This window comes from Erpetoichthys calabaricus, chromosome 1, assembly GCF_900747795.2.
Source record: "Erpetoichthys calabaricus chromosome 1, fErpCal1.3, whole genome shotgun sequence".
In the NCBI taxonomy this organism is placed as follows: domain Eukaryota; kingdom Metazoa; phylum Chordata; class Cladistia; order Polypteriformes; family Polypteridae; genus Erpetoichthys; species Erpetoichthys calabaricus.
In genome coordinates, this window is record NC_041394.2 from 329,956,254 (window position 1) to 330,081,281 (window position 125,028).

The 125,028-nt window shown below is 40.5% G+C and overlaps 1 protein-coding gene, 1 long non-coding RNA gene and 1 pseudogene across 3 annotated transcripts; 2 read left to right on the plus strand and 1 right to left on the minus strand.

Annotated features, from left to right (window-relative positions):
* The first annotated feature begins 107 nt into the window (after positions 1–107).
* Positions 108–3,119, plus strand: LOC114666918 (uncharacterized). The gene is made up of 4 exons (XR_003718651.2): positions 108–186; positions 271–341; positions 2,105–2,219; positions 2,340–3,119. It is a non-coding gene; the product is annotated as an uncharacterized LOC114666918 (long non-coding RNA).
* A 7,005-nt stretch (positions 3,120–10,124) lies between these two features.
* On the minus strand, positions 10,125–31,191 carry LOC114666339 (zinc finger protein OZF-like). 2 transcript variants are annotated; one of them, XM_028821166.2, is made up of 3 exons: positions 31,053–31,191; positions 25,168–25,563; positions 10,125–12,832 (listed from the first exon to the last, which is right to left on the minus strand). In XM_028821166.2, the coding sequence occupies exons 2-3, from the start codon at positions 25,418–25,420 to the stop codon at positions 11,589–11,591; spliced, it is 1,497 nt and encodes a 498-aa protein (XP_028676999.2). In that variant the 5' UTR covers positions 25,421–25,563; positions 31,053–31,191; the 3' UTR covers positions 10,125–11,588. The 2 variants fall into 2 exon arrangements, with proteins under 2 accessions (XP_028676999.2, XP_028676991.2); XM_028821158.2 differs by having other exon boundaries at positions 25,063–25,563; positions 31,053–31,190.
* Positions 31,192–46,510: 15,319 nt separating this feature from the next.
* On the plus strand, positions 46,511–112,087 carry LOC114664440 (zinc finger protein 91-like; annotated as a pseudogene).
* Positions 112,088–125,028: the final 12,941 nt, after the last annotated feature.

Genomic DNA, 125,028 nt, shown 5'->3' on the forward strand with positions numbered 1-125,028 from the left:
CTGCGCTACCCGTGACGTCAGAATGCCGCCGCACTCAGTCCTCGCGCCTTCTTCTTAACGAGTTACCTGCGCTGCCGCCTCCCTAATTTAAGCTCACCACGCGGCTTGCTTGTCTGTCTTGTGTTCCTGTTTGTCGCGTTTTCTGGGTGGACGTGCACCTCAGCCAAGATAGCGTTTCTATCCGCAGTGAGTATGGCGTAATGTTGATCACAGGGACTTGTGCGCCCTGCCATCTCCGTGTAAACTTCGTTTGCTTTTTTTTGTCTGCAGGCATAACAGGCTGACCTGAAAGGATCACTAATTATCTTCTGTCCTCCTCGCCTGGTCAAATGTCTGTACAGGTGAGTAGTTAGTGGCACTTTAGTAGTAGTTTAGCTGCTGTAGGTCTGTGGTGGGTAACTGTTCTTTGACCGATTGTCTATTGTACTGTGGTTCTGAGCCAACGCATTAACCTTCAGGGTTCCAGGTATGTTGTGACTCTCTTGCCCCTGCCTTACAATTGAAAAACTTAACATGTCATGATGTCTCAGAATGTGACACTTCGTTCCCTGGGTCTCGGCTCTATCCTGTTGTGGGACAGTAGCTCCCCCAGGTGCAGCTCCAAAACCAGCCTGTCTACTTTTGTGATGTGCCTGTGGTACCACTGTCAAGGTTACTGAATCTCTCCAGGGAAATTTCAAGACTTCAGTGGTAATGTTTTGCCAATGACTTTAAGCAACTGCAAAGCTGTTCAGAGTTAGGTAATGAGTATACAATGTGCAAAACTGAGATGAACTGTATAATTGACTAGATTTTGGCCTGGATCCATTAATTCTGGTGGCTTCCCAGTTCATTGTTTGGGCCTGCTAGAATTAATGTCAATGATTTTTTTGAGTGTTGGTAGTAATGTAATTTAGAAATTGACTGCTGCTATCTTTGTGAGGACTGACCCTATCGCATGGAACACTACATATGTACAAGTAGGACCCCTAAGTGTCCACAAACTATCTGCCTGCTGCTCTCCAAATAGCTATTGGTTATGGTAGGGTTTGATCAACTTGTGGGCAGCTATTCAGGAAGCCAGGATGTGCAGGTGGAGGTGTATATTGTAGCCCCCACCTCTTCCTGTAGTGGAGCAGGGCCCATTGGACCTGGACTTGAGCATTGCTGAAGGTATGTGGCCAGCCTGAGAACTACTGCAGTGGTCTCTGGCTTGATCTACTGGGCACATACTAGGTGGTCTGGCATTGTAGACACATTTGAGTTTCTTGTGTTCTAGAAACACTAACTTGGTAACATTGTAAAAGGACTGTCTGTGTCCTAGGGATCCTGTGGCTGTGGAATTGTACATTCTGAACAGGGCTGACCCTAACATTGTTCTGAGTCTTGGTGACTATTGGGTCACACCTGGCTCTTCTGGTTAATGGGTAAGTGGTCTCTCGCTTAGGGTGCTATGAGGTAGGTTTTTGGAGCTAACTGGGTGTCTGCTTTGCCTAGATACCCATACATGGGGGGACATCTACCTGATTACTGTAGATGGCACATCTGGCCTGGCCTAGGCTATCCTATCTGTCACTACAAGATTTGTTTAGCATTTTTGTTTTTGTGAATCTCCTTGCTCGGCAGGCCTTTGTGGAAAAGGTAGTTCACTTGGAAGGAGCCCTGACTGATGCCATGGCATGGCCACATCAGCCTCAAACCAGCTCAAATCTTGCCCCTTCAGATGGAGGGAAGCTTGTAGGGACTGGTGGAGTAGCAGGTATGCATGACTTTGCAACTGATTGTTTTTTTGGTCTGGGTCTCTGAAGACTTATCTTCTGCAGTGCTTGCTATCCATCTGCAACAGACCCCTGTAGTCTGAGCTTCCCTCAGAGGAGTAGCCTCTAGTTAGTTTTGGAAACTGCTGTGACCAAGGCAGGTGGGGAAATTCTTTGCCATGTATATTCACTTTTGAACATGAACTTGAAGATTTCTTCACTGGTTTTTGTCCAAGATTCCCAGTACAGGACTGCAGGTCTTCTGAAACAAAAGGCTGAAAGCCTGTCTTCCTTGGTTAGTGCCCTTATTGTTAAATGGGATCTGAAGTGGTTACATTAACTAACTAAACGGGTCCCTTTTGGGTTAGGATCCAACAGAACTGCAGACAAGCTGGGGAAGATGGATGTACTCAAGAAGGACTTGCTCATCACGGTGGCCCTGTTATCTTGATTGATCCTGCTCACACAAGGTGGAGCTTGAAGGTAACAATTGAAGTCTTTGCCTAGACTCTGCCATGGTGTAAGTGCCATATCACTGTCAGTCAGTACTGCCAACTTCTCACTGCTGGGAGTTTTGAATTCTTTCTTTTGTTTTCTTTCCAGACTCCTGCCATCTGGGGCCTCATGGAAACAGTGGAAATGTGCATATGCCAACTTCCATGTTCTTCTGCTCCATAAATCCCAGTCAATGTGAAATGTAACACACGAGCCTGCTGCGCCTCCCAGAATCCTATATAAATAACCCCTTGCTATCAGACTTTCATTAAGCGAATGTTAAAAGGGGGGTCCTGCTAAGTAGAGGCAAGAAACTGTACTCGATGGTGGAATAAGCAATAAAAGGACATTGATGGAGTGGCATAGCGTGGCGGATGCACTCTATTTCAGGCACAGTGAGATTTTTCTGATCCTGAATTTCAGTGGTTAGACTGTCCCCATGAAAGGGAGAGTTGCAGCCCCCTATCTGAATGTCCTACACCACTGGAGGATGTAGGACTCCCGGGCTCATGCCGTTTGAGCAGCAAGTGCTGCAATTATTGGTGACACACTTGTTTACTGGCATCTTTACCAGTGGTGGAAGGAGATTGACATTACTGCAGGTGACAGTGAGTTGTGGTGTGTGTTGCTAATCTCTCATAAATTTGCAAGTGTAATTTAGACAAGCAGGCACCAGATGCAATATTAACTACTGAGCTTTTGCAATATTGTCTGGAATTGACAAGGATGTGGCTGCTGGGCTGACCACCTGCTCGGAAACTGCTGGGTGATCATCTGACCCTGTGCTGATGGCTGCTGTTCTGGAATCCCAAAATGTATTTTTGGGGGAGAGGAATGCAATAAGATGTAGACAAAGAACTATGGCCTATAAAGGCAGTACAGTGTGATATTGACCACAAATAAAATGAATTCATTAATGATGTGTGTGTGGGTTTATTTAAAAAAAATAATAATAATAATTCTATTGAATTTAATAGCAGAGTGTAACACTGATGTGGCTGCTCACTTTGTGGGTCAGGTTCATTATACCCCATCTCTTCAGGTATGGAAAAGACACGATTGTGTGTCACATTGCGTCTAATGCTACAGGCTTTCACGATGTGACCCTTTGTGTGGACTGCAGTGCAGCACTCCACCAGTCTCTCTGGGCAGTGCCAACAGCCCTTAAGCTGCCATATTTATAGCACATTCTATAACTGCCCGCGAGTTGATCATTTATAACATCGCTCTTGGTTGCTTCTCACCCTGCTTGTAACCCACTGACCAATGTCTTCAGCATGTACCCACTATAACCCAAGTAATCATGTTGTATGGTTGCCTTGTGAAGATAATGTACCCCTTTTTGACCAAAGGGATAACATTTAAATGGCTTATCTTACCAAGATAACCCAACACCATTTTCAAGTGTGAATGAATCGTGAGTTGAGCCAGGCCATCTCGTGACAACTGGTGAGGTGCATTTTTGCATCAGATTCTCCTATTAATAGTAAATGCTTTCTAGCTGCATAAACAAATGCCTACTTGTGAAGGCCATTATAGCCTTGTGAATGCAGTTGAGCACTCCTGATTACATTGGGAAAACTGGACACCACTGTGAATTGTGCTTTGTTTGCCTGTTCAACCACAGTGTAAGGAAATCTCTGCTTGAGAAGTGGACAGTACCATCCTATACAGCTGGCATAGCATGACTTGGTGATGACGGAGAAACCCCCTGCTCAGTCAGCCAGTTCACACTGGAAAAAGTTCCTCTTACTAAAAACCTGAGGGTGGACAGAACTTGCAAAGGAGCAGGAAGTGCACAATTCCTCAGTCTGCCTTTGTAAAGCCAGCGCCGGTTTGGCACACAGCGCCAAGAGGACAGCTCTGAGAAATCGTAATAGACTTTGAAGCCAGTCCTCGTGCCAATAAATCGGTATGATTTCGGAATACTTGGTCGGATTCATTTTGCAGTGTCCTCTAACACAGCTAATGGAGCTGTGGTAGCTGGACTAAGTTGGCCATTCTGTGCACCATTAGATTGTTAAACTGACTACAATCGCGTACCTTACATTTACAAACAATATGCTGTTAATGTCGGTGTATTTTAATGCTGCTTGCATCTTGGGACACTAATCTTAAGGGAGACCACCCAAACAGTAGCAGTGCTTTGACACTGGGTGCTGCCAGTTTACAGAAGCTTACATACACACAGGGTAAGGCTGCTGTGAAAATGTGTGGCTTAAGCCAAGTCTAGTTTTTATACATCTGAAAGTGAGCGTGGAAACAGGCGTATGTAACATTGTTGTGCATATGCACTGTTCATAGATGAGGTTGATGGTGCTGAGTTTTGGCAGTCCTTTGCTATGAGGAGATTGCATTCACAAAAACTGAATGGGTAAATGGATTTTTAAATATAGTGGTGGAGATCCAAATGTGGTTATTGCTTTCAGAGGATCGGATCCCATTTTAGAATAAAATTGTACCTCTAATGGAGAATGCCAGGGGTGGCCCTTCCTCAAAGGAAGGCTGTCTGGCTTTGGCACGCTTGGAGCTCTCACAAGCTGGTCGTGTGGAATTCCACTACTATGGCAGGCACTACCCTGCACAATGCAAGTGAGGAAAAATGCATAATGTGACATTACCCCATTCTGTGCAGTTAATCACTTTGTATAGTGCAGGCTGGCTGGCTGTCCTTCAGGAAGGAGTGTTACTTTGAGACGTAGATTTACAAGTTTCTCTAGTGCTGTTGACTACTAAGTGTTAAAGTTTAATAGCTGTTGTAGCCAATGTAATGAGATTTTTTTAACAAAACATGCATTTAATTTTTTTTTTGTGATTTAGCACCCTAAACACAATCCCTGTGTGTAAGGTCTTGTATTTGAGTGTTGGGTAATAATGGAGTCTCCCCCTTTAAGAATATAACTAGTGTCCTGTGCCTTACCCTGCTCAGTGTCCATGCAGTCTGGCAGAAGATGTCTTGTGCTTTGCTCACAGTCCACTGCTAGTTTGTTTTTAAAATCACACCTACAATCCCCCCCCCCCACCCCCTTCCCATTTGTTATCCTGGGAGGCCCTCCCCAGCAACACCCTTTCAAAAACTGAAACATTTTTGTAAAAAGTATAGACCTTTTAGGCTTTCTAATGTTATGCCATGTCAAACACTCTTGTTCATATAATTAAATTAGGTGCATATAAGAAATTAAAAAAAGACTCCCACACAGTATTAAATCCCCCTAATATTTGGATCAAATAAAAAAAAAAATCACCTTTTACCTAATGAGTGTAGTACTTAACCCCTGGTTTAGTACAATGTCACCAATACAAGACTCCGCAAATGGGCATCATTAGATAAAGGCCCTAAAAATAGATAGAAAAGGCTCTATATAATAGATAACACTTTATTACCATAGTGTCTTAGCCTTGCATCCTAAAAAATATCAAACTTAAGGTTTCATTTACATATTTGTGCTAAATCAGGATCATTAAAAGCTTGTTCATTCATTCACTTCAAGCAGAATTGACTAGTACAATGCTTTATGGTAAGACTGTTCAAATGGTTAACTTACAACTCCAAAATTCAAAATGTGGCAGCTGTAATCATAACCAGATGTAAGAAGCATGACTATTTACCTCCAATTCTTAGATTACTCCATTGAGCTAATTTTAAAATTCTCCTTTGACATATAAAGTCAGAAATGTCTCAGTCAGCTGCAAATCTATCAAAAAGAGAAGATGGCATTGGAATACCATTGGGTATCCGTTTAATGTCCAGGATGAATTATGACTTGATATATTTAAAAAAAAGCAATCTAAGATGTACACTGCATCAATGTCACACAACACTTGGAGATTGCACGTTCACCCTTCTGAGAACCTGATATAGTGAAGGCTAGGTGGGGAATGGTGAGGTCTTCGGATAGCTTTAAGTAGTGGAGCAGAACAGGCAGATGCGGCCAGAATTCATTTTATATCTTGATAAGTTTTATAGCCACTCCTAATACAGAAACCACACTGATTAAAGAAGTAAATGATTTGTGAGTTAATGCAAATGTATGTCTGGTTTTGGTCCACTAGACCTGAGTGCAGTGTTTGACACCATCAACCACAGCATTCTAATCAATCACCTTTGTCAATGGGTGGGCCTTTTGGAAAGTGTCTTAGATTGGTTTGTCTTATTTAATAGTAGAAAATTCTTTGTTAGTTGTAGTGATTATAGTTCACAAGTCCAGGATAATGTACATGATGTACCACAAGGATCGAGTCGGGACCCACTGTTCTTTTCAATCTCCATGCTCCCATCAGGGCAGATTATCTCAAAGCACAAGCTGTGCCACCACAGCTATGCAGCTTTACTTGTCCATAAGACCTGACCTCTCTGGCCCAATGTCTTTTATATTTCTGAAGGAATGAGTAGTTTCCTCCAGTTAAAGAAACTGAAATCCTAGTTGTTGGTAAAAGTGGAAATGAGGATGGTAGAAATACACGTAATCCCTTAACATTAAGAGTCGAGGCAGACGTAAAGAATTTGGGTGTAATCATGGACTCTGATCTAAAGTTTAAATCACATATTACCCAGATTGCTAAGACTGCATTTTTCCATTTAAGGAATATTGCAAAAGTTACACCTTTTATAATCGTCCAAGATACTGAGAAAATTAATCCACACTTTTGTTTTCAGTCCACTAGATTACTGTAATGCACTCCTTACAGGACTACCTAAGAAAGACCTCAATCGGTTGCAATTAGTGCCGAATGCACAAAACTAGGAAAAGAAAATCTGAGCACATCTCACCAGTTTTGGCGTTGTTACATTGGTTACCAGTGCCATTTAGAATTGACTTCAAAAATACCATTAATGTTATGCAAAGCCTTAAATAATCTTGCTCCTTGCTATATTTTGGAATGCCTGTCCCCTACCCTCAAGTTGTAGCCTTAGGTCTTCTAAGAGCGGCCTGCTTAGAATTCCAAGAGCCAAGCTAAAATGAAGTGGTGAGGCAACCTCTGCCTGTTATGCCTCCAAAATCTGGAATATGTTACCAATGGAGAGATGCCAGGCTAATAATGTGGGGCATAAAAAAACCTTCCAAAAGCACACATTTTTAATTTGCCATTCTCAAAAATGCATTTTAGTTTAACCTTTAAACTAGACATGCATAGAAATATCATTATCAATGAATCTGCAATCTTTATTAGTCTTTACTTTTCTCTGTTTTCCGTTCAGTCTGTGGTGTCACCTGATCAAAGTCCTGTGCAACTACCTGTGAGGATTGAATGTTTGAAAGCAGATAACGCAACCTGCTACAAGACCTACTGCATTAAATCCTCTAAGGCAGGGGTGTCAAACTCCAGGCCTGGAGGGCCGCATTGGCTGCAGTTTTTCATTCTAACCATCTTCTTCATTAGTGACCAATTTTCACTACTAATTAACTCCTTTTTCCCATTATTTTATTAGCCCTGTTTTTAAGGAATCAGTCCTCTGAATTGATTTGTTTCTTCATGAAATGACAGCCAAACAGAAATCAGATGTGAAACGAGCCAACAGATGAGCAACTAAACTGGGATTTCAAACTCCAACCAATTTCACTCCAACCAATCTATTAATGAGAAGCTGATTCTTGCTGTTAATTAAGTCCATTATTTAATGCCATGGCCTGTTGCTGCTCTCGTTCTGCCATAGCAGACATTTCCAAAAATGTTGACTTTCTGTTCGTCAAAATGTTTTGGCGACCTAAGAGATCAACCTTACCGAGACCTTCACTTTTCTTTATTTTCAGATATTATGTGACGGGCGGCACAGGTGAGCTGGTGATGTAGTGGCTCGCTATTGTTTGGCTGCTAAAAAAAAAAAAAGAGACAACTAAGGGACCTGAGTCAAGTTAATTAAAACTAAAGCAAAAGAAGTTAAACAGCAGCAAAAACTGGTCACTAATGAAGATGGTTAGAATGAAAACCTGCAGCTACTGCAGCCCTCCAGGCCTGGAGTTTGACACCCGTGCTCTAAGGCAGCGTTTCCCAAACTCGATCCTGGGGATCCACTGTGGCTGCAGGTGTTTGTTCCAACCAGATTCACAATCGGTGATAATAATCCATAACAACTGATCTCATTTAATTAGCTGATCTTTTTTACTCTTCTCTTACTATGCATACAGAAAAACACAACAGTATGGGGTTTACATTTATAAGACATTTAGAAATATTTCTATTACTTTTCTAAAGATAAATATACTTAACTCTCTTTTGTTGTTTTCCTATGTAGTTTGCTCCCTCCTTAACCCTAATAGTGACAATTAACAACCAGCATAGCAGACACCCAGGATGATGAACACTGCAATGACTTCAGTGTCAGACTCGCTAGTTAGTAAATAATCAATTAAATAATCAGAACGCCTGGAAAAGCTGAATGAAAATTAGGTTGAAAATACTGATAGAGAGATAGATAGATAGATACTTTATTAATCCCAAGGGGAAATTCACAAAACTGTTAACGACTTAAACAAAATCTACATATTCCCCATATAACTGCTTAGTACATTTTAATAAAAAAAATCTACAAAACTTAGTTTGTAATGTCTATATTGACTCCAGAACAAAGAAACGGAAATAATGACTCACTTAATTAGGCTAAGAGTCCAATGAAAAACGGGAGTTGGTTGGAACAAAAACCTGCAGCCCCAGGATCGAGTTTGGGAACCACTGTTCTAAGGCAAAGCTTTAAAAAACAAAGAAATAATTAAGAATATTTATGTCCAGCAGAAAGGCCAAGGGGTGGTCTCTTGGCCTGGAACCCTAGTTCTCCACCCAGCTTAACTGGAGTTTTTGTCCATCCTGGCTAACTGATATTATCAGGCCATCGTTTAGAGACTTAAAAAATAAAAAAACAAAACAAACAAAAAAAATTCTATATTTGATCCTCTTTTAATTATATTTTATAAGTGTGCATTATTTTCTCTTTGTATACTATTTATGACTTGTTATTATTAACTCATTTTAATTTGTTTTTCTTGTAACCTTTCTTGGTCAGCACTTTGGTTCAGTTCTGACTGTTGTAAAATGTCTCTTATCAATAAGGTTTGCCTTGCCATCTTTGCATGTAACTATTTCTGTTATATCTTGTGGGCTACATCCCACATCTGAAAATTTGCTACAAAAACAAATGTTAGTGTCAATGAAACTCGGCTTAGTGGTGTGACCTTTAAATTCCTTCCTGCATAAATCGACCAAACCGTCTTGGTCATACTGGACCAAATCTCACGTGTTTAGCACAGTATTTACTCTACAAAACATTTAAAATTGTATAGCCAGTGTTTAAGGTGTAAACCTTCCTAAAATCCTCAAGACAAATCAGAGGCAGAACCTATAGATAGAGGATATACACACTTGAGGATGACCTCCATCATTAGAGAAGCTCTCGTTTAACCTGCCCTGGTGGAATTAAAAACAAACAGACAGAAGTCTTTTTGTGGCCAGCCCAGGTTCTGTCTTCTGCTACTGGCACAGGACCTCGCTTTAGATTTGTCATTAGCCAAAGCGAATTCACATTATGGCGTATACCTTACCCGAGAATGGGGGCTGATACAAGGATGACCACAGCACACACCAATCTGAAGTTTTGGGTTTTTTTGTCTTAATTGTAAGCTGAGCTTTCTTTAACACATTCATTCTCTTCCCTTTATTTATAAAATTAATTCCCTTTTAATTACATGTATTACAAAAAAGCCCATTTAATAGGCATGCACACATATGCATATCCAGTACATTGATGTCTATTTCTTTGTCCAAGTAGATTCAGACATTTTTCAGACACCTTCACTGTCCGCACTCTTTACTGTGTTGTAGAATTTTAAAATGCTAAATTTACCATTTTTTGCCCATCACTATACACTGCAGAACTCATAATAATAAACTGAAAAGATGTTTTCTGAAGTGGCTGCAGATTTATTAAAAATCAAAGTAAAACTCATTTATATAAGCATTCAGACCCTCTGCTGTGATACTACAAACTGTGCTCAGGTGTATCCTGTTTTCTTGAATTCTTCTTCAGATGTGTCTAGAACTTGATGGGTGTTCAACTATGGCAAACTGAATTGACTGGGCATTGTTTAGAAAGGAGTTTGTATGAAGTCCCACCATTCACGCTGCATCTCAGGACAAAGACCAAGTCATGATCAAATTGTGGTGAGGCACAGATATGGGTAAGGGGATAAACTCCTTCCTAAAGATTTGAGTGTTCCCAGGAGCACCATGGCTTCAATAATCGTGAAATGGATGAAGTTTGGAGCCAAACTTAACTAGATTTACCACACTGAGTAAACAGACAAGAAGAGCCTTGGTCTGAGAGGTCATCAAAACCCAATGCTGAGATGGGAAGATCTGTCAGAAGGAAGGCCACCACAGCAGCACTTCATCAATTGGGGGTTATGACAGAGTGGCTGGATGGATGACACTTTTGAGTAAAATGCCTGGCTGGAGTTTGACAAATAGCATTAAATGAATCTGAGAACATAAGTACAAAGATTCTCTGGTCTGATGAGAAATAAATTAGTGCTCGGAATTCTGTCCGAAGAGTTTATGGCTGGAGAAGACCAGGAACAGTGTATCTCCCTGCCTAAGAGAATTCCATCCTCTTCTACTGAAGTTTGGTGGTGGCAGCATCATGCTATGGGATTGGTTATGAACAGCAGGGACAAGAAGGCTGGTCAGAATTGAGGGAAGGAGGAATGAAGTCACATCCAGAGAGGACCTTGAAGAAAACCTGCATGCCAGCTCAGACTACAGCAACAGTTCACCTTTCAGCACAATATTAACCTAAAACACACAGCCAAGACAATGCTAGAGTGACCTGGCCAAAGCCCAGACTTAAATCCAATAGAACATATATGGAGAGAACTAATTTGTTAAACAAAACATATGCGACATCCAGGGAGTTCTTCTGCAGGTATGGAGATTGTAATTGGTAATAACTCATTTGACACAGTCATAACAGCAATATGGCTTTTTTTCCTGGTACAGACTCTTGTGTGGGACTTAAGTCTCTTCAGATTAGTCCTGTGCATTACAGCACCACTAGCTCAGCTTAGGCTATTTGTTGTGTTCTACATGTGTCACATCTCTGGATTGCATTTCTTGGTACTTCAGTTTTAGTCTTCCCAATTTCAGCACTGAATACTCGGTTGGAACTGAAATTTCCAGTATCCAGTCCCTTCCAGATCAAACTTCTTTAATAGCTATGTCCAGTATCCTGTCATCACTTTTCAATCTGTTGAGATCAATGCGTCTCAAATGACTAACACCTCCTTATTTTATGTATCCCAGTGTCTCTGTGGTACACGTTGGTTGTATATAACTGCTGATTTTTCAATTAAATTACTGGCAACTTTATTACGTCTTTATGTGGACAATCCCTCGGTCATTAGGACCTTCCACCTGGCAACCAGAGGTCTCTCCAGTGTGAATTCTTGTGTGCCTCTGAAGATTGCCACTGCTAGTGAATTGTCTACCACATTCAGAACAGTAATATGGCTTTTCTCCAGTGTGAATTCTTGTGTGTCGCTGAAGAGTGGTACTGCTGGAGAATCGTCTACCACATTCAAAACAGCAATATGGCTTCTCTCCAGAGTGAGTTCTTGTGTGAATCTGAAGACTGGTACTGCTGGAGAATTGTTTGTCACATTCAGAACAGCAAAATGGCTTTTCTCCAGTGTGAATCCTTATGTGCTTCTCAAGATTACCTTTTTGCGAGAACTGTTTACCACAATCAAAACAGCAATATAGCTTCTCTCCGGTGTGAATTCTTTTGTGGATCCGAAGATTGCTTATTTGTGAGAACTGTTTGCCACATTCAGAACAGCAAAATGGCTTCTCTCCAGTATGAATTCTTCTGTGCATTTGAAGACTGCTATTTCGGGAGAATCGTTTACCACATTCAGAACAAGAATATGGCTTCTCTCCAGAATGAATTCTTATGTGGCCTTGAAGACTACTGCTGGAGAAGAACTGTTTGCCACATTTGGGACAGGAATAGGACTTGTCTTTAGTGTGAGTCTTTGTGTGCTTCTGAAGGTTGCTACTGTTGGAGAATCGCTTACCACATTCAGAACAGCAATATGGCTTTTCTCCAGAGTGGATTCTTTTGTGGGTCTGAAGGTGACTACTGCAAGAGAATCGTTTGCCACATTCAGAACACCAATATGGCTTCTCTCCCGTGTGGGTTCTTGTGTGCATCTGAAGACTGGTACTGCTGGAGAATCTTTTTCCACATTCAGTGCAGCAATACGGCTTCTCTCCAGAGTGAATTCTTGAGTGGATCTTAAAACTACTGCTGGAGAAGAGTTGTTTGTCACATTTAGAACAATAATATGGCTTTGGTCTTCTGAGGCTCAATTTATGTTTGGTTTTAGATTTTTGTTTAGATGATCTCTGCTTTCGACAGACATTCAAAGCCGTTAGCCTTGTATTAAGCGACATTTTTTGAGTGTTGATGGTGTCTACTATTGACAACTTTACAGCAGGCAGAGAACTACACAAAGTTGTCAGTTTTTTCACATTTTCATCTTGATGGGAGCTGTGGTTAAGAACAGTTTGAGGAAATGAAGACAGGCAGAATGGTCTGTTTATTTGTAAGTCTGCAGAAATACAAAAACGCACAATTTCATGTTAACATAAGAAGTTCAGAAAGAAAACAGAGGAGATAATCATTTAGCACATACTAGCTTGTTCTTGTTGAAATAAGCCCAACCCCAACATTTCCATTGTATTATTGGACTGGACTGTAAAAAAACTGGACTGTAAACAACATATAGAGAATATAAAAATTGTTTTGAGAGTCTCCAAAACCCATTTCCCTTATTTTGCTTCAAATGTAGGTCACTCTACGTAGAATTTGCACTTTCTTCCCTGGACTTTAAACTGTTTTGGTATTATAAGAGGGACATACAAAAAGTTTCCACACGTTCGTGTTTTCGTTGGAAATGGTTAAGGCGGGAGGAGTAGTAATTAAGCATTAAAAAGTTGGCACAATGCTGGGAAAACTGCATCGCAACGGAAAGTGGCTGCGTAGAAAAGTGATGTAATTTGTTTTTGAAATTCTTAATAAATAAAGTTAAAAAAAATGTGGAAACTTTTTGAACATCTCTCGTCGAATACAGTTGTTAGAATGATTGTTCCCTGGGATGAACTAACAGCCTGTTCAGGACTGTCTCCTGCTTTGTGTGTGACGCCAAAGTGATAGGCCTGTGACTGTGAAAAACATTAAACAGAGTTCAGAAATGGATGGACAAATACTGATTTTAAATTACATGAATTATATCAAAAAATGAGCATGCAGAAAAACAAAGATTTAAGAGAAACCACGCTCAATTTGTTTACTATCTTTGCTTCCTACATTACAATTTCATCATTCTCAGAATTCAATTCTGTTTATTCAAAATAAAAATATATAGACTAAATTACTAAGCACCCTTATTAGAAATATAAAAAAACTGACACTTATGAGGCAATGTCTATTGCTTCACAGTTCATCGTATATTAATAGCAATTACAATCACGGCTGCCAAAATATATTAATCATGAAAAGTGGAAATTCCATTTGGTACTCCTGTTTTTTCAGAGATTGAGCTTTCACAGTTGCAGACCACTCAAAACAGCAAATGATTCTGATACATTCAGTAAGCACGAGTGCATTGGCAAATCTGAGTGACTCACATCATATAGGTGACAGTCCTAAATCCATTTTTAGGAGTCTCAGTTCTAATATCTTTTATATAGTATGCATTACTTTCTCTTCTCTTGATTTGTGGCTGAGTAGAACTATGGAGGCCTGCCTGAACATCATGGTTTATTACACTGATGAGGGATTTACAGTATGCTGAAAAGCCGACACTTGGAAACAGCATATTTTGTCAAAAATGAAATGCAAATGCTCAAGTACTGAAAGTCGCACTGGTTGCCTGGGGCTTGAAGGAAAGTTTGCATGATTACAGTATAGTCACTTCAGAACAGGTCATCCTCTTGAAGCTAAGTATGTTCAGGCCCGGCCAGTACTTGGATTGCAGACCAACCAAGAAAAGCTTGGGTTGCTGCTGGAAGAGGTGTTGGCGAGGCCAGCAGGTGGCACTTTCTCTGTGGTCTGAATGTGGATCCTGATGCCCTAGTGCAGTGATGGGAACACTGTGCTGTAAGAATGGTGCCATCCTTTGGATGAGATGTAAAACCGAGGTCCTTACTCTCTGTAGTCATTAGAGATTCCTGGGCATCCTTTGTAAACAGCAGAGTGTATCCTGTCATCCAGGCTAAATTGCCCACCTCAGCCTAGTCATTCTGCCCCCATCATTCCCTGTCTCTAACTGGCTCTCTCTCTCTCTCCCTCAATCCCCTTCACCATCCTACAGCTCATGTGTGGTGAGCACATGAAAATGGCTGCCGCTGCATTATCCAGGTGGAAGCTACACATTAGTGGAGGTTAAGAGGCTCCCTAACTCACTATGAAAAACCACTTTGAGCAATGAGAAAATTGCTATATAAATGTACAAAATTATTATTATTGTTGCTATTAATAACTGGACCAGACTCCTGAGCTTTGGTCTGTGCTTAAGGATTGGTTGAGTATCCTGTGACATTAATGCTAAACCTAAACACTGTGCATAGCAGAGTATCTCTGTTATTGAAACACTGCCTGATAATCTGCAAACACTATGTCAGCAGTTAGTAGATAGTAATTATTATTTTTTTTAATTCTAGGGTGTTAATCCAAGAAGCCTGCCAAAGAATTTTTCACAACTATGTGTGAAATGTGTTATGTGTTAAGGTTCACCACCTTACTCACCAAATCCTTCCCTGGAAATACTCTGTGTGGCAAGCTTAGTTGAACTTTTATCCCCAGCCCCCACCCCCAAAGCGCTTTGTGCAGTGAGCATGACATCACAAACCTGTACCAGTCTATTCTGGATGGAACAGATACCTCCCTCTGAGTATATAATACTGGTCCTAGTGGTGGGCTAAATTAGTAGGAAAAAAAAAAAATCTGAATAATTTAAGCACAAAATGTGCACTCAGAAGGAAACTGGAAATGTGTTGGTGTGATTGTGTCGTTTTGTTCAGACTTGCATGTGATCTGTCTGTAATTCACGAGCCTACCTTTTTAATAGTATTACCAGATGTGCTGCTCAGTTGATGCAAACAGGAAGGTGTGAAGAATCCACAGATTTTCGTGTTGTGTTTATTTGTTATCAAATATAACCAATGTTGGTGAGCACTTTCTGCTTTAACCATAATTAGCACTAATGGCGTTGCTTGCAGCTTGCTGGTTTGTCTGGTTACAGGCACGTTGGTGGGCTGGTGGAAAACGGAGCAGTATGTTGTTTGCTCTTTCACTTTATGTAAAAGAAAATCATGTGAGTTTTTAAAACACTACATCTAAAACTGAAGTGTTTATGCTCTTACAGTTTTCTCTCTGTCTATTCCTACTGGGTGATAATATGGTCACGGCTTTCTGACTAAGTATTCATGAGCCCCAAGTACTCTTTGTGTTGTTTTAGTCTTTTACACTTCTTACATGGAATAACTTGAATCTACAATTAATGTAGTTACAGTGATCACCTCTACTATAATTTCCAGCATCTGACTGACTTCGGTGTTATTTTAAATGTGTTATAGTGGGTCAAAGAGACATCCCTCCATTTCAGAGCATGTGGAAAGCCTTAGCAAACGGGAGCATCGGGAGTTTTTGTTGAAGTCTTCACACCTCGGTCCTTATGCATGGAGTTGATGTAGGAGTCTGTGCTAGCACCCTCCCTGAATGTAGGGCCCTATAATTTCCACGATGACGAAAACACGGACGGAATCACGGAATTAAACGCATAAAAAACCTTTAAAAATGGAAATGTGCGGAATTTAGAGACTGAAGGGGTGACTTTTAACAAAACTTACCAATAAATAAAACAATTGAATAATCTGTAGTTCTATCATCCAGATACTATTTTCTAGTTTGTTGTTTTTCAAGTGAGTGCAGTTGTGCCTCTATCTGTTTGTACATGTGTTTCCTGCATGTCTTCTCATTAAAGGCATGTGAATTAGCTAACTGCATGAGACAGAAATGATGAAGCAAGCAGGATCAGATACCCTAACTACGTCGACTGCAAAACAGAGGGCAAAACAATATCCTGGTGATTTTTACGAGTCTGGACAACAAATTTTTTGCAAGTTTTGCCAGCGTACCAGAATTCCTTTTTAAAAATTAACAACAATGTTTCTGGATTTAAGACGAGGCACGTAAGATCCACATTTGACTCTTCCATTATAAACTCTGCACCTTCAAACCTGGGCAGAAGAGCAGGCTCCTTCTCAGTTGCAATGAGTCCTTAAAAGCAGTCAGTCTTTCTTTTTTTATTTCTGTTTAATTCCCGGATTTAGCGTCTTGTAGATTAGTTTGGTTTTGCTTTGTAATTCATTATTTTAAGATCTGCAGTAGATGAAGCTACAGATGTAATGATGGATGTTTTCAATCTGTAAATATTTAAGGTTTAAAAATCATTAGAAATAACTTAAATAATTACAATTACAGGTACTGAAGACCAGTACTTTTTGGCAGATTTTATCTTTATTGAGAGCCGCAACTTTTCCACTTTTTTCACAGGTAGCTGAATCTTAATGACATTTTAGCAGTGGTTACAGACAATGCATCATACTGTCTGAAAGCAGACCAGTAAGTTTTAAAAGGAGTTATGCCTAACAGTGTGCATTCAACCTGCTTGTGTCATGTCATCAGTTTGGTGGGAGAGACCTGGCAGCACTAGAAATACTTCAGTGAGGCTGCATCACTAGTAATGTGGGTAAAGTCTGCCTTCTTCAAAAAGATAACCAGGAAAAGGAGATGGGCAACATTCTTGTTGTCATTGACAGAGATTGTGCTGACTAAGGCATACCCCCGCCATCACCCTGTTTCCAAACCCCCGAGGCAGGAAACACCAGGTGGAATAGCTGGTTCGAATCAGTAAGGTACCTCGCTGAACATATTCACCTCTGCAAAAAGTTCTTTCTGGCCGAGAACACATCAGTCCCGGCTGTATCAAATATCCTAGACCCTAAAAGTGAAGTTAACCTTCATCTCAGTAGGATCCATCAAACTAGTAACAGCTCTTACAATTCTGGAGGGCACTCACTGTCCTACTGCAGTCTCAGCATACAGCATCATGGAGGATCTGGGCTCCTACCTGTTGAATGGAACTGCAAAATAAGGTTCAGTTGTGCTAGTGTGCTGTTTCATTAAAAGGAATATAAAGTGCCATTTCATTATTGTTTGTTTTGTTGCTTTTGTTTTGCTACTTAGAGGAAAAAAAAATCCGAATCAAGGAAAAATAAAACAGTGAAAACCAAAAATCAATAAAAAAATAAAACGGAATTTGAGAAAAAATGAAACGGATTCCATAGGGCCCTATGAATGGTACTTTACAACAATATTAATGAGAAAGAAAAAGCCTTTGCTGTAGGAGGGTATTTAACAATTTAGGAAGAGCATATTAAGAAGCCACTTGTTTCACGAGTTTGTTATAGCATCCCACCTTTTGACAAATTGTTCCCCTTCCGGTTATCCAGCGTTTGAGTATTTGGAGACTAAATTAGCATTGGAAAGATACACATTTGTAAGTGTAGCCTTTTCTTATGTAGGTCACTCCTTGGCATTTAGTGCAATGGGAGGAAAGTGCATGTGTGTTGTGTGAGCTAAGAAATTATATACTCTGCATTAGATAAATAGGCCTTGTCTGGTTTAATAAAGTTCACCATTCAAATTCCTTTTTACTTACACAAATTAAAGGGCTAAAAATACAAACAAGCAGGAAGATTCAGCTGCATGTCACAAGGCCATATACAGTCCTCTTGACATCTACTGTACTACTCATTCTGGCATGGAGCAAGTGACAGAGAGCAACAGTGCACAGCAAGAGGACAAGAATGGGGAAAAAGAAGAGCATTGTAATAATAAACAGGAGAACTTATGCTGCACAATAGAAACCCCGCTTCCCAACACTTAAATATCAACAAACATCATAAGCATAAATCATGGAATAACCAAGTGGAGGCATATGGTGGTCCACATAATCTTTCAGTGTGTAACAGAATACTCAAAAATATGCTGAAAATTAAATATGCCAATCCTGGGCTACTGTCATGCGGCACTGAACGCTGAATACCAATGTAACCATCCACACATTTCTCATTCCTTATACAAACAATTTACCAAATTTCACACCTTTTAACATCTCTACCATATACCACCTCAGGGATTGCATTGAATGTGATCCTGGCAGGCCACACTAGCTACAGGTTTTGGTCCTAACCCATTTTCTTTATTCAAAGTCAGTTATTGCTGCTGAAGCAATTATAGCTCATGCAACATTTTTGGGATATATCCAATAAAAGCTTTGTCATTAATATCTATTACATGATAAAATAATGAATATCTGTCCTTTGTCACTTTTGCCCGTGTTATGCTTAGTTTTATAACAGATGCTGTCAAAGGACAAACTGTTTCCCATAGCATCCAGTGGCCCTGAACTCCACTAAGGTATGATTTTTTTCTTCTGAACTCTTCTACCTGGTGCACCTTTGCAGATTTTTTTTTCTTTTTTTGAGTAAACGCATAAAAGATTCCAAATGTACCTGCATGCACTGCTTTTTTTCCTGCACAAAACCGAGAGAGTGATATTAGTGTATTGTTTCAGAGAGTTTTTGTTCAGACCCTTGTAGCTCTTGAACCTCTTTGAATAGCAATACAATTTTTGTTTTGTTTGAAAGTACGCCGTCTTCTTCTTTCGGTTGATCATCTGTCTCCAACTCTCCCTGTGTTTTACATCATTTTCTGCCACACTGACTGCCTTCATGTCCTCCCTCATCACATCCATACACCTCCTCTCTGGCCTTCCGGTTCCATCCTCATCATTCTTTTCATGATGTACTCCTCATCTCTCCTTTGCACATGCCCAAACCATCTCAATCTAGCCTCTGTCACTTGGTCACCAAACTGTCATACCTGTGTTGTCCCTCTAGTATACTCATTCCTAATCCTGTCTACCCTCATTACTCCGCATTTTTAACAGATTTGAACACTTTAGACGTGGTTATGCAATGAAGGCGACCCAAGGACAAGGTTTTTTTTTTTTTTTTTTTTTTTTTTTTTTTTTTAAATACAAGTAGTACCTATGCATATGTATTTTAGTATAAAAAAATGATGTTGCTCCAAGCCCTTCATTATTTTTAAAATAACCACAAGTAGTAAATTCAGTTTGTAAGATGAGCTTCAACCTTAAAAGTGAAACCCAGAATTATGTGAAAGTTAAATTAGACTATATTATTAAAAAAGTACCCTTTCTTTTTTTTGAGTTTTCTAATAAACTATAGCTGAGTCACGTACTGTGTTTCCCCGAAAATAAGACTGGGCCTTATATTAATTTTTGCTCCAAAAGATGCACTAGGGCTAATTTTCACGGAATATCTTATATTTATTAATGTACAACAATATTCTTCTGGAATATCGTCATAACTCTCCACATTCAAACCCTGAATTCTAGCTGCTTTTAGGATCTTACAGGATCAATGTGCCAGCTTCGATGTTTGATGAATGGTTCGATGTGGTGAAGCAAAATGCCGACATACAAATGCATTCATGGTGCTTTTATATTCAAGCGTCGCATACTCCCCAAAGTAATGACACAATATATTTTAAAAGTCACACATACCATCTTCTGTGCCATTTTTTTTTTTTTTTTTTTTTTTTTTTGCACCTTGTACCATCAGAATGTACGGCAGCGTATTTGAGCCAAAGAGAAAAATAAATAAGGACATAATGAAAATGTCTGTTTTGTGATTAAAGTTGAAATTTCAGCTTTAAACTCGAAATGTCCACTTTAAATAAGCCCTCGTCGAGATTGTCAGCTGAAAAGTAAGGCGACACGTCTGCCTGAAACATACATTAAATTCCGAGGACACCTTGCCACAATATCTCTGAAAAGGATGTTTAATAATTACATCCATCGTTTTATAATTAAAGCAGACCATCGTAAACGTCATCTTAAAACCGACCCAGTTGTTAATCGCTACTCGCTTCTGGTTTTTCCGCCTGACCTGACAGCAGCGGCAAGCAGCAATAGATTGTCACACAGAACACATTAAATTTATGATATTCCAGCTCTCTGCACATTTAGAATTGTTAGATTTATACTTGATATCACTTTCATGATGAAATGTATTAAACTATATGTTACATTTTACAGATCAATCGTTAACTTTGTTTAAATAATGAATACTGTTAATAGTTACACATATGGGGGTGGCAAAGTGTCAGCGCTGCTATCTTGCAGGGAGTCACATCCCTTGTGATCCCTGCCTGGAGTCTGCATGCTTTCCTGGTGGGTTTCCACAGTGGGCTCAGTTTTCCATCCAAAGACGTAAAGGTTTGGGGATTTGATGAAGCTACAATGTCGCCAGTGTATATGTGTGCTTGTGTTCACCTTGCGATGAGCTGATGCCCCGTCCAGGGATTTTGTTTCTGTCTTGCGTCGATGCTTCTGGAATAAGTGCATCCCCAAATTGATGGATGTAATCATTAAATATCCTTTTCACAGATATTGTGGCAAAGTGTCCTCGGAATTTAATGGATGTTTCAGGCACACCTCGCATCACGTGGCACCTTACTTTTCAGCTGACGATCTTGACGAGGGATTATTTTTGGGGTAGGGCTTATATTACAGAGCAGCCTGGAAATCATGCTAGGGCTTATTTTCAGAGTAGGTCTTATTTTCGGGGAAACACAGTAGCTCAGTTTGGAAAAAAGTTACTGCACACCCAAAAAAAAAAAAAAAACATGCTTATATCTCAACAGGATTATTTTTTAAAAGAACAAAAAATATTTCTGAGCTCTGAAAGGACAGCATAATTTATATGGTAAGTTTCACCAGAACTGGTGATATATAAGCTTTTTTGAAAATTTGTTGAATTAAAATGGAATGACCCAGGCATCAAGAAGAAGGCAGGAAAAACAACCCTAAATGGGACAATCACTCACCTACTATACCCACACTTTACCGTAGTGTGTTATGTGGATGTCTGATTGAACGATGTACACAGGCAGCTAAGACAAGGCATTTGTTGAAATAACATGTTTTGGGAAGGAGAAGGTGGAAATAGTACAGCCAAGAACCCCATTCTCATGTATTAACTAGTTAAATCTAGCCTTCAAGCTGCGTTTAATGTCTGAAGAGCACTTAATGTAACAACTAAAGGTCTTTAGTGCAGTTGACAGTGAGCAGACAGGGTGACTGGCTAACTCTGTAACTGTCAGCCCTGGCAATAGATCCAAATTACAGAATCGTTCATTAATTTTCCCTACCCAACAATGCACTCAAAGCCAGATATCAGTTTTGTCCTCACAGGGTAATTTACTGCTGTATTTTAAAAAAAAAAAAAAAGGCAAGTGTATTTGATTTTCAATTTCCTAATAATCTTGTTAGTTATTTGAGAGAGAAACCAAATGTTATTTCATCAATAAAGCCATTCAGTTAGTTACTCTCTTTCCTGTGTGATAAGGATACAAATTGAACCAAGAAATTTATAAATCGACACACACCTTCTGCTATGTCAGTAATGTGCGAGTTACTTCTTTGGCTGGGGTGCATCTTCTAACAGCCTAGTTTTTAAAAGCCGGACCATCACCGCACTTAAAAGATAAGTAAAGATATTTCTATGCCTTCTGCGTACTTGAAGGAATGACCTGTTTTGGGTGCTATTAAAATTCTGATCAGTACCCATATTTATGAAGTGCCTCAGAGGACTTATTAGGAGTTGCAAGAAGGTTGCGTTCAGGTAGAGATTAGAATGCACTTTCCTGGAAAGGTGGAATGTTTTAGGAACGCCAGACAACAATGAACTTGTAAAAATATATTAACTTTTCAGAGATTTAATAATATTCTGAACAATCTAATATTCTTGTATGCGTTATGTGATTGATCCATCTATGCAGAGAAGCCATGTGCTGTTCTCTTAATTGAAAGTGTTGGTAAAGTTATGTGTAAAATGCAACGTTGCAATAGAGAGGACTTGGGTATGTCACAACCAACCATTTACCAAATTTTGCATCAAGGTTTGAAAACCTTTACAGTGAATGAGATAATATGCAGAGTTATAAATTTGCCCACCACTCCACATGAAGTAATGGTAAACCAAGCTGCATTTATACAAATCTATACACAAAGTTCATTGTCCCAAGTGTGAATGAGCATACATATGTGAAATTGCAAGCAGTGTCACGGTATCAACACACAGGTGGTCATCAATGCAAGCTGTACTGTACTAACTAGTATATCACCCTGAAGATAAGCTGGGCTGGAAGGGTAAATGACAAGCAAAAGTCACACAGAGCTCTGCATTCCTTAAACCACTGCAACATTCACTTTACACCTTACAAGCTGGGAAGGTTCAAGAAGGCAGGCGGGGACTCCAGGGCACTGGATAAATACAGCATTGCAGACGATAAGGGGGATCATGGAGATAGATACACACCATCATGCAACTCTGGAAGACAATCAGGAACAGTGCAAGAGTGAACACAATGTCAGTAACCATGTAGAAATAGCTGAGGGTAGTTTCAGTAAATGTTACTTTAAGAGGCACTGCTCATGGCCATAAGAGTGGGAAGGGGATTCTTCTGGAAGTACAGCTGTGGATGATTTATTGTTAAATAAATGTGTTCGTTATTGGGCTTAAGTCTCATTCTGTGTGTGTCTTAGTGTTTCTATCTCTGTATTCATTACAGTACTGTTCATAATGTTGCAAAGTGGCAACAATTGCCTGCATATTAGCACAATATTCTAGTATGTTATGTTTCTATGACTATTAACTTGCGGCAAGGGATACTGTAAAATCGTGATGTCATTCATTCTCACACATGGCCTCAACTCTGCACTGGGAGTTAGTGCAGGATTCTTTGTATATTCTTCTCAAGTCCCACTTTGAGGAAGGACTAGGGTGTTGTGCCGTGTTAGCCATTCTGGATGTAGTGAGAAGTCAAGCTAAATGACACCTTTTATCGGCTAACTAAAAAGATTACAATATGCAAGCTTTCGAGGCAACTCAGGCCCCTTCTTCAGGCAAGATGTAATTGATTGTAAGAATGTAATTCATTGTAAGGATTTAATTGATTAAATCTTGCCTGAAGAAAGGGCCTGAGCTGCCTCGAAAGCTTGCATATTGTAATCTTTTTAGTTAGCCAATAAAGGGTGTCATTTGGCTTGACTTCTGAGGTCAGACCTTTCGTGCAATTCCTAGGAATAATTCTGAGACACTTGATAAATATAGATCCAGACCATCTACCCTCTCCATGTCTCTCTGGGATGTTTACTTTTTCAAAATGCTGGTGATTGGTATCACTACAGTCAATACAGTAATCCCTCCTCCATCACGGGGGTTGCGTTCCAGAGCCACCCGCGAAATAAGAAAATCCATGAAGTAGAAACCATATGTTTATATTGTTATTTTTATATATTTTAAGACCTTATAAACTCTCCCACACTATTATAAACATTTCACGCACAATTATACAGCATAAACCCTTTGTATTCTCTTAGATATTAGGTAAGATTCGTTGAAATTATGTATGTAAACACAGTTTACATACAGTAAAACCTAAATATTATTTTAAAGATATCGAGCGTCTCCGATATCACATATGTTACAGCCATTACGACAGACAGGCCACCAGCAATAAACACGTACAATGCAAGAAAAATTGTATACAGTAAAATGTGTGTACAGTGACACTAAACTATGTACATGTAATGAGTACTATACGTAAATAATTAATTATGGTTACTCACCAACAATGACACGACTATTTGTCCGATAACGATGAGTTTAATTTTACTGCACTACAAAGGATAGCGTTACAGCTCTTCTAAAGGAGCCTCTTCAGGCGACTGTTTAGCACCGCCGTTGTACTTCTTCCATCACTCTTCAATCTAAATCCCTAAAGCAGATTCCATCCAGACTACTGCCTTATCACGTCCACTTGCAACTCGTTTTGCACCCTGGTTAAAGGACACTGCGGCCGTAGATCTTATATGCTTTTCCTCCTTTTTAAATAAAAAGAATCGTGGACTCATTGATGCTGTAATGGTGTCCTGCAGCGGTGTAGCTGTTTCCTTCCTTCAACATATCCAAAACTTTTACCTTTTCTGCAATCATTTGCATCTTCTGTTGGCGCTTGGACACAGCTCCTGCAGCAGTAGCAGTAACGTGCGTTAATGATGAATGAGTGAGATTAGACTTCCTGGTTAATGCAGCACTCCGTCGCTGAGCCAATCAGCAGCACACAGGAACTTAACCGAAGGCTCTGATTGGGTAGCTTCTCAGCCATCCGTCAATAGCGTCCCTTGTTTGAATTCAAAGGCGTCCCTTGTTTGAATTCAAAGGTGTCCCTTGTTTGAATTCAAATGGGCAAATCAACTGAGGAAGCACACGTACTGTAGACCGCAGACATCCACGAAGCAGTGAAAAATCCGCGATATATATTCACATATGCTTACATTTAAAATCCGCGATGGAGTGAAGCCGCGAAAGACGAAGCGCGATATAGCGAGGGATCACTGTATTACTAGTTTTGGCGAAATAACAAGCAGTAAAGAATTGTAATTGGATCAATAACTTCTCGATTCAAAACTTGTAAATACCTTTAAAATTGATAAAATTTTTAAATTTTTTTTCACAAAGTCCCATATCAAAAAAAGCCCACATTCCCAAGCTCAGTGATTAGCAAGGGGGCCCTGCATTTCTTACATTGCTTTACTTACTTATTTATTTTAGGGCCTACCTTCAGTATGACACAAATCTGATTCCTTCTCATTTCTCTTCATGTCAGACTTCAAACTTTCCGAGTTCCCATGGACAGAATGATTCTGTAAGGATAAGTACTTACTTGATCCAGGCATATCTTCATGTGAACATACACACTGAGAGACAGACTCTGATTTGATATCTTCTTCCTTGACATGATGTACAAGTTCATTGTTCTGCATTTGGGTACTGTCAGATGCTGCTGCAGATTCTTCTTTAATGCTTATAGCTGCAGAGTCATAATCCTCTTCTTTAATGTCGGGATTCTTCAGCAGAAGGTGCATACGTTCCCATTCGCAGTCCTCTTCCTTAATGTTCAAACTTCTTTTCTCCATGGTATTCAGTAAAGTGAGGCCCCTTTGTAGTGAGGGTTTCTCTCCTTTCTCATCAGTTTAAAAACTACATCTTCATATTTAAATACAGCATCTCCGTAGTGGCTCTGGATATCTCCTCCACTTTGTTCATCTCTTTATTTTCCCTGTAACCAGAGTAGAATAGGACATTTTTAGAATTGCACAAAACAAAGACACCACTGAACACATTTGACTCAATTCTTTTTTTTTTTCTTTTCATTCCCCACAGCTCAAGTTAGCTAGTTAGTCTAGCCGTAAGTCACTGGACTTTCTCTAGTCTACTCATATGCATAACCTCTCTGACTTGTATGCTACACAGTGCTGGCACTATATCTGAACATTCTACAAGTAGTTTTCTTTTTATTGCCTTCTGCACACTCACATTTGTGAGCAGTGGTAAGTATACTTGTACAACTAATAGTTTCTCATAAGGTTAAATTTATAGCTTTGAACCCCTCACTGGGCTTCAAATGTGGAAGGTCATTTTGCTTCACCTGCCATATCAGCTCAATTTTAATTTTCTTCAGACCCATGTGCACAATACAATTTATTTTTGTATAGCCCAAAATCACACAAGATGTGTTGCAATGGGCTTTAACAGGCCCTGCCTTTTCACAGCCCCCCAGTCTTGACTCTCTAAGAAGACAAGGAAAAACTCCCAAAAAAAACCCTTGTAGGGAAAAAAAATGGAAACCTTGGGAAAGGTAGTTCAAAGAGATACCCCTTTCCAGGTAGGTTGGGCATGCAGTGGGTGTCAAAGTGAAGAAGGTAAATACAATACAATACACAGAACACAAGTAATCCTCAATATAATAATGCAATAGAAATATTATAAGAACACAGCATGAGTAGTGATGCACCGGTATGGAAATTCTGGGCAATACCGATAACCGATATGTTTTTGTCCATCTTTGCCAATACTGATAACCAATGGCTGATATTTTTTTTAATTTACTTCAGGTTTGAATATTTTATGTATTATGCATTATCAAAGAAACAACAGTAGCATGTGAACTTATTTTTATTAACTTGTTGACTTTTACCCTCTTCTTTGCTATAGATATAGGCAACAAGTACTTTCTGTGGGGGGTTGGGAGAAGAGAGAGCAAGATATGGCCCTTCTCTATAGAAAAAATACTCCAGGCCATGTACAAAAATCTGCTAAACATACACATCCTGGGTAACTTAAGCACATCAAAACACCATGCCATTACAGAACATGGCATTGGGTATATTAAAAAAAAGTGAATGCATATACTTTGTGCCATAATCAGACATACAGTATATTACTTGCGCTTAACAAATAAAAATGGTATGGTATGGTACTTTAAGTAAAACTAAAATTAAAGGTAAAATGAGGCCAGTAACACTGGTCTTAGGTTGGCTTCTTGAAAAGCACAAATGACAGGTTTTTCTTAACAAAAAGAAGCATTTATGCCTTTTCACCAGCATGTCTGTTTTTTTTTTTCATTTACTATATTTGACACAGCTGAAAAAAGGTATTCACTGTCTACACTGGTACAATGTGCTGATTGATACTTGATCGCTGCAAGGTTGTGAAACGGGCTACATTGTTTTTCCAATACTGGAGGGCGCAGTTATTTCTGGAAATCAGGGGATTGCTGAGATAGTTATTCAGCTGAAGAAAAAAAAAACAAGTTTACAAACGTATTATAATAAAATATATTAAATTATTATTAGGTTGACCAGATATGTGGTAAAGAACAACAGGACAACAGTGACATTGAAAGCTTGACATACATTGGAACCTCGGGTCACGAACGTCTCTGAACACGTACAAATCGGGTTACAACCAAAAAGTTTGCCAAACTTTTGCATCTGTTCATGACCACACACTCGGGTGACGAACAAGCCAGTTTCCCTTCCGGTTCATACACGCCAATGATTTCCGCACGTGTTCAGTCTCTCCCTGTACAGTACAGTACATTGTTCTCAGTCAGACGTGCATCGCGCAGAGGGACTTTGTGGTATAGCGGGTCCACAGCTCACATCAAGAGGCCAGTTTTAAATAAATAATCGGCGTGCTTGCAGCTTAGTGAGGGGGCATTGTGGTTGAGTGGCTGAAGCAGTTCCAGGGGAACTCGTGGTGTGGGCATTTCTCGCCTAAGTGCACAGGTGGGAAACTGTTCACATCCGTAATTGGTTCTGGGACTGCTGAATGCTACAGCTGCCACGTCCTCTTCATAAATAGAAGCGCGAAGTGGCTAAAAGGAGGAAAAAGGAAAGAAACACAGAGGTTGCGGAGTGAGGAAGTAAGCAGGAAGCAGTGTGGAAAGAACTGGAGCGAGCAAGCGAGCAGTTGGACAGTGAACCCAAGCAGGGGTGTTTGGCCGACACTCGGTGGGGCAGAAGGAAACGGTCGCTCCAGCTGAGCGATCAAGGAGCTGGAATGACCTGAAGAAGGACGGCTGGCCGCGTAAGGCCGAGGAGGCAGCGGGAGTTGTGAGGCTTGGGCGGTGAATTCCCTGACGTTTCCATGATTCCTGAAGCCAGGGATCGGGAGGCCTCCAGACCAGAAGGAAGGACAGCTGCAGGTAGAGTGGCTCCCCTGTTGCGAAGCATGGATAGGGAGAAGCAGGGTGGTCACAAGTTAAAAAATGTACCGGAATTGTTTTTAAAGAGACTGCTTCCAGCATTGTTTTAACCTCGTTGTATTTAATGAAGACTTCTGTTTTTATGGGATTATTTATTGAAGGATTCTGAAAGCACTGCACTTAATTTAATTTGGACTGTGTTTTTGATTGTTGTTTTGTTGATTTTCATAAAAGCACTTGGCACTTTTTTCACCATCCCCTTGCTCCATTGTAGTGCCTCACTGTCGTGCTCACCGGTAACATTACCAACGGTGATGGGTTTAAGGGCTCCCGGAAGCGAGATGGGAGCATGCAGCAAACCCGCATCGTCACAGACTTTACCTCAAAACTGTAATCTCCTCTCCACCCAGTTCCTCCTCACTTCCTTCATGCCAGAATTTGACTCATAGTTTTCTTGGTTGTTTATAGTTAGTTTTTGTATAAATTAAGGATTTTTCAAATGTTCATTTTTTTCCCTGTGCTTAAAACTCATTAAAAAAAAAAGTGTTTACAGCGAGCGGTTCGTAAGGCTGTAGCGTGAACTCTTGCAATGTTAGTTTTCTCTGTTCAAGGTTTTCTCAGTGTTATTCAATGTTTTTACATTTAGTTTACTAATACACTGTGCATTCTGTGGTATAATTAACTATTTTTGTGCTTACAAATCTTTAAAAAATATATATTTACATAGTTTGTACGGTCCGGAATGGATTAATTGTACTTGCATACAATCCTATGGGGGAAATTACTTCAGGTCATGACCAAACCAGGCTGCGACCAGAGTTTTGGAACGAATTATGGTTGTGACCCGAGGTTCCACTGTATAATGATTTGGGTCATGTAAAGGACATTCTGTATAAAGTGTGATGCAGATGGACTTTTAAGTGATGCAGCACAAGCTGTGTGCTCTAGCCACAAGCAGGGCATTTGATTCTTTAAGGAGAAGCTAGCATGCTTCTCAAGGATGACCCCGAATCACTTGGTGGTCAACTGGTCATACCCCTCTTGTAGTTTCCTTTAAAAGAACCTCCACTTGAACAGCCAGGTGAGACTGTAGTCAGGTGAAGAGAAGAGGCAAGAGCTGTAGGTAGGACCAGGAGAAATCTGGCTGTAGGTCTTAGTGACGCCAGAGTGAGCCTAGTTTTCAGTTATTTCATCTTTCATTAATTTTTTTTTTCTTTCTGTTTACCCTATGTTAGTGTGATCCTACATAGGGCTGCATGATTTGATCAGAAAATCATATTGCAATTATTTTGATACATACTGCGATTGCAATATGCAAGTATTAAAGTTGCCATTGTGGACTGCAACTTTATGGCTAAAAGAAAATGATGGCATAAATGGTCACACTTAGAAAATATTTCCCAGTATTATTCTCAGCTCAAAAGTTTTTCGAAAAACACCAACTTAAATTATTGAACGCCTGGGGAAAACAAGGACCAAATTAATTTCTAAGATACATTTTCTACATTAAACTTAAAATAAATACATGAATAGTATTAGCCAATTAAAGTACGTAAACCAAAAACAGAAGTGGACTGTTACTGTGGACACATCCCTACCACCCTCTCAATGTGTGCATAATCTTTTAAAGAGCTATCTAGTAAATGGGAGAGTAATTAAACCCTTCTAAATTAATAAGTACGATAATTTTAAAGTTAAATGTTGTTTATATAATAATAATAACGATAGTAATGGGTAGGCACTGCACAGTAAACATATAATCAACATCTGTGTTAGTCCTAAGGTGATAAATTGTATTTGGCTATAACATTGCAGACTAATTTAATACAAGGCATAGAAGAGCGTATTCATTCAGAAATGCTTTTAATGCCATTTAACAACAATGAAAAAAAATTGAACTTACCTACATTACACTCTAGGTAATAAGGCAGATACATTTTGACTAACCTTTCCAATTTACAGGTGAGGAAAGGCCAAAGCACTAGAATCTAGTTCATCAATTCAGCTCCACCACTTTGACTATATTAGATCCACTGACTGTGGGTACAACATATAGTTGCTACTCATGCAGCCAAGGCTTCTTTCAAGCCCAGACCAGTGATTTCACCTGTATGGTTCGCAGATCAATACAATGTTTGCAAGCAGCAACTTTTCAGCTCAGATCTGTCACTTATTTTAGTGCCTTGTTAAGTGGATGTAAGGCTTGGTCGTTCTGCTTGACCACAGGTCTGTAGCTGTTGAATAGTATTCTAGATTTGCTATGTCAGATCCAGCTTCACATCTGTATTTTCTGCACAGGTCAGGGATGCCAATTTGTGAAAAGTAATTGTACAACGGCAACTTGCACCTCTGGTCGAGTTTGTTGGTTAGTTTCTGAATCCTCTTTGCTTACATATTTTCCTCTGATGTACTCATACTAGCAGAATAAATGATACATTCGCTTATTCTAATGGCTCCAAACGCGCACACACTCCATTATGCTAATAGTCCAAAACAAATGCCAATGAGACTCATTGAAAAGGCTTCCGATTGGTCAGTCTTACTGTATGTTTCACACAAATGCGCGCGCACTCAGAAACTGCAGGCACGAAACTTCAAATTAAAATTCGCTGGAATATCTGGTTCATCACTACTAATCGGGGGTCCTGCGCGCTGTCGTGCAAAGGGACACCCCTTAACACAGCGCAAGCCAAGGCTCCTTACTGCTTTGTGCCTTTTCATAAGCCAGGAGACACCAACACCGCAATCACTAACACCGCACCGATGATTGGATTGAAGGGCTTTGTTTTTTTTTTTACATTCAGTTAGCGGAGCCACGTTTATTCGGAGCAGCTTTAGGGATTGCGGTGCTGGCATCTCCCGACCCGTGAAAAGACACAAAGCAGTAAGGATAAGTCTTGGGAACTTGAAAGTTAAAAAAATATATACATAAATAAACAAGGCATTTTTAAGTCGTAAAATCGACCGATGTGTACATGCCTACCTAGTAGCTCGAGTAAATCCCGAACGACGGAAGCTGCATTTCTCTTCTCTTTTTGGTATATTATGTAAGTACGTACCTTTTTCTTTAGGATATTTGGTTCTCAAACTTGACCTCACAATTTGTCATCACCACTCTATTTCCATGTTGAACGTTCGCGCCGTGGAGAAGTTTGCTATGTGAAAAAGCAGGAAGATGACGTTATCCAAAGCGACGGAAGTGGAAGGACACCACGGACTAGCCGAGGTGTGCCCATGGATGTGCCTGTCCCAGTATCTCCAGTAAATACCAGTTGCCTGTGAGGAAAAAAAAAAAAAACATTATTAACTAATGATTATAAGTATTTAACACACAAATACCAAGGACTGTATTTTGTATTAATCATGCTGCAGAGAGCTATATGATTTATTATTTCTATATAATTTGTTTTTCATATATGTAGAAAAAGAATTAAGCTTGTGTACAGTTTAAGGGACTAATTTGCATTCTTTATGAGAAAATGTTGATCTCTTAATACTAACACAACACCCTGTGATATTATAAATCAATGTGATCATTTTCTGAAGTCTTGCTTAAAACTATAAGAAACATGTCCCTTATGGATTAATAAATAAGGATTTATTAATCTAACTAGACAAAATCTAATGAAGATATTAAAGCTATAAGAATGTGATTTCTTTATAACTAATGAACTGAACTATATCAATTCAATGTCAATTTTTAGCCCACGAAGGGTAGAGAGGACAGATTTCTGTTTTATCAGGATTGAGTTGTAAAAAATTATCTGTCATCCAGTGATTGATTTCCCGAATGCAGTCAGTCAGCGCAACAGGTGAAGATGTTGCAGTTGCATCAACGCTTATATAAAGTTGTGTGTCATTGGCATAGCAGTGGAAGCTTAGACCATACCGACGAATAATCTCACCTAATGGGAGCATATAGATGTTATAGAGGACAGGACCAAGAACTGACCCTTGAGGGATACCTTGTGTGAATTAATTAGTGGCAGATTTGTATTCCCTAATGAAGACGTAATACTGGCGGTCACTGAGGTATAATGTGAACCAAGAAAGAGCGGCACCAGAGATACCAATAGCTGAAAGTTGGGACAGTAAAATGTTATGGTTAACTGCATGAAACGCTGTGTTCAAGTCAAAAAGAATTAGAATAGCGGCCATCCCAGAATCTGAGGTTATAAGTAAGTCATTGGCTACCTTAAGTAAAGCAGTTTCAGTGCTATGTAGGGCTCTGAATCCCGACTGAAAAGGCTCAAGCAGGTTATGCAAATTTAAATAATCATGGAGTTGAGCAGCAACAACCTTTTCTAAGATCTTAGTCATAAATGGAAGATTAGAAATTGGGTGATAAAATTTGAACTGTAAGGGATCTGAGCCAGGTTTTTCTTAAAACGGGTTACAGCAGCAGTTTTTAAATCACTTGGAACAACACAGGTGCAGAAACTACAGTTGATAAAGTGAGAAATGGGGGCAGAAAGTTTGTCAGTGCAAGCCTTGATCAGTAAAGTAGGGGCAGGATCTAGGTGGCAGGTAGATTGATTTAATTTAGATATTACTTCAGCAATATAAATTGGTGGGGGGGGGGGGGGTTAAATTTAGATAAGTAAACTGTAGATTTAGGGCGGCATGGTGGGTAGCGCTGCTGCCTCGCAGTTAGGAGACCTGGGTTCACTTCCTGGGTCCTCCCTGCATGGAATTTGCATGTTCTCCCCTGTGTCTGCGTGGGTTTCCTCCGGGTGCTCCGGTTCCTCCCACAGTCCAAAGGTGCATTGGTGATTCTAAATTGTCCCTAGTGTGTGCTTGGTGTGTGTGTGTGCCGTGTGGTGGGCTGGTGCCCTGTTCAGGGTTTGTTTCCTGCCTTGCACCCTGTGTTGGCTGGGATTGGCTCCAGCAGACCCCCGTGGCCCTGTAGTTAGGATATAGCGGGTTGGATGGATGGATGGATGAACTGTAGATTTAGAAGTATAATCAGTCGACAGAGATGAGGAATGGTTAGTAGAGAAACTTTGATATATGGTCATAATTTTTGACTGAAAATAGTCCAAAACTAGATTACAGTGCTAAACAGAGAAATAAGGATTTTTAACAGCAGGTTGACAAAATCTGTTAACTGTATTAAAGATATCTAGGGCGACAAGTACCAAAGTCAATAAGAGTGAAATAGTACTTTGAATGTGCAGCCAATAATGCACATTTATAACTTACTCAGGGTCACACAGTGTCAGTAGTAAGGTGTGAACCCACCACCTCAGGGTTTGAAGTCCAAAGCTTTAACCACTACACGCAAACCTATAGTATGTGTGTGAGATACCCCATGTTCTGGCCTGGATACTCTTTACTGATAATATCCTTAAGCTTTGGTTCAATGATCTGGGTTTGGACCACCTTTACTTTGCCAGGGTGTAATAAAGGCTTAAAATAATTGGGTGAGTCCAAAACATAAGCCGACAATAACTGATTCTGTCTTGCCAAAGTAACTGCAGTGTTTTAAAAATTGTGTGAATTGTGAACTACCCTCTTGAAAAGACTATGCTTAGATTCAAACCTCATGCTCCCCAGATCAACTAAGGGGCCAAAACATCTTAGGATATTTGGATAATGCTCTAGAAAATGGTGTTTTTTTTTCATTTGGAAACACTTCTTGAAACAGTTGTCTGTGTCCTGAGAGCTTTGACTGTAAATAGCACAATGTTTGCTTGGAAAATGCAAGTTCCGCAATATACTTCAGGCAGGTCCATTACATTTTCCAAGTTTTCTCTTTTTTTTCAGGCACTAAATCATCAAAGGTAAGAGTCTCAACAGTGTCTAGTTCTCATGCTCATGACCACCAATTGCTTTTTTTTTTAAACTGGATGTTTGTGAAATTTTTTGTGGCCAATTAATTTTATCAGAGTGGTCATATGAAAAATTCTGGATGATAGTGTTATGTCTGTCAAATTTAACAAACACTCAACTCAAAAGGTACAGCACTCTCAAGAAGGTCAGGTGGAAACCCAGTGTGATGGACGATACGCATGGGCAGGTGTCCCCGCTGGTCTGGTAAGAAGGGTGGTTCCTTAACTGGACAGGAGGCTATCCCTATGCTAGTCCAAGAAAAGGGGATGAAGAATATCCTACCTCACCAAAAACAGGCAAAGGATGCTGATGTCAGAATGAATACACTGTCATCCCGGCTGGGTTAGATCCAGGCACAATACCCAGTCGGGATGCCCATATAATGGAAGGATGGGGGAGGACATTTGATTTGGTACATTTCCTCCCCCAGGATGTTAGGTGGGAATCTCCCTGGTTTAAAGTTCCCACACGGACTCCTATAGGGCATGCTGCATCCTGTAATACCTTGATGCAGCCCTTTGGTGATCTGTGGGGGCTGAAGGGGTTAACAATCCCTATATGGTGGGACTACCGATTGACCTGGAAATACTTCCATCGGGCTATGCTGTAGCACCAGAAGTAGTTCTGCATCTAAGATAAAAGAGGCCACTTGACCTCATCCAGGCAAGTCGGAGTCGGGTGGAAATGGACAAAGCTTGCCTGGGAAGTGTAGTGAAGGAGAAAAGAGAGAGAAACTGAGGAGAATCAGGCTGGTTGTGTTACTGGATCCTTTGTGGAAGGTAACTGTGAAAATAAATCAGTTTTATTTGAATGGGACTTATGTCTGTGAGATTCACTCTGGGGTTTGGGGCTCAGGTGGTGGTCTGCAACAGTTACAGGGTGGAAAAAAGTCAAATATTTACTCAACACACATTCAGCTTTCATGCCACTGATAGACTCAAGACTGCACTGTAAAAAATACAAATCTAAATATCGTTTTGGAGTGCTAAAAAAATAAGTTGCTTTAACTTTTTGTGAGATGCAAAGTTAAGACAAAATGTTATATCAAGTTTGACAGATCTCAAGTATTGCTCTTAAAGTAAATGTAGAACTTTAAGTTATGATAACGTAAAATAATCTTTTATTTAATTGGTTTGGCTTACACTTCCGGAAGATCAAGAAAAGCGACCCCATTTTCATTGTGTGCCTTACGTTGTGAAGATTTTATTTAGTTCCGAGGCATGTGACATTCAACAACACTGACGTTTTGAGTTAAGAAGATTGGTCAATATTTTGTGACAATTCAAGAATAATTAATCTGCCGTATAGGACAACGTAAGGCACGAATTGTTTGTTTCACTTAAGTTGCACTAGTTTATTTTTCAGAATTGTCACAATTCATATAGTCTTTTGATACCAGGAATGTTAATGAATATGCCTATTTTGAAGTTTAAATTACTCGAATGTATAGATTGTCCAAGCCATGACGACACTGCAAATTTTCACATGAAAAACAACATATTCTGATTAAGCACTATCAATTAAAATGCTAGCATCATCTAAGCAACAGAAGAGTGCAGTGTTTGTACTTTGACCGTTTAGCTTTATTTAATACCGTAGGAGCTTTAACAACACAGTGAAGCCGTGGCCATTCTAAAAGTGATAAATCAGAGTGCACCACGTTTAATTGTGAACATTGTATTTTCAAAGCCACTTGCAAAGAAAGGACTTATATTATTCACTTGAGCAGACACTTGAAAAGCTATGAAACTCTGAAATGTCTGTATTCTAAATGTATTTTTTAAACAAACATTCTTTCCACATTCTGAGTGCACATTAACAGGTGTGATAGACGACCTTGCCCCACTGGGACGCCGGGAGAGGGGCAATATCTTCCCCGGGACGCAAGAGGACAGCCACCCTGGATTGAATGGGGGCCACGGAGCTTGGAAGCTCAACCCTGTGGGGGGCCATGGCCACCACCAGGGAGCGCCTGGATGGTTCCAGAGCCATGGACTGCAGCACTTCCGCCACACCAGGAAGTGCTGCTGGAACAGGAACCAGGTACACCCGGAATGCCTCTGGGTGCCCATATGCAGCATAGACATAGAATTACTAGACGCCGTATGATCAGCAGCATCGTACGTCAACGTCGCCGCCATATTGTGAGTGGCACTGCTGTGGCATGAAGTAATGGATAAAGATGCCTCATGCAAGTGCTGCTTGGGATTGTACAAACCGCTGTATACTCCAAACCAGATCCCGGTGGATTACATTTCATAGGTAAAGATGGACAATTGTTTTGGTTATATTTGGCCATTAGAAATTCCCATTTTATAATCTTAACTTTAGCTATGCCAGGCTAAGCTAGCAAAGATATGCATTTATGTGCTCAAGTGAGCCTCCAAACAACGTTTTGGCTAAATGTATTTAGTCACTAACTATGTAGATTGTTGTTAGCTGTTAACATTTCTCAAACTTTGAAAGTTTCCCAAAGAAATCCACCTCAGGAAGCAGTGGGAGGTAGCACTTAGACGGGATTTTGGGAAAGCTGTCCTGTGATGTGTGCCGTGCTAGTTTGGTAACAGATGCTGTATCAGCATCACATTATCAAAGCTACCACTTGCTCACATTAAAAAACAAAGGAGGTTTGATGATTCCTTCTGATGATCCAGTCAAGGTAGTCAAAGTAGCTGAGCGTGTTATCCGACAGTCGACATTAGGGCAAGCTGTCAGTGTATCTTTGATCAATCAGTTTGTTCGGGCTGAGATTGGTTCAGATGATGTGTTTTTTCTCAAGGACCTGTGGAATATGGCCGGCCGTTCATCCCAGCCAATACCCCCAAGCCGCCAGGTGGAGCCCTGCCTGCAACATAGAGGTGCCCCGAGTTCCAGCAGGGCATCATGGACAGTGGAGTTTTTCATCACAGCCCTGCTGGATACCATGGGAACCTCCAGGGGATGCTGCAGGAAAGCCCAGAGACTTTTGTTTCACCTATAACCTGGAAATGCGTATTAGTCACGGCAACAGAGCGAATGACTCACTTCCAGGTTGAAGAAAAGGAGTTTTTATCTGACCTGGAAGTGTTAAAAATCACATGGACTATGGGAAATTCCAGACGTCGAGCTGAGCTGGGTGGAAGGGTGGCAACGCGTCTGGGAGTGGAGGATTGATTATTGTATATTTATATGAGTATTGTGGAGTGTAGGGTGCTTTGTGCACTGTTTATTGATAAAATAAAGTCATATTAGACTTTTATCTGGTGTCTGGCATCTCGAACAAGGGTTCAAGGGAGCGATAGCGCCCTCTATCTGTTACAGTGGCGTAGTCGGCAGGATTCTCTAGCGTCTTTTGCAGAGGACCTGTACATAAATTTTCTGGGAACAGAGAAACCCAAAAAGACAGCGTCAGGACACTCAAGAAAACCCACCATACTCAGTGGGCTGCGCTGCATAATCGTAAGCCTCCATAAACATCGGTACATGATGGGGAAGAAGTCTGGGAAGAAGAATGGGGAATGCCCAAAGGAACAGACCCTAGATGACGCCAAGCGGTTATGGACATACCTGACGGGAAGCGGAGAAGACAGAGCAGTGATTGATGCTGAGAGGACCCGGGCATTACGGCAGCGGGATGGCTGTCGGGCTTCGGACATACAGGACAACCTCTATAAACTAAGAGGACGAAATCGGAATCCAGAGGTATGTGCCACAAAAACGTCCGATTCGCCAGGACCTTATTTTAATTACTTTTCAGAGGCCTGTCTTCTCGTTTCTGACGACGAGTCGGAGATATACTTCCCACCTAGGCAAGATGGCTGCGATGACGGAGAAGGGTCTGGCTGCAGACCGTACACTCTCAGCCACATGCATGCTCAGCCACTGATGTCAGATGCATGCTCAGCCACAACAGGAAGTGCAACCAAGGCTCAAGCAGCAACTTAGTTTTTGAGGCCAATGCGAATGGTAAGTTACGTTTTATTATTTCTTTTACCGAATTATATAGTTACATGTTTAATTTTATTTCATGCCATACACACATTATTGCAGTGTAAATGTTTTGGTCAAGTGCATTAAGTAACTTCTTTCTTTGATGACTGGAGTGAGTTTGTTTTCAGTTGCGGCGACTACTAGCCAGTTAGCTCACGTTATCTTACCGTTAAATAGACACATGTCTACAACCTTAAGATATCAGAAGCATATTTAAAATCATGTGAATTAAAGTGATGTAAAAATGATTATTAAGCTTATTAATAAAACAAAGATGTGTTGTTTCTTTGTCCTTTTACAGATGCACCCCTCCATAAGACGTGAGGCTATTGTGCCACAGCAGTGCACGAATTGTTGCACTTTGTATTGTTGTCCACTATGCCCTGCCCTACAGTCTATGAGGTTGGCAAAAATCCAACAGCATTTAGATGGACATTTAAAAAAATGCAATTATTTTTGAAGGTAATGCAAGGTGGATTATTACAATATAACTAGGGTGACTGAATAATTAATGTGCAAAAATGCACTGAACTCTTGCATGTTAAAGCACAAAAAACCTGAAAACTTTAGCCAGACATGAGAAAAATATTCTTTTAAAAATTTGGTAAGAGTCCCCCATGTAACAGAGTCTGTTTTCAGTCTACTTTAAGGCATTGTACAGACATGGAAAAAAATCACTTAAGGTGCTTGTAAATTTACTGGACACAGACCATGATATAGCCCACATAACAGCCACAATAGTCCCATTGTTTAGCATCCGAAATGCAATAACAAATTGTCAAAATATTTCTGCATGTCATGCAAACTGGACCTTACAGTATCACCCGACTCAAAAAGAACTGGTTAGTTTTATTAAATGTAAATTATACAGCATTTCAGTAAATATATATTTTTTAATCTAATTTCTGATATTGGACTTTTATTAGCTGGACTATGTACTTGACACTGAGAGACCAGGAACAGAACTTATTGTTCGAACCACAAAAGCATGTCTTACTCGTGCTGACTTTAGGAGCCTGGGCTTGAATGAGGATATGGAATCTACAGTGAGTTTTGATTTCTGCACATTTCCTGACAGATAATTCTTAATATATTGTAATCTGTAACAAAAGTTTCTAGTATATACAGTATTTTTACTCTGTTGAACATTTTTCTATGAGCTGTACATTTGTTTTACAGATTGGAAACAGCTGTTTGGAGTTGATTGAAAGAATTGCTCATGCAAAGGTACAGTTTACGTGGGTGCAATTTTTTTTTTTATGTTTTAGTTGTATGACAACATAATGTCTCCAAACACTTCACAGGGAAGAAGGGTTTTCATTGCTGATCTGTATGTTGTCCCAACTTGGCTACCTCCCAGCAAAAGTGATCCAATGTTAAGTCTTCCTGTGAGTATACCCTAATTTATTCATGTGTTAATTGGTTTGATATCTTTATACTGTATATTTGACTTTTCTTGCCTATTTCCTTATTGCATTAGAATGATGTTTACACCATTGACTCACTCATGATTCCTCTGTGGACGCCAGGGCACTTCCAGTTGTGTGTAACTAGGGTTCACTTTACAATAATATTTCACCTAACTTCAACATAATGTTTTTCTTCAGTTTTCTACAAATCATGCTATTTGAGGATCCATTTTTTGATATTTTTTTTTTGAGTATTTCAGATTAATTAGTATAGTTTACCTTTGTTCTTAGTTATTTCAGTGTTCATTCAGCATTGAAGGAAAGTCTCCTTTAGGTTCTGAAGCCAATGCAGAGAGAGATACTCTTTCTAGATTCTAAATGTGTCCAGGCACCCGGTGGATTTGGTGCTCAAAGATACACAGCTCTGTTAAGGTTACAATAATGAAATAATTAATTTCGGTTCTGAGACGGTCATGTTCTTATGACCAATCTCACAGAAGTTCCAGAGTTTTGCATGCATTTGCGTAATGCATGCATAAGGTCATGTTCTGTGGACCTTGGTGATTCTGAGATCAACATATTCTTTTGACTGGCCTCAAGTAAGCAAACATTGGGTAAGCTGTTCAATTGTTTTGTTAATGCATGCATAAGGTCATGTTCTGCAGACCTTGTTCTGGGACGGTCTTGTTCTTATGACCAGCCTTCAGAAAGCTTTAAAATAGGATTTTCTGTTTTGTTTAGATTTGTATGTCTTTGTCTACAATTGACAGGGATCTTGCAAAAAGGATCAATCCAGGGCAGTGGAGTGAAAAGACTGGACTTGAGTTAGAAGTAATTATTACATATTTATATTTTATAAATACATTTTTAGTTATTATTACAGCATGTAGTAAAATATGTTTTAAACTAGGTAAAGAAAAGGTTAGTGCATATATATATAAAACGCATTAGGTCAATAGAAATACATGAAAAAAAAGTGGTGGGGTACAAAGGTTAAAAAGTTGATACAAAACAATTGACACTCACAACTGGTTTCTTTTTTTCCCCTAAAAGAGGTTTCCCCAACAAACGTATGGAAATGACTGTGGAATCTTCATGCTGATGGTGAGATGTATGTTAGTTATTTTGTCCTTTTTGCTTTTTTCCTGCCTTCATACTAATTATTATTTTTTATTCTTTTTTTTTTTAGAGTTGGCCCTTTACGTAGCACTTGATGCCCCCTTTGATTACACAATAGTCAGAATTTTATTTGTTTAAATTAAATTTTCAGAAATAACAAATGAATAATGAAAATCAACGATGCCATTAATGTTCTTATTTTGTGTTCAGCTGGATATGTCTGCCCTTCGGAAGTGGTGGTGTTTGCTATTGATGGAGAACTTTGAACTGGACAAGTATTTAAATGTGATTGCTGTGAAGCAATCATTTTATCGTGCCATCTGTTCCTTATTCTTTCAACTTTGAAGTGTAATTTTTCCACAGTAGAAAATACATTCATGGCTTATAATGCATAGTTATATGGGAGATTTAAAATTTGTACTTCTTAATCTGAGAGCAAAAAGCAAAAACCTCTTTTTTTAACTGTTCTAATCAAGGAGCAGTGCTTTAACTAATAGCCAAATCAGCTTTAAAATTTTATAAGTACACTTTAATTATACAGTTTGTTTAAAAGTAAGTATCTTTAATTGCATGTGTCTTATAGTAGTTGCATTTGAATTTTATTCATTTATCATTTTTCAGCCATGGCAAGCTTTTTGCCCACTGGACAGAGGAGTTCAAGACTTTCTTGAGTGGTAAACGACAGCCTGTATTCTGCCTATGCAAAAGAAAGCATGAAGAGACGGTGCAGGTGAACATTTTTAATTTATAGAATACATTTCACTCGAACAGTAAACTTCAGAAAAGCTCTTCAGAAACTCTCCCAACTGATTAAACATTAGTGATCTGCTATAAATCTCATAGAAATTAAAAACAGTATTAATAAGACATTGGTGGTATGGGTAACATAGCATGTCAACTTATCTGCCTAATTCATATCTTTTTGAAAACTGGCAAAAATGCAGATATCCAACCCAGCAAAACTCAATTCAGGGAGATAACCACTATGGTACTTGTATAGCACATTAGAAAATTGAAAACTCCTTTGTGATAAAAAGATCGTAATAGATGGTAGCATAAATAAAAGTTATGAGATGTAGCCACAAATTATATGAATCTAAATTGGACCCTAAGGTGTGTTTGCCCCATGTACAGAAAAATCATGTAGGTTTACTTAGCACAAAGAGAGGCCAATCAGAATGCCCCCTCAGTCTCATACAGACTCTTGCCCACAAAAACCACCTATTTGTGATATTCTGTGTTGTCTGAGGGAGTCATGATGCTTATATCAGAATGCAGTAGACTTCTGGAACTACAGAAAACGTTGACCACCTTAAATAGCTTTATATCTCATGATTGGACACACCTGTCACACAGAACTCCAAAAATGGGCCAGACAAAATTATTGGCACCCTTTCAAAATTGTGGGTAAATCGTTTTATTTCAAGCATATGATGCTCGTTTGAACTCACCTGTGGCAAGAAACAGGTGCTGGCAATACAGCAATCACACCTGAAGCCACTTAAAATGGAGAAAAGTTGACTCAACCTTTCTGTTGTGTGTCTTGAGTGTGCCACACTAAGCATGGAGAACAGAAAGAAGAGCAGAGAATTGTCTGAGGACTTGAGAACAAAAATTGTGGAAAAATATCAACAACCTCAAGGCTACAAGTCCATCTCCAGAGATCTTCATGTTCCTTTGTCCACTGTGCACAACATAATCAAGAAGTGCACAACACATGGCACTGTAGCTAATCTCCCTGGACATGGATGGAAGAGAAAAATTGATAAAAGACTGCAACGAAGGATAGTCCGAATGGTGGATAAACAACCCCAATCAACTGCAAAACATATTCAAGCTGTTCTGCAGACTCAGAGTGCAACAGTGTCAGCTCGAACTATCCGTCGACATCTGAACGAAATTAAACGCTATGGCAGGAGAGCCAGGAGGACCCCACTGCTAACACAGAAACATAAAAAAGCCAGACTGGAGTTTGCCAAAATGTACTTGAGGAACCCAAAATCCTTCTGGGTGAACGTCTTGTGGTTAGATGAGACCAAGGTAGAGCTTTTTGGTAAAGCTCATCATTATACTGTTTACATAAAACAGAATGAGGCCTACGAAGAAAAGAACACAGTACCTACAGTCAAACATGGTGGAGGTTCTAAGATGTTTTGGGGATGTTTTGCTGCCTCTGGCACTGGATGCCTTGACTGTGTGCAAGGCATCATGAAATCTGAAGACTACCAAAGATATTGGGGCGCAATGTAGGGCCCAGTGTCAGAAAGCTGGGTCTGTGTCAGAGGTCATGGGTGTTTCAGCAGAACAATGACCCCAAACATACCTCTAAAAGCACCCAGAAATGGTTGAAGACAAAGCACTGGAGAGTTCTGAAGTGGCCAGCAATGAGTCCGGATCTAAATCCGATTGAACACTTATGGAGAGATCTCAAAATTGCTGTTGGGAGAAGGCGCCCTTCAAATCTGGGAAACCTTGAGCAGTTTGCAAAAGAAGAGTGGTCGGAAATTCCAGTTGAGAGGTGTAACAAGCTTGTTGATGGTTATAGGAAGCGCTTGATTTCAGTTATTTTTTCCAAAGGGCGTGCAACCAAATATTAAGTTGAGGGTGCCAATAATTTTGTCCAGCCCGGTTTTTGAGTTTTGTGTGACATGATGTCAGATTTGGCCTTTTTTCTTTGTTTTTTTGTGTTGTTCCAATGTACATAAAGGAAATAAACATGTGTATACCAAAACATTTGTAATTGCAACAATTTTCTGGGAGAAATGGTGCATTTTCAAGGAAAATTCCAGGGGTGCCGATAATTTCGGCCATGACTGTAGATTTTTTTTTTGTTGTTGTTACTATTCTTCCATCCATCCATTTTCCAACCCGCTGAATCCGAACACAGGGTCACGGGGGTCTGCTGGAGCCAATCCCAGCCAACACAGGGCACAAGGCAGGAACCAATCCTGGGCAGGGTGCCAACCCACCGCAGGACACACACAAACACACCAAGCACACACTAGGGCCAATTTAGAATCGCCAATCCACCTAACCTGCATGTCTTTGGACTGTGGGAGGAAACCGGAGCGCCCGGAGGAAACCCACGCAGACACGGGGAGAACATGCAAACTCCACGCAGGGAGGACCTGGGAAGCGAACCTGGGTCTCCTAACTGCGAGGCAGCAGCGCTACCCACTGCGGCACCGTGCTGCCCTTTACTATTCTTGCCTAATCTTATTTCTATTTCTTTTCTTGTAACTTCTCTTTGACATCTTGTTAAGCACTTTGGCCTTTTATATATGTGTATGTAATTTACTTGTTTGTTCTTAAAGTATATCGTTTATTTGTTTAAGTTCTTAATTTGGATATATGTGATATTTCAGTACAGTTTTTAAACTATAGACGATTTGAGGAAACTAAAGCATGGTTGAACAGACGCTATTTCGAGCTTCACACATATTATCTGCATTGGAATTACAGTTTCCTCAAGTATAGTATATGTATACATTAGGAATAATTTACTTATTTAAGTTGAGTAAATGCTTTATAGTTCTAACACGGTGGTGCAGTGGTAGCACTGCTGCCTCATGGTAAGGAGATCTGGGTTCGCTTCCCGGGTCCTCCCTGCGTGGAGTTTGCATGTTCTCCCCGTGCCTGCATGGGTTTCCGTCCAAAGACATGCAGGTTAGGTGCATTGGCGATTCTAAATTGTCCCAAGAGTGTACATATGCCCTGTGGTGGGCTGGCGCCCTGCCATGGGTTTGTTTCCTGCCCTGTGCCCTGTGTTGGCTGGGATTGGCTCCAGCAGACCCCCATGACCCTGTAGTTAGGATATCGCGGGTTGGAAAATGGATGGACGTTATAACAATGTCCCGATATTGATGTTATCTTGAGTGTAGTACGCCATCTAGTGTAATAATAAAGTACCCTATTAAAAATATTGTTAATAGTTACACATTTAAGAGAAAGATACTGTGATAGCAGGGCAGCATGGTGGTGCAGTGGTAGCGCTTCCCGGGTCCTCCCTGCGTGAGGTTTGCATGTTCTCCCCGTGTCTGAGTGGATTTCCTCCCACAGTCCAAAGACACGCAGGTTAGGTGCATTGGCGATCCTAATTGTCCCTAGGGTGTGCTTGGTGTGTGTGTGTGTGTGTGTGTGTGTGTGTGTGTGTGTGTGTGTGTGTGTGGCGCCCTGCCTGGGATTTGTTCCTGCCTTGCGCCCTATGCTGGCTGGGATTGGCTCCAGCAGACCCCGTGACCCTGTGTTAGGATATAGCGGGTGGACAATGACTGACTGACTGACATTGTGATAGCTAATTTATGTTTATTATTTATTTTAGACTATACCTTCACATTTGTATATATTTGGAAGAAATTAATAAATAAATTTTGGACATCTTCATCTACTGTACCTCTGGACCAGATAAGCGTAGTGGTTATAATTTAATCCTGAACCTACTTAATTTTTCACAACAAAAATGTAATTTGTTTATAAAAAATCGTGTATTTATTTTTACACTTTCAAACTTTAGTCGCCTTCAAAGTACTCTCCGTTTGATGCAAATACATTTACCGAGACGTTTTTTTTCCTCTTCGATTTTGATCCCTTTATGGGCTTCTGCCCTTTTTTATTTCAAAATATTTGTGTATTTTTATTACACAACGGTAAAATTTTTCTCTTTGAGGATTATTTTCATCCGGAGAAACAAAAAAAGTCACACGAGTGCACAATCCCCCTCACGTCAAAGAAACAGATGATCGTTATTTTCACATTCGACTTAAAAAGTCGTCCTTTTTTTTGGGCCGTGTGGAAGTGGCAGGTTTCCATTGGCTGGATTGCTGCTTCGTTTAGGGGTCGTAACCATAGCAACCGAGGATCGTCTCCGGTTATGGTTTTGGAGAAAAAAATCAGTGTCAGCCTCCAACTGCTCCTTTAGCGCACTGCATGCATGCAGGCAAGCGATTGTCTCATTGTTCAGGCGTGAGCAAACGAGGCACGAATTTTGCTGCAACTCGTTTCATGCCCAAATCTTCCGACAAAATTGGCAAAACGCGTTGAAAGAGTCTTCGAAAAAAATTTACTGAAGCCGAACGTAGCACCCCACAACAACGCTAGTTGGCACACAGATGGAGAAGGGTTTCTAGAATATTCACACGTACTAAAAACAGCTCGCCCTCCACACGATTGTGTGTGTGTGTGTTTTGTTCTTTATCTCGCCTTATACAATATTTTGTATTAGAAATTGCAGGTTAAGGTCCTGGCTCAACGGCTCAGAAGAGCAGGATCTCTTCTGGCAGTAACGTGGATTCAGATCGGCAACATTCTGGATACCGGCACAGAACCTTAGCCTTAGAGCCAACACTCTGCCCTTTAATTACTTTTTTTCTGGGTCCCTCCACGTATTCATTAACCTAAAAAAACGAGTGTAAAAATACCCGAATTGATACCGCAGCGCCTATAAAACTAGAAAAAAAGAACACACACCTAACAACTGGAAATGAGTCCAGTATTTTTTTTATCACTCAAGATTTTGATTTAAATACTAAATGAGAGGCAGACACGTGAAGAATGAATACGTGCAAAACATGAACAAACTGTGGACGCACATTCTCTGTGAGGCCAATCTGGAGTCGCCAAGTAGCCACACACAAATACGGGAAGAACATCCAAACTCTGCACAGACCACATCTGGGTGTGGGATTCAAACCCGGGACTCTGGACACGTAAGGCAGCAGTCCTACCACCAACAGCATTAAAATATGGATTAATAAGTAAATAAAGAGAAGCATGATTTCAATTAGTTCATTAATATTATCCAGCTAAACGTTATATAAGAATTTTTTAAAGTCATTTAAACTGAACCTGTTCCGTACTTATTCTGGAAATGTATCTTTATACAAAATTGTTTAAATTGTAATAATGGTTATGTCTTTAGTGACTAACGTACAGTATTATTAAAAATATATATTCTTTGCCTTTCACAGCTGTAGTAATGAAAATGAGTACAAATTCTATTTGGTACAGTTTATAATCTTACTTGGAAAATACCGTAATATATCATGTAAATATCACACCTAAATCTGTATTTTGTAAGGTTATTACGAAGTACAATTATAGGTTAGTTCAATAGCTACCTCTGCTCCCTTCTTTATTATTGGAGAAAAGAAAGTCTAAAGTAGGAAGACGATGACGTCACCAGTGCGACGGAAAGGGACCGCAAAGCTCAAAACGCGAGAGGTGGTGAATGCTGGTGTGTTGTAGCCGACTCCGTGAAAAGGTGCGTACTTAAAATATATCTGTGAGGAATAAAACCAAAGGCTCAGCAGTAGCGGAGGAGTCCACGGTAGACAGATACATGGGGTTCACTCGCTGAGTTCCGAGAGTAATTTCGGCGGCGTTTCTTTCGGTCCGCTGTGTTTTTGCTCAGGACTGATGGGCAGGGAGTCGATTTCCGCACGCCCACTTGGCCGCTCTGCATTCGGGTCTGTGTCTGTGCACTGCACGTCCAGTTTGAGACCTAATTGCGATTTATGTCGCCCAGACACACGCCCATTGTCGTTCGTTAATGTTCATTCTCTTAGTCACACAGGTTTTTAGTCTATAAATAGAAGCATCCTCTTAGTGCTTCTAATTTCACCAGTAAACCCCCGATTCTCTAAAGAATCGCAAATCCAAGAATGGCAATCACTTTCTGTTCCCTCCGATCTTTGGAGGGATGAAAAATGATGGAGGGTGGGAGCGTCCTGTGAAAGTTTTCATTTAATTAAATAAATATATTTGTACTAAAATTAACCAATTTATTAAAAGTAAAATTGAAATGCAATTGTTATATCATTTAAGTCCAAAATGTCTTTGAGTTGCTGCACTTATAAGTAAAAAAAATATCGGAGTGCAAAAGTTTAATTGAATTAAATTGGAAACAAAAAAATTCATAAAATGGTAAATTAAAAATAGTTAATCAAAAATTTCTTTATAAACAACATTTTTGGTAAAGATGGTTTGCTGTTGTTGAATTAGCTGTCCCTGGTATGGAGTAGTTAAAACCTTACTTTAACCTCACTTTAACGTCACACGAACGCCGAACTCTCGAAAAGGCAACATAAAGTTGTCCATGTCCAAATACAGACTCGGATAGGTAAATGACTACTTTGTCCATGGTTTGTCCTTGGGATTTGTTGATCGTCATGGCAAATACAGCGTTAATGGGAAATTGTCGTTGTTTAAGTTTAAAAAGGTAATTCCAGGTCAGAACGTGTAAGGTCAATTCTGAGAATCAAAACAGTATTACTAGTATGGGATCCCGTAAGCACTTGTGCCTCAGTAATATTTACTCTCATGACCAACCGTGTACTGTTGCATAAACTTTGTTTACTATTAAGGTTTCTTAATAGCATGACTATTGTCCCTACTTTAAGGTAAGATTGTGGTGTGGTAATCCGGCCGGGTTAATAGTGTTTAAATATTCTAATGGGAAATTAAGATGGTCAGTTTCGTCTTCAGAATTAACACTATCAGTACTTAGAAAGACGCGGCTTTCTCCAGGAAGCAATGCAATCACTTTATTTATCTGGTCAACGTCAATATTCTTTGGTGTGTCAAAAGTGGTATCTGGTGTAATGATATTGCTTCACCAAAAACCTTTGTTACCAAGTCGTCGCAAACAAAGGCGTGAGGGATTTGAATAATATCTGGGTGAAGTTGAAACACATTGGTAAGGTTTCTATATCCTAGTTGCAACAACCAATTGGTATATTCTGAATCTGTACACCGCATGTTCTCTACCAAGCTTAGTTTCTCAAAGTAATTTTCTGCGTATTTCAAACTGGACTGAACAATAGCTGAACGCATGGCGTGCGGAACAACAGCCAAGCACTGTCAAAAATCTCCTCCTAATAAAAGTACTTTTCCTCCAAACAGAATATTATTATCCATTAATGCTCTGAGAAGTTTATCAATGGTATTGAGTAAATGACTGGATGCCATTGTACATTCGTCTAATATCAATAGTTTTGCCAGACGGATCTCATTTGCACTGTCACTTTGCATTTTCATAGTTGAAACCGATGTTTCCGTGATTGGAACTGGAAGCTTGAATAAAGAGTGACATGTCAGACCATTTATCAACAAATTAGCCGCTACCCCGGTTGCAGCTGACGCGAAAAGGTGTGTGTGTTCGCGTTCGGGCAGCTGTTGTATTGTGCACAGCTTACTTCTGGCATCTGCAATCCTTGTATATATACAAACATTACTAAACGAAGGTTGTATATCTGGTGCTGTGCGCGTTCTCGTTTGGGTGGCGGTTGTATTGTGACCAGAAGTTTAGTTTACAGGTTGTGTTGTGTTGTTTGGGCGCCACCTATTGACTGTGGGAAGCCGCTGGGTTTGACTCTGGGGTGCTGACGCGCAGTGCACGTGTGGTGCTTCTGGCCACTGGCATCCGTGCATATATACAACCTTCATTTAGTAATATAGATCACAGCTGGATTAGCCATTAAGTAAAATAAGATTGTACTTGGTGCATTAAGGGCATTAAGGGAAAGGGGTGAGGTGGTGCAGTGGTAGCACTGCTGCCTCGCAGTAAGGAGACCCCGGTTCACTTCCCAGGTCCTCCCTGCGTGGAGTATGCATGTTCTCCCCGTGTCTGCGTGGGTTTCCTCCGGGTGCTCCGGTTTCCACCCACAGTCCAAGGACATGCAGGTTAGGTGGATTGGCGATTCTAAATTGCCCCCAAAACCTCTCCCCCAAGGGCGGCCATAAGTTGAGGTAATTCTTGGTAGCTAAAACCAATCAGATCGCTTTCTGATACCAAGATTCTAACAAGAAATGAAAGCCCAGGCCAATCGCAGCCTTTATCGGCTACCAAGAATTGACCATTCACAACCCGTTTCTGCTACCAAGATTTGGCCAATGACGGCTCGATCGGCTACCAATTTTTGGCTCGTGTTGGCTACCAAAACTCAGAAAGGGCGGGCCAACCTCTTGTCAGTTAATGTATTCTGCAAAAGCTTGTTCGAGTCTGCACACAGACGCTTTGCGATTTGCATTTCATTTTGAACTTTCTAAAAACGTTACTCATGAGTGTCGGTTTGTGCAGATATTTTTACATTCACGTACACATTTTTTGAATGATTTTTTTAAACATTCTTGGTGCAGTTTATTACATTTATTAAATATGTGTGCAAAACGTGTAAAGACAGATATAATAATGTATAAATAAACATTGAATTGTATAATCATAGTTTAATTTTTTATACTTAACACTAATTTCACAAATCGTTCATATTAATGCTAATACAGAATAATAATAATTATAGTTATACTCTATATTAACATTAATGTTATAAAATATGTTTATAAAATAGACCTACACCTTTAATACTCAGACGATTCTAATCGTGCTGTAGAACAGCATATTTTATATATATATAATATAAATATATAACAATAATAAAAATCATAATAAAATAGTAATAATAGAGGTTAATGATATATGCTAATCTTGGGAATACAATTAATTTACAATCTAGTAACTGCCACACGGTCCACCGATGCTCACGGGACCATGCTTATCTTGGTTATGTTGGCTGTCCCGTTCAGTCGTCCACTGAGAGTGAGTGCAGCACAGCGTTACCAGACTTAACAATAATTATCAAACATGAAACTGAGCTGAGAAGAACAGGAGAGATATACAAAGAAATCCATCCATCCATCCATTTTCCAACCCGCTGAATCCGAACACATTGTCACGGGGGTCTGCTGGAGCCAATCCCAGCCAACACAGGGCACAAGGCAGGAACCAATCCCAGGCAGGGTGCCAACCCACCGCAGGACACACACAAACACACCCACACACCAAGCACACACTAGGGCCAATCTAGAATCGCCAATCCACCTAACCAGCATGTCTTTGGACTGTGGGAGGAAACCGGAGCGCCCGGAGGAAACCCACGCAGACACGGGGAGAACATGCAAACTCCACGCAGGGAGGAATAGCAGAGATATTCTTTTCTAAGTGATGTGCCACACATAATGTCACTAAATCATCTACTGAAATGGAAAGGTGCTCTCAGTGTTGTCAAAAGGTGACTGATTCTTACGCAGAGGACTTGCACACTAATTTCTCAGCTGAGCTTCAGCAGTTTCCCTCATATGTGCGTCATACGTTCAGTGCTACTAAAATGTACAAAGAAGATTCAGTCCTGCTGATCTTTGTAAAATAATTGTAGAAGACAATATTGAGTGCGCCTTTCCAAATGTAGACAATTGCTTTCTTATGTTTTTAACATTAATGGTAACAAATTGCTCAGCTGAGCGTTCATTTTCTTAGTTGAAGTATATTAAAAATCCCAACAGAACAGCTAGGCAACAAGGCAGACTGGACGCCTTATCTCTGCTAAGTACAGAAGCAGATGTAAGATTGGTTCTGAGGATTTGATCAAAGACACTGCAATGAGAAAAAGTAAAAGAAAATGTTTTCAAATATGAATAAAGTGGAAGTATCCAAAATTAAACACTATTTTCCATCATACTGTAAATTTTGTTCATTTTGAAAAATACAATTTTTTTTTACATTATTGTTTATATTTTGAAGTAGATATAGATGGGGGTGCCAAAATCTTAAGTGCTTAGAGCCCTGATTTTTCATTCACGATGAAACAGTACGCGTGTACAGACCCAGCGACCGGCAGGGCTTTGTCTGCCATCTCTATGTGTGAATGTACACATACGTTTTGCTCACGAAGCATTTGCAGAATGTAATGTGTATCACATTTAATGATGTTGGGGATTTGCATCCGAGTCCGAATGCTGCTTTTTCTGTAACAGCAAATGTCTGTATGGATTATTCCATAAGGGGAAATTCACCTGTATAAGAGAAAAATCAAAGTGTATTCGATTGCTCAAGTACAACACCATGTATTTCTATAGTATATGTTCAAACAAAACATGCTGCTGAAAGTGCTTTATGAGATGTTAAAGAAAGCATGCAGGTAAAAAGAAAAATAATACATTTCAAATAGAAATACTGGAAGTATATTGTGACTTGTGACTCACTGTCTTGCACCCGAAAGACAAGGCCGAGTCCATGGGCTTCAGGAAAACCGGCTTTATTCAATTCAAAACAGGAACAGCCAGAGTATTTATTGAAATGGGAGCTACAACTTCACTACACACAGACACCACAAACAAGCAGTGATGTTATCAGTCATCCTGCCTTGGCTCCCTTCTTCAGTTCAGGCCCCCCTTGTCAGGTCGGTCCAGCAGCTGTGGATCAGTGGCTGGGATCGGGTCATCCTGGAGGGGAGGGGACAGAACGAATAAAAGCAGGCCAAGTCAGTAGCCAAATTAAAGTGATCCCCACATCAACCCCCAGCTGACAGATGCATTACACAGCAGGGCTGCAAATTTGTAGTTTCCTCAGTGGTGTGGCAAACCTGCCATTAACTCACAAGCGGACAAACAACCGTTAACTGCTGTGTCACCCATGTGTCACCATTGGGGGGGGGGGTCTCAACAGGTCTCACAATATGATGAATAAAATACCAGAAATAATAAAATTAAATTAAGACACACTTACATAATAAGTGACTTCTGTTGTATGTTGTTCTGAATCGCCACTTCAGGTTTCCATATGCTAATTTTACTCTGCTGTGTCTACAGAGGAAGGGAAAAGGAAGTTCCCATTTCCAGTAGCAGATGTACAGCATGGAGAAGAGAATTCCAGTTATCCAGCAGAGATGCAAGTGTGAAGAGGCAGGCACAGAAGCGGGGAGCAACATGGAGGAAATGGAGTGCCACACACTACACATGGGCCTCCATTTCACAAATGCTCTGGAGGAAAGAAATGCGGACATTAAGGGAGAGGACTGTGAATGGGAATTTGTGTACCAATCTCAGGAGAATCCAAGCATTAAGAAAGAAGAGGATTGTGAATCTGAGGAAACGCACATTAAAGTAGACACTGAGGGAAGATTTGAGAGCATCGACGGGCAGAAAAGTGCAACTGTAAACCGTGTTAAAAAAGAAGAACTTAAATGGGAGTCTCTCCCCCTGTACGTGTGTCCAGAGGTAACTGGATCAGGCTTCACTGCAAACGGTCATCATTCTATCCAAGTGAAGTCTGAAAATTTGGAGTCTGACAAAGAATTCTGTTCCGTTTCTTCTGGAGAAGGTAAGTGTCAGATACAAAGTCAGTGTTAGGCGAGCGGCCGATGATTCACAAGAGAATTGCTCTTTTGCCTTTTCTCTGAACATGAAAATGTAGGCTTGTTGGTCTGTGAATTCTGTAGTAAAAAGCTGCAATGTATTTTTTTAAACATTAAATAACAAAATGCCAACTTTTAAATTGAACACCTCATGTATGACAGCTTGATTGATTAATTTCTCTAAAATTCTAGTATTGATTGCATTTATCCCTCACAGTCTGAGGAGTAGGGCAGTTCATAAACAAACGAGCATTTTGGAAAAAAAATTCAAAGTAACATTCTCATTTATCAGTATAATGAAACTGACTATTCAATCAAGTCAAGTGAAGTGAAATTGGGGAGCATGCACTGGTACAGCGTGTCACCGCACCCACCACACAACGAAACAGCTCGGGATCATGCCGGTCCCCTACAGACTCCCTCTTCCCACATGGGAATCTGCTGAATCAACACTGTCGATAGTCATGACCAAGATGACCTGACAAATGAGGACAAATCTCAGATGGAGCCAGGGGATAGTGTAAAATGCTCAGGTGCATTTATTATAAAAAACAATCCAACACAAAAGTAAAACCAAAAATGTCCATTGTGCAGTGTTCTAAAAAAACAAATCCATAAAATCATTGAAACGTGAAGATAAAATCCATAATAAATAAATCCATTAAAATAGAGGTTAAAATGCAGTCTCTCTTCACCCGATTGCAGCCCACCACCTTCTGTTTTCCCAGCTCACCCATCACATGCGTTGCCGGTGGAGCCTCTGCAGCACTAACTCCTTTCTGCCGACCCCCATCTTGGCTGCCGCCACGCTGCACAGCCAGACCGTCCAAGGTCGGCACACCTCCAGTCTTCCATCACGCTCCATCAGTCACTCCGCGGATCCATTAGGAGGTATTACCTCTCGCTCATCCCACTCTACTTGCTTAGTCAGTGGGGCAAACCAGCCCCTAGAGTGCCTTACACTGCACTCACTTCCAGAGCCCCAGCTCTGCCTTCTCCTTCCTGGTCTCTGACCCACAGCCATTTTAAGATCTCTCCAGAGATGTTCAGTCGGATTCAAGTCTGGGCTCTGGCTGGGCCACTCAAGGACATTCACAGAGTTGTCCCGAACCAACTCCTTTGATATCTTGGCTGTGTGCTTAGGGTCGTTGTCCTGCTGAAAGATGAACTGTTGCCCCAGTCTGAGGTCAAGAGCGCTCTGGAGCAGGTTTTCATCCAGGATGTCTCTGTACATTGCTGCCGTTATCTTTCCCTTTATCCTGACTAGTCTCCCAGTCTCTGCCACTGAAAAACATCCCCAAAGCATGATGCTGCCACCACCATGCTTCACTGTAGGGATGGTATTGGCCTGGTGATGAGCGGTGCCTGGTTTCCTCCAAATGTGAGGCCTGGTATTCACACCAAAGAGTTCAATCTTTGTATCATCAGACCAGAGAATTTTCTTCCTCATGGTCTGAGAGTCCTTCAGGTGCTTTTTGGCAAACTCCAGGCAGGCTGCCATGTGCCTTTTACTAAAGAGTGGCTTCCGTGTGGCCACTCTACCATACAGGCCTGATTGGTGGATTGCTGCAGAGATGGTTGTCCTTCTGGAAGGTTCACCTTTATCCACAGAGGACCTCTGGAGCTCTGACAGAGTGACCATTGGGTTCTTGGTCACCTCCCTGACTAAGGCCCTTCTCCCCCAATTGCTCAGTTTAGATGGCCGGCCAGCTCTAGGAAGAGTCCTGGTGGTTTTCGAACTTCTTCCACTTACGGATGATGGAGGCCACTGTGCTCATTGGGACCTTCAAAGCAGCAGAAATTTTTCTGTAACCTTCCCCAGATTTGTGCCTCGAGACAGTCCTGTCTCGGAGGTCTACAGACAATTCCTTTGACTTCATGCTTGGTTTGTGCTCTGACATGAACTGTCAACTGTGGGACCTTATATAGACAGGTGTGTGCCTTTCCAAATCATGTCCAATCAACTGAATTTACCACAGGTGGACTCCAATTAAGCTGCAGAAACATCTCAGGGATGATCAGGGGAAACAGGATGAACCTGAGCTCAATTTTGAGCTTCATGGCAAAGGCTGTGAATACTTCTGTACATGTGCTTCCTCAATTTTTTTATTTTTAAGAAATTTGCAAAAATCTCAAGTAAACTTTTTTCACGTTGTCATTATGGGGTGTTGTGTGTAGAATGAATTTAATCCATTTTGGAATAAGACTGTAACATAACAAAATGTGGAAAAAGTGATGCGCTGTGAATACTTTCCGGATGCACTGTGTGTGTGTGTATATATATATATATATATATATATATATATATATATTATTACGTACACACACACATCTCTGTGGGCGCAGCACCTTATTCATATGCTGCAGGAAGCCAATGAAACGATTGAGAATGATTGCACCTGCACGTGCAGGTGCGACTTGCCCCAATTACCTCATCAACTCCCTGCGGTCATGCAATCGCGCCCACGAAGACTGACACGGCTCTATGGATTTAAAACCTGGCCATATTTTGTTGTAGCCACAGACCCGCTATACCACAACCTTCTCATTTATTCTGAATAGTGAAACTGAATATTCAATCAAGTGAAGCTGGGGAGCATGCAGTGGCACAGCAGGTCACCGCACCCACCACATAACAAAACAGCTCGGGATTTCGGATTAGTAACCCTCCAGGCAGACACGTGGTCAAGTCCCACCCTCCCCAGAAATGACCATCTATCTGCTGCAGCCAGGTGTTACGTGGGCAACCCCTTGGCCTGGTCCAGCCACTCGGGTCCCCAACAATGAGGATCCTATGAGCCGGAATCCCCCTAGCGCCACATGGCCGTAGTGCCGTAACTGATGCCCCCTCACAATGCAGGTGATGTGCCTCATTCGGGCCTCCGTGAGCAACTGCAAAGGACACAAAGTCAAACCAGCAGTACCCAAGGGTTCCCCGAAGAGACACCGTATCAAAGGAGTTCAGTCTTCATCTCACGTCACTGGATAGTGTCCATGTCTTGCAACCAAATAGCAAACAGGAAGCACCAGGACTCTAAACACTTGGCCCATCATCCTTTTGCAAAGATACTGGGAGAGCCAGACACCCCTTTCCAGCGACCTCATGATGCCCCATGCTCTCCCAATCCATCTACTGACTTCATAGGAAGAGTCACCAGAGACATGAATGTCACTGACTATTCAATGACAGAATAAAATTGCAAATGAAAGCAGTGTATAGATTGAATTTGTTTATTTTTTTATAAAACTTAACTGTGAAAGCATAAGCATTAAACAATATATTTATCCAATCAAAAGAAAATGCATTTCATGTAAGTCAGTGGTACTTCATTTGTTTCAGACCAAGGACCAATTTGCTAAATTGAAATAGACATACATGGTCATCTGTATAACAGTCGCTCATTAGTGTAATATTACTACTTTTGTTATGTCAAAAGGTGTTTATGTGAAATATGCTGCAATTCTGTCCATTGCTGAAGGCTTTGTGCTCCAAAGCCTCTGATTTCAGCTAGTGATTCATAATAACTCCTTGGCCATGAAGATAGCATAACATCAGGAGGACCCTTACTAGTCACCTCCTCACTTTTTTCACATCCCTTTCATTCCAAACCAGAGACTTCATGATTAGCATACACAGTTGTAAATGGGACAAATTATTCCACGGGCTGCCTCCATCGTGTTCTGCTGTTTTTATTGTCATTGGCCGATGTATTGCCAGATATCACCTAGAACATCAATCTATAGTTTAAAGACATTGTTTAAGGTCTAGGTATCAGATCGACAAGAATAAAGACTCAAATTATGTTAATCCTGCATTTTACTACTCTCTGGGCCCCCGAGCAAGGCCCTGAACCTTAAAATTGTATGTGTGTGCGTAAAATAAATAAATATGGAAGATGTTTGTGTTTAAGTAATCAAACATGGTCTTCAATATCTGATCATTTTCCAAGTGCAGTTTTCTTTGGTACTTATGACAATCAAACCAATATATGAAGCAGAAAAAGTGAATCTCTTACTAATAAGTTGTGAGCTTTTTAATTATGAGTACACTATTTCAAACTAAATAATTGCATCTTATCAAATCTTTTTTTATGCTATTCTGCAGATATTCAGGAGAATGGCTATGTGTATCCATCATCACTTCCTCAGGAATCTGTACAATGCAGACCACAGCAGACACAGCACAGTGAAAATATGAAGTCAATGACATTTGGATCAGCGATGTTATTAGAAACTACTCTGAGCTGTAATTCCATCCTTACTATGAAACAATCAGGGACTGACCCAATAAAAGTTCAAAAACAGCAGAAGAAAAAAATTACATCTGAATGTAAAGATGATCTGAAGAGCTACACAAGACAGATGGCATATTGCTGCTCTGAATGTGGCAAACAATTCTCTTGCAGAAGCAATCTTCAAACTCACACAAGAATTCACACTGGTGAGAAGCCATTTTGCTGTTCTAAATGCGGGAAACAATTCTCTTCCAGTAGCCATCTTAAAACACACACAAGAATTCACACTGGAGAGAAACCATATTGCTGTTCTGAATGTGGCAAACGATTCTTCTGCAGTAGCCATTTAGAGACTCACACAAGAATTCATACTGGAGAAAAGCCATATTGCTGTTCTGAATGTGGCAAACGATTCTCTGCCAGCAGTGATCTTCATAAGCATACAAGAATTCACACTGGAGAGAAGCCATATTGTTGTTCTGAATGTGGTAAACGATTCCTCTGCAGTAGCCATCTACAGACTCACACAAGAATTCACACTGGAGAGAGGCCATATAGCTGTTCTGAATGTGGAAAACTATTTTCTGCCAGTAGCGATCTTCATAAGCACACAAGAATTCATACTGGAGAGAAGCCATTTTGTTGTTCTGAATGTGGCAAACGATTCTCTTTCAGTAGCGATCTTCATAAGCATTCAAGAATTCACTCTGGAGAGAGGCCATATTGCTGCTTTGAATGTGGCAAACAATTCATCACAAGTGACAGGCTTCAGATCCACACAAGAATTCACACAGGAGAGAAGCCATATAGCTGTTCTGAATGTGGAAAACAATTCTCCACCAGTAGCAGTCTTCAGAAACATAAGAGTAAACACTGAAAAGAGACAGTATTGCTGTTCTGACTGCAGCAAAACATTTGTCAAACAGTAGCAGTCTTCAGATCCGCAGAAGAATTCATACTGAAGAGAAGCCATTTGGTGGGCTGACTATTGCAAACAATAAAGTTGCACTGATTCAGATTCTGCTGGCTGGTTCAGAATGTCAACTTTCTTAGACTGCTAGTTCTGTATACATCCACTGCTTGTCTCATGTGGTCTGTTCAACATATAAGAACTCATTAAATGGGAACAGTTACAGTTTTCTGTCTTTTAATAGCAAAATCACTGTTTTGTTAATCATCTTTGAAAAAAATTGCATCTTGAAATGATACCTCTATTTTTGTATAACTTGCCAGAAAAGGGAAGAGCAGTGGTGACACTGTTTTAATATAGCACTGGGGGGTGCTATTTTAAATATATACTTGGGTTTGGGGAATCCAAGCGCCCAAGAATCAAGGAGGAAGTTAAGCAATGAGTTGGCAATGCTTGTCTTACTCCATGCCATATGCACATTTTCCTACTTCGCACAGAATTGGGCAGGGAGCAGCTTTCATAAAGCAGGTACATCAAAAGGAACTGCTGTGCAAGATGATGTCATATCAATACATGTACATTTTTGTATATTAAGGCCACAGTTTTCAAACTTTTTTGAACAAGTACCACTCCGCGAGGACCAGTAAACTGAAGTACCACTGTCAATAAATTGTTAATTTACGCCCATGTTGTTTTGAAGAAAAAGTCACTATCATCACTATAATGACTATAATTATGACGTTAAAGTGCCTAATAAAAGCCGGCTTGAAGTCTTCCATGCATTTGCAGTAGTATACTTATACTATGTATGATTATATGCAACATATTGGCATTCTAGCAACATCAATTCATGGAAAATAAAGGACCATATGAGTACCACTTGGCATGACTTGAAGTACCACCAGTGGTACGCTTACCACAGTTTGAAAAATGCGGTATTAAGGGAGAACCTACAATTTTTTTTTAAACACACAGTAACATAATAGTTACTCACTCTTTGTGAGGGTTTGCTTCCCAAGCCTCCTGTGAAAAAGTGGAATCCACAAATATCAAACAAGCCACCACCACCCACATGCACAAAATCCTCTCCATATAATTAAACCAACATACTGTATGGTATATCAGCTGCAGCAAAATGGCTTCACATCATCCTTCACCCCTTTGGCACACTTTATAAAAGTCAGTTTTGAGAAAAAGAAAATTCTCAACAATTCAAAAATCTTGATTAGCACTGCCATTTATGCTATAGACATCAGTGTTCAAATCCTCCACTAGATCATTGTGTGGGGTTTGCACATTCCCATTGTGTCTGCGGGGATTTGGATAAGCTGATCATTTTGATAGGTTTTAATGTGGTCAAATAGTATCTGATCACACATTCGAGATACTGTCTTTGCTGATAGTGTTGCACCAGTGGAAATACTTTTTTGTGATTTTATTGTTATTACTGAAGCAATTCATACTAATTCATGCCATATTTACAAACCACAGACACAAAGGAATGCCCTGCATTTATCATATTCGGAAATTACGTTTCTCTTAAAGGAATACTCCTGTAACTACTTTACCCCGTGTAGTTTGTAGTGATGGCTGAGAAAAAGATCTTTAGTCTTCAAGCAGGATGAGAGGAAAAGATTTATAATATAATAGACCCTAATGGTGACCTGTGTTACACAACGGCAACAAAAAAACCTGGGCTGAAGGTTTCCTGAAACTTCTGTTCTTTCCATGTGCTTCTCAATCTTCTCCTTAATAATTCCTTCTATTAATTTACCTGTGAACCACATTAAGATTATGAAGATTATGACCTATAGTTCCTTGGATCTGCCTGATTTATCATTTTAATTGTATATAATGAAATAATAATTGCTATTTTCCAGTCTTTAGGAACTTCCCCAGTGTGCAGTGACTTCCTAAAAATATATGTTGAGGGTTTATATATAAAACTGCTCAAAGAAATTGAAGGAACCCTTTTTAATGAGACTGCAGCATCAAGTCAATGACACCTCTGGGCTATTGATCTGGTCAATTAGGTAGCAGAGGGGCTTGTTCATCAGTTTCAGCTGCTTTGGTGCATTAGAGGGGCAACAATGAGACGACCCCCAAAACAGGAATGAATGGTTTAACAGGTGGAGGTCACTGACATTTTTCCCTCCTCATCTGTTTTGTCACTTGTTTTGCATTTGGCTACAGTCAGTGTCACTACTGGTAGCATGAGGCGATACCTGGACACTACAGTTGCCCAGGTAGTCCAACTTCTCCAGGATGGCAGGCACATCAATACATGCCATTGCCAGAAGGTTTGCTGTGTCTCCCAGCACAGTCTCAAGGGCATGGAGGAGATTCCAGGAGACAGGCAGTTACTCTTGGAGAGCTGGACAAGACCAGGGAAGGTCCTTAACCCATCAGCAGGACTGACCACTATCTGCTCCTTTGCGCAAGGATGAACAGGATGAGCACTGCCAGAGCCTACAAAATGACCTCCAGCAGGCTGGCCATTGATATGAATGTCTCTGACCAAACAATCAAACAGACTTCATGCGGGTGGCCTGACGCTCCAACGTCCTCTAGTGGGCCCTGTGTTCACAGCTCGCCTGGCACTGTGGAGCTCGATTGGCATTTGCCATAGAATACCAGAATTGGCAGGTCCAACACTGGCACCCTGTGCTTTTCACAGATGAGAACAGGTTCACCCTAAGGGTATGGAGAAGCCGTGGAGAATGTTATGCTGCCTGTAACATCATTCAGCATGACCAGTTTGGTGATGGGTCAGTGATGGTCTGGGGAGGCATATCCATGGAAGGATGCACAGACCTCTGCCGGCTAGACAACGGCACCTTGACTGCCATTAGGTATCGGGATGAAATTCTTGGATCCATTGTCAGACCCTATGCTGGTGCAGTGGGTCCTGGGTTCCTCCTGGTGCATGACAATGCCCGGCCTCATGTGGCGAGAGCATGCAGGCAGTTTCTGGAGGATGAAGGAATTGATACCATTGACTGGCCCCTGCACTCACTCACCTGACCTCAATCCAATAGAACACCTCAGGGTGTCGCATTATGTTTCGGTCCATCCAACGCCACCAGGTTGCACCTCAGACTGTCCAGGAGCTCAGTGACGCCCTGGTCCAGATCTGGGAGGAGATCCCCCAGGACACCATCTGTTGTCTCATTAGGAGCATGTCAAAACCCAAACCCATACCACCCCCCATCGCTACAATATTGTCAGGCATGCATTCAAGCATGTGGGGGCCATACAAACTACTGAGTATGACTTGGAGTTGCTGCAATTAAATTTTGACAAAATGGACTCGCCTGCCGCATCATTTTTTCACTTTGATTTTCGTAGGTCTTTGAATTCAGCCCTCTGTAGGTTGATCATTTTCATTTCCATCAAATGATGTGACATGCTTTCATTCCTAACACATTACCGTATCAGTCCATATCAGTAGAAATATCCAGCAGGACTTTTTTTCCCATTGAGATCTGATGTGTTTTCAAAAAGTGTTCCTTTAATTTTTTTAGCAGTTTATATACTGTATATACTCACTAACCTCCATAAGCACTCTTGGATAAATATTATCTGGTTCTGGTGATTTGTTAGCCTATTTAATCTGAGCAGCATGTCTCCCTGTACAAATTCTAACTCACTCAGTACCTCCTTAGTAGTCCCATTTACCACTGGGAGGTTATCTACTTCCTCACTTGTGAAGACCTCAGAAAAATGTGAGTTTAGAGCATCTGCTATTTCACTGTCTCAATTTTTTAATTCTCCCTTACTATTCCAAATACACTTGACATCCTTCTTAACTGTTGTTTTTCTACTAAAATACTGAAAGAATCTCCTTAGGTCATCTTTCACTTTTCTGCAGTATTCCTCTCTAACTGCCTAGTAGCTTCCCTGTTATCCTTCTTAATGGTTGCTCTCATGTTCTCACACGCCCTACTCTTTGTGCTGGAGTTAATTGTCTTATACACCTTATTTGTCTGTATTTTTCCTTTGCAGCTTCTATTTCATCTCCAGATTAACCCACTGCTGAGGTATTTTTATTTTTTATTTCCTACTAAATCCTAATTTTGGGATGTACCTGTCCTGCATTACATTTAAAACATTTTTAAACTTGTTCCACTGCTCCTTGACTGTCTCCACACTTAACAGCTTTTCCCAATTTATCTCTTTTAGACTTGACTAAAAAATAATAACTCTTTACATTTATAGAGCATTTTTTTCATTACTCAAAGCACTTCCACACATGTCGGACCGGGGACACAAACCCATGATCTCCTTACTGCAAAGCAGTGGTGCTACCACTGTGCCACCAGTTAAACTTAACAGTTTTAGACTTGATATCTTTGCCCTGCCAATAAACTAAGAGATATATTCTGGTCACTTGACCCAAGTGGTTTAATCACCTCTACACCCTCGATTCTGTTCTGATTATTACAAAATGCTAAATCCAGACAGGCTTCACCCTGCATTAGTGTTTTAACATAGTATGTTAAAAAACAGTCACTGATTATGTTTAAAAACTCCTGCTCTTGTACTCAGCTATTTGTAAGGTTAGCTTAGTTAATATGTGGGTAATTATAATCTCCCATGATTATAATATCCCTCTGTAAACTTGCCTTTTTAATATTCTTCTTATATTATTGCCTTTTTAATATTCACTATCCACCGCACTGATCTGTCGGTATCCTCCGGGAAAAAGAGTGGTGGCGGGGTATGCTTACTCATCAACAACACATGGTGTACGGATGTGGAAGTCATTTCACAAAGCTGTTCACTGGACCTGGGGCCTCATGCATAACGCCGTGCGTAGAATTCGCACTATAACATGACGCAAGCACAAAAGCTGAAATGTGCTTACGCACAGAAAAATCCAGATGCAGGAATCTGTGCGTACGCAAACTTCCACATTCTTCCGCTACATAAATCCTGATCAGTGTGAAAAGTAATGCTCGTGCACGTGCCTGCTGTCCCGCCCCAACTCCTCCCAGAATAACGCCCTTTGAATATGCAAAGCAGTATAAATAGCCCTTAAGCTCAGTGTTCTGTGAAAAGACAATGGCAAAAGTATGAGGAAAAATAGAAGAATTTCAGCGAATACCAAGTGGAGGCAAAGAAAAACGTACTATTTGTTGGTTTAAACAGTGATATAAACTACAAAAGGAAGCTAATCATCTGACATAGCGTGTCAGAAAAACTCGAAAGCTCAAGTTCACAAAGTCGCACAGTACCCGAAATAAAAAGGAAGTTGTCACGTATCAAAGTCGCCGTGAAAAGGCGAGACGTAGCCATATGAAAGCTTATTAGGGTACAGAGAAAAAAAAGGCACACAGTGAGGAAAAAGCACAAAATGTCAACTTCAATCTCGAAATTTCCACTTTAATTACATAGTTTATTTTGTCATTAAAGAAGAACATCATAAATTTGATCTTAAAATCATTTAATTAACCAGTTTCTCAAATCACATCGTAATTAAAGTAGCACGTTAAATGCTTTGTTTTGTATGTGCTCTGCTATGTGCTCTATGTGTGTGAATCACTACGTGCTTCTTAAACCGGCTTTCTCTTCCTCCGACAGGTCACAGAATCCATTACATTCATGATACTACAGCTCTCTGAATAATTAAAATATTGAGATGTATACGTGATATCATTTTCATGATGATTGGAGTTAAAGCACATTATTAAACATGGGAACACGGTGGCGCAGTGATTGTGTGCGACCTTCGATGAAATAATTTATTACAGCAGTACTCGGGGGCGGCTCAGGGCGGCCCTGGGCAGAGAAAGAATCGGTGTCCCCTTCGCCCACCAATGTCAATATGGTATCTTATGCATGGCGGATGGCCATGTCCGTTGCGGACACTGCATAGCCACCTCATGCTCATGACACAAGCATTTAACTTTTGCCGAAATTTGCTGCTGTGTTTTTAGCTGTGTCGTTTTTTTCTTTTTCTGTTTTATATTCAATATATATTGGCGTGGCGGCCCCTGGGATTTGGCGGCCCTGTGCAGGTGCACAGTTTGCACATGCCTAAGGCTGCGCCTGCAGTACTGTCTCTTTCAAACGTACTAACCTCCAATTCCTGTCTTTCCTTTTCTTTCTCCAAGTAACCGATCGCCACAAAATCAGCTCTGTAATAGACGTTAAGCCATCTGTAAGCTTATAACGCTGATTCTTCAAAACTTTTAAGGAACATTGAAATATCTTTGTAGTACATGTTTAATTATTCTATCGTTCACGCCTGTCCCAGTGAAGCATACAGTGCTTTTATCTGCATAATATAATAAACATATTTTGCTGCATTTTATCTTAAAAATTATATCGTCATCATATGTAAATATGCGATTTATAAAGTGGCTCAGATTGTGCAATATTATAACTGTAGTGCAAGTTTACAGTGAGGTGATTATACTTACAAGTACAAACAGTTCTACAAAGAGCAGTTGATAATAATAATAATAATTCATTACATTTATATAGCGCTTTTCTCAGTACTCAAAGCACTATCCACACAGGGAGGAACCAGGAAGCGAACCCACAATTGATGGACTGATTGAGTGCATTTAGAGTTCTTGGGATGAAACTGATGATTTGATTTCTGAACCGCGAGGTCCGTACAGGACAGGTTTGAAGCGTTTGCCATGTGAGAAGCAGTTCAAATAGACAGCATGGCTGAGGCAGCGTGTGCTTGATGCTGTATACCGATAATTCTCTTTCCGATCAGCTGCTCCGAGTGGTGCAGTGAGAGTAATATGGAAAAAGATGATCTGCTGTGGCAACCCCTAACAGGAGCAGCTGAAAGAAGAAGAAGAAGGTGCAGTGAGAGTAACAACGCTAAAGCGGTTATGGTATTTGGAATAGTTTGACCATTCTGTGGACCATTATATTGTTACTAGTTAATTACAATCAGATGCATTAAACTAATAAACAATATGCGCTTAATTTCATTGTACAGTATTTATAAAGCCACGTCAGGGACGTGGATCTGAAAAAGAATGATAAACCACAGAGGAACAGTAGCACTGCTTTGACGCTGGGTGCCGCCAGTCTGCAAAACTGAGCGGAGAACTTGCGTACGACAGGGTATGAGGTACCGTGGAAATGTGCGTGGCTTTACGCCAAGTTTAGGCTGTTTACATCCCCCTGCAAGCAAACACCAGCACAGCACTTAAGGAACTGTATGGCCTCATTACGGACTGTGAAAACACACACCCCGAAGGTCTGGTTATCATCGCCGGGGACTTCAACAAAGCAAGCTTCAGGTCTGTTTACCCCAAATACTACCAACACGTCTCCTGTCCCACAAGGGGCGCTAATACATTGGACCACTGCTACACCGCACACAAAAACGCGTATTGCTCGCTCCCGCGGCCGAACCTCGGGCAGTCAGACCACCGCTCTGTGCTGCTCCTCCCTGTTTACAAGCAGCAATTGAAGCGCTCAGAGCCAGTCTTGCGAGAGGTGCACTGTTGGACCCCGGAAGCGGAGGAGAAACTTAGGGACTGCTTTGAATCAGTGGATTGAATGTTTTCAAAGAGTCCTCTGAGAATCTGGATGAGTATGCCGCAGTTTTTACAGGCTTCATCGGGAAATGTGTGGATGACTGCGGACCCACAAAGTCTGTACGGGTATTTCCCAACCAGAAGCCCTGGATGTGTGCTGAAGTACGCCGGCGGATCTGTGAGAGTTTCACTCTGGAGATACACAGGCATACAAAAAGCAGGTATGATCTCCGAAAAGCAAAGCACCAGTACTCCCACAAACTGGACTCTCAGTTTAACAGCACAGCAGACGGTCGTTGGATATAGCAGGCTATTCAGATGACCACAGACCACAAACCCTGGACACACGCGGCCACAGCTACCGCCGCTTCACTCCCAGATGTTTTTTGCTCGCTTAGAGCTCGCTAATACGGACAGGCCTGTGCGACCCCTGCAGCGCCGCAAGACTCCATACTGAGGCTCTGCGAGTATGACGTGAGGAGTCTCAGGTCGCGTTTTAAAAACATGTTGCAACCAGATATTTTTAACACATCTGAGAGTTTCATCTGTCCCCACCTGCTTCAAGCACACAGCCATCATCCCTGCCCCAAATAAAAATAAAGTAGACTGCCCTAATGATTACCGCCCAGTAGCACCTCCCATAGCCATGAAGTGCTTTGAGAGGCTGGTGCTAGAACACATCTAGGACATCATCCCTGACGGTCTGGACCCCCTGCAGTTTGCCTACCATTGCAAAACTAAGGAGATGATTGTGGATTTCCGCAAACAGGCAACAGAGCACAGCCTCATCTACATCAGAGGTGATGCTGTGGAGTAGGTCAGCAGCTTTAGGTTCCTCAGAGTCACCCTCACTGATGACCTTAAATGGTCAAGTTACACTGCGCCAGTAGTCAAGAAAGCCCAACAACGCCTCTACTTCCTCAGGAGACTGAGTAAGGCCCGGATGTCCCCCACAACCCTGTGCAGATTCTACAGGTGTACTATGGAATCCATCCTGCAAGGACGCATCACATCCTGGTACAGCAACTGTTCAGTTAAGGACTGCAGAGCAGTGCAGTGTGTGGTGAATACAGCACAGCAGATCACGGGCACACAGCTCCCTGCGATCCATGACATCCATACTACATGATGTCTCAGGAAAGTGAGCCGTATCAGGCGGGACCCCAGCCACCCTGCACTGTCACTTTTCACCCTCCTCCCATCTGGGAAGTGACTAAAGTCCATTCTGACACACACCTCCAGGTTTAGGAACAGTTTCTACCCAACTGCAATCAGACTCATGAACAATCAGTAACCTTGTGTCACCTTGTGACGATGCAGGTTCTGCTCCATGCTCCCATCTGCTATTAGGGAGCCCTTGAACCCTACACCGTTGATAGTTATAACCGAGATGAGCTAAGCAGTGAGGCAACATAGCAAAGGAGGATGGTGCAAAGTGCAAAAGTGCTTTTATTTAAAATCCAACGATCAAAACAAAAGTGTTCAAATAAAGTGCAGTGTCCAAAGTTCAATAAATAAATCCATAAAACAAAACGTGGAGGTAAAACAATAGAAAGACAATCCTTTAAAAATTGAGGTTAAAACAATGCTGGAAGCAGTCCTTTAAAACAATTATAAGCCCGGTGCTTCTTTTACATTAGCGTCTCACCTGCTTCTCCCATTTGGGCCCTGCAGCAGGTGAGACGCTCTCTCTGCAGCTGACCTTCTTTCTCTCAATCACACAGGTCTGGAGGCCTCCCGATCCTAGCTTCGTTTGTGCTCTCATCCCAGAATGGGACTTACCTTCTCTCCAATGGCCAGGACTCCCACGCTGGAGATTATATGCCTAAGTCTCCCGACTCCCGCTGTCTCTTCCATGGTGAGTCACCTTCCTCACTTGTCACTCCCGCTCTTCTCCAAATGCTCAGCGGGAGCGACTACAATCAACTCCCCTAGGTGTTAGATAAACACCTCGCTAGGGCCCACAGTCCAGCTGCACTCTCGCTCATTCGCCTTTGCGCTCTCTCTCTCACCGGCTTTCTCCTGCTCCGTGCACTCCAGCAACCTCTGTCTGTCTTTCTTTCCTTTCCTCATTTTCTTTTCTCCATCCCTTCTAGCCAGCTCGCACTTCTATTTATGTCAAGAGGGCATAGCAGCTGCAGCACATTAGCAGTCTCAGGAACAATCACGGATGTGGGCAGTCTCTCACCTGTGCACTTAGGTGAGAAATGCCCACACCGCAGATCACCCTGAGACCCGCTTTAGCCACAACTACTATGCCCCCTCGCCAAGCCGCAAGCGCGGTGATTATTTTAAAAACTGGCCTTTGCTGAGAGAGCTGTGGACCCGCTATACCACACACCTCTACTGCTACCTGCACATATACGTCTGCCACTGTCTCCATTTATTCCTAGGATTCTGGTTTTATTTATTTACTTATTTATATTCATTTATTTATTGTGTGTTTTTTTTTTGTCTATGTTCACTGTCTGCAGGGGCACATGCAAGCAAGCATTTCATTGTACATGGTACTTGTACACATGACAATAAAGAATTGAAATTGAAATATTTTTAAAAAGATGCACATTAAAATTACTGCCTGCATTTTTTGGGTAGGGGTCTATAACACACTCCCAAAATAAGGTATCTATCTCTAATGCTTTTCAGCCAGATCCAGATGCCCACACTAAGACGTGGCTCATCATCCAACTGAAGAAGACTTATGTTTATATTCTGTTTTCCATAGATGCCAGCCCAATGTGTAACAATCTATGGAATACTCATCCCCATGTTTGTTATTTAGCCAGGGCTCTGCAGCCATCTCACATGCACTTCAGAACAGGTAATTCAACTGAAGCTGGTCAGTACTTGGATGGGAGACCAACCAGGACAAGCTTGGGTTACTGCCGGAAGAGGTGTTGGTGAAGCCAGTAGGGGGTGCTTACCCTGGAGTCTGTGTGTGGATCCCAGTGCAGTGATGGTGGACACTATGCTGTGAAAGTGGTGTTGTCCTTCCGATGAGATGTGAAATTGAGGTTCTGATTCTTTGTGGTCATTAAAAATCCCTGGGCATTGTTTGTATAGACTAGGGAGTATCCTGATGTCCTGGCTAAATTTCCCACCACAGCCTAGTCATTCTGGCCTCCCTAATAATCTCCAGTCTCTAATTGGCTAACTATCTCTCACCACCTACCAGCTAATATGTGGTGAACATTCTGACACAAAATGGCTGACTTCACATCATCCAGGTGGATGCTACACATTAGTGGTGCTTGAAGTGGATCCCCAATCAAAGTGTAAAGCACTTCGAGCAGTGAGAAAAGTGCTACATAAATATAAAAAATTATTGTTAATCAATATTGTAATTATGCTCAGCTGCATACAAGTCCAAGAGACTTGTTTTAATTTTGATGCTTCTAGTGTTTAAGCAAGTGATTTTATAATGTGTTACTTATTTTACTTTTTCGCTTTAACTTTGGGCTAGAAATTAGGTTACTATGCATATTTTTTGTTACACTACTGCTTCTCCCTACAATCTGAGAGCATTCTATTATCACACAGACATATAGTTAAACATTAAGAACATTCAATTAACTTATGATGCTTATAGGGGGAAGACAGAATCTCCCATCAGAATCATTGTGAAAGCTGCATTCTATTCAAATTCAAACAAAGCAAAACATTATGTGAATTTACCATTGTCTTAAGAGATACGGCTCTTACATCTGTTTTTATTATTATTATTATTATTATTATTATTATTATTATTATTATTATTACTAGTAGTAGTAGTTTTTAATAGCACTTTGAAAACGGACACTTTTAGTACAGTCTATTGATAATGCTAAGATAGGGTGCTGCCAGAACAATGGGTATTGGAGACGGTTGAAAAGCATCACAAGAAGAATCTAGCCTTAGGACCTTTATCCTTGTTTCTTTGACCTTGATTTCTCTTTAACATTTTCTGATTAATGTTTCTAATGCAGCGAATCTTAAATCAGGGTCCCCTGTCCCTATTAGAGGAGTGTATGCAGATTATAATCAACCCCAGCTCAATGCTGACGCAATTAGTGGTTAAGCTATACAACCTGGAAAAGTGCCTGTATCAACTGTTGTGTCTGAGTGGAGAACAGGTACGTAGTGGTTAGTGATGCTAACGCAGCCACCTAAAATTCAGTAACATTTCCCATTAGGAGAGTGTCAGCAGATGACAGCACACCCTGGTTCAATGCTATCACAATCCGTCACTTTTTTTGAGATGGCCTATGTGGAGGACGGACATTTTGGGGTTAGCATTGCCAATACAGCAATGTGTTTAATAAATGAGCGCCCCTTTTATTCGTGGAGCGTCCTTAGATTACAACTCTGATTTTTCTGTTTTGACACTCCTTAGATTTTCAGTAATTGAAATCACTGTTCTTTCCGAATTCTGCACATATACAAAATAGACATGGTTAGGCTATTGTGAAACACCTCAGATACCTTTCATGTTTGAGTGTTGTACACGCTTAACAAATGTAAAATTCAGTAATTATTTCTTTTCTGAAAGTGGCTTTTCCGTATTGCAGGCTTCAGGGGACTTTTATGTTAATACATTACGTGGCTCTCACGACCGGAAGTACCGTTTTGCCGTTGCTACTATTCGCACGTTACATCTGAACACAGTGAACCGGCAAATCCAGTCGTTGGCTACTGGTGTTGTACTGTCCGAAGAAGCAACCCTCGAAATAGAAACGGTAAGTAATGTCTGAAAGCAAGAGTGGGAAATACATGTGATCGGCGAAGTTCAGCTACAGTAAAGAAGGCTGTAACAACGGAGCTCACATGAAGGGCCGTCCTATTGCGTGTTGTGTGCCGCGGGCTCCGCTCAGCCTGGCGCTCGGTGGTCTCCCGGTGGGTGTTCAAGTGGGCAGCGATGACGTATGGCAAGGGCTGCTTTTAGGAATCTCGTTTTATACTAGTGCAGTCCGGCGCTGAGCCCGCCCCTTTGTATTTTATTGTAGTTTTGTCTCTGCTAAGTCTATTATTAAATTGTCAAGACTCACAGTCACCGCTCGTTTAGTCGTTTGCACCAATGAATCTGTGATCGTTCATTTTTAAATCGACAGTAAAATAGGAAGTCCCACAGTTTAGTGATGATCACAATTGGAAGCGCGAAGGTTGGAAAAATAATGCAATCGGTATTAGTTTTAGCGTGATTTTAAACAAACAATTGTATGTCGGGTGTTAGTAATAATGATAACAAAGACAATAATATATAATAGCATTTTATTTTTTGGAAATTGAGTAGGGAATGGTGGTGATAATGATAGTAATAATAATAAAAATAATAATAATAAGTCAATTTTCTTTTGTGTGCATTAATGGAAAACTAACATTTAAAAGTTTTTTTCGTTTGTGCAAATTATTTAAAGGAGGGTGATAATAATGACATTATTTTTTTTAATAATAATAAACATAATAATAGTAATAATATTAATGATATAATGATGATGATAATGGTAATATAATATTAGTTATTTTGTACACTGATGATTTTGAAACAAATGGTTAATTCTGTTCTCTATTATTATTATTATTGTCATCATCTTTTTTACATATTGATGATTTTTAAACTAAATATTAAATATGCATTTTTCTTTTATGCAAATCGTTTTTACATTGACAAGGATAATAATTATAATGATGCCGTATTAGCTATTTTATTTGATGCTGATTTGATGTTGATGATAATGCAGTATTAGCTGCCTTCTTCTGTGCACTTTGATGAAAGTAAAAAGAAGTAATATTTCTTAGCTTTTTAATTTTAGGCAGATCCTTTACTCTGTACAGGGTACAGGCCTCTTTTCTTTATTTTTTAAAGGAGTCCTGCAGCCTGTGCAGATGACTGGCACTTACATTTGCATTTTTTTTTAAATTTCTTGCTTAATGTAAAGTTAACCTGAACCTTTTTATTGCTGTTTACTCACTATGTGCACACAGCTGGCACCCTTTTTTGTTTCCAGTCTATCTGTGCAGATGCTTGGGAGTATTTTCTTTTATTAAAAAGTCAGGAATGCCTTGGAGATAGTAATATGTTTCATTATAATTATTATTTGACAATGTCTCATGTTTTCTGACTCTTTGTCAGACTCTTCTAAGGGTTGTTTTGCTACTCACCACTGTGTTTTGTGGCTAACTGCCCATTCCTTCTTCCCTTGTACAGACCCGCAGCATGGCTGGCTAGCTAGTTGGGTTCCCTGCCACCAGTAGAGCCTCTTTCCTTGATCTACTAGTAAACTTCTTGACTGACAGATTTTGAAGTAAATAATTTTTTCCCTCTGAATCAGAACAAAAGATGTTTGCTTGTTGTCATATAGACAGATATATAGATACCCCCAAATAATAATAATTTGCATGTAAAATGCCACCCTAAGTAACAGTTTGTGTCTTTCTTTGGAGCCAGCTCACTGTTGTTAAACTTGAGCCAGTGCTCTCCTGCTGGTCATTACCTCACTATATCCTCCAACTTGGTGTTGAAGAACTTCTAAAAGTGTTCGTTTCATTCATTACTTTACTGAATTGCTAATGTTGTACTGTTGTGAAGTGCGTACTGTTATAAATATTGAATATTATTGTATGTGTTAGGTGTTTGCATGCTTTGGTAAAGGAGAACACAAGTAAGAGATCCATTGTACATATAGCACTGGCAAATAAAGTAACCAAACTAAATGACTGCCATCCTGGTCTAAATTTTCTCATTCAGCGTGCTGAGATGGTACAACTGCAGGGTGACAAAGTCAGATTCATGTAGCCATCCTTTGTCAAAAGTTGTTTCCAAGTGCAGAGTAAAAGCACATTTTGGCACCCTTAGACACAAAGCAGGTGCCAACCCTGCATGCGGCACCAGTCCACCACACCTCCATGCCAAATACAATGTTACCAATTAACCTAATACACAGATTCTTACAATGTAAAAAAGAAAACACGCACAAATTGTGGATATAAAAATTCTCTGTAGACACAGTAACGCTTATAAAATGGTGATTAAACAAACAAAAGAGCATTTTTGCGGTGTTTTTACAGCCTCTTCCTGGATGAGCCAGGAGTGAAGCAGCTCATTGAAACTGGAAAAAAGAACATGCTGGTGTCATCAAGCACATGACTGCTAGTGACCGCTGTGGAGGGACAGATTAAATTGCACAGCTTGCAATCAAGTGATGAGAATTCCACAAAAGTTATAGGTATGTATTCAGTTTTAATCTTTAATCTAAAGTTTTAAGTTTAGTTGCAGGTGTGTTAACATATAGCCAAAGTGGTAGCGCAGAGTTGTCATTCCTGCCTCACAATCCCAACTGCATTGTATTAGTGAGCGCATTTAACTGAGTATTATTACCTGTTTTAACAAAGAATGCCAAAAATGCATCAGTGATACTTCTCAACTAAATAAATACATCGAGTCCTTTGTGAAGTAAATAACATCCATACCCCTTATCCATTCCCATTTTCCATCTCTAATTTGAGCCCCTAGATGAACACTGGCCGCTGTGTCGTCAGATCACACTGTCTCAAAATATCTTTGTCAAATAACTGCATTAATTAAACTGACACTTTAGTAGCATGTTTCTGTTACTGGACTGCACACAAAACACTTTTCTTTTTCTCTTTGGCTGTGCGATTGAGCCCTGAACAGAATGGTGCACACATCCACTGTATTTGCTTCTCGCCGTACACCTAGTGGTGCTTTGATAACCACTGACTCCCGGTCACCCTAAACTGAGGAAACTCAAATTACCCCTCAGCACAGGCAGGATTAAATATATATGAATACAACATATGTTCAGTTCCTTTGAGATGAATACACACTATGCACATGCTTAAGCCTTTCCTCAGCAGCTGTTCATGTGTTTGCATGTTATTACACCAACAACAGCAAGCATTTTTTTTTTGTGAAATAATGCCATGGTTATCTTTTTTTCCTTTACACATAGTGTGGAAGAAATAAATTGGAAATATATTAAAGAAAGAAATCTTGTCCTAAACTAGGACCTCTTTGAGTCAGAAACCAGGCAGGAGGAAACTTGTTCATTGCATCTTTCCTTTTCTCTTCAGCACATGCTTGAAGAGGGAGCATCCGGTTAAAGCAGACTACTAAGAGAGAGTGCCCTGAGCAGAAGTGGTCAGAGAATAAGGGCAGAGGTCTATATTCATAAACAACTGAGTTTACATAACAGTGCTGAAATTACCTGAAATGTATTCTGATTGGTTTGTTGGCTTACACACTTATCATCTGATTATTTCATTAGCTTACATACCCAAATAACATATCTAGATAAAGGTCTCATTCTACTATATTCTTGTTGTTCTCAATAAAAATTTATATGGATGTGACAAGTATTAAGTGCTACGAGATAAAGGACATCAGCCAATTTTTTGATCTACCTCTTAGAACATCCTGTGTATGACATCAACCATCTTCTAGTAGAGGGGTGGGCAATGTCAGTCCTGGAGGGCCGCTGTGGCTGCAGGTTTTTGTTTCTTAATGAGAAGTTCATTACTGCTGATGAAGCCCTTATTGCTTAAGTGACATTATGATGCTTCATTTTAGTGGTCTTGCTTGTTAAGGTTTCCCACCCCTAATTGCTTATTTCAATCTTAAACAGCTGCTTTCAGTGTTTTAATGGCTCCTTATTAGCAATAAGATGCAAATGACAAAGGAGCCAGCAGTTATCCGTCTAACTTGCTGTGTGGATTCATCATGCACTATTTTGTTCAATAAAACACTTACAAGAAAAATATGATAGACTGAATATTATCCATTTTTAGGCTTCCAATCATTTTGATGATTTTCTTGGAAAGGAAATAAAATTTACCATATAAGAACCTTACATTGCAGACTAATAAGCCATAAAATTAATTAAGGTCTGAGATTGGCAAAGATTGGTTTCTAGTTAAGCAATTGGGTTGGAAAGAAAACCTGCAGCCACTGTGGCCCTTCAGGACCGACACTGCCCGCCCCATTCTAGAACATTCTTGTCTTTTTTACTTAACCACTTCAACAATCTCTTCATGCTATTTCTAAGGCAAATGCTATATTTCATTTTAATGGACATTGCATACAAAACACTTTATTTGTAAAAAACTATATTATAATACAGTTTATTTTTGTTTAGCCCAAAATGACACAAGAAGTGCCGCAATGGCCTTTAACAGGCTTGACAGCCCCCCAGCCTTGACTCTCTAAGAAAACAAGGAAAAACTCCTAAAAAAAACCCTTGTAGGGAGAAAATGGAAGAAACCTTGGGAAAGGCAGTTCAAAGAGAGACCCCTTTCCAGGTAGGTTGGGCGTGCAGTGCGTGTCAAAAAAAGGGGATCAATGCAATAAAATACACAGAGCAGAACACAAGTAATCCTCAATACAATATAATAGAAATGCAATAGAAATATTACAAGAACAGAGCAGAATTCAACAGTAGATGATATCACATAATATGATTTGGATTTGTTCAGAGTCCTGGAGACCATCAAGCTGCCTCCCCCTATTAGCCTTTTCACAGCCAAGTGAGTGCTGGGCCAGCCAATCCCATGAAAGGACCCCTCTACCCCACAACTCCTGCAATCCTCCATCAGGGATGACTTTACCTTAGGCAGGCCAAACAACTTGACAGGTGGGCAGTGGCACCAAGTGCCACATTTGAGTACCAAGAAGAGAAACAAATAAGTAAAGGTTAGGAACAAATTGTTATTAACCCTTCAATAACTATATTGCCCCTTGATGTTGCCTTTATTCTCTCACAATAGCACTACTTACATGCTTAGACACCTGTGTGTAATTCTCAAATTTTTCGGGATGCTGCCAGTTTCATAGAAAGTCCAGAACTGTCCTCTCAACTTACTTTGCTGCCGAACTGGGTGATCACAATGCTGACGACACCTGCTCTTCAGTACTGTGATTGCCAAGATTAAAAAGCACTAAAAGTCATAGAAGACATTCTGGGAACACAACAATCACTTTGCAATACGACAGCACCCTACAACCTACAAAATGGAAATGATGTCAGCCATATTTTTGCTATGAAATGCTTCTTTGAAAATGCTGGGAAGATGTTTAAAAAATGCCAAAAAAGTTTCAAAATGACATAAAATAAAACTTGTAAAACTGGAAATTTACAACACTCAAGTATGAATGGGCACTAAAAAATAAAAGGTTAAAAAGTGATAAATTAGTGAGGTTTGCGATGAACTATGAAGAATATGTGATGAGCAGGCAGATTCCCTAGAGACAGTGTTTCTCAGCCTTTAAGTATTTGCGAGCCGAGTTTTCATAACAGTTTTAATCGTGCCCCCCTAACATTTTTTTGAAAGGAGCCCACTAATACCAATTTGTTCTTTTTTAATTAATGATATATCATAGATGCATAATTTATTATACCTACTTAACTTTTATCGACATTTATCTAACTCTATATTTATTTTTCTAGTATCAGAATGTTGTTTAAGTTAATTTGTTTTGGTTTCAATAGATGTATTTTTCATATTTTCGATTCATCTTTGCGCCCCCCCTTTTTGTTACTTCACGCCCCCCTAGGGGGGCCCACACCACAGTTTGAGAACCACTGTGATAGGTGATGTTAAAGTGAAAGCTTTACACATTGCATGATTCTTTTTTTTTTCTTCATCCAGTGAGGGTTCTGAAGCTATGAAGTTCCCATTGTGAGACAAACGTAGAAGACACAGCTTTTCATACGCAGTGTTTAAAAGCCTTTGAAACAAACTGGCAAATGGTTGGGTTAAACAGTGTCTGAGCCGTGTCGATTACAAGTAGAAATGCTACACGTCAACTGAGCAGCTCTCATGTGGGGCCAAATCTGAAATAAAGTGTGTAGCTTTGATCTCCATGATGTATAAAGCATTTAAAACACTGAGGAAAGTACAGGCAAGAGGAGCTGCGCTCATCCGAGGCAAGCAGGTAATAAGATGTGAGGAAAACTTGACGAAGATGACTGAAATGTGTTCAGTGGTTTTTGCTCCATTATTGATTCTATTGTCCTCTGTTCTGTCCACAGAGAAAAACCTGCATCTCCATTAATGTACAAAAATAGTACAGAATTGTCTGTCAGTTCTGAGATGCACTGGAAATATGAACAAGTGACCTCCAAAGAGAAGAGTAATGACAAGTGATGTGTCGGGTGGTGTCACGGCCTGTAGTGCCACTGCAGATGTTGCTTTGCTGTGTAATTTGTTTCTCAGTGTTACTGCAGTGTGGACTTTCAGATTTAAGCAGACAAAGAAAAACCGCAGCAGCACTCAAAGGCTGACCAAGAAGCAGATCTAAAGATTGCAAATGATCAATTGTATTTGCCAATCAGAAGGAAGAACATAACGCATACAGTTAAGCGATTGGCTACTTTACTTTGCATAAAGCTGATTAACGGAGCACTGACAAGTTGGGTCATATCCATCCTCTGAGGAAGAGGTGGGATAGGGCACTAAGGGAATAGCAGCCTTCTGCTGCTTCTTGGAAATTTTCTTTCCATGTATACCATGGAGAGCAAAAAAGTTGTGGACATTAAGGAAGAAGACTGTGAATGGGAATCTGTGCAACATGAGATGAAGATTTCTGCCAATGAGGAAGAGCAGGGTTGTGAATGGGGACGAGTAACCATTAAAGAAGAGTCTAAACCGACATGTGATACCACTAATCTGCAAAAACGTGAAATTGTACACCATGTAAAGGCAAAAGACCTTAAATCAGAGTCTGTCTCTCAGCATGTGTATCCAGAGGAGGAAGTCAGCAGAACAGGCGTCACAAAAAGTGAACTTCACTCCCTCCAGAATCATTCTGTCCAGGTGAAGACCGAACCTTTCCATTATAAAATGAAGGTGACTGAGAATACATCACGCCATGAAGGTAAGAGCTGAAATAAAAATGGTGTGATAAACCTAAAGGGTCAGCTCTCTATATTTAATGGAACACAGGAATTATTGCTTGTTTTGATTTATGAATTCTGAACTGAACAGTTAAAGGGTGCTATAGACATTTAATCATATAGGCACAAGTTTTACCTGAATGAGTTTTAAAATAAATTTAAATATCACTCCCTAAAATGGCTTTATAGTTTTAAATAATGCAGACGGGCCTCAACTTATTGCAGGGCCACAGACATAAATGAGCACGTAAAAGCCAAAAATGTTTCTTTTCAACTGAATTGCAGTTTTCATCTAGAAACGTCCATTTATTACTTACGAGTGAAGCAGAGTAATTTTGACACAGATGAATATGAAATAGCTGCGGTGGGTTGGCACCCTGCCCAGGATTGTTTCCTGCCTTGTGCCCTGTGTTGGCTGGGATTGGCTCCAGCAGACCCCCGTGAACCTGTGTTTGGATTCAGCAGGTTGGAAAATGGATGGATGAATATGAAATAGACATCACTGACAGTGAGCTATAATACAGTATAGTATGTACTCTGTCGCCATTTTGAAAAAAATTCTGCCTTTGTGTGCATCTGTCAGTGACTGTAACCCTTGAGCTGCATAAATGAGCCCCAACTGCTCTGACTCTGTGGAAGTCAGAGAAAATTTTTAAATAAAGGGTCAGGAGATGAAGCAAAGTCAAAACTACTGTATGTGCAAGGGTCAAAACCAGAGAGAGAAAAAAGAGATCTTTCAAAAAACCAGAGCATGCTAAACAAAACATCAGAAGTGGATAGTCAGAAGCTGAGTCCAAAAAAAAAAACTAACATTAAGGGAAATGCGCAGAAAAATGGCACACCAAATGTTAAATTGATCCAAGCCTAGTTTAGAAAGCAACACCTTGGGTTAAACATTTATCCAATCAACACTGTTGATGTGACACACCGCAGGAATCCTGGGAAATCCCCCAGGCAATAGCAGACATGAGACTTGCAAAACGCTGGCGCTTGCAAGAATCCAATGTGACATCACAAACAGATGGTAAAAAATTGTAAGTCTTTCAAGTTAGCAAACATAAAAGTGCTAAAATCAGTTCCCTTAAGGTCAAAAACCCCAGGGTAGACACACAAAAGTACAAAAACACTTGGTGAAAGAAAGGAAGAATTAATAAAATACATCAATCATATCAATGTTTTTTTTTTTTTTTAACATTTAGAAAATGTTTTCAGGTTTTCAACCATTTTTTAACCCACAGGAAAAACAGCCTTTCACCAATAAAATCAAAATAACTTGACATTCTGAGCTGAAACAAACCCAAAAGTATTACGCTACTGTATAGTAGATGATTATCTGTTGTCAGTTCTTTCTCTCCGAACTTCTAAAATTTTTATGAATTTGTGCATTTATGTATTTCTGCAGATTTACAGGAAAGCAGGATCTTCTCTCCATTATCGTTTCTTGATGCTTCTTTTAACTGTAGACCAGGGCAAAATGAAAGTGTGAAAAAACTGACATTTGAAACAGGGATTTCATTAGCGGGATCGTTGCCATGTAGTTCTCTGCCTGTTGTGAAATTAACAAGAGTAGATGCAGTCAACACTCAGCAGATGATGCATTGTACAAATTCCGCAGCTGTGCATGTGTGTCAATTAAAGAGAAGAACTTCTAAACAAAAATCTAAAACCAAATCTAATTGGAGCCGTAAAGAACAGAAGCCATATGGCTGCCCTGAGTGTAGCAAATGGTTTTCTGACAAACGCAGTCTTCACTTCCACTCAAAAATTCACACTGGAGAGAAACCATATTGTTGCTCTGACTGTGGCAAACGATTTACCTTCAGTACCAGTCTTCAGACACACAAGAGAATTCACACTGGAGAAAAGCCATATGCTTGTTCTGAATGTGGAAAACAGTTCTCACAAATAGGTAATCTTCAGGCTCACAAAAGAATTCACACAGGAGAAAAGCCTTACAACTGTAGTGACTGTGGCAAACAATTCTCACGAGTAGGCCATCTTCAAACTCACAAAAGAATTCACACAGGAGAGAAGCCATATTCATGTTCCGAGTGTGGCAAAGGATTCTCTGCCAAACGAACTCTTCAGACCCACACAAGAATTCACACTGGAGAAAAGCCATATAGCTGTTCTGAATGTGGAAAGCAATTTGTCACCGATAGCAGTCTTCATACCCACAGAAGAACTCATACAGGAGAGAAGCCATATTGTTGTTCTGAATGTGGCAAAGGATTCACCTCCAATAGCGCTCTTCATAAACATACAAGAATTCACAGTGGAGAAAAGCCTTATTGCTGTTCTGACTGTGGTAAACGATTCTTGCGGTTAGGCAATCTTCATACTCACAGAAGAATTCATACCGGAGAGAAACCATATTGCTGCTCTGAATGTGGTAAAGGATTCTCTGATAAGCGCAGTCTTCTGTTCCACACAAGAATTCACACGGGAGAGAAACCATATTGTTGTTCAGAGTGTGGCAAACAATTCTCACGAATAGCTCATGTTCATACCCACAGAAGAATTCACACTGGAGAAAAGCCTTATTGCTGTTCTGACTGTGGCAAACAGTTCACCTTCAGCAGCAGTCTTCAGACACACACAAGAATTCACACTGGAGAAAAACCATATTGTTGTTCAGAATGTGGGAAACAATTCTCACAAATTAGCAGTCTTCAAATCCACAGAAGAATTCACACTGGAGAAAAGCCATATTGCTGTTCTCAGTGTGGCAAACGATTCTCCTGTAGTACTTCTCTTCAGACCCACAAAAGAATTCACACTGGAGAAAAGCCCTTTTGCTGCTCTGAATGTGGCAAGGGATTCTCTGACAAGGGAAGTCTTCAGACCCACACTAGAATTCACACTGGAGAGAAGCCATATTGTTGTACTGACTGTGGCAAACGATTCACCACCAATAGCAATCTTCACACACACAGAAGAACTCATGCTGGAAGTCATGCTGGTGTTGTTTAACAAAATACCCAGAAATGCAATGTGAGAAAAAGCAAATAAGGAACAAAACAACCAAAATTGTGCCAATTGCTGATAATCCACAGGATTAATTAAACAAATAAGTCTAGGCTCATCTTGATATTGTGAACATCTCGGACCCTGACACAGATAGGCAGACACCAAATGTCTCAAATCACACACGTTTATTTACAACCTCTTTTCCGTGCAGTAATCACCACTAAAAGTCCTTTAGACCTTTTTCTCTCTCTTCAGCCACCTCCAACTCCTCACTCGCAAGCTCCATCCTCTTCCACCCAACTCCGGCTCCCTGAGTGGAGTGAGGCGGCCTCTTTTATACAGCACCCGGAAGTGTGACGGAAATGCTGTTCAGCTCCTCTTCTGGCAGCACTTCCAGGTGTGATAGAAGTGCTGCGTACCACAGTTCCGGAGCTGTCCAGGCACTCCCTGGTGGTGGCCACATCCCTCCATAGGGTTGAGTTTCCAGGCTCTGTGACCCCCCATGTAATCCCAGGAGGTCATCCCCTTGTGGTCCAGGAAAAATATTGCCCTTTTCCGGGTCCTTCCCTTCTTCCGGCGTCCTGGTGGGGCAAGGTCCCTGGGCATCTGTTACAATATCCTCCTCATTACTGCTGTGAACTACAAAAGGAGACATTAATGCTAACAATGTAAGTTCTAGGCTGAGCACAAACTGCCTAGACACAATGAGAAAAGTTCATCCCTGATATACAACAAACAAGACTAGTAGTATGGAAAAAGTACAAACACACATCAAAAAAATGGAAAACTTAAAAAACTAAGAACATGCACAGTGATTCAGGAAATGAAAGAAAGACTACTGGACCTCCTCATGGTGAACAAGTAAAATTAACTGCACAGAGCGGAAAAAGTACAGAAGATATCATTAAACAGCACTGAATACAATCTTGTCTTTATAGTCAAGCAAAGCACCCAGCCTCAAAAGGAACATACAGTTCACGAGACTCAAAAATGACAGAATAACTCCTCACTTTAGTTTTCATTTAGACTATGAATGTTTGTAAAGAAAACTTAAGAAAACTCCAAAACACCTTGCATAAAGAGAATAGAAAATAAAAAACAATAAAGAATCTATACAAGGAAGTGGTATTAATTTAGCAATAGAACACTGAGGTCACCTAAAATCTAAAACAAAATTGAACAGCTAAATTGATTATCCTTCTCTGTGGCATGGGATGTAAGATTTTTTTCTGCAAGTGGAACTTCTGCCTCCTTTTTTTAACACTTAACATCAAAAGTCAGTTTAACTGGAATGCAATACTGGATCTCTGTTTGGAATGCACTTTCTAGGGCTACACGCTGATAATGCTGCATCAGTCATAGCTGAAGGACACTGGTAATGACTTGGAGAATCCTACATGTTGTACTGGTCAGTAAGAAAAATGATCGTAACTGAACCACTGCCAACCTTGATGGACACAATTTTGCAGCAATTATAAAGCAAACTGTTGGGCTTGAATTTGCCTAAGAAACCAATGGGGACACTCTTTCCTTCATTACCCACTATAAGCACTAATTTTGGATTCTCTGCCCCTTCCTTCTTTAACTTCTGCTCTACAGCAGGACTTCCCCATTGCACATACTCTAGTTTCATTGTAACAAAGGCTTGAGCAACTTTCATAACCTAAACCTGGTGGAGGAACACAAGACCAGAAGACCATGATTAAGGGAGTTGGACATGGGTGTTACTTTTGTTGCAAGCTCACTAAAGAACAGTGACTTACACGAGTAAGTGAGAGAACACATGTAAAGCAATGCATCCATCTTGCTGAAGAAAGGAGTCAACTCATCATCCACTCCACAGCAGTTGGATTTCCACGCTAGCAAAAGAGGATCACTGTGTGTGAAACATCAAAGATTAACTATAGCGCAGCCAACAACCAGAAGGTGTGATTAAGGCTTAGAGAGTGAAAGGAAGACAAAGTGTACTCAGCAGACTTGTCAGTGGAAGCTGTCTGTGATTACTGGGGAAACTGGGACAAAGCATCATCACCTCCGCCAGTTAAGAGGACCGGAGTCAAGTAGCTTGGACTTTAAGACTGCATTGTTTGAAACTTTGTAGTCGGTTGTAAAGCCAGTAAATATATTCAAATGTGTATTTCTGCTGAAGAGCATTACCTGTAACTTCAAGTAATAACCTGTGTGAGGAGTAAGCCTTTATCTTTTATAACATTCTCCTTCTAAATCCAAAGGAACTCTAAACTAACCCTGCATTTGTTCATAGCACAGTAACTTTCTCGTAGAGATGCAGTAGTGTGTAAGCAAGTGCAGGCAAGCTGTGAGGACAGTCGACACCACTGTCAAAGCACAGATGCTGAAGACTTGAAAGGACTAACATGTTAAGAGATGGGAACTCTTATGAAAGCATTTACAGGTCAATCCTGAATGAAGAAGGTTTCTTTGGGAAATTCTATAGACAAGAATTTGAACAAAGACAATATAAGTTTGGTAAACCTTCTGTAGGACAGAGGAAGATAAATGTAAACCAACTTGTATTTCTCTTTTGCTTATTGTTCAGTGCCTGTATATACTTGTATATATTCATCTTTTACTATCCTTATGTTATGAATAACTGTGGTGGGCTGGCGCCCTGCCTGGGGTTTGTTTCCTGCCTTGTGTCCTGTGTTGGCTGGGATTGGCTCCAGCAGACTCCCGTGACCCTGTAGTTAGGATATAGCGGGTTGGATAATGGATGGATGGATGTTATGAATAAATTGTATTATTTTCTTTATTGTAGCAAGTATGCCTGGTTTATTTGTTGTAAAGCAGTCTATTGTTATACTCAACATAAACAGATAAAGTGAAGTTTTATTTGTGTACACCTTTGCCAATTTATGAAACAGGCCTGTGAACAAAAGGTGTGGCTATGGTGGCTCAAGCTCCCACCCCTTTCACCTCATTGGCCCAAGAGTCCTTTTGGTGGTTACTCCCGTTTGCACTTAAGCACAAGGGCACTCCCCCTTTTTGTTGCAAGAAGCTATAAAAGCAGTGATAGGCAACATGCTTTGTTACGGCAAGATAGGCCACTTATCGAAATACAATATGGTCTTTGATGATTATTGCTATTAATTCCACACAAAAAGTATGTAATAAATATGGGTGGGCTGGTTGTTTTGTTTTTGTTTTTTTTTTATATGATGTCATGACGTACAAGGTAATCGTAATGTCTTTGCACAAGCCATACATTCTGACATTGATTATGACATCGGCTTTGTTAGAGTTTTTAGCATGTCATACATGCATGTCTGTGGACCACTCTCTGGGCTCATCACAGGTATGTAATACCACTTCGGGTTTAGAGGGGGTGTTGGTGCTCTCTCTTGTTCACAGAGAAGATGCCCAGCGAGGGCAGATGACTTCTCTCCTTCTGGTCTCTAAGCTATAAATCCCTGCAGCTGACTAACTTTGTTATTACCTAGCCCAGGGGTGGCAAACTCCAGTCCTGTAGGGCCGCAGTGGCTGCAGGTTTTCATTCTAACCCTTTTCCTAATCAGTGACCAGTTTTCACTGCTAATTAACTTCTTTTTCCCTTCATTTTAATAGCCCTGTTTTAAATGATTCAGTGCTCTGAATTAATTATTTTCTTCATTAAATGACAGCCAAACAGAAATCAAATGTGAAACAAGTCAGCAGTTGACCAGCTAAATTGGGGCTTCAAACTCCAACTAATTTCACTCCAACCAGTTTCTTAATGAGAAGCCAATTCTTGCTGTTAAGTAAACTCGTTATTTAATTCTATGGCTTGTTGCTGCTCTCATTCTGCCACAGCAGACATTTCCATAACTGTTGATTTTCTGTTTTTTCTAAGAACATTGTCAAAATGTTTTGGTGACCTGAGAGATCAACCTTACAGAGACCTTGACCTTTCTTTATTTTCAGATATTGTGTGATGGGCACGGATGAGCTGGTCATGTGGCACCTTGTTTTTGTCTCATTATTGTTTGGCAGCTAATTAAAGAAAAAGAAACAACTAAGGGGCCTGAATCAAGTTAATTAAAATCAAGGCAAAAGAAGTCAATTAGCAGCAAAAACTAATGAAGAAGATGGTTAGAATGAAAACCTGCAGCCACTGCTGCACTCCAGGACTGGAGTGTGCCACCCCTGACCTTGCCTGACAGTGATATTTTGTAGACTTTTTGATGGATAGCGGCTGGTGCCATTACCCAACTAGATAGATAGATAGATAGATAGATAGATAGATAGATAGATAGATAGATAGATAGATAGATAGATAGATAGATAGATAGATAGATAGATAGATAGATAGATAGATCCCAAGGGGAAATTCACAACTAGGACGCCTCTGTAAAGGAAGGACAGGGGGAGATGACTTGTGAAGGGCACTATCTCCCACAAAAAACTATTTGCCAGTCCCCCTGGGATGTAACAGCACCTCGGACTCCCACAGGGCTATATGGGACTTGGTATTGGTCAGCACAGCCCTGTGGGGTTCCAGGGGTGCCGCCAGGGGGAACTATGGGAGCTGCAGAGCCCTACTTTGAGCTTCCACCACAACTGGGAGTAATTCCAGATTTCCCTAATGAGCAACTTGGAGTTCTCCTGGCTTTGTCTTAAAAGGAGACAACCAACTCACAGAAGGAAGCCACAGTCGGGACTGAGAGCGACCCAAGGAAGAAGGAAGGGACTAAGTCTTGCATATTTTGGAGATGTACTTTGCTGTGCTCTGGGGAGTGAGAAAAAAGGCACTTCCCCAACTCTGAATAAAAAGGTGTTGTGTGCTGCACTTGGGTCTCTGCCTGTCTGTGTCGGGAGACAGTGGCTGTAAGCACCCCGGGCTATCACAACACTTTCTGTTGACAATAGCAGCCCTAATTTTTATTTGTTCTAAAGAAGAGGTTTTTTTTGTTGGAATTAAATGGGGACGACTGGTTTGGCACCCCCAACAGTTTCCAATGGCGACTTGCAGTTCCTTCACTCCACCACAGGAAATTCCGTACTATTAGTGATTTATGAAATAACTGTTTTTTCACAGCACACATCATTTTCTGCCTATGTAGAAGCAGGCAGGCACGGGCACCCTTGGCCCCAAGTGAAGGCACTCAGAGTCTCAGGACAGGCAGCAGACTCAAGATTTATTGTATGGAGCACATACAGACTCACTACAGATGCAATGAGCGCCAAGCCATGGGCAGCTCTACATTTATCACAATTTCTATCACACAAGTCATTGTTCACCTTCATCTGACTCCTAACATTCCCCTGCTCTAGTTCTGCCCCTAATTAATTCTCAGCTGAGGTGGGTGTCAAACCCCTCTCTGTCCATTATGTCTGTCTGACAAGGCCTACTAGCTTGGTGCTTACTACCTTTATCTACATCCAAAGAGTTCACATTCCCTCTCTAAGCAAGGGGTCCATCCTTTTCCAGCTCTCCTGCACGTCTAACCTTTGGCTTATGAACTATTAGTGGTTTCTAGCTCATACTGAATAATAAAAAAATATGTTAGTGTAGCCGCCAAAGTATAAGGCGAGATCAAGCACGGGTAAAATGCGTGCCGAAAGAAATCTCTCAGTCCAAAAGTTCATTTTAAAAATATTTAGTGAAAGTTAAAAGCAAATAATCCATACAAGAATAAAGGAAAAAATAGTTACACATGTAGAATAAAAGGCAAAAAAAGGAAAAATGTATCTTCTCTAAACTTAGCTTTTCTTGAGAAACTTTAGTTATTTCTGTACTTAAAAGTTTTTTACTTCTTCTTCTATACTTAAAGATTCTTAACTTCTTATATACTTAAAGATTCTTAGTTTCTTCTTCTGTACGCTTTAGACACATAGCTATGTACTTAAATAAGTGCTGTTTTACGAGTTACTTCTGTGGACGCTGAACTTGAAAACAACGGAAGTCAAACACCAATTTAAAGTAAAAGGCAATTTCTTTATTCTTGGTGAATCAAAGAGATTGCTGACTAAAGACCCCCCCACCCCAGCACAGTGACACTGGCTGGTCAGATCAGCCAGCCTGCTTAAAAGAAGAAATCCTCTCTTTTTATTACCTAGCTTATTCATTAACCAAAGAGAGAAAAACATGGCAGTTCATTTTGAGGTCATACATATATTGCTGTAAGTTACAGTTACATCCTGATTTATTACATTCAGGAGTGCACAGAGTTTCTTACCGAAATGAAGAGTTATCAGGGAACTCGCATTCCTAAGAAATACACCCTTATCAGCTCACACATACAAGACCAGTTTAAAGCAGTTTCTTATAGTTCAGTACATTAGTTATAAAGAAATTACATTCTTATAGCTTTAATATCTTCATTAGACTTTGTTTGGTTAGATTAATAAATCCTTATTTATTAATTCATAAGTGACATGTTTCTTATAGTTTTAAGCAAGAATTCAGAAACTATCACATTGATTTATAATATCACAGGGTGTTCTGTTAGTATCAAGACTAACAGTCTCATATTCTGTGCACAAGCTTAATTCTTTTTGTACCTAAATGAAGAACAAATCATATAGAAGTAATCAATCATATAGCTCTCTGCAGCATGATTAATACAAAATACAGTCCTTGGTATTTGTGAGTTAAATACTTATAATCATTACAGTTAATAATGTTTTTTCTTCCTCACTTCACACACTCAAAGGGCCCGTAGGCCTGTTGGAACGAGCATGTGCACAGGCACAGTTTGAAACCATATGCCTTCTACACCTTACACATGGCAAGGCTGGTCACTAACTGAAGAATAAGGTTTAGTCAGAGCTGATAGAAATAGCTAGAATATACCAATTTTACTCAACTTATGGGGATTATAGGAACCTCCCATAGATTATGCTTTGTCATCTAGTAAAATATTTATGAATCTTATATAACTATGAAAATGGCTCTTACAGTTAGCATAAGTCTTTTTCATTCCTAACTCTTACATCTTAATGCTTAGTAAAATATAGTATTTACCTTGTGGTGTTCCGCAAGGCTCTATCCTGTGTCCACTGCTCTTTTTGATCTCCATGCTTCCATGATGAGATTATCTCAAGGCATAACGTGAGCTACCACAGCTATGCTGATCTGTATTTATCAATAGCCCCTGATGACCCCGACTCTCTTGATTCACTGACACAATGTCTTACTTGTGTTTCTGAGTGGATGAGTAGTAATTTTCTCAAACTAAATAAGGAGAAAACAGAAATTTTAGTGATTGGCAAAAATGGATATAATGAGGTTATTAGAAATAAAATTGATCCATTAGACTTAAAAGTCAAGACGGAGGTAAAGAATATAGGGGTAAGTATTGACCCTGACTTGAATTTTAAATCAAATATCAATCCGATTACCAGGACAACATTTTTTCACTTAAGAAATATAGCAAAAGTTAGACCTCTTATAACACTTCAAGATGCTGAGAAATAAGTTCAGGTCCAAAGACATGCAGGTTAGGTGGATTGGCGATTCTAAATTGGCCCTACTGTGTGCTTGGTGTGTGGGTGTGTTTGTGTGTGTCCTGCGGTGGGTTGGCACCCTGCCCGGGATTGGTTCTTGCCTTGTGCCCTGTGTTGGCTGGGATTGGCTCCAGCAGACCCCCGTGACCCTGTGTTCGGATTCAGCGGGTTGGAAAATGGATGGATGGATGGATGGAAAAAATCTAATTCTCACTTAGAGAATCTGTGCAGAAATTGTTCAAAACCTGGCAGGATCTAATCAATAAATTTTAGAATAAGCTTTTAAAGCACTGAGGAAGCAGATTCCCTCCCCATTTCTTTTTCTTCTCCATTTGTCTTTATGCACTTATTAATTTATCTATTTATTTACTTTTACTATCTTAAAGTTTTATTCTGCCCCCCATGCTCTCTTTTTCAGGGGTGGGGGTTGATTTGTTTTCAGTCCTATTTTTGTAAAATTGATCTATTTGTATGGAATGTTGTGTGATTTCAATAAAATCAATAAAATTATAAAAAAGCTCAAAAAAAAAAAAAGAATCATAACTAGGAAAAGAAAATCCAAGCACATCTCTCCAGTTCTGATATCACTACACTGGTTACCTTTGTCATTCAGAATTGACTTTAAAATACTGCTTATGGTTTACAAAGCCTTAAATAATCTCGCTCCATCTTATATTGTGGAATGTCTGTCACCTTACACTCCAAATCGTAACCTTAGATCTTCAAATGAGTGTCTGTTTAATATTCCAGGGGCTAAACTTAAAAGAAGTGATGAGGCGGCCTTCTGCTGTTATGCACCTAAAATCTGGAATATCTTACCAACAGAAATTCAGCAGGCTAATACAGTGGAGCACTTTAAAACACTGCTGAGGACACATTACTTTAACATGGCTTTCTCATAGCTTCATTTTAGTTTAATCCTGATTTTCTGTATATTCAATTAATTATCACTATTATTCATGGTGGCTCCTAAATCCATACTAACCCCTACTTTCTCTTCTGTTCTTTTTCCGATCTGCGCCTCCACCACTCGATCAAAGCACCTACATTGATGGATTAAAGGCCAGAAGTCCACATGACCAGCATCATCAAGTTCTTCCATGTGAACCCTGAATACAATGAGGACTGATTGAGGTCATTGATGTTAGGTAGAATGCCTAGAGGGGGCTGGGTGGTCTCGTTGCCATGGAACCTCAGCAGATTTTTTTTTTCTCCAGCCATCTGAAGTTTGTTTTTTTTGTTTTTTCTGTCATCCTTGGCCATCGGGCCTTACTTTTATTCTATGTTAATTAGTGTTCCCTAATTTTATTTTCTTATTTATTTTGTCTATTTTTCCTCTTTCTTCATCATGTAAAGCACTTTGAGCTACATCATTTGTATGAAAATGTACTATATAAATCAACATTGTTCTCATGTGCTTATAATACTTTACTAAAAAGTTGAGATTACCAATTTCAGGAATACATTTTTGTAAACCTATCGCCTCAACTGCATTGCAGTAGAGTTTTCCTTGAGTGCGGGTTCAATGAGGTGACCATTAAGAAGTCAGGCAAATGCACAAACCGTAGTGGTGGGAAGTGTAATCTTTAGGCATTTTTAAATGAAAATTTCATATGAATAACCTTGGTTGTCTACTACTGTTTATTTTTTATTCTTTTAATGCATGCAGTTAAGTTCCAGTGAGACTGCAGAAGGCGCTCTTTTCAGGTCGGTGTGACTACGGCTCAGTGCTCTGAACTCTGTGACCTGAGCTTATAAATATGAAAAGCATCTCTCTGCCATCTGACAGAAACCAGGACAACATGACATATTTGGTGTATTACTCTGGGCAGAAATTGACCTTGTGGCCTTGTGTTGTGTTCTCAGTGTAATACGGCTTTAAAGTGGAAATCGCAATACAATTGGCACCGGCTAAGGGTGCATCATAATGGCTGTGTGGCAACTTCAACCAAAATGCCAGTCAGAAGTGTGCTTTTTGTCAAATGCCAGGAACAAAACCTTGGATATTCAGTAAAATAAGAGCTGGGAAAGTTAAGGCTAAAAATGAGTTTGCCAGGAACGCAAGGTGAGGTGATTTGAACTGTAGATTCGAAGTAAAAGTGAATTTTTTTATTCTTCACTGTATTGATATCTTTACAGCTTCTTTGGGCATCCTTATTGTGTGGTAGCAGTGAGTACTCACCTCCACCAGGGCATGAAAATGGGTCCAAAATAGTGGCTGCATCCATCCCAAAGAAAGACAAAAGCTGAGTCAGCACAACCATTTGAACTTACCAAGAATGTCTCTTTGTACAAATAGTGACACGACTTGTATATTTCATAACAGTTATGTATCTGAGCACATTTGGCATCTTGTATACCGTTCTCTACGCTGAACAGACGACACTGGTCTGTTGAATCCAGATCTGGCACAAGTGAGATGATTTCTTTGTGACAGGACTGTCACACCACTAACAATTCACTTTTAAGGAGGTGACTTTTGATAGTTGTGATTGCTGTGCCTAGCATGTGGGGTAGCAAAACTCAAACCTCCATAGTAAACTGGACTGGTCTACATGACAACAAGGGCTTTTAAAGTCAAAGAGTGATGCCACTCGCAAACACTCGAGTGCTGGCACAAGTGAAAGCTGCTTTTAAGATCTACTTCCCAAACACAAGTTATTTTATACATGTTTAGAAATGAGTAGTGGTTTTCATAATTATTTATAGTAACTGCATGTCCTTGAATGCATATTGTGTTTTTATTTTGACGCCATTATTTTTTCTCCTCAGTTCAATAGCACATATACTGTTTCTTTCAGGTGACTCTACAAATGTGTGTATGTGTGACAGCGATAGTGGACTCACATGGAGTGGCATCCACTCCAAAATGGCAAGTGTTGTTGCTGGCATAAGCTCTACTAAAGTGAAAGAATGCAGTAGTAAGTAGGCTGATTTTTTTTTCCTTTTTTAAAAAATAATTTTACCAAAAGAAACTTTTACTGAGAAGCAAGGGAGCATCTTCAAAAGATAAGTGTAACAATCTTATTGAATTAACAGTAAGGTGCGACAAAGCCATTTCATACAATATAATGAGTAAATAATAAGTCAAAGGATAGCCAAGTGACATGGACCTTGACCTAAATGTACAAGGCTCTATCAGCATGCTTAGAAAATGAATCAGGGAGCAGGATGCACTTCTGGATCATTTAATTTGTTTTATATTTCAAGGGTCCTCTTTGAATGAGAGAACGTGTTGCCATTGTTTTTAAATTCGGTTCTGCTTTCTTTATATTTGTTCATTTTTTGCATTATAAATAGGGAGGAGGTAGCACTAAAATAATAGTTTTTACTATAAAACCCTAATGCTAACAACACCTAGAAAGCAAGCTTTTGTTTCTGTTATCTGAATATATATGATATACTGTTCTCACACACATGCGCATGGGAGGCAGATAAAGGGCCTGAATGAGAGCAATTCCGTGCCAGACCAGGGGGTGGCAGTGAGCAAACTCTTTCTATCACTTCTCTGCAGACCTTTTATGGGAAATTCTGCCTGGCCCCGATGACATCACTTCCGGTTCTGGCCCTACTGATGACATCACTTCCTGTCCTGTCCTTGAAAGCCATCGTTTTTTTTTAAAGCAAATCAGTTCTGTTCTGGACTCCAATCTGTAAACATCAATACAACAATTCAACTATTTTGCAGCCAGGAAATAATACACCAGTGGGTGCCCCAAACTTTTCTATGGCTTTTTGTCACGTTTATGACACTGTATATAGAATCATTTTACATTGTTCTCCTGGGTTCTAGGTCACACTGTAATCATTTCTCGCTGAAAGTTTAATGTGCAAAAATGAAAGGTCCTGCATAGTGCCAGATGATTAGTTATGATGCCCCCTCCCTCCACCCAAATGTCTGACCCAAAATAGGAACTCTATGGAGGAAAAACAAAATCTTTGATTTGGTGGACTGTTAAGGTCCACGTAACTAGACAAGAATTCTTTTTCTTTGCTCTTTTGTCTTGTTAGCATGTCTTATTTTTTCTGGTAACATGACATACGTGCATTTTTTGCAAAGTTTGTTAATATTACAATGGCCCTAATGTTACAACCAAATTTCCAGTAAAATCAAAATGCAGAATTAAAAGTGGGCACTAATATATATGACAAGGATGAAAAGGTAACAAACCCTTTCCTGCAAAATTCCCCCTCTCCCCTTTTGAGTCACTGGGTTCTGTGCACATCAGTGTTATGAAATAACTCTTTCTAGTTGTGGTATTCCTAGCTGGAACATGAACATACTACAATACTAAGGCCTGAGCACTGAGAATCTAAAAAGATGTCAGAAAATTGAGAGGATATTGAGAAAAACAGGAAGAAATGATACAGGGTATAGTATATTATTTGGAAACAACTGCAAAATTATAGAGGGCAGACCTTGGGATAACTACATCATCAGACCAAAAAAGTGGTTAAAACATCTGTAGATATGAAATAAATTATAGGTGTTACCAGCCAAACCTGATTTTAGGACAAACTAGTTTAGACAAGGTCAGGCCAGTTTATTCAAAACACGATAGGATGAATCGGTTTGGCCTAATCCAAAGCACATTATCCTGAAATCAATGTAGAGCTCCCTGGAACAAACCGCTGTGGTGGGCTGGCCGGCTAAATATTCTGGTCTTCACCCCCAGGCCGCCAGGAGGAGCTCTCCCGACAGCATGGACGTGCCCCGAATTCCAGCAGGGCCTCATGGAATTTGTAGTATTTATGCACAGTCCTGCTGGATACCCTGGGGACCACCAGGAGTCGCTGTAAGGCGGCTATCAGACTCTTACATGCCCTATAACCAGGAAGTGCGCCATGATCATATGACAAGAAGAAACGATGTGCTTCCGGGTTGAAGAAAGGAGCTTTTTATCCGACCCGGAAGTGTTCATGATCACATGGACAGAAGAGAGAAATGCTTCCGGGTCATGAACTATATAAAGGACTCTGGGAAACCAGTACACTGAGCTGAGCTGGGAGGAAGGGTGGCGAAGTGTCTGGGAGTGTGGAGGATTGATTATTGTATTGATTAGTGTCTTGATTAATTTATGAGTATTGTGGAGTGGAAGGTGCTTTGTGCACATTCTTGTTCAAATAAAAGTAATATTTGGACTTTTACCTGGTGTTTGGCGTATTGTCCGAGGGTTCAAGAGGATGACAGCGACCTCAATCTGTCACACCGCTTTGTTCTACTCTAAACTAGTTTGGACTGCAATCACACTTTCCTCAATAGGATAAACTAGTGTAGTGTGGCCTAGTCAAAACTGATTTATGTGATTTTCAACAGTCTGATCCTTCAAATTCACGGAATCTCTGCCTGCATCTTCCACAGTGCACCACTGCCATTCCACAGTGAGCCGTAAATTTGCAGAATACTCGAGCGTTTTATTCATTTTGTTCTCTTGTGTTTGGTTGTGTGTGTTTTATTCGTTTCATTCTTGTGTGTTTGTTTTGCTCATTTTATTCTTTTTGTTTTTTGTGTTTCTCACCATTATGGATGAAGCTTTGACTAGTAGACAAAGAAAAAAAAGTCTAGAGATTCTTGATGGAGATTTTGAAAAGCGAATTCAAAAAATTGACTCATTTTATTGTGTCTTCAAAAGACAAATATTTAGAACTTGTACAAGAAGCGGAGGAGGCTGAAAAGGTGGGAAACACCCCTAGAACAAAGAAAGGTGAAACAATTTAATGTACTAGAAATCTGAGGCATTAAAAACTTCTTGCACGAAATGAAAGTAATGAAAATATAAAATATAAAATACTACCTCTCAGCTGAGGAACCATATGATGTCATCTATGCAACCCATGTGGTGGAGGGTCATGATGGTCATGATAAAATGTTGGCTGAAACCTCAAAAGGAAATGATAGTCCTGTTCTTGTTTATGTGCAAAGTATGTCAGCGGAAGAAAAGGGGGTCAGTTTCCAAGCCAATTCTGCAGTCATGGAAATGAACAGAAGGTGCCAAGTCCATCTTATTGACTTCCAGACACAACCATATGGTAAATTCAAGTTTGGGATGGTCTATCAAGACCATTTGACACAATTTGTTGTGCTTCATCTGTTGGAATCCAAGAGACCTGAGGAGATAGACTACAATTTGAATGACATATTCTTAACTATAGGAACGCAGTGCATCTTGCTTTCTGACAATGGACAAGAATTTGTGAATCATGTCATTTCTGAACTCACAAGTCTGTGGCCAAGCTTAAAATTATGCATGGGAAACCAGAGCTCAGTTGAAAGAGGCAATCAAGACATTGAGAATATGCTCAGTTTTTGGTTTAACGACAACATCACAGCTAACTGGTCAGAAGGTCTGAGGCACATACAGTTTATACAGAATCGAGCATTCCATTCAGGCATTAAACAGTCACCTTTATAAGGCCATTTTTGGCACTGAACCCAGAGTAGGCCTCTCTCTACTTCATTGCCTTCAGAATTACTTGAAGAAATTCGGGATGAGGAAGACCTTCAAAAACTTTTTGAAGATAAAAATGAGAATGAAAATGAACCAGAATTAGAAAACATTTTAAAAGCTAACAATACTTTGTCTGTCACAAAGGACATCCAAACAGCAAGAACAATATTATTATTTGTAACAGTTCTCCAGTATGGAGTGCTGAGGGTGGAGTGGTGGCTCTGAAGCTAGGGATCTGCTCTGGCAATCGGAAGGTTGTCGGTTTGAATCCCATAAATGCCAGAAGTGACTCCACTCCATTGGGCCCTTGAGCAGACCAGTTAACCTGCTTCATCGTGGGTATAACGTTAATCTGCATCCAGCCTTGCAAGCAGGTCCTCCAACTTGCAGGGAAAATTTGGTATGGAAAATAAGAAATTAGTATATTCATATGTTAGCATAAATAGATATGAAAAACTTATAAGCATTAACCTTAGTGCAATTATTAATACAAGTCAGGCATACCAAGCAAATAGTTAAATAAAGGCACATGCCATATTTCTTTTTTAATTAAAGCTTAGCTGTAACCTCCAATATCTTATCAACTTGAGGGACAGAGAAGGGGGAGAATGATAGATAAAGACAGCCCAAGAGCAGAAGAGGGGGAACACCTGTAAGCTCAAGGCCGACTAAAAAATAAGTGAAGCAAAAGGTAAAGGTGAATAACAAAATATGAGAAATATTGGTGGTTCCCATGAAAACTTGAGAAGCCAGCTGCAGAAAGGAGTCGGAATAAACAATGAATGAGCTGTCTTGAGCGACGTCAGGATGATAAGAAATGATTATATAAGATAAGCTTTTTGGCTTGTTCGGGGCTCTACTCGGTTTGGCCTAATTGGGTTGAGTCTGCGTTATTGTTTTATTGCAATAAATCTAATTACTCTGTTTGCCTATCCTTCGACTCCTAGAGCCTTCATTTAAAGTGAGAATCTTCAGCGTATTTTTCGCTTCCACGGTGGTAGGATTGGCACCTCCACTGTTCAGTGTGGTGCTGAGGTGTCACCCATCGCACGGCAGCACTCAGATTCTAATCCAGGTGGTTTGTCGTGTGGTGGGTGCGGTAATGTGCTGTAATCAGATTGTACTTTGTAAAGTTCTAATTTCCCCATGGGGGAAAATAAAATAAATCTATCTATCTATCTATTATCCCACCCGCTATATCATAACTACAGGGTCACAGGGGTCTGCTGGAGCCAATCCCAGCCAACACAGGGCGCAAGGCAGGAAACAAACCCCGGGCAAGGCGCCAGTCCACCGCACTGTCTCTATCCTTAGTTTTGACTGAGACACTCAGCTTTGACAATAACTTAGACAGGATTAGTACTGCGGACTTTGTGGGCTTTTATTTTGACACGCTTACTTGCCCTCATCCCCGGATGAATTCCTGTTCTGTTGCTAGCTGTTGAAGCGAGTGGCGGTTGTTCGTGAAAAGGTACGTACTTAAAATATGAATGTGAGCTCACAGTGTGAGAAATAAAACCAAAAGGGCCTTCAGTAGTATATGAGTCCTCTGAAGATATAAACACGAAGTGCACTCGCTGAGTGACACGTCGAGGCTCCACCGAACCTTGGGCTTCTTGTCGGGGCTCTGCTCGAGTCTCGGCGGCGTTTGGGTCTTCAATTCGTTGTGTTTTTGCGCAGGACTGATGTTCAGGGAGTCGGTGCCCGGACGCTCGTGTGTCCACTCTGCTCTTAGGTCTGTGTCAGTGGCTCGTTAATGTTCATTCTACTAATCAATCCGTCTTTGTAAATCCGTGCATCCTCTTTGAGCTTTTAATTTAATACGCGACGAGTGAGCGGAGGTGTGCGCGTCCAGTTTATATGTGTAGAATATAATGTGTTTCACATTTAGTGATTTTGGGGATTTGGAATGGGATCTGAACCCTGTTCTTTCTGCAACTTCAAATTAGATTAGGTAAACTCTGTTAATCCCAAATGCCTGTATAGATAAACTCCAAAGATGAACCTGCTGTAGCTGCAACATGTAGTAGTGCATAACAATAAAATCAAAGTGCAATTACTCAAGTACAAGATCCAGAACTGTATACACAGTATTTCCAACTAAAGTGTGTATTGATCCTAAAATATTCTCCATATTATAATGCGTATGTTACCAATAATAAAATAATATAATGTTTCATTTATATAGTGCTTTTCTAACCTACTGAAAGCACTTTAAGTACACACTTGGGACCACCAGCAATGTGTTGCATCCATCTGGATTTCTGCGCAAGTACACTCTTAATACACACATTAGTTATTATGTGGTGAAAGGGGGAGAGATATTTAGCCACCAAGAAATAAGGGATGATTAAGGGGTCAGAATGATCACACTTAGGTGTACAATTTAGCCAGGAAATCTGGAAACACCCATCTGTTTTCAAAAAAACGGCCAGGAATTTAGAAAAGAAAAAACAAATTTCCACAATAAATATACAGCACGGTGGCGCAGTGGTAGCGCTGCTGCCTCGCAGTAAGGAGACCCGGGTTCGCTTCTCGGGATCTCCCTGTATGGAGTTTGCATGTTCCCCCCGTGTCTGCGTGGATTTCCTCCGGGTGCTCCGGTTTCCTCCCACAGTCCAAAGACATATGGATTGGCGATCCTAAATTGGCCCTAGTGTGTGTGCTTGGTGTGTGGTTGTGTGCGTGTGTCCTGCAGTGGGCAGGCGCCCTGCCTGGGATTGGTTCCTGCCTTGCGCCCTGTGTTGGCTGGGATTGGCTCCAGCAGACCCCTGTGACCCTGTGTTCAGATTCAGCGAGTTGGAAAATGGATGGATGGATAAATATACAACATTGCAATGTAAATATATACAGTATATAGTGCAAAAACTATGAGTTTTACATAAACATATAGTCAGGCTGAAATACAATGCATAATCCGTAAACAACAGGTAGTACAGATGTCATAATGCAATGGGTGAATAGAGTCGGTAAGTTACTGGCTGGATTTACAGTACAGTAGGTGCCAACAATGTCACATACTGTGAAGGGAAGTGGTATTGGAATCATTAACAAGTCTGCAGAAAAAAAGTGGTCTTGTAGTCCTTGATTTTCATGTTCCTATGTGAATTGACTGATTTGGGTGTGGGTGCTGCCATTTATAAACTTGTGGACCTTCCTGAATGGACTGGCATGTCCATTGAGAGATAGAAGAGCTGATCCTGTAATGCTCAGGCAGTCCTGTTCACCCGCTGTAGGGCATTATAGCCCTGTGGCAGAGCAGTTACCAAATCAGACTGTGATGGCATTGGTATGAATGCTTTCAATAATACCCCAATCAAAGCCGCCAGGGATTCTAGCTGGCATGTCAACTTTCTACAGCCTTTTCAAGAAGTACAAACACTGTTGAGATTTCTTTACCATTTGAAATTTGTTGTGGGACCAGGCAAGATCCTCACTAATATAAATGCTGAGAAATGCAAAGGTTTCCACTCTCTCCACCTCCACTTCACCAATGTACATTGTGTGGAAGATCAGCCCGGATCACAGACAGACACGGGACACACAGAAGTCCAAAATGTGAATTTCCCCTTTGGGATTAATAAAGTATCTATCTATCTATCTATCTATCTATCTATCTATCTATCTATCTATCTATCTATCTATCTATCTATCTATCTATCTATCTATCTATCTATCTATCTATCTATCTATCTATAAGCACACACATTTATTTTCCTGCTTCTCCTGCACAGTGCACAAAGCACCTCAATTTTGCTTACAGTTGTTTTCTTTTTCTCACTCCTCTCCCTCAAGCTCTGTCCTCTGCCCTCTGGCTCCCTGAATGGAGTGAGGCGATTCCTTTTTTGTTGCGCCCTGATGAACTTCCTGAAGCACTTCCTGGTGTGGCGAAAGTGCTGCCGTCCAGGGCTCCAGGATTATCCAGGCAACCCCTGGTGGTGGCAACAGACCCCAACAGGGTTGATCTTCCAAGCTCCAAATCCATAGCCCCTGTGTAATCCAGGGAGGCTGCCCTCTTGCACCCCGGGGAAGATATTGCCCCTCTCATGGTCTTTCCCATCTCCAGGCATCCCGGTGGGGCAAGGTCCCCGGTCGTCTGCCACAATTGGTGTGTGCATCTACCTCCTTTTCCTTAAGTCCTCCTAATCTCCTTTGTTTTATTAATGTTTAAGGAGAGCTTGTTGTCTTGGTGCCAGATTTCCCACTTCCCTCCTGTAGGCTGTCTCACCTTGCCCAGTAATCTGTACAATGACTGTGGTATCATCAGCAAGTTTGGTGATACTGGTGTTATTCTTTGAGAAAACACTGTCACTTATGAAGAGGGTGTAAAATAGAGAACGTAGCACACAGCCCTGAGGGGTCCCTGTGTTTAAAATCCATATGTTGTAAATATGGTTCCCAATTCAGACTACGTGAGGTCTGCCTGTTAGAGTATCCAGAACCCAATTACAGATGGTGGACGACAGACCTAGAGTGAGGAACTTGTCCTTCAGTTTTGATGGTGTCTCCGTTTCGATTAGAGCTCTAATCAATAAATAGCATTTTAACATAATTTTATTTGTTCTTAAGGTGTATGACAATACTGACATCATCCTCAGTGGACCTAATTGTTCTGTGGGAAAACTGAAGGGGGTCTAGAGTGACCTGTACAATGCTATGGATGTAAGTCATGACCAGTCTTTTAAAGTATTTCAGCATAACAGGAGTCAATGCCACCAGTCGACAAGTCATTGAAACGAGTCACTGTGCTCATCTTCATAATAGGCACAAAAGTCATCATTTTGAAGCTAGTGGGATGTAAGGGTTGTACAGGAGACAGATTAAATATGTCTGCAGAGACATTCACCAACAAGCTCTGAATACACACCCAGGGATTTTATCTGGGCCCACTGCTTCCTGTGGGCTTATTCTGCTCAGAGTCTTGCCCACATTCATAGCCGAGACTGCAAATGGTGGGCTCTGCATGTTCTAGACAACCAGCCCTCTCTTCCATGGCCTGGTGTTAAGGGCCTTGAGAGCAGGCAAAAAAGTCTTTCAACTCATCAGGTAATGTGTTACAGTTGTTGAATTCTTCCGTCTGTGACCTGTCACAATCCCTGCCCCATACCAGGTGTCAGCACTGGGGTAGTAACACTCCAACTTCAGCTTCCATTGACTTTTGGTCACTTTGATTACTCCATGTTTGTCATCTCTGACCTTTTTGTCGTGATCAGTGTTATCTGAAACATAATCAGCAGAATAAGCATATGGCTTAGACAGCACCTCCCAGTTTATCCGTGTCTTCTGATCTGAGTACACTCATATGTTCTCAGAAGGCACAATGTTCTCAGTACAAGTCCTGATGTAGCTAGTCACCACTGTAGCTTATTCCTGTAAATCATCAGGGCAGTCCTCCTGCATAGCAGTGGTCTTAAATGCCTCCCACTTAGTGTACACCTGTTCAGATTCTTCAGTCCACACTTTCACAGATTTATATACTAGAGGGGCTTGTTTGAGAAGCTGTCTGTGTGAAGGATAAAGAGGAACAAGGAGATGTGTGATCCGACTGCCCAAAGTGAGGGTGGGATATTAATGAAAAGGGTGACGAGAGGCATGATGAGGGTATTATATTTTCCTGTAGAGATCTTGTAGCTCCCTGGATGCTGTTTTAGCGCTAAAGGTGCTTCATGACAATACACGATAGAGAGGTTGGACAGCATTAGTTATAATGGGCCCCGATTTTGTTATCATTCTTTTTTTCTGACCCTGTCCCCAGTGATGTCAGGGTGCAACTGGCATTCCTGATTACTTTATTCATGATTCCCAGCAGACAACAATGCAAAACAGTACACTGGGCACAGGGGGCTGGTAGAATATCCCCATTAGCTTATCAGATACATTAAGGAATCTGAATCTCTTGAAAAAGAAGAGCCGCTTCCTGCCTTTTTTTGTATAGCAAGTCTGTGTTGTCTCCCCAATCCATCTTCATGTTCAAATGAGCACCCTGGTATTTGCAGTATTTTTAAAAGTCGCCACCTTTTTGTACTCTTCCTCATATATGGGGTTCATAACTTTGGCTAAGCCTTCACTTCACTTGTGAGTAGTTTTAAGGTTGTGGCTAGGGAATCCATTCCCGGACGGGTTTATCCATTCCCGGGAATTCGGGAATCCCACATTTCATTCCCGGGAATCCTGGGCGCCTGGGATGACACAGTGCACGGGCATCTCACATGTGAACGATTTTAGAACGACCGACACTTATTTTTAATAAAACTACTGCAATATGTGACACAAATAAAAGACTAATCTTATCTACAAGCAGTTCATGCTGTCTTATAAGTACATGTACCTTTAGTTGTGGTAATAAGAGTGTAGAAAGCACAACGTCCTCACAGGTGGTGCAGTGGTAGTGCTGCTGCTTTGCATTAAGGAGACTGTGGAAGATTGTGGGTTCACTTCCCAGTTCCTCCCTGTGTGGATATTGCTTTGAGTACTGAGAAAAGTGCTATATAAATGTAATGAATCATTATTGTTTTTATTATTAACATGTCCAGCGTGTGGTCATCCACGCTAGAGCGCACCTTCATGCAGAGTACGCCAGCCGCTAAGAAAGCACGCTGTGACTCCACTGAAGTAGGCGGCACAATCATCAGATACTGATATACTTGTTCTACACAATGCCTGTGTTTGCCGTTGCTCTGAAACAGCGCCATTTCAGCTTTTACTGATGCATCCAGTTTCTTGTCAATCATTCTGTGATGGCAAGTTTCTTAGCACAGATAATGCGGATGCAACAGACTGACGCATTGCAATTTCAAGTTGCTGTTCAAAGCTGTTGTCTGATGAAGTGTAAGCTGCAGCAATGGCGCCACCTTAATTATTTTCAACTATAACTCTGTTATTTCTTGATTGATTTTTACACTTTTACACACTATATATGCGAGCTTGGCCGTTCCCATTTTCCCGGGAATTACAGCAGTTTCTTTCCTGGGAATGCGGGAATGAAAAATGTCCGGGAATCCCAGGCTCCCGGAATGGATTCCCTAGTTATGGCTGATCAGCGTGTTTTGTGTGTACGTTATGTTAAGATATATTGAGTTTGATAGTTACTTAATATTCCCTGATAGTGTTCTGGTTTGGAAAGTTACATTTAGGGATTTGTCTTTTTCAGCTTTCTTCTTATTTAGCATAGTTGTTATTTTAAAATAACCATGCTGTGCTACAATTTACAGTACATATTAATGGCTGTGCTGTTTTATTAGCTTTGTTAGACTATACTTTTCTCAGATGTGTGTTATATGTAAATGTATGTTATATGCTGTATGGGTCATTTGTGTTAAATTCTGTTGTGTGTTGTTCTGAATTTGTAATCTGTATTCTAATTTTATTAAAAAGTTTCATTTTTCTTGTAGCTAATATGCAACATGGAGGAGATAAGTCCAGTAATCCAGGATCCTCTTCGGAAGGGATATAAGTGTGAAGAGGCAGACACAGAAATGGAGAGTAATGTGGAGGTACGGGAGAATCACACACTACACATGGGCCTTCATTACATGAATACCTTGGAGAAAAGAAGTGTGGACATTAAGGAAGAAAATTGTGAATGGGAAGCAGTGTACCTTTCAAAATATAGTCCTGACATTAAGGAAGAGGATTGTAAGTCTGAGGTCACTGGCCTTAAGGAAGACACTGAGCCAACATCTGACAACATGAAAAATGAAATTGTAAGCAACGTGAAAGAAGAAGTCCTAAAAATGGAATGCGTTTCTCAGTATGTGTGTCCAGAGGAGACTGGATTAGGCTTCAGTCCCAGCAGCCATCACTCTCTCCATGTGAAGTTTGAATGTTTGAAGTCTGACACTAGGAAGGTTGACAAGGAATTCTGTTCAGTTCCTTCTGGTGAAGGTAAGTGTCAGATACAAAGTCAGTGTTAGGCTCGGGGCTGATATAATTCACTAAAAATAATAGCTATTTTGCCTTTAGTCTGAATGCAGAAATTCGAGCTCATTTGGTCTACAAGTTCTGTGGTAAAAAGTGACAGATTATTTTTAGAATAGTTTATTTTTTTTATTTTTATTTTTTTTTTTTTTTAAAGTGCTCCACTGTAGTAGCCTGCCGAATTTCTATCAGTAAGCTATTCCAGATTTTAGGAGCATAACAGCAGAAAGCTGCCTCACCACTTCTTTTAAGTTTAGCTCTTGGAATTCTAAGCAGACCCTCATTTGAAGATCTGAGGTTACGATTTGGAGTGTAAGTTGAGAGGCATTCTCAGATACAGGATGGAGCGAGATTATTTAAAGCTTTGTAAACCATAAGCAGTATTTTAAAGTCAATTGTAAATGACACGGGTAACCAGTGTAGTGACATCAGAACTGGAGAGATGTGCTTGGGTTTTCTTTTTCCTAATTAAGATTCTAGAGGCTACATTATGCACTCATTGTAATCGATTGATGTCTTTCTTTGTTAGTCCTGAGAGGAGTGCGTTACAGTAATCTAGCCGACTGAACACAGAAGCGTGAACTAACTTTTCAGCATCTTGCAAAGTTAAAAGGGACCCAACTTTTGCTATTTTTATTAAGTGAAAAAATGCTGTCCTAGTGATCTGACTGATATGTGATTGAAAATTCCGGTCAGAGTCAATAGTTACCTCTTAATTCTTTACCTTGGTCTTGATCTTTAAGCCTAATGTAACAAGTTTATTTCTAATAACCTCATTATATTCATTTTTGCCAATCACTAACATTTCTGTTTTCTCCTTATTTAGTCTCCTTATTACTACTCATCCATTCAGAAACACAAATAAAACATTGGGTCAGTGAATCAAAAGAATCGTGCTCATCAGGCGCTATTGATAAATACAGTTGTGTGTCATCAGTATAGCTGTGGTAGCTCATGTTATGCCCTGAGATAATCTGACCTAACGGAAGCATGGAGATCGAAAAGAACAGCGGACCCAGGATAGAGCCTTGTGGATCACCATATAGAATATCAGGGGTCTTTGAAGTATAATTACCACAACTAACAAAGAATTTTCTACCTGTCAAATAAGTCTCAAACCAGTTTTGGACACTGCCAGAGAGGCCCACCCATTGACTAAGGCAATTTATAAGAATATTGTGGTCAGATCTAAGAGGGTGAGAACAGGTACACGGCCTCTGTCTGCATTTACCTGCAAGTCATTTACTACAGTTTCTGTACTGTGATTTGTTCTGAAACTTATAAAGAATAGCATCTTTAGTCAAGTGATCATTTAGCTGCATTATGACTGCCTTTTCTAGGATTTTACTTAAGAAAGGCAGGTCAGTCTCGAGAACTCCGACAGCATTTCTGCAATATTCAGAAAAAGGAGTGGAAAGTAGCAGTGTATAGAATTCACTCAAGCTCCATATGCGCAAAGCATACAATTATTCAACTTAAAATTATATATCGAGCACATCTGTCTCATTTAAAATTGCCCACAATGTTCCCAGGGCAAGATCCAACCTGCAAACGTTTCAATCGAGTTCCAGCCTCACTGGGCCACATGTTTTGGGCTTGCACCAAATTAACATCATTCTGGACGAAAATCTTTGAATTCCTTTCTGACAGCCTTGGTGTCACAGTCCCTTCTAATCCACTAACAGCTGTGTCTGGTGGGCTTACAGAGGGGCTTAAAGTGGAGAAGGACAAACAAACTGTCATTGCCTTTACTACACTATTGGCACGTAGACTTATCTTGCTCATCTTGAAGAATCCTAACTCACCTCTTTTCAGTTGGTGGTAACTGATGTTATATATTATCTAAAATTGAAACAAAATCAAATTCTCACTTAGAGGATCTGTACAAAACATTTTCAAAACTTGGCAGGGTCTGATCAATAACATTTTAGAATATGCATTTAAATTGAGGAAGTGGATTTTCTCCCCTCTTTTTTTTATTCTATTTATTGTTATTAATTTATTTACTTTCATATTTTTACTATTTCACACCGCCCATTGTGTATTCAAACCTAACATTTTTACTTCCTATGTGTAATACTTTACATTTACTGACATTAAATTTCATCTGCCACAAATCTGCCCAATCCTGTATGCTGGCCAAGTCCCTCTGTAATGATTCAATGGATTTCAGATTATCTGCCAATCCTCCTATTTTGGTATCATCTGAAAACTTAACCAGCTTGTTACTTATATTCCTACCTAAATCATTTATGTATGTATGTATGTATGTATATATATATATACATACAAATTCAGATTCATAATTTACTTAGGCATTGCTCTGCTACAGATTGCCACACAGCCGCTCTCACTTTCATTTTTTGTGTTATTAGAAATCAACTGTCATTTCTTGATCAATGCTGAAAAGACTGTCACTCTCTCTGTTACATGTTTTATTTTTGCCATAGTTTTAAAAGAATAACTACGGAGGCCCTAAACCGCCAAGTGAAATAAACTTTTGAGTGCCTCCTATCTCATATGTACGATATAATATCTCATACATATATGAATGAGGTAACAACTCATACACACAAGATTAGCATTATTCATGTAAAGTCATGGTGTTGGTCACGGTTTTAATGAAGCATCTTGTAGTGTCATTAACTCAATCGTTTAGTTTGGTTGCCCGTATCGTACAATTCTATGCCCATTGCTTAACCAAATGCAGATCCAACTTAGAGCCGCCAGGCCAGCCTGCATGCTGCTCGGCTGCCTCATTTCTCCACATTCCAGGATTCTAACCTTGGCTCGCACATGCGCTCTGTGTTTGTACAATTTGCATGTTCTCATTTCTTTCAGAAGAGGCCCTTAACCTGACTGGCGACTTTAAATGGATCCTTTGTGAATGCCTGTGTGTGTCCAGCTATCAGCTTTCTTCCCGTCCATTGCTGACCAATGTTGGTGTCCTTCACATGGGATTGTATGATGCAGGCCAAAAAAATGAATAACTGAGTTAATGAGGCTACAAGATGCTTTATTAAAACAGTGGCCAACACTGTGATGTCTCATCAAGTTTACATTAACAGGCCACGTGTGTAATGGTTATAAACACTCATACTGACCTGAACACTTCCCTAATGATTTGCTTAAGATGGAAGTGACAATGAAATGAAGTGCCCTAACCCTTTCAAATTCACGGATACGGTATAAGTAATTAACCCTGAACCGCACTTTGCTCATTTGTTAATGTAAATTTATGTCGTACGTACTGTGAAGACGCTGAACGCAGCCCCAAGGGGATGTGGCTGCTCGTGTGGTTTGGCGCATTGACATTCTACCCTCTCATAGGTGCACAATGAAACACACTTTGACTGTCCTGATTGCAACACCAGGCTGTGCATTGGTGACAGTCTCAAAACATGTCACATGAAGGACGTGTACTAAATCTGCATCAGTACAGCAGTGGACACTAGACAGACCAGTCCTACTGTGTTTATGTATGTTGACGTGTTGGTATTTCTGTGTTTTCTGTTACATGTAATAACATTTCTTACTTGGAGTAAACATTAAGGAGGTTATTGTGGTAGTCCATTGTCACATGAAGACATCATGAAGGTTTGGGGCAGCCACATGAATATTGTTCAAGGGCTGCAAAAATGAGGTTTAAATTGAACAGAGATGTTCACAGATGTGAGTCCAAAACAGAACTGAAGTTATTGAGACAAGATGGTGGCTTTAAAGGCCAGTCAAGGAAATGACGTCATCTGTGCGGAACCAGAAGTGACATCGTCATTTTTTGGGGGGGACCGGAATGGACAGCATCATTGGTGGTGGACCAGAATTGACATCATTATGGGGGGAAGTGACGTCCTCATTTGCATCGAACCAGGAAGTGACGTCGTCGGGGGCCAGAAGTGACATCATCATTGGCACTGGAAAAAAACCGGAAGTGATGTCATCAGTAGCGCCGGTACCCTGCGGGATTTCCCATGGATGGTCAGCAAGAGATTGAGAGAGACAGTCAGCGCACCTCGACGCCCCCTGGTCTGGCGTGGAATTGCTATCATTTAGGCCCTTCAGCTGTCTCCCAATCGCACGTGTGTGACACACCATATAACAGCTGAAGATGGTTGCAGCTAACACATGCAGACACAGGGGCCAGCCAGGACTGAAATTAAGAGTTTGATGGTTCTCTTTAGTATTTGCATATCACTGTTAAATGGAAACCCAACCAAAAATATACCATTGAAATGGTGACTGCCGCTGTTTAAAAGAAGCATCTGAAGTTAACTGAGATGAAGTACAAAAATATGTTGCTGAAACCATCATTTTTTCAGCATTAATAATTGGCTTTAAATTAATAACTTGAGTTCAAACAAAAAGCTGCAGCCACTATGGCCCTCCATGACCAAGCTGGAGGGCCTATGCAGTAGTATAAGGAGTGCAATGCTCATATACTACCAGTAACATAGCAGTGGACAGCCGGCTGGAAAGATTACGGTAAAGCAAAATGTTCTCAGGCGTAAGTGTAGGTCCCAGTGGTGAAAGAGGCATGCAGACTGTTTTCCATGTGTTCCTTAATAAACATTCTCACTTGTTCTTGTTCATTAATCCTGTTGGCTTATTGTAAACCTTCTCCAGTTTCCCAGGCATGGCAAAGATAACCAAAAAAGAATAGGATGATGTCCATCATGTTAGTAATTTTAGAACCATACTTCTCATAGCACATGCAGGGCTTGGGGGCAGCACCCTGGTTGTTGGAAATAAACACCTACAATATATACAGGAAAAGTCCAAAAGTTCATTTTAAAAGATTTAGTCAAAATTCAAAGCAAATAGTCCACACAAAAATAAAGAAAAAAGGTTGTTACACACTGCGGTGCGCTGTTGCCCTGCACGGGATTTGTTCCTGCCTTGTGCCCTGTGTTGGCTGGGATTGGCTCCTGCAGAACCCTGTGACCCTGTGTTAGGTTATAGCAGGTTGGATGATGGATGGATGGATGGATGAGTTGTTACACACGTATAATAAAAGGCAAAAAATGGGAAAAAATTATTCTTCTATAAACTTAGTTCTTCTTCTCAAACCTCAGTTGTTTCTACACTTAAAGACACTTTACTTCCTCTTCAGCACACTCTAAACATACGGCACTGCACGTTCAATAGAGCATGTTAACTTTCACTCTATTGAGCACGTAAGGGACAGTTTAAAACCGTGTGCCCTCCATACCATACACACAGCAAGGCAGGTCACAATTCAGCTTGAGAGGGTTATAAGAACCTCCCATAGACAATGCACTAATACATAGGCAAACATTTAAAATAACTGAAATAACTAACAAATGGCTCTTACAATCTCAGAATAGATGTTTTCGGAAGTTTTCAGCTCCTCTTATACTACAGTAAGGGAAACAATTGTTAAAGAAAATATCAAGCAGCACTTTCCAAGTTTAGTTGTATTTAGCCAACACAAGTTAGGTTGTCTAATAAGGCAAATTTTATTAGAAGACAATGAAAGCTTTTGATCAGAGGAACACCATATTATTTATATCACTTTAAGAAAAAGCTTTTCATAAGGTTAGCCAACAATCTAAAATAAGCTGGACTTCATGTCACAGTTTGTAACTGGCTGCAAAATTGTCCTAAACACGAGAAGCCAAGGGTTATGGTGAGAGGAACTTTTAGGAAATGGGGTCCCCACTGGGTTCAGTATGAGGACTGGTATTTTTCTAGTCTATTTAAATTATCCACGTAAAAATATATGACAAGCTGTTTAGGTTTGATGATGACCCTGAATTATCTGGAATGGCAGGTACCTTTGAAAGAATAGAATCCTTACAGGTGGACCAGGACATAATTCAGGCTTGAGCAGATATGTGGGAGATGAAATTTAATAGAAATAAATGTGTGATTTTACACATAGGGAGTACAAGTATTATATATGTATGCACAATGTAATGGACCTAACACTTGAGGCACAAGGCAAGAATGGGGCTTGAGTGGTACATTAGTCCAACTTGCCAAGATAGTCAGTTTTCAGTTGTCAGTCAGCCAAATCTGCATGTCTTTGGGATGTGGATAGGAACAGGAATAACCAGAAACAACTACAAAGATAATATGATAGGCATGATGGATGTTCATGTTAATTTAATTGAAATTACTGTGGTGTGGAGCAGAGGAACAGGCAATCTGGTCAGGACTGATGGAGGGTGAATGCTGCATGATACAGACAGTCCCTGTATGAAAACCTGCTTCCTACTGCCAGAACACTTAAAGTGGGGAGGAAGTCTGTCTTGCAACAGGACAGTGGCCCAACACACACCACCAAAACCTCAACAGAGTTGCTTAAAATGAAAAATGTTGATGCTCTTGAGTGTCCCAGTTAGAGTGCTGCCCTTAACCTCATCAATCATCCGTGGTGTGACCTACAAATTGCTGCCCTCAATACTCCCCAGCTAAGCTGTCACAGCTTGAGGAATTTTGCATCAAGGAATATGTAAATCTTGCTTCTTCATTCATCTTGTGCAAAGTCAATAAGAGATTTATTCTGACCTGCTGTCATAGCTGCGAGAGGTGGTTCACACTGTGTGTGTGTGTGTGTAGGGCTTTATACCTGACTTCTCATTTATCTATTAACAAAGCTCTGTAAGAGGTGTCTGAAGTTGTTTCAAGAAATAGTTAAGTCTGCTCATCACTTCTCCCTCTCTTGCATTTAAAATACATTCCACATTCAGAGCTTTCAGCCACAATAAGTAATATTTGTCTTCTCAAGATAGGAAAACTGCTTCATTAACTGTCACTTGATTACTAAATGCGTGTAATGTGCTGTATAGCAGTAACTATAGAAACCATTTGCAAACTGGTAACCAAACATGGTCTTCATTATCTCAACATTGTACAAGTGCAGTTTTCTTTGACAATTACGATAATCAAGCCAATATTTTGTATACAGCAGGAAAAAAGTGAATCTCTTACCAATGAAGTGAAATATCATGGGTGGGTGTGGGTTTTTAATTGGGAGTACACTGTTCTAAACTAAATAATTACCTGTTGTCAGATCTTTTTATGTTTTTGTGCAGATTTTCAGCAGAATGGCTGTGATTATCCATCATCACTTCCTCAGGCCTCTGTGCATTGCAAATCTCAGAGGACACAGCACAGTGAAAATACGAAGTCATTAACATCTGCAGGAGACATTTTAATACCAGTCACTTTAAACTATAATTCCATGCCAACTGGGACTGACACAATAGAAGTTCAAAAACAGCAGAAGAAAAATTTTAAATGCAAGTCTCAATGCAGAAATGACCAGAGGAGCTACACAAGACTGGCAGCATATTGCTGCTCTGATTGTGGCAAACAGTTCTCTTGCAAGAGCAACCTTCAGACACACACTAGAATTCACAGTGGCGAGAAGCCTTATTGCTGTTCCAAATGTTCCAAACGATTCTCTTCCAGTAGCCATCTTAAAACACATACAAGAATTCACACAGGAGAGAAGCCATATTATTGTTCTGAATGTGGCAAACGATTCTTCTGCAGTAGCCATCTACAGACCCACATAAGAATTCATACAGGAGAAAAGCCATATAGCTGTTCTGAATGTGGCAAGCGATTCTCTGCCAGCAGTGATCTCCATAAGCACTCAAGGATTCACACTAAAGAGAAACCATATTGTTGCTCTGACTGTGGAAAACAATTTTCTGTAACTAGCAGTTTTCAGCGACACACAAGATTTCACACTGGAGAGAAGCCATATTGCTGTTCTGAGTGTGGAAAACGGTTCATTACAAGTGACAGGCTTCAGATCCACAGAAGAATTCACACTGGCGAGAATCCATATTGCTGTTCTGAATGTGGCAAACGATTCTCCACGAGTAGCAGTCTTCAGTATCACAGAAGAATCCACACTGGAGAGAAGCCATATTGCTGTTCTGAATGTGGGAAGCAATTTTTCTGCAGTAGTCATCTCCAAAAACACACAAAAATTCATACTGGAGAGAAACAGTACTGCTGTACTGAATGTGGCAAACAGTTCTCTGAAATGAGCATTCTTCAGACACACAAAAGAATTCACACTGGGGAGAAACCATATTGTTGTTCTGACTGTGGCAAACAATTCTTCAACAATAGTAGTCTTAAGTTTCACAGAAAAAAGCACACTGGAGAGAAACCATATTATTGTTCAGATTGTGGCAAACATTTCTCTTGCAGCAGCCATCTTCAGTCACACACAAGAACTCACACTGGTGAAAAGCCATATCGCTGTTCTGATTGTGGAAAACAATTTTCTTGCAATAGCCATCTTCAAACACACACACGTATTCACACTGGAGAGAAACCTTATTGCTGTTCTGAATGCGGCAAACAGTTTTCCAATAATAACAGTCTTCTGTACCACAGAAGAATTCACACTGGAGAGAAGCCGTATTGCTGCTCTGAATGTGGGAAACCATTCTCTTGCAGCAGCCATCTTCAGGCACACATGAGAATTCACACTGGTGAGAAACCATATTGTTGTTCCAAATGTAACAAACAATTCTCTTGCAGTAGTCACCTTAAAACACACACAAGAATACACACTGGAGAAAAGCCATTTTGTTGTCCTGAATGTGGCAAACAATTTTCCACCAGTAGCAGTCTTCAGAAACACAAGAGTACACACTGAAAGGAGACCATATTGGTGCTCTGACTGCAGGAAACAACTAACCGACAGTAGCACTCTTTCAGACCCACAGACAGGTTCTTACCAAATTCATATTCTATATTGGTGTTCAGACTTTGTCAAACAATGGAGATGCACCCACTGACTTTCCCTGGATGGTTTCAATTGTCACTTTTTTTTTTTAAATGAAAATTGGCCAGTCTGATTCAGATTGCTGATTTGTGTGTACACTCGTTCCTTGTGTCATGTGTCTGTTGTGGTAGAAGAGCTTGGTTGGTGCCAACCCGACACAGACTGACACCGGAGGCACGTGAAAATGAAAATAAAAGATTTATTTGTTCTTCAGCCGTGGGGCATGTCTTCCCCGTGTCCCACAGGCCCTACACAGTCCCAAAACACACCACCAAAGAAAAACACCCACAAAAATCACTCTCTTCTTCATCCACTCTTCCCAGGCAGCTTTTTTGTCCTTGTCCTCGTCCTCCTCCTGACTCTGGCACCTCAAGTAGTGGCTGCAGGCTCTTCTTATGGCCCACCCGGAAGTGCTTCAGGTGATAATTAACCTAATTCAGGCTGCACTTCCGGGTGTGGCTGCATTCCAGCCCACACAGGCTCGTTAAACCGTGCAGCCCCTCCCAGTGGTGGCCACGAAGTCCAACAGGTGTGAGCCTTGAAGTCTCACACTGTGGCCTCGATGTAACCCAGGAGGGCTGCCACCATGCGTTCCAGGGGGCGTAGTGTTCATCCCATGGCTGCTCCCCCGGTCCCAGTCTCAAAGGCGCATCCCGGTCATCCGCCACACTGTTTAATGTATGAGCGCTTGTCATAAAGGGTAATGGTCACAATTTTCTATCTTTTAAAAGCAAAGAGTATTCTTTATTGTTGTTTTTCAAGGCAATGAAATACGACAACTGTTTTTATTTAAATCACAGGAAAAAAGTGGATTGGTGACATCAGGTAACATTTTTAGCCAAATTCTTTAAGTTTTAAGTTTTTTTGTTTCTCCCATGATAGGTCACTGGTTACCCATAAGCTCAATTATAAAATGAAAGAGCGAGCTAGTTATTTTAAAAATTCTTTATAAAATATGCTTCAGGTTAGAAAGCAATTTCATGTGGTAAATTAATATATGCCATAATTGCAAAGACATGACTTTGACTTGAAATACTTCCTTTAAGCAATGTAAACTTGACAAAAAGTACAAATACAATTGAGACAAACCACAGGCTTTTTAAAAACCTTGAGTAAGGCTTCTGCAAAGGAATGTGAAAAAAGGTAGATTTTAACATTCTTTGTGACTACTTCTTCTGTGATTATTGTAATTTCCATTAATAAATGTTTTACTTTTTTCCTCATTTTGCTATTTAAATTATAAATTGAGTCATGAAAGTATAGATTTGTCCTAAGTGAAATGTGACTGTTCCTAAAAACCCATTAATTAGACTTTCATGTTGTAACAGCTAAACTGACATTTAAGTAGAAATGATGTGCTTCTCAATATGTACAATTCTAAATTTCTGTACTGTTTTGCATCATTATACAACTTTATAGCTGTCAGTGTAATTATTCACATATTTGTATTATTAATAAATTGATAATCAGTTGGTGGCGTCCTGTTCTATACACAAATAAAGAAAACAAATTGCTACATGTAATGCCTATGGTAACATTGTACTGCAGGTATCGCCTTTAGTCACAAACTGCTCATATGAAGTGAAGCTCTTCATTTTTTTCTTTTGTTTGAAATGATGTATTAAACTTGAGAAAGAGAACACCAGTAAAATGGAGATTGATGTCTCATTAACTGAAGCGGAGTGTCGGTTCATTCTGCAGATATTAACATTAATGACAGCAGCCAGACATTTAAGGGTGCGTCACTTGATTTCATTTAGAAAATGTTAATGAGAGAGGAAGAGAGATGGGTGGGGTGGGGATTAATTTGATTTTAGTTTTGTTAAGTTTGACTTGATTGTACGAAATGTTATATGCTTTAAAGAAATTCAATAAGTAAAATAAAAAAATGTTAATAAGAGAGAAAGGTGACAATGTATCAATTTTGTATTTTTACACTACCAAGGTGGTCTAGATCTAATTATGCAATTTTCATTACGCTATAACCTAAGTTTATTATGTAGAGAATTCACAAAAACTTCTTTTTGTTGCCGATAGATGGCAACACCTGCCCTGCATTCGTTTATCACAATATATTTTGAACAATTCTTTTGTCTTGCATTGTTTTCATGCATTGCAATAAAAGTTGTATAATTAGATCTGGACCACCCTATAAAGAGTTCATATTGTGTCAGACAGCTGGCACCCTTGCCTGGCCGGGATGCCTTCTTACTGGATAGACTGGGGGAGAAAACATGCACAGGGCATTACCTCCCCCAGAGAGCTACATGGCAGCCCCCCTGGGCTCACAGGGCTCCATGGGAGTTAGAGTTCAGTACAGCCCTGTTGGGTACCATGGGAACCATCAGGGGGCACTGCAGTAATAGACAACCAGCCCTCTCTTCCATGGCCTGGTGTTAAGGGCCTCGAGAGCAGGCAAAAAAGTCTTTCAACTCATCAGGTAATGTGTTACAGTTGTTGAATTCTTCCGTCTGTGACCTGTCACAATCCCTGCCCCATACCAGGCTTTCACCTAAACCTTTGGCTTCTGTTAAATTATTTGTGCAGCTCTTTCAAAGGTAGCCATCTGGATGGAGCACAGCTCTTAAAGTGGCTCCTTGCACTTATTCTAAGGTATTCTTAAGTGTGGCCTTTTCGGGGGACATGATGCAGGGGCTGTGGCAGACCCTCTGCCTCAGGTGAAGTATTCTTGATTTGTATTGGATCTGTAACATGGCAGGGGCTGTGACAGGCTGTGTTTGACACATGATTGATGGGTGAAAGTCACAATAATAAGAGTTGTGAGGTGTCCACATAAAACAAGGCTTATCATTTAGGCATCTCTAGGGTTAACGTGTCCACCAATATCAAAAGAACCCTTGAGGTTGTCACACACGTGCACATTGGAGGCAGTTAAAGGGCTCAGATGAAGGTAATTCCATGCCGGACCAGGGGGTGGCAGAGTACACTAATCCTTTCTCTTATTCCTCTGCAGGGGCCCGGTGACATTTTTTAAATTTTTTTGTGGGGGTCGTCACTTCTGGTTCCAGGGCCCGGTTGTTGCTTCCGGTTCCTGCCGTGATGACATCATTTCCCCTGACTGGCTTTAAAACCGCCATATTGTGTCTGTCTCCTCAGTTCTGCTTTGGACTAATGTCTGTCAAGACCATTTGATCAAATCTTTGTTTTTTTCACAGCCAACTTTCAAGTATATGGGGTGGATGCCTCAAACCTTTTGGCTGTATTGTCTGCATCATTTCACAAAGTTAAAGTGCCTTTCAGGAACACTTTTAAATGATGAAGCATAACTATGGAAAACAAAACAGTGGTTTATTGCTGCAAAAGGCCCAGGCCCGTATTTTGCACAATGCAACAAGATTTGCAACAGAAAAAACTGGAAATTGATTTTGGAAACATTGTGTTTGAAGTGTGTAACTGGTTTAGCACCTCAGCAGTAAGAATAACACAATTAAGGGATAATTGGTAATATAAATCTATTGTGGCAGAGTATGACAAGATGGCGCACTCTTCTGCCATCTATTGACAGGATACTCGAGTCCTAAAAAGTCATTTCCAAATTGTTGATGGGGAAGAAAGTACTGTGGACATGTTTGGAGATGAAGGAAATGCCTGGGAATCATTAGAGGTCTGTTTCTTCTTTTTCAACACCATCCAACCTCTGCTCCTTAGGGACAAGCTGACAGAGATGGGAGTAGATTCATACCTGGTGGCATGGATCGTGGACTATCTTACAAACAGACCTCAGTATGTGCGTCTCGGGAATTGCAGATCTGACATTGTGGTCAGCAACACAGGAGCGCCACAGGGGACTATACTTTCTCCGGTCCTATTCAGCCTATATACAGCGGACTTCCAATATAACTCGGAGTCCTGCCACGTGCAAAAGTTTGCTGACGACACTGCTATCGTGGGCTGCATCAGGAGTGGGCAGGAGGAGGAGTATAGAAACCTCATAAAGGACTTTGTTAAATGGTGCGACTCAAACCACCTACAACTGAACACCAGCAAAACCAAGGAACTGGTGGTGGATTTTAGGAGACCCAGGCCCCTCATGGACCCCGTGATCATCAGAGGTGACTGTGTGCAGAGAGTGCAGACCTATAAATACCTGGGAGTGCAGCTGGATGATAAATTGGACTGGACTGCCAATACTGATTCTCTGTGCAAGAAAGGACAGAGCCGCCTGTACTTCCTTAGAAGACTGGCATCCTTCAACATCTGCAGTAAGATGCTGCAGATGTTCTATCAGATGGTTGTGGCGAGTGCCCTCTTCTACGCAGTGGTGTGCTGGGGAGGCAGCATTAAGAAGAAGGACGCCTCACGTCTGGACAAACTGGTGAGGAAGGCAGGCTCTATTGTTGGCATAGAGCTGGACGGTTTGACATCCGTAGCAGAGCAACAGGCACTCAGCAGGCTCCTATCAATTATGGAGAATCCACTACATCCATTAAACAGTGTCATCTCCAGACAGAAGAGCAGCTTCAGCGACAGACTGCTGTCACTGTCCTGCTCCACTGACAGACTGAGAAGATCATTCCACCCCCAAACTATGCGACTCTTCAATTCCACCAGAGGGGGTAAACGTTGAACATTATTCAAGTTATTGTCTGTTTTTTACTGCATTTTTTATTACTCTTTAATTTAATATTTTTTGCTGCTGGAGTATGTGAATTTCCCCCTGGGATTAATAAAGTATCTATCTATCTATCTATCTATCTATCTATCTATCTATCTATCTATCTATCTATCTATCTATCTATCTATCTATCTATCTATCTATCACTCTTAAATCGCTCTCAAACAATACTTAAGAGACTAAGTTATTCAGCAGTATTTAAACTAATGGCTGAACTGAAAAGCAAACTTAAGAGAAGAGTAAAGGTCTGTTTTTGGCTTTGCAGTGAACACCAAGTTTAGTCAGCTTACACTTGATGTGTCTGGGTAGGCTTCATTGATTTCTATGAAAGAGCCATAAAGTACATAAGTGACAGGTGTGACTTTTATAACGACTGAGCCTACCAAGTGCCTGCCCTTTTTTAGAATTTTGTGATGTAGTCAGTGCTTGTAACCTTCAAGATATTGGTATGGATGAATTACATGACAGTATGGGATTGTGAAGGGCCATTATCAATACACCAGAGATGGTAGATAGCCACAGATCTGAAGAAGGTGAGTGCTTATAGCTTCTCCATTCCATGAAGTGATGCTCACACAGAACAAGTTTTTACTATGATTACCTCAGTTTGGAGAAATGTGAGAAACCACCCACATACAAGTGGACTCCATGAAAACAGAACTCCATATCTGTGACATTGACAAAAGTGCCTGGATATGAATGTACAAACAATTCTATGTCAAGAATAAACTTCTGGAGAGGGCAAGTAGAGGACAGAAATTCAAACTATAGGCTTCCATATTTGACAGTCCATGGGAAAGAGGGTACTTCTTTGTGTGTGGCTAGTTTATATATATATATATATATATATATATATATATTGTGGCGAGCAGCTGGGGGTGGTACCCAGCTGGGACACCTGGAAGGACCGGGAGAGGGACTACACCTCCTTCGGACCAAGAGAGGGCAGCCGCCCTAGTTGGTATGGGGATCATGGGAACAGAGCATGGAAGGTCAACCCTATAGGGGCCCATGGTCACCACTAGGGGGCGCCCAGATGCCTGAAGAGCCCTGGCCATCAGCACTTCTGCCACACCCGGAAGTGCTGGCGGAAGTGCCGGAGGAAGATCATCAGGAGGCACCTGGAGCACGTCTGGGTGAACATTAAAGGGGCCGCCTCCCTCCATTTGATAGCTGGAGTTGGGAGGAAGAGGACAGAGTTTGGAGGAGAGGAGTGGAGGCAGTCAGAAGAGAGGCATTAGAGAGAGAGAGGCCTGGACTAAGGGTGATTGGTACGGGAGTATTGAGTTGTGTGCGTCATTGTAAATAGTGTAAAATATGAATAAACGTGTGTTGGTGCTTGAACCATCGGTGTCCGCCTGTCTGTGTTCGGGCCACTTTCCACTATATATATATATATATATATATTAGCAAAATACCCGCGCTTCGCAGCGGAGAAGTAGTGTGTTAAAGAGGTTATGTAAACATATATATATACATATACATATATACATATATATACATATCTACATATACACATATCTACATATACATATACAGTGCATCCGGAAAGTATTCACAGCGCATCACTTTTTCCACATTTTGTTCAGTTACAGCCTTATTCCAAAACGGATTAAATTCATTTTTTTTCCTCAGAATTCTACACACAACACCCCATAATGACAACGTGAAAAAAGTTTACTTGAGATTTTTGCAAATTTATTAAAAATAAAAAAATTGAGAAAGCACATGTACATAAGTATTCACAGCCTTTGCCATGAAGCTCAAAATTGAGCTCAGGTGCATCCTGTTTCCCGTGATCATCCTTGAGATGTTCCTGCAGCTTAATTGGAGTCCACCTGTGGTAAATTCAGTTGATTGGACAGGATTTGGAAAGGCACATGCCTGTCTATATAAGGTCCCACAGTTGACAGTTCATGTCAGAGCACAAACCAAGCATGAAGTCAAAGGAATTGTCTGTAGACCTCCGAGACAGGATTGTCTCGAGGCACAAATCTGGGGAAGGTTACAGAAAAATTTCTGACGCTTTGAAGGTCCCAATGAGCACAGTGGCCCTCCATCATCCGTAAGTGGAAGAAGTTCGAAACCACCAGGACTCTTCCTAGAGCTGGCCGGCCATCTAAACTGAGCGATCGGGGGAGAAGGGCCTTAGTCAGGGAGGTGACCAAGAACCCGATGGTCACTCTGTCAGAGCTCCAGAGGTCCTCTGTGGAGAGAGGAGAACCTTCCAGAAGGACAACCATTTCTGCAGCAATCCGACAATCAGGCCTGTATGGTAGAGTGGCCAGACGGAACCCACTCCTTAGTAAAAGGCACATGGCAGCCCGCCTGGAGTTTGCCAAAAGGCACCTGAAGGACTCTCAGACCATGAGAAAGAAAATTCTCTGGTCTGATGAGACAAAGATAGAACTCTTTGGTGTGAATGCCAGGTGTCACGTTTGGAGGAAACCAGGCACCGCTCATCACCAGGCCAAAACCATCCCTACAGTGGAGCATGGTGGTGGCAGCATCATGCTGTGGGGATGTTTTTCAGCGGCAGGGACTGGGAGACTAGTCAGGATAAAGGGAAAGATGACTGCAGAAATGTACAGAGACATCCTGGATGAAAACCTGCTCCAGAGCGCTCTTGACCTCAGACTGGGGCGACGGTTCATCTTTCAGCAGGACAACGACCCTAAGCACACAGCCAAGATATCAAAGGAGTGGCTTCAGGACAACTCTGTGAATGTCCTTGAGTGGCCCAGCCAGAGCCCAGACTTGAATCTGATTGAACATCTCTGGAGAGATCTTAAAATGGCTGTGCACCGACGTTTCCCATCCAACCTGATGGAGCTTGAGAGGTGCTGCAAAGAGGAATGGGCGAAACTGGCCAAGGATAGGTGTGCCAAGCTTGTGGCATCATATTCAAAAAGACTTGAAGCTGTAATTGCTGCCAAAGGTGCATCGACAAAGTATTGAGCAAAGGCTGTGAATACTTATGTACATGGGATTTCTCAGTTTTTTTATTTTTAATAAATTTGCAAAACTCTCAAGTAAACTTTTTTCACGTTGTCATTATGGGGTGTTGTGTGTAGAATTCTGAGGAAAAAAAATGAATTTAATCATTTTGGAATAAGGCTGTAACATAACAAAATGTGGAAAAAGTGATGCTCTGTGAATACTTTCCGGATGCACTGTATATACATATATACATATATATATATATACATATACACATCCACATATATATATATATATATATATATATATATATATATATATATATATATATATATATATACACACATATCAACATATATACACATACATATACACACATACATACACATATATACATATACACATACATACATAGTGCGTTGTAACACGGGCTGTGATTATTAAATGGGAGGGAGACGACAAATCACAGCTTCCCATTTTCTAATCGGGCCTGTGATTGGTGCTTTGACTGATGCCCAGATCCCACAGTATCTCCCCTTAGGAGAGGCGTTAGGCAAGTGTAATTGAATAGCGGTGCTGCAAGTTTAGCTTTACACCTGTTTTTAAGGCTTATTGACTGAAAGGGGCTTTCATGAAAAAAGTTAGGGCTTTGCTACAGGATACACCCTCCACAAGTTAAGGAAGTAAAAATAAAGGTATATATTTCTGTTTTATTTAAACCTTTTAAGTTTGTATGTGGGCGGTATGGTGGCGCAGTGAAAGGTGCCAGTTAGGAGACCCGGGTTCGCTTCCCTGCGTGGAGTTTGAATGTTCTCCTCGTGTCTGTCTGGGTTTCCTCCGGGTACTCCAGTTTCCTCCCACAGTCCAAAGACATGCAGGTTAGGTGCATTGGCGATTCTAAATTGTCACTGGTGTGTGGGTGTGTGTGGGTGTGTGCGCCATGCGGTGGGCTGGCACCTTGCCCGGGTTTTGTTTCCTGCCTTGTGCCCTGTGTTGGCAGGGATTGGCTCCTGTATTTAGGATATAGCAGGTTGGATAATGGATGGATGGACATTTGTATGCATAGCCCCATTTGCCCGTTTTCATTTTTTTTCTTTCTTCAGTAATATTTCAGCAAACCCGGAGCTTGTCAGTTCAAATCCTGGTACTGACACCACTGTGTGACCCTGAGGAAGTCACTTCACCTGCCTGTGCTGCAAAAAACAAAAGTAATGTAACAAATTGTACCTCAGATGTTGCAAGTTGCTGGAATAAAGGCATAAGTCAAATAGATAAATATGTATTATACACATAGGAACTATTCATTTATTTTCAGTTAAGTCATCTGCAGCCAACCTTTATAAATGAGGGTTTCTCCTTTTTAGATAGTGCAAACTGTTTCTTCTTCATTGAGGTTTTCTCTTGGAGAGCTTTTTTCATTTCATTGAAAATTAAAGCAGCAGCTGCCAAAATATGTAGCTTTCTTATTAATTTTTCAACATTCTGTAAAATAACTTTATAAAGTAACATAAAAGGTTTAAATACTGGTTATCCTTTTACACTAAAATATTACTAAAGAGATACAAAAAAAGTAAAATGCATATGTTGTTTTCCTTTAAGGAGATTAAATATTACTGAAGAAAGAAAAAAAAAACTAAAACAGCCAAATGGGGCTATGCATGCGAACTTAAAAGGTTTAAATAAAACAGAAATATATACCTTTATTTTTACTTCCTTAACTTGTGGAGGGTGTATCCTGTAGCAAAGCCCTAACTTTTTTCATGAAAACCCGTTTCAGTCAATAAGTCTTAAAAACAGGTGTAAAGATATTGACAATAAGCTACGCAAACCCACCAAGACATGGAATCGTTTAAATCAAGGCGCTGCACTACCTTCTTCCAGATCGGCCCCAAGGCGTTCATATTTTTCCAAAGCAGTTCTGGCATCTGTAGCTGAGTCAAAAAAACACCATCCCATACTATTAGTTAACGATTAACACATTTCTATATGTATTGTAAGCATACAATGCAACTGATAATATGTTGCGCTTATTTATCTGGTGTACCGACATATTTGCGCGTTTAACGGCTGAAATCCAACGTGGTTTGTGCCCTTCAGAATGAAAACAGTTTGCATTTACCTTTTTAATAAAATGCGAGCTTTTAAGCCTGAGAAATCACCCCGTAAATGCACACATTTAATTTCACATGTGTTAATATGTATGCTTACACAGTATTAAAAGACACTCAACAATTAACGTCATTTACCTTCGTTCCTGCATTTGAGTCGTGCTGTAAATCTCTTCCTTGTTTTCAGTTCACGTGATTACGTAGGAGGCATGATGACGCTATACGTGACTCCGCCTCTCCCATTACAGTATATGGACAAAAAAGAGGTTCCAGTTATGACCATTACACGTAGAATTTCGAAATGAAACCTGCCTAACTTTTGTAAGTAAGCTGTAAGGAATGAGCCTGCCAAATTTCAGCCTTCCACCTACATGGGAAGTTGGACAATTAGTGATGAATGAGTCAGTCAGTCAGTGAGTGAGTCAGTGAGGGCTTTGCCTTTTATTAGTATAGATATATAATATATATATTTTCATCACCCATCTGCTAGAAGGTAGCACCCCAGGAACATGGTAACCATGTTAAACCTAGTGGCGCATGATGGGAATTGTAGGGGGTGCTGCAGGGATTCAAGATTCCTACTTTTTGGGACTTCCACCAGATCTGGAAGTGCTACCTTCGGGACCTGGCACCGGATGTACTCTCAGGTCTGACATAAAAGGAAACTGTCTGGCCTCCTCCAGTGAGTCAGGACTAGGAGGAAGGAAGGCAATACTCACTGGAGGGAGCAGGACGGACAGACGGATAAATGGATGGATGGACAGACAGAGAGAAGGCAGAAGGAGAAAGAAGAAGACTATGCTGTGTATTTGTGCTTGTGTGAGCAAATAGAAACTGTTGTGAGGTATTTTATGATAAACTCCTCTGTTTTTGAACCTGTGACTGTCTGTGTGTTAGTTGTTTCTGGTATGTAAACTAGGCAAAAAAATAAAAAATGTGTTATTTAATAAGACAACTAAGAAATATCTGTATGCCTCTGTTGCAATTTGATTTAACACTTATTAAAAGTAGTTTTAAACACACTGTAGTTAATTACAATCTGATATTTGGGTGGTTACCTACCAGGTAATGCTTGTGATTGGTCGCCCAGACAGCAGACATCCACCAGACCCTCTCGGTTGTGAGAAAAGATCATAGACATGTTATGTAGTACCTGCCAAATAATATAAAGAGTACATGACACATGTTTCACCCAGGTGTTTGCACTTTTTGCTTCTGATATATATATATGAGTTTTTTGAGATACAAGCCATCACTAGGTCAATTTTTTTCCTTGAGTTAAGAGCCAAAATTCGAGATACGAACCATCAGAGAGCTTGTCGCTCTACTGTGGCACAATATCAAAAAGAAGAAATTAAAATATTTCTAAGTGCTTTGACTTGGTGTCTGTGGGGTTTGTCTGTGGGGTTTGAGGAGTGACAGAGCCCTCTAGTGTCACCATATGTCCCTCGCTATATTGCACTTTGACTTTCGTAGCTTCACTCTATCACGGATTTTATATGTAAGCATATCTAAATATATAACATGGATTTCTGCGGATAATGGGTCTTTTTATTTCTGGTACATGCTTCCTCAGTTGGTTTGCCCAGTTGATTTCTTACAAGGGACACTATTGGCGGATGGCTGAGAAGCTACCCAATCAGAGCACACGGTTAAGTTCCTAGGTGCTGATTGGCTCAGCGATGGAGCGTCGAATTTGACTCTGCTTTGCGTTAACCAGGAAATCTCGTCTCGCTCATTCAGCATCAATGTGTTTCGCTGTGTAAAGAGTTAACTTTTGTGCATAGTCAAGCCCTTCGTTATGTCTCCTTAACGATCTGCTCCTGCTACTGCTTCAGGGACCGTGCCCAAGCGCCAGCGCAAGATGCTAACAATTGTCGAAAAGGTAAAAGTTTTGGATATGTTGAATGAAGGGAACAACTACGCCGCTGTAGGATGCCATTATGGCATCAATGAGTCCACGTTTTTTTTTTATTTAAAAAGGAGGAGATGAATATAAGATCTACGGCCACAGTGTCCTTTAACCAGAGCACAAAACGAGTTGTAAGTGGATGTAATAAGGCAGTAGTCCAGATGGAATCTGCTTTAGGGATTTGGATTCAAGATTGCCGGAAGGAGAACAACGGCGGTGCTACACATTCGCCTGAAGAGGCTCCTTTAGAAGAGCTGTAATGCTCTCCTTTGTTGTGCAGTAAAATTAAACTCATCGTTATTGGACAAGTCATCGTGTCATTGTCGGTGAGTAACCATAACTGACTTTCTATGTACAGTACTTAGTACATGTATGTATGTTTAGCGTCACTGTACACACATTTTACTGTATACAATTTTTCTTGCATTGTACGTATTTATTGCTGGTGGCCTGTCTATTGTAATGGCTGTAACATATGTGATATTGGAGATGCTCGATATCTTTAAAATAACATGTACGTTTTACTATATATAAACAGTGTGTTTACATACTTAATTTCAACGAATCTTACCTAATATCTAAGAGGGCTTAAAATATATAAAAATAACCATATAAACATATGGTTTTTTACTTCACGGATTTTCACCTTTCGCGGGGGGTTTGGAATGCAACCCCCGAAATCGAGGAGGAATCACTGTATGTATACAGTATATATATATATATATATATATATATATATTTATATATACTAGCTATGTAAGCCCGTGCTGTGAAAAGTCTGGGGTCCTAGAATCTATTGAAATCATCAGAAAAAAAATTGAAATGTAGAGATGTCAGGTTTTTGAAAGGAACTCCTCTGGGCATCTCTTTCCTCAGCAGTTTTGCTTTGCTGACATGCTCGAATCACTTGTGCATTAGCGGCTAAGCAAGTGTTTCTTTCTTCTGAGGTTTCATTTTGCTGATCTGATGGCATCGTTATTAGCGGCTAAGCGAGTGTCTGTTTCCTCGGAGGTAGAGCCCTTACCCCGACTCCACCTCTCATTTCCGGGCCGGACAGACACACACACTTCCACGCGTAGATGTTTATATATAAGATAAGATATGTACAGAGTGAGTAAGTGAGTGAATGAATGAGTCAGTCAACTTTGCATTATATATATATATATATATATATATATATATATATATATATATATATATGTAATTTGAAAACATCTTGCGATGAGACCTTTGTAAGCAAGTCCCGTGACACACATGCAGAGCAGGTTACAGATAATGGAAGTTGGAAAATTCCAAAGTCTCAGAAAATGAGAATGAAGAAAAAAAAATGGAAAATATTACTCGGTAAAATAACAGAACAGCAAAAAGAGATTGAATAGTGTTTGAGGATGTCTGGGGGACAAGAGAGACAAGGCAATGAGACAAAAGGACAACTGCTGAAGAGGCTTTTAAACGTTCGAAGCGCCACATGACATGCAGATCATCTGGCACAGCAGCAGCAGCAGCAGCAGCAAGCCAGCAGCTGATCAAGCAAAGAGGAGGTAAAAAAAAAAACAACTGTTATTTGTTTCCCATTGTATCACCGTTTAAGAGGGTTTCGGAGGAGCGACCTCGTCTCCTTAGGGTGCATTCAGCTGTGCTCCTCACAACAGTGCGTAGTACTGGTGGGGGGGAGGAAGAGGTTGGCGAGCGAAGCAAGCAGGGGGCCAAGCCCCCTAGTATATGTATGTATATATTGTATTTTATGTATTGTGGTCATGTGAAAAAGTAAGTCCACCTCCTGTTTTCAACATATTTCAGTAGGCAAAAAAGTAGATTTGTATACCAACAATGCCTACAGATAAAGGTCATGTACTTGAAGAAATTACTCACAACATTGACAAAAATGCTGATTTGCCTTGTGGAAAAATACGTCCACCCCTACATTTATTGCCTCTTTAAATCCATCAAATTAGAATTAGGTGTCCCAGATTAAGTGCCACTGAGGGAGTGTGCAGGTGAGCCCTGTCTTATTTACACCACAGATATCGAGAGTTTGGTGTCCTGTTTGCTATTAACATTTGTGGTGTCATCATGTTAAGATCAAAGAGCTCCCTAAGGCCTTCAGAAAGAAGACTGTGAATGTCTGGAAGTCTGGCAAGGGATTTAAACACATTGACATATTATTTGAAATAAATAATTCCACTGTAAGAAAAATCATCTAGAAGTGGCGTAGATTTCAAACGACTGCTAAATTGTCTAGAACTGGCTGGCCAAGTAAATTCTGCCCAATAGCTGACTTTTTCATACTAAAAGAAGTCTCCAAGAACCCCACAATGAAATTGTGGGATCTGCCAGCAACTCTCGCAAACATTGATGTCAAAGTCCATATATCTACAATCTAGGAGATTGCACAAATTTAGCCTGCATGTGAGTTGTGTCAGGAAAGGCTTTAGCTGTCCACAAAGAACATTACAGCAAGATTACAGTTTGGCAATGAAAATCCAGGCAAAGACCAGGCCTGCTGTCCAAAAAGAACTTAACAGCACGGTTAGCACAATTTTGTGTTCTGCAGTGATGAATCAGAGAAACAGTTGTTTTGCAGCTGTAAAAGTAGACATGTTTGGCACAAACCAAAGGTCGCAGTTCAAGAGAAGAACCTTATACCACCTCTGAAGAACAGTGGTGGAAATATTATGGTTTGGGGTTATTTAGCTGCTTCTGGGCCTGGGTAGTTTGCAGTCATTTTGTCAACTACATGAATTCTGTGTCATTTCAAAGTGTGCTTAAGGAGAATGTGAGGCCATCTGTCTGTAAGTTGGAGTTGAACTGCAAATGGATCTTTCA

Bases quoted from the DNA above. Each gene is read 5' to 3' on its own strand.
- LOC114666339 (XM_028821158.2), bottom strand. From the start codon at position 25,420: ATGGAGAAAAGAAGTTTGAACATTAAGGAAGAGGACTGCGAATGGGAA. The intron at 12,833-25,062 runs GTAGGCCCTAAA...GTATTTCTGCAG, and splicing joins AGATTTGTGTCATACTGAAG to ACTTACAAATAAACAGACCA.